This window comes from Papio anubis, chromosome 12, assembly GCF_008728515.1.
Source record: "Papio anubis isolate 15944 chromosome 12, Panubis1.0, whole genome shotgun sequence".
NCBI lineage: Eukaryota > Metazoa > Chordata > Mammalia > Primates > Cercopithecidae > Papio > Papio anubis.
In genome coordinates, this window is record NC_044987.1 from 108,795,298 (window position 1) to 108,939,476 (window position 144,179).

Here is a 144,179-nt window from a genome sequence, read left to right on the forward strand (position 1 = left end):
TCCTTCACTCACCACACCATGTATGCTGTCCCCCTTTGATGTATTTCATGCTGTTCCCTCAGTTTGGAATGCCCTAGTTTTATTTATTTATTTTTTTAATCACTTTTACTTGTAGGTTCAAATTAATGCTATCTCCAAAGTGAAGTTTTTCTCTGATGTTTTAAACAATTATGTGTGTCCTATTTATAACTTTTTTTTCAAAATGCCTTGTGTTATTTTCTCCTGTATATTATGTCTCCTTTTGTTTCTTTTCCCAGAACCCAATACTTTAGCTTCTCCCACGCCTATGTTCCTACCTATTACACAATCCTGTCCAGAAACTATCTTGTATGGACAAACTCATATTAGGGACTGAATGTGGGGGTCCTTCCTGGGCTGTACATTTTCTGAAGGCAGACTATGCCTTACTCATCTTAGGTTTCTTCTGGAACCTAGAACAGTGCCTTTTGACAGTAGGACTTACTGAATTATGCAAATCCCACCTGATTCTCTATTTAATAAATTGGAGAAGGCACAGGTGTATCAATTTAGGAGCCCACCTCAGGGAAATGTATTTGTCCTAAACAAGCTAGCTTTCAGATCACTAGATGTGATAGTTTAAAGTAGCACTGTATGCTTGTCATTATGAACAAACATGGAAAATTTGTAAACTGATAAACCCTGGGGCTATTTGCTAATGAAAATAATTTAAACCGGTGTCTTGAAATATATCTTGCTCCCACTTTTGAAAAGGAAACCGTATCTGTCTGCTATGTTACAAAACACTTGCATATGTAAACACATGGAAGATGGAACACTCTTGTTCCTAAGGATAACTCTCATCTGGGCTCCTGCCTCCATATCATCTCTATCCTTTAGAATCTGGTTTAGTTATGTCACCTTACATCTCTTAAATCACCAATATCTGCATCTCTGTGGTCTCTGTCCAGTTACATCCAAAAATCACTTCTCAACTTTGACCATCTTTGGATCTAAACTTCTAACTCAACTTTCTTTTCCCTGAGTGAATGAATAAATGCTCAAAAACCAAAGGATATTTATGAAGGAACAGAACTAGTAAGTGGTAGAGCTGGGATGGAAACTCAAACCTGAAGTCAAGACCCACAACATAAAGTCTTCCCCACCTTTTAACTGCAACTCAATTACATCAGTCTCTAATAATTCATGTACTAAAAGACCACAATATTCCTGTCAGTGGGTTTGGTATTGGCTAACAGAGTACCATCCATCACCTAGCTGTTGATCAGAAGGCATATGGAATTATATCTTTGCCAAGCTGAATTATTTTACGTAATAGTGATAACAAAGACTTTCCTAGAAATTTCCCTTGGATTATAGTTAGACCTATGGCAGGCAGTGGAAAATCTTGGCCCTGGAAGACTCCTGAGCTCTTTTCTCATGGCTATGCTTCCTTGACCTGGGTGAGCTGTTTTCTATCTATGGGAAGTGGCTAACTGGATAGATTTCCTGTGCCATGGAAATCGTTCACTCTTGAGTATTACTTTGTCAATATGCTGCTACAAAGGAAGATTATGAGCTCAAACTCAAGCACTTCTAATCAGCATTTTCAATTCCATCAGCTTTCATCCCGAGCCTTAAAAAAGATTTCTAAAATCATACAAAAACAACTAAAAGCCTGCTATGGTTTCTCGGTCTCCATGGAAATGCTAGGAATGGATGTTGTGTTGACTTCTTCACACATCTCTTGGACTATTTTGTTAATGTCTTTTATGTATGGTACTTGGCAGTTTACAAAGCCCTTTCTCACTTATTATCTCAGTTAATCCCCACAACAAACCCACGTGGGAAGTATTATTACCCATGTTTAACATATTATGAAACCTAAATTTAGAGAAGATAAGTGGTTTAACCAAGGTTTACAAGTGGTAAACTCACTTACAGTTTGCAAGTGGTAAGTTCAACATTTAAATTTTGGTTTGTCTGATGCCATGGCTGCTACTCTTGCCACTATAACCAAAACTGTGTAGCCTAGAGTAGATCACTTTGGTGCCCTAGTGCCCTTGCTTGTCCCTTGAAAATTCACCTCATGGGTACTTTACATTGTTGATATACAGCCTAAAAGAAAGCATCCCCGACAAGGAATTAACAAACTTTAGTTCTGTTTCTAAATCAAGTCACCTTGACCTATTCATATAATCGACAGCTTCTTCCACAGGTAAATGGAAATAATAATCCTTGCCCACTTTCTCCCTTCTGTTATCTCCTCTACTAATACTACCTTAGATGAAACACATTAAGCTTCATAGAGCTGGGAATATTATAAAACTTTGCAAATGCATGGCTTACCACAAATTCAGCCTTGTGATTACCGGTAATGTGAAGCCCTTTGTTATGATTTTCTTCCTTTTGTTTGTTTTTTTTTTTTTTGAGACGGAGTCTCGCCCTGTTGCCCAGGCTGAAGTGCAGTGGCGCGATCTCAGCTCACAGCAAGCTCCACCCACCTCCCGGGTTCGCGCCATTCTCCTGTCTCAGCCTCCCGAGTAGCTGGGACTACAGGCCCCCACCACCACGCCCAGCTAGTTTTTTGTATTTTTTAGTAGAGACGGGGTTTCACTGTGTTAGCCAGGATGGTCTCGATCTCCTGACCTTGTGATCTGCCCGCCTCGGCCTCCCAAAGTGCTGGGATTACAGGCGTAAGCCACCGCGCCCAGCCGATTTTCTTCCTTTTAACCTTAACCCTCGATAACTTTACCCAACAAATGGCATCAGTTCCCCACTCCTATCTGTTGGCACTTACTGCTAGGTGCGCACTGCTGCTTCCTACTCAAAGTGCCTGTGACTTAGAAGAAGGGCTTTCTTTGGCCTCAGAGTACATGCAGCTTGAGTACAAGGAAGACACAGTGGGGTGTAAGGGTTGGTGGACCACCCCTTGTACTCTACAATGAATCCCAGAAGTTCTCTAAGTATTCAGTTCCAACTTCCCAAGACAGTAACCTGTTCATTAATGCAAACTGATTTGGCCTCCTTGCCTTTTCTTTTTTGTTTGCTTGGTTTTGGGGTTTTTTTTTTTTTTTTTTTTTAGGTGGAGTCTCGCTCTGTTGCCCAGGCTGAAGTGCAGTGGTGCTAGCTCGCCTCACTGCAACCTTAGCCTCCTGGGTTCAAGTGATTCCTCTGCCTCAGCCTCCCGAGTAGCTGGAACTGCAGGCCACGTGCCACCACGCCCGGCTAATTTTTTGTATTTTAGTAGAGATGGGGTTTTACTGTGTTGGTCAAGATGGTCTCGATCTCCTGACCTCGTGATCTGCCCGCCTCAGCCTCCCAAAGTGCTGGGACTACAGGCGTGAGCCACCGCGCCTGGCCCCTCCTTGCCTTTTCTTTCTCACTTCTGTCTCTCCTACCTGTACATCTAGAGATCACCTCCTAGATAGACTACACATGTCCTAGTCTCAGCGTCCACTTCTAGAAAAACCCCAAACTGTGAGACAATCCAGGATAAGTAGTAGCTTCACCAGGTAGTTTGTGTAAGGGACTGAATGACAATTCCCCCCACCCTGTCTTTCTTTTCCTCACAGGGAGTGTGTTATACGGCCCATCTTGCCTCCTTTACTGAAAGCTCTGAAAATTTCACCTTGCCCAACTCACAAATTCTCTTATATATCCTGTAACTTTCTTAAGTCCTACTTTTCCTCCCTTTCAAAATTTTCAGATTGTCTTAGGAAAATCTCCAAGTTCTTCATTTTATTTTTGAGACTCCAATATTTTCTAACTCGTGTCTGAAAATGCAAGAGCACCTAGAGACATAAAGTCATATTTTCTAAGTATTACTGAACATAATGAAAATAACCACTTCCAACCTCCAAAGCACTGAAAAGTGTCCTTACGGTCCCCCTCTCAGAATCACTAAATGTCTTCTTTTTCCTCCTTAATTTCATATAAACCCAACTTTCTTTAAGTAGCACCTTTCAGGATGTAATGGGCTGAATGTATGTGTCATTCCAAAATATGTTGAAGGCCTAACCCCAATGTGGAAGTAAAGAGGTAATTAAGATTAAATGAAATCATAAGTGTTGGGGCCCTGATCCGTTAAGATTGGTGTCCTTACAAGAAGAGACACCAGATCTCTTGTGGTCTCTCTGTCTCTCTCCCTCTCTTTGTCCCCCCTTTTCACCCTGTGAGGACAAAGCAAGAAGGCAGCTATCTGCAAGCCAAGAAAAGAGCCCTCAATAAAGTCCAAACTTGCAGATCTTAATCTGAGACTTCTCATCTCCAGATCTGTGTGAAAATAAATTTCTGCAGTTTAAGACACCCAATTTATGGTATTTTGTTATGGCAGCTGTGCAGACTAAGACACAAGATAAATGTAAATTTATTTATCTTATAATTGTCTAATTTTTCTTTCTTTTTTGTTTGCAAGTGGGATATCAGGATGTTTTAAAACTATTTTTCACTATAAAGAGTATTGCAGTAATATCAAATATGTAATAGTTCTCTCTGGGTGATAATTAAACAAAGTAGCATGAATACCACGATTTCCAAAACAATTTTAAATCTCAGAGGATGACAACACCCTCCCAACCTTTTTCTTCACCTTTGTAATAGTGACAGATACTGCAAAATTGGACAGGAGCAAGAAGTTTGTACTCTAAATATACAAGCTACCCACAGGATGACTTCACTTTAAACTATAGAGTTTCACTGTGCTCGGGTGTAAAAAGCATCAAGAATTGATCAAACACTATTTTTGTGTATTAGTTTTCCATGACGACACACAATATATGTTCTATACCAACACTGAGTTTATTTGTTCAATGTAAACAAAAAAAGAGAGTTTATTTGCTCACATACTTTCCTAGTCTATGATTAAGATGCTGCTATGGTAGAACTGAGTGGCTCAAAAAAAGAAAACACAGCCTCTCCATTACTCGGTTCTATGTTCCTCTGTGCTGGCCTCTTTCTCAGACAGCCTCCCCCTAAGTGATGATAAAAATATTTATCAGCAACAATGGGTTTTTATTATCACACAACTGGAATTCCAAAGAATGGGAATGTTCTTTCTGAATAAATCTAGTAAAGGTCACTGGCTTTGCTGGGTGTCACATGTCTATCCCTGATCCAATCACCTTCCTTCAGAAGAGCGAAGGAATTTTATTGGTCAGACCTGGGACTGTACCCATTTCTGAGGCTGAGGTTAAAGTCAGCCTCGCCTAAACACGTGGACCAAGAATAGGAGATGCAGTTCTTTGTGGAGAAACTAGACTATAGGGGAAAACAGCTGAGAAATTTACTCCCCTTTCATTTCATGTCCCATCCTCAATTATATCCAATATTATTCAACACAGCATATCCAAGTTCAAAAACATTAAAATCCAAAATCAAATTCTGTAAGTTAAAGTTTAGAGAAAGTAAAGTCTTTCTGATTTATTGGTCTGTTCATTTTCAGCTTTAGGAGTTTTTCCAGTAACACCTGTGATCTGAGATATCTCTCACTAGAATTGAGGTACTTATCCCAGGAAAAATGTTATTCCCATAATACAGTATTTATTGTGATTTAATGATATCCAAAACAGGAAGGGAAGATGGATGGCTCTCAATAGGATGCCAGGAAGTCTGTGCAATTGTCCAGAATCCATGGTCTATGAACCTAAACACAGTGAGGAGACTTCCCCCCATGGAAAATCAATTCAGGCACTATACACTGACTATATCTAGGGTAGGAGAATGTCCTATATAAACTGTCTCCTTTCTTATAAATTTGAGACACCACTGCCTTCTGGCAAAGTTATAAATTTGCAACAAGTACAACCCAAGCACCAGCTTTTACCTGAGATTTCTTTCTTTTTATCCTGTGGATCCCAGTAGATTTCCATTTCCCCACCGAGCTCTGTGTTCCCAGCACTGACGTGCTGCACTGATAGTAAGTTTTACCTGGTAACACAACATCCACAATATTTTGGGGACAGGCAGTCTCTTTTTCAGTGTCATATTTCAGTGGCTGCCACCACTGCCTTATTGAGGACCTGCTTATGCCTAAGACACTCCCCTCTAAAGGAAGTTGCTACTCTTTCTCACCTTGATTTCAGCTGGAAGATCTTTTCCAGGCTGCCAAACTGAAGCGGCTTTTGATGTTTCTCAGCGGTGCGCCCCTAGGGGCCCAGGAAGAGCAGTGCCTCTGCCGCATGTTCCTCAGGACACCAGCATTTCCGGGCTCTCCTCTGCCTTTGGGTTCTGTAAAGTTCTTAGACATGATCCCTCAGGATACTGACAATGCCTACTTGCTTACTTTCTACATTACCTTGAAACTCAGAAACTCCAGTATTTTCACCTTTTTTTTTTTTTTTTTTTTTTTTGAGACGGAGTCTCGCTCTGCCGCCCAGGCTGGAGTGCAGTGGCCGGATACGAATTCTTCACATCTCCTCCACAAAGCTTTCGGGAAACTGAGTCCTGCTTCTAACTTTGGAAGTAATTCAGTCTGGTTTAAGCCAAGCTGCGGAATCCATTCCCCCAGCAAAAATTACTGGTAGGTGACCTAAGCTAGACCAGTCAGGATGAATCCCGGAACTTTTCCTTGCAAATGCTCGATAAAAGCACTCTTGCTCCCCCTACTGGTTGTGAAAAAAGAAGCATGCGCTGGCAGCCATACTACAACTCCAAGAAGAGCGCATGATAGAACTCGGATGGAAAAATAATTGTCTTTATCAAAGTATCACCTTGGAAGAGACTAGATTTACTTCAGAGAAAAACTGATCAAACTAATTGAGGGACTCCCCTTTGAGAACAGAGTGCCAACTCTAGAGCATATTCCTTTCTTTTTTTTTTTTTTTTAAATTTATTTATTATTATTATACTTTAAGTTGTAGGGTACATGTGCATAACGTGCAGGTTTGTTACATATGTATACTTGTGCCATGTTGGTCTGCTGGAGGGATTGCATTGGGAGTTATACCTGATGTAAATGACGAGTTGATGGGTGCATATTCCTTTCTATATGTTTATATTCACTGGTGGAAAACCCCTGTCCTGTGAGGGTGGGTTTTATTTTTTAAACACCCTAGAAGTTACTCAAAACCAAAAGTAATTAGGTACGTGATCAATTTTAGTAATGACATTTCCAGGGTTTTTAAAAAGCAGAACTTTTTACTTGTGAGTAGTTTCCTTATTGCTAAAACACTGGTCCTGAAGTCAGTAGCTCTTTTTGAGCATGTAAAACCACTTCCGTTAAATGTGGGAAGAAAATGTTTTCACTTCTTTATTGCATCTTAGTGAACTTTGGATTTTCTTTGACATTTAAAAATAGTTAAATTCTATTGAAGTCTCAAAATAGCTAATCCTTTTTAAAAAAAGTTTTAGCACCTGTACATTTTAAGGGCTAAAACTCCAAGTTTACTTTGTCAAATTGCCAGGGCAACCAAGAACAGCGCCATATTAACACCTGCGTGTGACATCGTTGACTGAAGACGTTGCAAAGAGGATGTTTAAAAGTTGAATGTGTATTCTGCATAGTCTGGCGCTCTCAGACAGCCAAACAGGATAGAGGCCAGATGGTTCCATATCTGTGTGGCCTCCCACATATCTTACATGCATTTGGAGTTCCTATTTTATAGAATTAACTGTTGCCAATTCCTTGTAACTCTCAAAACCCCCTTATTATCCATTCCAACAAAGGACATAGATATAATAAAGTTTGGCAAGAAACATTTAATCCATTTCAGTTCTCCCAAGTAGTACTATTCCTCTATCAATCTAAAGACACCAAATTTTGTCCTATTTTTAAAAATACCTCCAGTGAAGGCGTTTTTGCCAGTAACTTATTTCAGAATCAAAGATTCTAAGAGTCTGGTTTTTGTTAAAGCAAATAATCACACAATTATTTTTAAGACCATGGTGAGAAATATATTGTACTGATTTTCTCAATATCTCTTTTGCAGAAAGATAAGTCCTTGTGAAGCTTACTTTTATAAAAAGTAAACTGTAGGACAGTAAACTGATAGGACATAAGAAAGTCAGATTCTCTGATAACCTGGCAAGCTTTTCCACACTTTTACTTATAATATTTTGAGATGAACAAATGATTAAGAGGAATTTTTCTTTGAGGCTTGGCTTTCCTAATTCTAGATAATAATCATTTGAGATTTTACAGCATTTTTCTTCAGAGATGCTCTAAGAACAGATATCTCATTTGTCTTCAGGAGGCAAATGTAAAATTGTGTGTTTCATTTTTTACTTTAGAAATGAATTTGTGGCCAGGCATGGTGGCTCACACCTGTAATCCCAACACTTTGGGAGGTTGAGGCAGGCAGATCACCTGAGGTCGGGAGTTCGAGACCAGCCTGACCAACATGGAGAAACCCCGTCTCTACTAAAAATACAAAAATTAGCCGGGCATGGTGGCACACGCCTGTAATTCCAGCTACTCGGGAGGCTGAGGCAGGAAAATTGCTTGAACCCGGGAGGTGGAAGTTGTGGTCAGCTGAGATCACACCATTGCACTCTAGCCTGGGCAACAAGAGTGAAACTCCATCTCAGAAAAAAAAAAAGAAATGAATTTGTAATGTATCTAATGGAGAGCCAGAGTTTCTCCTTCTGTAAACACAGTAATAAAAACAATCTTAAGAAGTTTTGTCATTTTTAAAAATGATTCAATCATCTAAGTCCAGAAAATAAAATGGTTATGGGACCAAACTAAAAACAAAAATTAGTGAAAAGGAGACCCTCCTTTTAATTTCTTCCAATTAAAATTTTTAAAGTGTGCATTGGATGGAAGGAAACAAGAGAGTTGATATAATCATAACTGTACATAGTGCCTAGTATATAACACAGGAAGCACAAAGTTTATCTCCCAAACAAATATGACAATGAGTTATTGAAACCACAAGCTGGTTTATTTATCAATGATGTCAGTACTTAAAGTTGTCCAGTTAAAATCTACTTCCTCTTGAAAAACAAAAATACACTGAAGGAAGATGCAAAGAGGTAGGAGTGGTATCATGATTTCACAGCAGTGATTGTAAGACAGCGAGCCACAGGGACATGGGAAAACTGGAAAAGAGACAAGTATCAGGACCAAATTACAGAAGATCTGAGTAGGGCCATCAGTAGAGGTGAAAATGGAGAAACCTAAGGAAACCAGTGTTGGTATGAATTATGCAAGTGGAAAATACATCTGTAGAGGGACTAGATAGAAGGACCTAAATCTAACTCCAAGTACCTGATTGGAGAAGAGAGAAAGAGAATGTATAGAATTAACTGTATAGAAGCCTCAAAAATAAGATTATCAGCCTAGTCATGTAAAGTGTAGAAGTTCGTTTATTTGCTCATCACCTTTTTCTATAAGACTATTAAGCAGAAGGTCAGAACAGCAAATTTACCCTTTCCTCTCCTCTCTTGGTTTAAATTGTATAAGGAACCTGAAGAGGCTGTGGATCAGTTGGCATTACAGTGGGAAGAGCTTATTGAAGCAAGGTTGACAATAGGTCTTGTCATTCTGCTCCCTGAAAATGCCCTTCGACAACTGTGTCAGGCAGAAAGCACACACAAAGTGCTCAGGATGGAACTTGTGCCCCATGGCACTGATACAACGGCCAGTGATGGGCTGTCCACATCCATGGCAAAGCGTTCCCCGGCGGTGATGGTAATGGAGCTCACAGAATGGACGTCCATCCAGTTCAAAGAAGGAACCAGTAGAAAAACTGGTGAAGCAGTCCTAGGGGTAGAGAGAAGAGAGAGAAAAGGAATGCAAATGTCAAGAGATAAAATGTCAGCAATGTTAAATTTTCAGCCTTGAAATTCCTGCCAGTGACCTGCCAGCTACAGGAATTTCCCTCAGATTCTTGACAAATGGAGGCTAGATTGTCTGCTTGCAAAACAGACAAGCAAATGCCCACAATGGATTTGTATCTCGTTTCTCCTTTAGGATGCCCACATCCATTCCTCATTCAGGACTGCGAATCCTTTCACTAACTGCAGCTCTTCCTCTCAGAGAGAACCCTTGACTTTCCCTAAGTCCAGAAGAAAAGTGATTATACAGACCCCACAAACAAAGCATTCTGGGTGCCAGACAGTGTCCATGGCTGAAAGGTAGTTTTCCAACACTGGACGATTGCAGCCACCACACTTGGGTGAGAACATGGCTAAGAAATCCTTTCGGCAATATGGCTTCTTGTCCTTCTCATGAAAGCCTGGAGAGATAAAATCAGGAATTCACTGTTGCAGGTTGAGCCCTGAAAGCTACACTGGAGACTGAGAGGAGGCCCTTTCAATCTCAGTGTCCTTGTATTCAAAATAGTATGATTATTGTTACCTAATTCAAAGGGTAGTTGTGAGAAATAAATGAGATAATGCAGGTGAAGTGTTTGGCAATCTCAGTGTCCTTGTATTCAAAATAGGATGATTATTGTTACCTAATTCAAAGGGTAGTTGTAAGAAATAAATGAGATACTGCAGGTGAAGTATTTTGCCATTGTGTCTGGTCCATAGTAAACATTTAATAAGTGTTAGGGGCTATTGCTCCTCAGTGCCTTTGTACTAAGTATTCCCTTGGCTTGGATAGTTCTGTCCCAGAGCCTGATATAGTTGCCCTCTTCATGTGATGCAGGAATCACTCAAATATCATCTTATCAGAGAGGCACCTCTTCAGTCCCTCCTTGTCACATCATCTTCTTTCACTGTCTTTATAGCATTTACCATTATCTAAAATCATCTTTGTGATCTATCTCTCCTTACAGGAACATTAGCTCTGAGAGAAACTAGATATTGTTGATCTTGTCACCATTATATCTCCAGTATCTAAAACAGCATCTGGGAAGAAAAGTGTCTAATATTTTAAAATAAAATACTAGTAAATAATAATTTCCAAATGGATGCAAGATCTAGACACAATGACTCGTATCACATATTTAAATTAAAAATAGATGTATTCCTCTTTTTTTTATTTTTTGTGTGGGTATATTTTGATTGTTTACCAGCAGTGTATGAAAATCCCAGTTCTTCCTCAGTCTTTATATCACTTGATATATCCAGATATTTCCTGTTGAATCAATCAAATGGATGTTATCTATCTATACAATGTTATCTCATGGTAGTTTTGATTTGTATTTCCCAAACGGCTAATGATACTTAGGGTTTTTTGTTGTTGTTGTTGTTGTTTGTTTTGTTTTGTTTTTTAGACAGAGTCTCGCTCTGTCACCCAGGCTGGAGTGCAGTGGCAAGACCTCGGCTCACTGTAAGCTCTGCCTCCCAGGTTCATGCCATTTTCCTGCCTCAGCCTCCCAAGGAGCTGGGACTACAGGTGCCTGCCACCACGGCTGGCTCATTTTTTTGTATTTTTAGTAGAGACGGAGTTTCACCATTATAGCCAGGATGGTCTCAATCTCCTGACCTCGTGATTCGCTCACCTCGGCCTCCCAAAATGCTGGGATTACAGGCGTGAGCCACCGCGCCTGGCCAGGGTTTTTTTAATGTGTGCATTTGCATTTCATATCTTGTCATTAATGATGTAGTCCTCTTTAATCTGGGAATAGAAAAACTGTCATAAATAGGGCCCAAATTCCAAAAGCAAGTTAAATATTAATAAATTTAGCTACATAAAAAAAATCTGAATGACTTACACATGTCAAAAAAGCACCATAAACAAAGACAAAGAACAATCTGAAGAAAATATTTGCTGATTATATTCCAGAAAAACATAGCTAATACAAAGAGCTCCTAAGTATATGTATGGTTTCAATTATTGTTGTATAAAATTAAAAAGTGAAAAAATTAAAATAGAAAAACACAAATCCCTAAAAAATTCAATCAAATTGAAGCAAATTAACTGTACATCAAACTGATGACACGAGCAATAAAAGAAATAATTTGGAGATTGCTGCAGGATGGCCGAACAGGAACAGCTCTGGTCTGCAGTTCCCAGCGAGATTGATGCACAAGGCAGGTGATTTCTGCATTTCCAACTGAGGTAACCAGTTCATCTCATTGAGACTGACCAGGCAGTGGGTATAGCCCATGGAGGGTGAGCCGAAGCAGGGTGGGGCGTCGCCTCACCTGGGAAGTGCAAGGGGTCAGGGAACTCCCTCTCCTGGCAAAGGGAAGCCATTAGAAACTGTGCTGTGAGGAACAGTGCACTCTGGCCCAGATACTGTACTTTTCCCACAGTCTTCACAACCGCAGACCAGGAGATTCCCTCTTGTGCCTACGCCACCAGGACCTGGGCTTCAAGCACAAAACTGGGTGGCTGTTTGGGCAGACACTGAGCTAGCTGCAGGAGTTTTTTGTTTATTTGTTTGTTTTTTCATATCCCAGGGGTGCCTGGAATGCCAGCAAGACAGAACTGTTCACTTCCCTGGAAAGGCAGCTTAAGCCAGGGAGCCAAGGGGTCTGGCTTGGCAGGTCCCACCCCCATGGAGTCCAGCAAGCTAAGATCCACTAGCTTGAAATTCTCGCTGCCAGCACAGCAGTCTGAGCTTGACCTGGGATGCCAGAGCTTGGTGTGGGGAGGAGCGTCCACCATTACTGAGGCTTGAGTAGGTGGTTTTACCCTCACAGTGTAAACAAAGCCACTCAGAAGATCAAACTGGGTGGAGCCAACTGCAGCTCAGCAAGGCTGCTGTGGCTAGACTGCCTCTCTAGATTCCTCCTTTCTGGGCAGAGCATCTCTGAAAAAAAAAAAACGCAGCAGCCCCAGTAAGGGGTTTATAGATAAAACCCCCAAATCCCTGGGACAGAGCACCCGGGGGAAGGGGTGGCTGTGGGCTCAGCTTCAGCAGACTTAAACATCCCTGCCTGACAGCTCTGAAGGGAGCAGTGGATCTCCCAGGACAGGGTTTGAGCTCTGCTAAGGGTCAGACTGCCTCCTTGAGTGGGTCCATGGCCCCCATGTCTCACGATTGAGTGACACCTCCCAGTAGGGGCTGACTGACACCTCATACAGGAGAGCTCTGGCTGGCATCTGGCAGGCACCACTCTGGGATGAAGCTTCCAAAGGAAGGAACAGGCAGCAATCTTTGCTGTTCTGTAGCCTCTGCTGGTGATACCCGGGCAAACAGGGGCTGGAGTCTACCTCCAGCAAACTCCAGCAGATCTGTAGCAGAGGAGCCTGACTGCTAGAAGGAAGACTAACAAACAGAAAGGAATAGCATCAACATCAACAAAAAGGACATCCACTCAGACACTCCATCTGAAGGTCACCAAGTTCAAAGACCAAAGGTAGAAACATCCAAGAAGATGGGGAGAAACCAACGCAAAAAGGCTGAAAATTCCAAAATCCAGAATGCCTCTTCTCCAAAGGATCACAACTCCTCACCAGCAAGGGAATAAAACTGGATGGAGAATGAGTTTGACGAATTGACAGAAGTGGGCTTCAGAAGGTGGGTAATAACAAACTCCTCCGAGCCAAAGGAGCATGTTCTAACCCAATGCAAGGAAGCTAAGAACCTTGAAAAAAGGTTAGATGAATCGCTAACTAGAATAACCAGTTTAGAGAAGAACATACATGACCTGATGGAGTTGAAAAACACAGCACAAGAACTTTGTGAAGCAAACACAGGTATCAATTGCTGAAACGATCAAGCAGAAGAAGGGATATCAGAGATTGCAGGTCAACTTAATGAAATAAAGCAAGCGGACAAGATTAGAGAAAAAATAATGAAAAGAAATGGGACTCCAAGAAACATGGGACTATGTGAAAAAACCAAATCTACGTTTGACTGGTGTGTACCTGAAAGTGATAGGGAGAATGGAACCAAGTTGAAAAACACTCTTCAGGATATTATCCAGGAGAACTTCCCCAACCTAGCAACATTCAAATTCAGGAAATACAGAGAACACCACAAAGATACTCCTTGAGAAGAGCACCCCCAAGACACATAATCATCAGATTCACCAAGGTTGAAATGAAGGAAAAAATGTTAAGTGCAGCCAGACAGAAAGGCCAGGTAACCCACAAAGGGAAGCCCATCAGACTAACAGCAGATCTCTTGGTAGAAACCCTACAAGTCAGAAGAGAGTGGGGGCCAATATTCAACATTCTTAAAGAAAAGAATTTTCAACCCAGAATTTCATATCCAACCAAACTAAGCTTCATAATCAAAAGAGAAAATTCTTTACAGACAAGCAAATGCTGAGAGATTTTGTCACCACCCGGCCTGCCTTACAAGAGCTCCTAAAGGAAGCACTAAACACAGAAAGGTATAACTGGTACCAGCCACTGCAAAAACATACCAAATTGTAAAGACCATAGATGCTATGAAGAAACTGCATCAACTAACAGGCAAAATAACCAACTAGCATCATAATGACCAGATCAAATTCACACATAACAAGATTAACCTTAAATGTAAATGGGCTAAATGCCCCAATTAAGAGACACAGACTGGCAAATTGGATAAAGAGTAAAGACCCATCAGTGTGCTGTATTCAGGAGCCCCATCTCACATGCAAAGACACACATAGGCTCAAAAAAAAGGGATGGAGGAATATTTACCAAGCAAATGGAAAGAAAAAAAAAAAAAAAGCAGGGGTTGCAATCTTAGTCTCTGATTAAAAAAAGACTTTAAAACAACAAAGATCAAAAGAGACAAAGATGGGCATTACATAATGGTAAAGGGATTAACGCAATAAGAACTAACTATCCTAATTATATATGCACCCAATACAGGAGCACCCAGATTCATAAAGCAAGTTCTTAGAGACCTACAAAGACCCAGACTCTTAGACTCCCACACAATAATAGTGAGAGACTTTAACGCCCCCCTGTCAATATTAGACAGATTAATGAAACAAAAAATTAACAAGGATATTCAGGACTTGAACTCAGCTCTGGACCAAGCAGACCTAATAGACATCTATACAACCCTCCACCCGAAATCAACAGAATATACATTCTTGTCAGCATCACATCACATTTATTCTAAAATCAGCTACATAATTGTAAGTAAAACACTCCTCAGCAAATGCAAAAGAACAGAAATCATAACAAACAGTCTCTCACACCACAGTGCAATCAAATTAGAACTTAGGATTAAGAAACTCACTCAAAACCATACAACTACATGGAAACTGAAAACCTGCTCCTGAATGACTACTGGGTAAATAACAAAATTAAGGCAGAAATAAATAAGTTATTTGAAACCAATGAAAACAAAGGCACAATGTACCATAATTCTGGGACACATTTAAAGCAGTGTGTAGAGGGAAATTTATAGCACTAAATGCCCACAAGAGAAAGCAGGAAGGATCTAAAATCGACACCCTAAAATTACATTAAAAGAACTGGAGAAGCAAGAGCAAACAAATTCAAAAGCTAGCAGGAGACAAGAAATAACTAAGATCAGAGCAGAACTGAAGGAGATAGAGACATGAAAAACCCTTCAAACAATCAATGAATCCAGGAGCCGGTTTTTTGAAAAGATCAACAAAATAAATAGACTGCTAGTCAGACTAATAAAGAAGAAAAGAGAGAAGAATCAAATAGACACAAAAAAAGGATAAAGGGGATATCACCACTGATCCCACAGAAATACAAACTACCGTCAGAGAATACTGTAAACACCTCTATGCAAATAAACTAGAAAATCTAGAAGAAATGGATAAATTCCCGGACACGTACATCCTCCCAAGTCTAAACCAGGAAGAAGTCAGATGCCTGGATAGACCAATAACAAGTTCTGAAATTGAGGCAGTAATTAATAGCCTACCAACCAAAGAAAGTCCGGGACCAGGTGGATTCACACAGAATTCTACCATAGGTACAAAAAGGAGTTGATAGCATTGCTGAAACTATACCAAACAATAGAAAGAGGGGGAATCCTCCCTAACTCGTTTTATGAGGCCAGCATCATCCTAATACCAAAACATGGCAGAGACACCACAAAAAAAGAAAACTTCAGGCCAATATCCCTGATGAACATCAATGCGAAAATCCTCAATAAAATATTGGCCAACTGAATCCAGCAGCACATCAAAAAGCTTATCCACCACGATCAAGTTGGCTTCATACCTGGGATGCAAAGCTGGTTCAACATACATAAATCAATAAATGTAATCCATCACATAAACAGAACCAGTGACAAAAACCATGATTATCTCAATCGATGCAGAAAAGGCCTTTGGCAAAATTTAACATCTCTTCATGATAAAATCTCTCAATAAACTAGGTATTGATGGAATGTATCTCAAAATAATAAGAGCTATTTATGACAAACTCATAGCCAATATCATACTGAATGGGCAAAAACTGGAACCTTTCCCTGTGAAAATCGGCACAAGACAAGGATGCTGTCTCTCACCACTCCTATTCAACATAGTGTTGGAAGTTCTGGCCAGGGCAATCAGGCAAGAGAAAGAAATAAAGAGTATTCACATAGGAAAACAGGAAGTCAAATTATCTCTGTTTGCCGATGACATGATTGTATATTTAGAAAACCCCATCATCTTAGCCTAAAATCTCCTAAAGATGATAAGCAACTTCAGCAAAGTCTCAGGATACAAAATCAATGTGCAAAAATCACAAGCATTCCTATACACCAATAATAGAGAGAAAAATCATGAGTGAAACTCATTCACAATTGCTATAAAGAGAATTAAATAGCTTGGACTACAATCTACAAGGGATATGAATGACCTCTTCAAGGAGAACTACAAACCACTGTTCAAGGAAATAACACAGGACACAATCAAATGGAAAAATATTCCATGCTTATGGATAGGAAGACTCAATATCATGAAAATGGCCATACTGACCAAACTAATTTATACATTCAATGCTATCCGCATCAAGCTACCATTGATTTTCTTCATAGAATTAGAAAAAACTACTTTAAATTTCATATGGAACCAAAATATAGCCCGCATAGCCAAGACAATCCTAAGCAAAAATAACAAAGCTGGAAGCATCATGCTATCTGACTTCATACTACACTACAAGGCTACAGTAACAAAAACAGCATGGTACTGGTACCAAAACAGATACATAGATCAATGGAACAGAACAAAGGCCTCAGAAATAACACCACACATCTACAACCATCTGATCTTTGACAAACATGACAAAACCAAGCAATGGGGAAAGGATTCCTTATTTAACAAATGGTGTTGGGAAAACTGGCTAGCCATATGCAGATAACTGAAACTGGACCCCTTCCTTACACCTTATACAAAAATTAACTCAAGATGGATTAAAGACTTAAACGTAAGACCTAAAACCATAAAATACCTAGAAGAAAACCTAGGCAATACCATTCAGGACATAGGCAAAGACTTCATGACTAAAACACCAAAAGCAATGGCAACAAAAGCCAAAATAGACAAATGGGATCCAATTAAACTAAAGAGCTTCTGCACAGCAAAAGAAACTATCATCAGAGTGAAGAGGCAACCTACAAAATGGGAGAAAATTTTTGCAATCTGTCCATCTGACAAAGGACTAATATCCAGAATCTACAATGAACTTAAACAAATTTACAAGAAAAAAACAACCCCATCAAAAAGTGAGTAAAGGACATGAACAAACACTTCTCAAAAGAAGACATTTATGTAGCCAACAAACATATGAAAAGAAAAAGCTCATCATCACCTGTCATTAGAGAAATGCAAATCAAAACCACAATGAGATACCATCTCATGCCAGTTAGAATGGTGATCATTAAAAAGTCAGAAAACAACGGATGCTGGAGAGAATATGGAGAAATAGGAATGATTTTACACTGTTGGTGGGAGTGTAAATTAGTTCAACCATTGTAGAAGACTGTGTGGCAATTCCTCAAGGATCTAGATCCAGAAATAGCATTTGACCCAGCAATTCCATTACTGGGTATATACCCAGAGGATTATAAATCATTCTACCATAAAGACACATGCACACGTATGTTTACTGCGGCACTATTCACAAAAGCAAAGACTTGGAATCAACCCAAATGCCCATCAATGATAGTCTGGATAAAGAAAATGCGGCACATATATACCATGGAATACTATGCAGCCATAAAAAAAGATGAGTTCATGTCCTTTGCAGGGACATGGATGAAGCTGGAAACCATCATTCTCTGCAAACTAACACAAAAACAGAAAACCAAACACATGTTCTCACTCATAAGTGGGAGTTGAACAATGAGAACACATGGACACAGGGAGGGGAATATCACCCACTGGGGCCTGATGGGGAGCCGGGGGCTAGGGGAGGGATAACATAGGAGAAATACCTAATGTAGATGACGGATTGATGGGTGCAGCAAACCACCATGGCACGTGTATACCTATGTAACAAACCTGCACATTCTGCACATGTGCCCCAGAACTTAAAGTATAATAATAAAAAAGAAATCGTTCATACAAGTAACTTTAAATGATAGTGTTGAGAGTGTACAGTCCTAATGATGCATTCTAAAGACAAAATGAGCTAAAAAGAAATCTTAAACTGTTTTTGTATATACTAGAAATGTGCTGAGAGGAGATTCTGATGCTCTTACCACATACACATGAAAAGGGTTACTATGAGTGAGGATGGGTATGTTAATTTGCCTAACTGTAGTAAATATTTCACTGTGTATATCAAAATATCATGTTGTGTACCTTAAAATATACAATAAAATAATACAATACTATATATACATGCATGTCTGTACACACAATAAAAATAATTAGTTCATTTATAATATTTATGTATTTTTTGAAATTATTATAGGTAGATTGTATAATAAAGCAAATAATTATATTAATGCCTTTGGAAAGCAAGATTTCCAGCATTAAAAAAGACACAAGTAATCAAACAAATCAAACAAAAAACTGTATTCTTACACTATATCAGATATATTAGTATGAACCCATGACTTACTTTTCTTTAAAAAAAAAAAAAAAAAGAACAGATTCTATCGGGGTGCAGTGGCTCCTGCCTGTACTCTCAGAACTTTGGGAGGACTGGTTGAAGCCTGGAGTTTGAGATGAGCCCTGGGCAACATAGTCGGACCCACTCTCTACAAAAAAATTTTAAAAATTAGCCCGACCTGGTGGTACACATCTGTAGTCCCAGCTACTCAGAAGGCTGATGTGGGAGAATTGCTTGAGTCCAGGAGTTCAAGGCTGCAGCAAGCTATGACAGCACCTCTGCACTCCAGCCTGGGAGACAGCATGAGACCCTGTCTCTATAAAATTTAAAAACCTTAGAAAGTAGATCTGAAGCTCTGTCCATGGAAAAACCTAGAAGAAATGACATCCCAGAAATAATGAACACTCTTAATTTTTAAATACCCTCACTGAAGCAGTCTTTTTGGAGAAATGGATGATTCCAAGTATGTGGCAGAGTTGACAAGATAGGCCTGATGTATGTATCTTGCTGTGCCAAGGAAATAGGAAGATTACTGGGATCATATCAGAAAGATACAGTAACCATATTGAAGGGGCTACCTCTGACCTCAGACAAAAAAACGTGAGCATTAAAAAATACTACTTCAATAGATTAAATTATACCAAGTATATGTAACCCCATGAGTGCATAATGATTTTTTAAAAATAAAAATTTATTGGTTTCCATTGGACATTGTTAATGAACCCATTTATTATCCTTATAATTACTCTTATTAACAGAAAGTGTCAAACACTTATCTCACCTTTCCTGTATGAGATATATTTCAAGATAATCCAATAATTGATGATAGAAAGTTTTTGTAGAACTCAGCTAATAAATATAGAAGGAATAATAGAAAATTCAGCACTTTACCACCTATTCCATTGGATTTAGGCAATAGTCATCAATGGGGAACTTTAAAATGGATCAGGATGACACTGCTTAAATCTAGTGGTCAATGTTAGTTATCAATAAAAGTGGTCAACCAGTCATTATATACCTCTTGATGTGATTCAACAAGAAGTATACTGCACCAACCACCTGAAACCTATTCTTGATGAGATTACATGACTTCTAAACTTGCTTCTCAATATTCCAGCAAGAAAAAATATGGATGGATGGGTGAAAGTTAATAGAGGAATCCATTTGGCAAAACACTTATACTTATTGAAGCTAGGTAAGGAAGTACTTTAATGTTTAGACTGTACTATAATAAAAACATTTAAAAAGCAATTTGTTGAGGTATAAGAACTTTCTCTTTAATACATGAAATTTTCACTGTTAGACACGTATTAGAAAATTCTTGGCTTGAGTCTTCCTGATCCCATGTCCAGGTAATGGAGCTACACTGAGGATGAGAAACTCATAGTGAATGTTTTTTAAAACCTTTTAAAACAAGTGCACCTCACAAATCAACAAATAGCCCCAAAATAGATACTTTTAATAATAATATGTTGGACATTATGAGTAAGTCAGGAAACTCAAAAGAAAACAATGAATTCGTAATTTTTGCTAATTAGTAGTTGATTTTCTAATTTTAGCTAAGTAGTAAAAACAGTGTTAAATAAATATACTCAATGCTAAAAGATATATGGAATGATCCATATATTCATATATTCCTGGTAATAATATTAACTGTATTATTCTTTTGGAGAGTCACTTGATAATCTATATCAAGGTTTTTTAAAAAAAGGTATAGACATCAAAGTCCTGGGAATTAATTAATACAAATAATTCAAAAGAAGAAAACATTATGTTTAATGATATTCATTACAGTACTACTAAACACCAGAAGTAATCTAAATATGATACTATTGTTAATACATTTAGTTGTTTCCAATGTTTAGAACTATAATAATGCTTCAGTGAAAATCTTTAGGCATATAGTATTTTATTTTTTGTTTATTTATATAAATCCCTAATGGAATAATTGATAATGTTAAAATTATTATAAAAGTATTATGAAATTATGATGAAACAACATGGAGAAATGCTTAAGTATAAAAAAACAATTTTAGGCACACAATAACTTATGTGTGCCCATGTATGAAAAATGTAGAAGAACACTGGAAGGAAAAAGTTTTTTGTATTGCTTGAGGTTAACAGGGTAATAAGTTAAAAACAAAAGTTTCTGCAAGGTGTTTTTATTGTCTTTACACTTAAAAAAAATTAACTAATTAATCCTTAAGCACTTATTCCAGCGATACATTTGCTCTGTTTTGAAACGCACTTCCCTGAGATACCCAAATGGCTTAATCCTTTGCTTACCTCAGGGGTTTGCTTAAGAGAAAAAGTGACTCAACCACTGTGTCTCAAATAGTATCTAATCACTCTCTCTCTAACCATGCAGAATAGGTAGTAGTTAGTTGACTAGATTGATTACTGTTTGTCTCCTCCACCAGAATACATTAATCGTGAGGGCAAGAACTGTCCTTTTTGTCACTATATCCCTAGTACTTAGAATAATGCCTGACACATATATAGTAGTTGCTCAATAAATACATATTGAATGAGCAGACATAAGAACAATATTACAATAGCATACTTGAGATCATATGCTCCAGAGTATATGGCAGTTTAGAGTCTCACTTCAGCATTGACCAGAATATGTATAGATGGATTAACTTTTATGTAAGAAACCCTCCTTAGTATTTACTTAGAGAGACACCTAAAATGAAGACTATATTATCAGCAATCCCATTTATGGAGCATCTGCATTGCACTGGTTCCACTGAAGGCTCTGTCTATAGTACTAAATTAAAATGAGATTTTTTCAGAGCAACCTTCTGAAGTAGGCTTTAGCCCCATTTAACAAATGAGAAAAGACAGCTTAGAGAATTTACACCTGACTAGTCAGTAGAGGAACTGAGATTCAAATCTAGGCCTAACTTCAAAGCCTAACTTCAATGTCATACCTCTAACTTAAATGCATCCTGACTTTGACCTCTCTGTGGGAACTGACAATATCAGCTGAGCACAAATAATTTTGTAAATATGAGAGTTCTACCTCTTCTCCACTAAAACAGCATGTAAGCAAAGTATGCACAGTGTTCTGTAAAGCAGACTACCTAGAAAACACTATTTCTAGAAATCAGCTTTGATAGCAGCAGCCAGATCACAACATGGCAATAGAAACAGCTAGGTGTTGGGACCCAAACCATATGGTTGCAGTTTTTCCACTACCTCAACACTTTTTCACATGCCTTGCTTTGTTCAGCTTTGCTTTCTTTAAAAAGCAGACAGTTTAGCAGAATTCTGAGGCCTACAGATCTGAATCTAAACTACTAATTTTATATGCTGTCCTGTGTTCTTCTTCTAAACGCCTGAGACACAGAAGAGCTCACTTTACTTTTTACTTACTCTGTCAAATGATGTCTAGAGTCTATTCAAGGAAACCTGAATACCGTAAGTCCTACTATGTAAGAAAAACAAATACCTGCAACCACCTGTCTCATTTTGTGTAGTGTAATAGTGTTTCTCAAACTTTAGTGTGCATTATTTATCTGGGAACTTGATAAAATGCAGATTGCTGGGTCTTCCACCCTGAGTTTTCAATTCAATAGGTCTGGGATGGGGCCCAAGATTTCACATTTCTAACAAGTCCCCAGGTGATGCTGGTGCTGCATAAAGCAAATGACACAAAACTGAGTTTGCCTATAGGTAGGTATTACTTGAGAAAACTGTAAGACATGCCAACTATCTGAGAAATGATCCTCATCTAGGCATCTGCTGGACAGCTGGTTTCGAGAGTGGGATAACAGGGGAGTAACAGCCTCTGTTTCAACTCGGGTAGATCTCAGGAAGGGAATCAAAAGCAATCAGCCAAACTTGCTGTGATACCCCTGCATTTCATAATCTAATAAATTAAGAAAGTTTCAGCTCTTGCTTTCTTGGAGGATCTCTCTGGGACCAATTACCTCATGAGGAAGAATGAGAAATACCGACAATTAAAAGTGCCACAAAAAGAGGGAGAGTGTTTACACTCTGGTGAGGCTCTTAGCCACAGGGGAAATTAAGGAGCACCTACATGGCCTAGATAATGAGCAATTAAAAAGAAACACAGGTAGACACTGAAGAGCTCATCCCTGTGGGAGGAGGCTAAGGCCCAATGGCTTGAGCCTTAAAGAGGAATTCTCTGAACTGATGAAAAAATACAGATGAATTTAATTTCCCAGGAGGCTCAGCGGTTAAACTGTCATTATAGAAACTCTTTGTGACTATGTAACTTGGGGTGAGGCAGGATGTCACCTAATTAATGGACTGACCATATGGCAGGAGACCTTTTTACAGAAAGCCAGGTATAAAAAGGAAAATACAACCCAAGTGGAGCTTCTGATTAATAAATGTCACTTTTTGTCCTGTGACTCTATGTATAAATATGTTTTAAGTGTTGTTTCCTGTTTATATAAAGCCATAAATGACCCCATCAGCCCTGTCTGTCTAGAAGGGGCCTGAGTCAAGTTACCTTCATGGTGCTTTCTGGTCATCCTATGGATTGGATATTTTTGTGTATGTGTATCTAACTTATGTCTCCACTTGAAATGTGCCTATGTCCTGTTGTTCTGCTTTCAGGCAACTTCTCCATCATAATGATCCACAGGGCAGTATTCACTTGCTGACGGTTCTACTCAACTAATTCTCAGACTTTTATGGCTACCAGTACAATATAAATTACCGTAACACATTTTAATATGATTTGTATTAAGTGTCAATGAAAAATGCTGCTTAGGTAAAATACCATCTAGAAATGAAATACCTAATGATTTGTGAAAAAGCATTGAGCAAGCTCCAGTGAACAAGCAAATTACTACAGGGCACTTTGCTTGTGGAATCTGTCAGCGCCACTGTATCTGGGTCTATTGTCAAATAAAGCATATTGTGTTGGTACCACAAAAGTAAAGAGATGCAACAGCAGAAGAGGAATTGAGTTTCAGTCAAAAGGCAGTTGTGATGTTTTATGAAAAACATAGAACTTGCAGAAATGATACCCAAGTTGAAATCTTGCCTCTTCAACTTTCTAACTGTGTGACTTTAAGAAAATCCTTTACCTACCTGAGACTCACTATTTTTATCTATAACTAGGTAAAATGTGGAATAAACTTGCTCTCACAAGACTGCAGTGGCATCAAATAAATTATTTTTAACCACATACATAATAATATGCCTGATATTTGGGAAAGTCTCCATATTAGCAAAGGGCCTAAACACATGGGATTTTCTTTACTCCCTCCTGAAACATCATTAACATGACAGTTAAGGAATTATGTAAATTATAAAGAGCCATAAGGAAAGATAAAAAAGTAAAGGATATGCCACCAGGTGAGATATTAACTAAATTTTCAAGAATTTAAAGTAGGTTATAAGAGTGGCAACTGGCTTAACATAAATAAGAAAACTGGAACTTATGTCTCCACAGATGAGAGAGGCCAATAAAAATCAAGCCATCTTGAATACGATAATATCAGAGGGGCTCAGGAATTGAATGCATGAGGTACTCTTCAAGGCTAGAAACAGGACTGGTTGAAAGTCTAAAGAACGATTAGAAGGTTAGATGCCTTATCTTATGGTAAGATGCAGTGATTATTTCTGTAAATACTGAACAAGAGAGTCTCAATGATCAGGAATGTTGGACACCATGAGGAAATGAGTCAAGCTCTCTACTGAAAAATGGGAATTAAGTAAAAGTTGACATGCTGAATGGTGAAAGTCCATTCCCCCATCCCCTTTTTCAATCTCAGAATGCTGGCAAAGAGAACATCTCTTTAGCATAATTGACTCAACAGAAAAGACCTAAGATTGTCATATTCAGGAGTTACTCAACAAAATGGCCAGAGCATCTTACCTGAGTGCCGTATAGTCAAGTCCACCAGTCAACAATTTCTGTCTATATCCATGGAATTTGAAATTAGCATTTTAGGCCGGGCGCGGTGGCTCAAGCCTGTAATCCCAGCACTTTGGGAGGCCGAGACGGGCGGATCACAAGGTCAGGAGATCGAGACCATCCTGGCTAACCCGGTGAAACCCCGTCTCTACTAAAAAATACAAAAAACTAGCTGGGCGAGGTGGCGGGCGCCTGTAGTCCCAGCTACTCGGGAGGCTGAGGCAGGAGAATGGTGTGAACCCGGGAGGCGGAGCTTGCAGTGAGCCGAGATCTGGCCACTGCACTCCAGCCTGGGTGACTGAGCGAGACTCTGTCTCAAAAAAGAAAAAAAAAAAAAAAAAGAAATTAGCATTTTAGTGTCTCACTCTTAAACAGTAACAGACAACCATGGATCAGCAGTATTTGCAAAGACCAGTGTAAACAAATGTAAGGCACCAAAATGTAATATGTATCAAATTCCAAATTGAACTGCAAAATATCCCTCCAAACAGGTAGCCAAAGACTATTTGTACAATTCTGGAATTCCTCACTCATGTTCGGGAGAAAACAGGTAAAGAAAAAGGAAAACTGAGAGAAGGATTTCTTTGAAGAAAACTGTGCTATGAGTGCCTCATCACCACCAAGAAAGATGAGGTATAGTTCTGTTATCAAGATAACCTGAGGTTATCACTCAGGTTAAAAGAGGGACTTCAGTGGGACCACTCAGATAGGTGGATATGTGTGCCTTGGCATTAGTGAGATGCAGTTAGTGGTATCAGAGTTATCCCTGGAAAAAGTCCATAGGTGAGTCTGGCTGAAAGAGTCTATGGCAGCTGAATAGAAACATGCAGCTAAAAATTAACTGTAACTCCACTGGCTGTCAGAGAAAAGAGTAAGTTATCCATGGTCCTTCTATGAAAATTTGAGTGGAATAGATGATCTGGAACCATGTTAATAATTTCTAAGGGTTCACTAGGGGGGAACAATGAAAGCCCCTTGAAAAAAAGAATCTTTACAAAACAAATCCTCAAAGAAACATGACAAGGACAGAACAGCCAGTCAAGACACATAAAGGGCAATCAAGAGTTCATTGTTGGACCTGTCTTAATCCCAAAAAGAATTCAGGGAAAAAAGTCAGAGCTAAACACTGGCCAGGTCTGGAGAGCATACAGCCAATTTAACAACAATCCCAGACAAGTTAGACCTTCCTGCCTTCCATTCTCATCTCCATCCTCCCTAGTGTTTCAAGCCTACAGCAGGCAGGTGTCAATGCTGGCAATAAGGGTGAGGGTGGTAGATAACAAAGTGGGGTCCGGAGAAATGAAAGGCCATACCCCTGTCCTCACCTCCTGCAGCTTGAAGGTCCTAAAAAAGAGAGGGAGTGGCTGTCACTTTTAAAGTGCTGTAAGCCTTAACTATTACACAGACCGAATTACCTATGGGCTTAGTTTTTGTGTTTTGTTTCTTAAATTTATTTTATATTTAGAACTGTTTTTTAAGAGTAATCAGAAAAGACAGAGGACTGCACCAGCTTTTATTTGTAAGAGAGGAGAAATCCTTCCCCACTGAGTTCATTCTAAAAGGACAGGAAAAAAAAACAAAGTAAAGCAGCTTTCTGATTCCATGTTTGCTCAAAACAAACATAAAAAGAAGAAATTTTTTTTAAAAAAGACAATTCAGAAAACACATGAAACAAACATACAAAGGGGGAAGAATGGGTCATGTAGAAAGGATCAAGGATAAAAAAATTTTAATAAAAACTTGCCAACCATGGAAGGTAGAAGACAGTGAAGCAATGTTTTCAGAATTATGAAGGAAAATAGTTTCCACTTAGAATTCTATGCCCAGGCAACTTAAGGGAAATGACAGAATAAAAATATTTTCAGATATTCAAGTTCTCAAAAATTCTTTCTCAGAAAGCTACTAGGGGATTTTCCCCACTAAAATAAAGGTGGTAACATGTCTAAAACATAGACATGGGACCCAGGAAACAGAGCATCCAAAGAGAAAAGTAATAAAAGGAATTTCTAAGAGTAATTACTAGATATAATTCTAAGTTACTGAACCAGAATGACTGTTACTCAGCAGGAAGAAATCATTTCATGTTGAATCAGGAGGAAGAAAGTCTCCTGGAGGGATATATCCAGCAAAAAAAAAAAAGAAAGAAAAGAAAAGAAACTGACTTATTGCCAGATGTAGTTGACCATTTTGAAAAGAATTTCACAGTTCTGTTACATAACTTAGTGATAAGTACAATGAAAACAAAGCTAATTTCATAAAGGATTCAAATGTTAACTTAAGAAAAAAATGAATTTATACAAAAAAGACACTGTGATAATATTAACATTACTATACCTCCGTGTGCTTGGCACTGTTCTAAATACTATGCTTGTATTGTCTCTAAATCCTCATAACAACCCTATAAAGTAGGCAATTTCATTAGGACTATTTTACTGATGAGGAAAGTGAGGTACAGAGATGTTAAATGACTTGAACAACATCATACAGTTAATAAATACCACAACCCAGATTTGAACCGGGAAGTCTGACTCTAAAATCCAGACTCTAGTGTAGTCAGTTTGCTACATGGCTTACTTGTGAGCAGTATTTTATGATTGTCAACATATACACACTGAATACTGATCTAATCTGTAATTATGATATAATTATACATTGAAAAAACAGGGGAGGGGAAATATGTTGGGACTGAGTAGGGTAATAACAACATTTCTAAATCTCATCTTCCCTCCTAGACAGTCAATACATAATGGTTGAAACTGGAAAAATAAAACAACCTATAACAAGATAAGTTATTATTTAAAACACATAAGCAGGCCAGGCACGGTAGTTCATGCCTAATCCCAGCACTTTGGGAGGCCAAGGCAGGCAGATCATGAGATGAGAAGTCCAAGACCAGCCTGGCCAATATGGTGAAACCCCATCTCTACTAAAAATACAAAACTTAGCTGGGCGTGGTGGCAAGTGCTTGTAGTCCCAGCTACTCGGGAGGCTGAGGCAGAAGAATCGTTTGAACCCGGGAGGTGGAGGTTGCAGTGGGCCGAGATCGCACCAGAGATCACACCACTGCACTCCAGCCTGGGCAACAGAGCAAGACTCCATCCAAAAAACACACAACAACAACAACAACAAAAAATAAGTAAATAACAGAAGAAATAGCTAAAATAATTTGGAGAGGAGAACTAGATTTGGGGATGAGAAAGAGACTTTTTCAATATTCAACAAGAAAAGTCTTTTTCAATGTTACCCTTGAAGTAATACTTGAGGTTTTAAACTACACATTTATATTTCTGTGATTTAAAAAATCAATTTAAAGGAAACTTATAAATGTTGGAGAAAGGTAGAGAGGGATGGTGTCTAGTACTGAAATGGGCGCTTCGATAGTAGTGATAGGAACCAAGACTCCCATGACTACCAGGAAAGGTGTTGCTGGTCTTATAACTACCCACTGGGGTGTGGGATACAACCTCTCAAGTCGGGTCATACCTTCTGCACCAAACACCTCTCCACAGTGAGAGCAGAAGAAGTGTTCTGGGTGCCAGGTCTGGTTCATTGCTGTCAGCACTTTCTGAAAAGGGAACACGCAGATATTACAATGATGCAGAGTTGTAAAGCATGACTCTGGTTCTAAACGAGCGATTGAAAGTTGGAGAGGAGTGGGAATTTACTTACATCCAGGATGGGAGCAGCACAGTAAGCGCAGCGTGGAGAAAAAAGTTGGTGGTAGTCGTTGGGGCAGTAGGCCAAGCCATTCCGCTCAAAGAAGGGACTGGAGCCAATCTCTTCTTTGCAATGAGTACAGACAAAATGTTCAGGATGCCATGATTGCCCTAGAGCATGGATCACCTGTGGAGTGAAATGAAGCCTGACACAGGAGCCCAGTTGAGGGCTCTATAGCCTATAGGTTGCACAACTCTAGGGAGCACTCTTCACACTGTACCCCTTGTAGACAACACCCTGTGGAATTACACAACACTGAGGCCTAGACCTAGGTTCCACCTAAGGCCATATGTTGTCTGTGCTTTATGGATTGATAATAAAAGGATGCCCACTTCCCTGACTGATCACTGTGATGAAAGCCTGTAAATGTTCACAACCACTCCACTGCCACAGGGGGTGGCCGAAACAACACAGAGCACATTAATGACAGACAAGTTGTAACTGTAGCCTTGGCGTGGAAGGGACCCCTGGAAAAGGAAAAGGCCAAATGACAGTTTTTATTCCTCTAGTTTGAACACTTTATTCCATGCCCTATGCAGTCAGGTCTCAAAGCCTTTTATCATAGCTTTGGTGAAGGATGATGCAGAACAGGGGTCTGTAGCTGTGACTTGGAGCTGAGTTCAGCTGAAAATTGTAATCAATCAATTTAGACTGGGAATGTCTGAACAAAGGGAGCAGTGAGAAAGGTCATCTCAGTAAAGGCAGTACAGAAAAATGGTTAAGAACTCACTTGGGAGAGAGTCTACTGGTTTCAGATCTTATCTCTACTTCTTACTAGGCCTTAGATATGTCCATTAATGTCTCTGAGCCCTTAGTTTCCTTATCTTTACAAAGGGAGCAACCATGCTTCTTGAAGGGCCGATGTGACCATTAAATGAGGAAATTCTTGTAAAGCACTTAGCTCAGTGGCCAGAGCACTGTGATTAGTAATTATTCATGATAACTAAAATATCTCAAATTATAAGGAGAAAGAGCAATCCTTGATGGGACAGAGAAAGACACAGAAGGCGTTAGGACCAAAATTTCAGCCCATCTCACCTTCCCAGCAATCGGTTTCCGGCAGGATGCACAATGGCCCTTGGGCACTGTGGCAATGCCAAGGTCCTGCAATTCCTGCTCCAGACCCCCGAGCATTGAGTCCAGGGAGGCCTTGTGATCCTGCTTGTCTGGTAAGTGTTTCTTGCCAGCATCTGCTCTCACTGCAACCTGGTCCAAGGGAAGAACCAAGAACAGAATCAGTCTCACGTATTTCTATTCTCACTGGCATCTTCTAATGACTCTATAAATTCACCTTTACTGACTGATCTCTTAGCCTTTCCCCAGCCTTCCTCCAAGGCATTGGAAGAATCTAAAATTTCAACACCAATAAAAATATTGTCATCTCCCTTTCACCCTAAACTCCTCAGGCCAAATGAAATCTGACTAATCTTCTGTTTGTAAATCTTTTCTTAACATAGGAATTTTAGTACATGAAAATGATACCCTTTGAAGATCTTAAGATGACCCTAGTTCAAAAACTAGTCACATCTCCATTTTACTCACTTATTTGGCAGTATTTGTTGAATACCTGGTTTGTGCCAATCATTGCTCTAAGCACTTGGATTAAAGCAAGGATAAGACAGACCAAGTGTCTGGTCTCATGGAATTCTGTGGGTGATAGACAATAAACAATTAAACAAATAAATATATGTTACAATGTCAGATAGAGATGTTATATAGAGAGATAGAAATGACACACGAAGATGGTGAGAATAATTGATTTAGATGGAGGTAATAATCAAAGAAGGCCCCTCTAAGGAAGTAATATTTGAGTAGATACTTGGGACTCAGAAATATTGGCATTTATGGGAAAAGCATTCTAGGGGGAGGGAAGGCCCTGAGGAAGAAAACAACTTGGCACATTAGAAGAAAAGTCAAAGAGGTCAGTGGGGCTAAAGCAGAGGGAGTGAGATTGAACACAGCAGGAGAAGGTGATCGAGAGAGAGAGGCAAAGATCACATAGGAACCTCATGGTAAACACTTGGGTTTTATTCCAAGGTGACGGGAGCCATTGCAGGATTTCAAGCACAGGAGTGAAGGAATCTGGAGGATCCCTGTGGTAGCTGAGTGGACAATTAAGTGTTGACAAGCAAGAGTGAACATAGGGAGATTATCAGACAATGACTTAGATCAGTGTTATAGGAGAAGGTGGTGAGAAGTCATCAGATAAGACTTGTTGATGGATTGGAATTATTTAAGCAAAGTCCAAAATTATTATAAACCATTCAAAGAAAGATCCTTACTTTAAAAAAAAGCGGGGAGGGGGGCTAACTGACCCTTCATAACCTCATATCCTGATTCTGGCTCTCTCTAGCTGGGCGACTGCTACTATCTATCTACCAAATACTTCACTCATCAGAAAACTACAATGGCTGTCCATTGCCTCCACATCAAGTCTGCACTCATCAGACAGACATTCAAAGCCTCCCATCTACTGTCCTCCCTTTTTATCTTTCCCAATCTCATCTTTTATTAATACTATGTTGTAAAAGGCCTCCATTGTTTAGGCCAGCTGGGCTCTTCAGTCTCCTGAATGTGATCTGTTACTGTCTGCCTTAAGACCTCTACTTATCCTACTTTTACTGCCTGTTAAACATCACATTGTCACCAATCAAAATGCTCATTTTCCTTCAAGACATTTTGATCATCTGACAGACATCCTTCCTCCTCTAATATATGTTAGTTAATATTCAAGAGGTTAGTGTTCAGAAGGTTAGTGTCTGAAAGGTCTGAAGGGGTGACTGACATTAATTATGAAAAATAAGTAAAAATACAATATAACTACATCTACACCTACATCTCTATCTCTTCACTGGTACCTTCCAGAATACTTCTGAACAGATATAGAAGAGACAGGAAATTCTGCCTATCTCCAGTGGGGTAGAACTGGACGGCTAGGCTACAGACCTGAGAAGGAAACAGTTCAGTGCAAGCTTTTTGTACTTTCGTTTTTTGTACAATGTGAAGGTGAAGCTTATTCAAAAGATAAACGGCGCCAGGAACAGTGGCTCATGCCTGTAATCCTAGTACTTTGAGAGGCCAAGGCAGACAGGTCACCTGAGCTTAGAAGTTTGAGGCCAGCCTGGGCAACATAGCAAAACCTCGTCTACTAAAAATACAAAAATTAGCTTGGCATGGTGGCGCATGCCTGTAATCCCAGCTACTCAGGAGGCTGAGGCACTAGAATCGCTTGAACCCAGAAGGTGGAGGTTGCAGTGAGCCGAGATCATGCCACTGCACTCCAGCCTGGGTAACCGAGTAAGAATTCGTCTCAAAAAAAAAGATGGCGTTGTAAATTAAGAATTTAAATAAACCAAGATACATGCTAAATCAATTAGAAACACAACACAATTAAATCTAATGTACATTTTTTTCTAGTATTTTCAGATATACAGCATAATGAGCCAATCTACCCAGCTTTATTGTAGACACTGGCCCATCAAAGGATGTAAGTCATTAAGGAAAACTTGTTTGTAATGTTTATTTATTCATCTCTCTAACAAATATGTGTTGCTCACAATGTATCAGGCCCTGTGTTGAGCAATGGGAGTCCCAAGGTGAGCTCTAAAGATAAGGTTCCTGCCCTCTCCAATCACACACGTTTTTATGTACTGCTTTGAAATTACTTCATAGTCACCAGATTTAAAATGGTTGGATTCTCTGCCTTAAGGATTCTGGATTATATTTCCTAAATAAATCTTTAAGCCCATTTATCTGAGATTTTCATTCCATGCCAGACCATGTGAGCTCACCACTTTAGAGGTGTTCTAGAGACTAGAACAAAGAGGCAGATTTTATCTCAATACGGGCTTGGGACTTCTCACCCTTCCTACTGTCAGAGCTATGCTTTGATCTCCACTGCTGTGTCTCAGCTTGCTCACTGGTATCCTCTGTCCTGCTTAGTCAGGTCTCTTTAACAGTCCTTTCGGCCAGGTGCAGTGGCTCACACCTGTAATCCGAGGACTTTGGGAGGCCTAGGCAGGTGGATCACGAAGTCAGGAGTTCAAGACCAGCCTGGCCAAGATGGTGACACCCCATCTCTACTAAAAATACAACAAAAATTAGCTGTGCACAGTGGCGGGCACCTGTAATCTAAGCTACTCACTCGGGAGGCTGAGGCAGGAGGATCACTTGAACCCGGGAGGCAGAGGTTGCAGTGAGCCAAGATTGCACCACCTGACTCTAGCCTGGGTCACAGAGCAAGACTCTGTCTCAAAAAAAAAAAGAAAATCCTTTCACATTATCAAGTCTTAGATACCTCTGCCCTCAGGACTCGTTGCAACTAACACCACCTTTCTTCCCATCTCTCTATGTCCAAACTCTGCCAGTTCTTCAGAGTCCATCCCAAGTTTCAACTATCTGATTAAATCTCCAAAATCTCTCTATATCCGTAACGTTTGCTCTACATATGTTTGCAAACCACCTGGCTTTTATTCTATAAATGTTAAAAAAAACTTATGCCTCATTTTGCCAAGCACACTCCAGCTCCTTGAGATCAAAGTCTGTATTATATATTAATTTTTGTGTCCAAATAACACATAGTACAAAGATGGGTTAATTCATGGAATTAAATTTAGTCTGGAAAAAGCAATGACAACTTAGGAAAATTCCTAAGTGGGAGAATGCAGAGCTGAGTTCCACAAAGATAAACTGGTGACCCCATGGGCCCTGTTTATCATCTGGACTGCACTCACCTTGGCCTGCATCTCAGTCAGGTGAGCCATGAGCTCATCTAACTGAGCAGCTGCTGATGTTTTAGAAGGTGGTGGTGATACCTTTGGCTCTTGGGCTTCACTACAGAGGGAAAACAAAAAAGTCATATGAACAAATCAAAACTCAAATAATGTTAAACCACACATAAAGTACTGGAAATGCAATTGTAATAATGAATCCCCTGGATATGAATCTAAAATCAGAGATGGAGGTATTTAAAAATATACACTAATATGTACTGACTGAAAATCTAAACAAGTTCTCTGTGCCTTTTGTCTCTATTTCTCCCTGGCCATCTAAGTTATAAAAAGTATTATATCTCCTGTCAGTTATTGTCAAAAAATAAAAATAAACCAGAATATAGAGCAGGCATCAACAAATAAAGTCCTTGAATCAAATCTGGCCATGACCATTCATTTAGTTACTGTCTATAGTTGCTTTTCTGCACAGTTAGGTAGTTGCTACAAAGACTTTATAGTCCATGAAGCCTAACAAACTTACCATCTGCCTCTTTACAGAACAAGTTTGCAAATCTCTGGTGCAGAAAGTTTAGATAATATATATGATGATGATTTCATATTCATATAATTGTAAGTAAATTATAAATAAATAAAACTTTGGACCCAATAAACAGAATACGGATTCTATTCAAGTATCTGCATAATCGTTAGTAAAATTAACCATATATGAGGAAACAAAGTAAAGCTCAATAAATTTTTTAAAGTACATCATATAGACCATATTCTTAGATTGGAGTGAATAGAAGTACGAATTAATCATAAAAACTATCCACTTAAGAAAAAACAAAGCACTTCTAAATAATTCTTGGGATAAAAAAAATTAAACTGAATTTCAAACCAGATAGAAATAGCAATGAAAACACACACACACACACACACACACTCACATACACGCACACACACGTCTTTGGGAGTTGAAAGCTAAATATTATTGAGAAGAAAATATATAAATAGCCTTAAGTGTGATATTAAAAAATGAGGAAGATCAGAAATAAACAAAACTTCCAAATCAAGAGTCTCAGAAAAATCTAAAATAATTGAACAGAAGGAATAAACACATAAATTAATGAAATAGAAAACAAGAAATAAAACAAAAACTGACAGTTTTGGGGGTATCGTTGTATAAAATTTCCAAATACATAGAAAAATATAGAACATTATTTCATTCTATATATAGCCCAGAAACTTTTTAAAATAAAAAAAATGATGTGCATGCGTGAGAGAGAGAAGGTTAAATAAAATTAGTTGAAATGTGTTTTTTTTAAAAGACATAAAAAATTTTAAAAAGTCATGGCTAGGTGGTGTTTATACTGGTCATCCAAAAATAGTTCAAAATTAGGAAAAAGATTAATATAATTCATTAACAAATAGGAGAAAAGCTTTATAAACACAATGATATGTGCTGAAAAAGCAGTGGAAGACAAATTTAACAACACTTCCTGTTGTTGAATATCAAGAAAAATAAGAAAAAGTCTATAAACTGATAAAATGTTTCCATAAGAAATCTACAGCAAGCCTCATAATTGATAGTCAAATATTAAGCAGATTTCTAATTAAGAGGTAAGTTGGACATAGATCCTATTATCATTAGCAATCTTCAACATTATTCTAGAATACATTATCAAACACATTTAAAAGTAAAATAAGAGGATTATATAGTTGAAAAAAGGCAGCACATCCTCATTCTTTCTTTTAAAATAGATGGTATAATAACTTCCCAGGAAAATGTAAGACAAACGACTGAACAACCATTGGAATGAATAAAAAAGATCAGGGTGGTGATTAGATACAAGAATAAAATGAAGCAGTCTCTTTCCTACTGATCATCAATAAGCAGTTTGAAAATCCAATGAGAAAAAAAGAACCTGTTCACAATTCTAACAAAAGTTATAAAATATCAATAATATATTTAACAAAAAATGTGTAAGAATTCTATGAAGAAAAGCCATTGGCAGACATAAAGGAAGATCCACATATCCAATTAACCAATGAGCAAAGGACCTGAATAGATGTTTCTCCAAAGAAGAAATAAAAATGGCCAAAAGGTATATGAAAAGGTATTCAACACCATTAATCATCAGGGAAATGCAAATCAAACTATTATGAGATACCACTCACAAACAGATAGCTATTCTCAAAAAGTTAAAAGATGGCAAATGTTGGCCAGGGTATGGCGAAAAAAGAACACTTATACACTGTTGGTGGGAATGTAGATTGATACAGCCATTACAGAAAATAATATGGAGGTTTCTAAAGAAATTAAAAATAGAAATACCACATGACACAGGAATCCTTCTTCTGGGCATACACAAAATAAATGAAATTACCACTTCGTAAAGATATCTGCACTCTTATGTTCATTGCAGCATTATTCACAATAGCCAAGAGGTGGAAACAACTTAAGCGTCCATCAGTGAATGGACACCAATGGCATAAAGACATTGTGAAATATGCACACAAACACAGCAGAATATTATTCAGCCTTAAAAAAAAGGAGATCCCGCTATTTGTCATAGTACTGATGAATTGGAAGGACATTATACTAAGTTAAATAAGAAAGAAAAATATTGCATGATCTCACTTATAGGTGGAATTGTTTTTGTTATTTAAAAAGGTCAAATATGCAAATATATCGGTGATGAGGGGCAGGAAAGGGAGTGAAAATGGGGACATGTAGGCTGGAGAATATGAAGTAGCAGATATGTAAGATGAACAAGCCTAGAGATCTAATGTACAACATAAGAACTATCGGTAATGAAATTGTTGTATTTACGATTCCTGCTGAATGAGTAGATTTTGGCTGTTCTTGCCACAAAAACAAACAAACAAAAATGTGTAACTGTGTGAGATAATAACTATGTTAATTTGCCTCACTATAGTAACCATTTTACTAACTATTCATATCCCATAATATTGTACACCTTAAATATGCACAATAAAATGTATTTTTAGAAAAGAAGGCCTACATAAATGAAGATAAATATTACGTCAGTTTCCCCTAATTAAATTGCAAATTCAATGTAATTCACATAAAAATTCTGACATAATTATTCAAGCTAATTAGTAAGGTGATGTTAACATTTATGGGATAGAACACTCAAGACAATTTTGAAAAAAAAAAAATAGGAGGGGTGTGTGGTGTCTCACACCTGTGGTCCCAGCACTTTGGGAGGTCCAGGTAAGAGAATCACTTGGGACCTGGAGTTTGAGAACAACCTAGGAAACATGAGAGACACCTGGTCTCTATAAAAATTAAAAGTTTTAAAGAAAAAAAAAAAACAGGAGGGAATATTTGTCTTGATAGATGTGGTGTCTTATAGAGTAACAATAATTAAATTTGTATGATGTTGGTAAAAAAAAAAAAATAGATAGTGCTGGGTGTGATCGTTCATACCTGTGATCCCTCTGGGAAGCTGAGGCAGGAGGACTGCTTGAGCCCAGGAGTTTAAGACCAGCCTGGGCAATATAGGGAGACCCTGTCTCTACCAAAATTTAAAAATCAGTCAGATATAGTGGCACACACCTGTCGTCTCAGCTACTCAGGACGCTGGGGCAGGAGGATCACTTTGGCCCAGGAGGCCAAGGCTGCAGTGAGTTGTGATCACACTACTGCATGCCAGCCTGGACAACAGAAGCAGAATGAGACTCTGTCAAAAAAACAAACCAAAAAAAAAAAAAAAAAGAGAGAAGAAAGAAAAGAAAAGAAAGGAAAGGAAGAAGAAAAAGAAAAAGATAAAGATAAAAAACAAATAGGTCAAAGGAGTAGATTAGAAAACCCAGAAACAGGCTCCTGCACCTAAAAGAACTTCCTATATGATCAATGTGGCATTTCAAATCATCCAAAACAGACTACTCCACTCAATGAATAACAACCTATTTGGGACAAAATAAATATAGATCCCCAACACACCATATACATGAATACATTTGAGACAAATTAAAGATAGATACAAATATTTTTAAATGTAATGATAATAAAAAAATGAAGAATATATTTTACAATTTGGGGTAATGAAGGCTTTCCTAAGATGGACACAAAATTCTGAAGTGATGTCAAAAATGAAAAAACAAACTGATACAGCTAAGTTCACAAAACTTAAATATAAACAAATATTTAAAACATAACATTCAAGATTTTAAAGAAATCTATAAATAATTTCGAAAAATAGAAACCTGAGCTAAGGATTCTTTTAAAAAGCAGGTTTCAGAAAAAGAAACTCAAATGTTTATTACTATATAAAAATAACTCAACCTCATTAATCTTTAAATTTGCAATTTAAAGCAATGAGATGCCAATATTTACCTATCAGTTGAAATTTTAAAAGAGGGATAATATGCAGTGTTGGCAAAATATGAATTTTATATATATATACACATACACATTTATATATACCATAGGTGGTTAAGTAAATTTATAAACACTTTTGCAAGGCAGTGTCTATCAACATTTCAGATGCATATACCACTTGATTCAGCGATTTTGCTACTAAGAATTTATCCTACAGAAAAATTGGACATATATATAAATATATATGCAAGGACATTTATTAGGGTACAGTTTCTATGAGCAAATTGGAAATAAACCAACAGAGCTAAAGGAAAATAAACTATGGCTCATCCATGCTGTAGAATAACATGCAACTGCTAAGCAGCCATAGATTTATGTGAACTAAGAAAGACTTTCAACATACACTGTTAATGTAAAAAAACAAAAGCCCAGATCAATATGAAAATTACACTTCCAGTCTGGTGCAGTCACTCACGTCTGTAATCCCAGCACTTCAGGAGGCTGAGGTAGGAGGACTGCTTGAGCCCAGGAGTTCAAGACCAGCCGGGGAAACACAGAAAGACTCCATCTCTATGAAAAATTTCAAAATTAGCTGGGTGTGGTGGCACGTGCCTATGGTCCCAGCTACTTGGGAGGCTGAGATGAGAAGATAACTGGAGCCCAGGAGGTCAAGGCTGCAGTGAGCCAAAATAACACCACTGCACTCCATCCTGGGCAATAGAGAGAGACCCTGTCTCAAATTAAAGAAAAAAAGAAAGAAAAAATATACTTTCATTTATGTAAATGTATAAGCCCATGTACATAAGTGTGAATATGCACACACATAAGTCTGTAAGGAGAAGAACCTGACAGCAGTTACCCGTGGAGCTGGTAACGAGTTGGTGAGAGGAAAGACTCTAAGTGGGGTGGTCTCACTTTTCACCCTATGTATACATTTCCAAAATCTGCGACTGTTTATGCACATGAGTTTATGAAATACTTTTGTATCTTAAGTTATATTTTTAAAGTAAAACAAAACACAGATCATCTATACTAGGAAAATAGCTAACACACATGGCCAACAGATGAAGTAGTGGAGGTGTCAGATGAGACATCAGTAGTGCAATTCACCTGTATATCTGTTATTACACACACACACACACACACACACAATGGTTCTACAAACAACCTTCAGTAAAGTACATAAATACAGTCATGGTGTAGAGGTTTCTATTTAAAATTGTTTTAAAATATGAAATTAATACATGTTAAGTGTAGAACATTTGAAAACTACAGAGAAATATAAAGAAAAAATTTTAAACACATGTAATCCCCTTTTCAGGAGGCAATTACTCTGGACGTTTCGGCTGAAACCCTTACACTTAAATATGATTGTGTGTAATTTTAGAAAACTCAAATTATACGTTTTTCCTACTCTTATGCAAACATTTTTCTATCTTCTGCAACCATAATAGATAGCATTTATTGAATGTCTATCTACACTATGCCTGACACTCCATGCAGAGCTTTTCACAGGTTCTCTTTAAATCTTTTATAATGACAACCTTAAGAGCTAGGTATTGTCACCTCCAAATGAAAAAATTGGGGCTTAGAGAAGTTAAAAACTTTTTTGTACATAATACAGTTGGCAAGTAACAAAGAGCTTGGGCCTGCAAACTGCAAAGTTTGTGCTGTCTGTCCTGAATTACCTGCCAAAATAATGTTAAAAGGTTATATGGTTTTCAAATATATAATGTATTATACAATTTATTAAACCAATAATTTATTGTTGGACACCTAGATTGTTTTCTGTTGTTATTATAGTCAATACTGCTAAACAAATATTTGCACCCATGTTTGATCATTTATATAGAGTAAATTTTAAGAAGTGAAATAACTGGGTCAAAAGGTATAAAAAGGTAACTGACTGTGGAATCATGTTTTTAATGAACATTAATCAACAAAGCTTAGCTAACAACCCACCAAACCAAAACCCTCTGTCTCACGACCACTCAAGCCTTTTCTCTCTCATCTGCACAAAGATGCAAAGCCATAAATAAAAGTAAATATTCTGTCTTTCACTAAATATATTTTCAAAAATGAAAACACACACTTACTACTTATCTTTATGTATTTACCAGCCAGGAAAAAAGTAGAAGAAAAGTGGATACTTTTCTCTCTTAAGAAGAAAAGACTATCTTTTGGATACGACATGTCTCATATTCACTTATTTTTGATTATTTAACAACAAGGAAAATATAAGAGGAAAATGGATATCTCCTAAGATAAAAGATTTATCTTTTAGGTACAACATTGCCCTCTACTAGATGCAAGATTTTTTATTTTAATCTGAGAGCAAAAATGGTCAAGTATGCAAGTAATTGATTCAATCCATCGTAGATGTTTCCAAGAAGATACAGTGGAGCTTTTTCTCACAGCTCGGTCAGTCATAATCCCTTGGTAGGTGCTGCCACAGGCAAATGGCTTGGGAATACAAAAGGCAGCAAGACTGTGAACACATTCTGCTGCCCTGTGCCCAAATGTAGAATAAATGCAGTTTCTTAGCAGGGCTTGTATATTCCTAAAAACCGTCCCATCTCACAGTTGGGGCAAATTTGTGCTTATTCAAAGAATTCCCACTGGTTTTTCACTAGAGTCCTAGTGCAGTGTAGAAAGGGAAACAGATCATTGTTACAATACTCCAACAGTTATTGAGTAAACAGTATAAAATTCTACATAAGAAATGAGAGACCTTGAAGAGTTAATGATTACAAATTAAAGTGCCTGCTGCAGGAAATATTCCTGAAAAGAGAAGAGCCTTTGATTCGTTCCCTGACCTTTTGAAGATAGTAAAGATGCTTGGCTATGTCATCAGCAGCAACTTACTTCATTGCTCAGAGATTTCAGTAACACAAATCACAAAAGATGCATCTCAAAGAATCCAGACTGAAGCAAGGGGCTTCATTGTGCTGAGTTTTTTCCCCCTACTTATTTCTCTGTTATATTTTTATGACTTGTTCCTCTCGATTATTAGCAGAATTATTTTTGTTTATGGAAAATATACATTTCTAAATTATTGCTCATGTTGCTATTGATATGTAACTATAGTAGAAATGTTATTCCATTGTTATATTCAGATCTAGTATTGAAAATACTTTCAAGGTACGTTAAAAGCAATGTTTAGTTCATTTAAGCAAGCCAGAGTAAATAGAAGAAACAGAATGCAGGAATATAGTTTGTGTGTCTAATATCCCATTTATATGCTATTCTTGCCAGCTCAGAGTGACACCAGTCTCAGGGATGTGCATCTATCTATTACATATTTACTAGGTCACCTAGATGTTATGCCACTCTCCCACAGAGGCCTGCCTACACAGCAAGTATCATTCAGTAATGGGGAGTACCTCAAAGGCCAGTCAGGAAAACACAAACTACATGAGTACACAGAAAGAATTTAGTCCAGAAACTTGATTACACAGGTGAGGGGAGAGCTAAGAAGCAAAACAGAAGACACTGAGTAACCCAGAAGTCACTACTACCCCTAAGCCAAAGGGACAAAGAAAAGAGGAAAAGTTACCAGAACTAGGGGCCCAAGTCAACAGGCAGAAGCTGAAACCACAGCAGACCTGTTGTGCTCCAGCTGAAGTCATAAAGAAGATAAAGCTGCTGACAAGAGATCCTGTGGAAATAGAGCGACTTGGCGGGGAAATGCCCTGGATTTCATTGCTTTTTACCCTGCAGTCTTTCCACAGTGCCTCCCATTGGTTGAAGACAATGAGGACCAACGGATCCTGGAGCCTGGAAAACCCAAGGGGTCAGCTCCCCTGGAATATAGAGCAAGAGAAGGAGGAAATCATGGGAAATAGGCCAGAAAGGCCCATACTATGAGGAAGAGAGTGTCAATAAGTTAGTATTGGCAGAGCATCAATTAATCACAGTGCCAGATATACAGGGTGTTGGTTGGGCTAGTTTTCATGTTATATGTTCATGCATTCACTCGCATTTCTATTGGAGTCTCGGTTTCCTAGATTTAAGAAACCAAATATTTACTGAGAACCTATTGTGTGCCAGCCACTTTTTGTTATTGTTTTGCTCTGTTTTTATTTTTCATTGGGGTTTCAGGGACTGGGGAAGGACTAGGAGGAATTCTCACCTGGCAACATCCTTGGAACTAGAACAAACTGGCAATATGTATCAATAAATTGAACTCACCTTCACCAAAGTAAAAACCATCTTTAAGAGGGAAGTTTTAAGAAAACTTCTTGTAGCACAGTTCTTGCCTTATTTTTGCCTTGCATGTGTGCACTACTGACTGCAATCCTGAAACCAAATAAGGTGTGGTCTAGCAGTCTTTCCCAAGCATGAATCTTTACTATCTATATTTTATGCCCTTTAATTTGTTTTCCAGAAAGTCGTCTGATGTTAAAAATTGCAAGCTATAACTAAGGAGAGAATAAGTAAATTAACCTTTTTATTTTTTCAGACTGCCAATTCTGCTTTAGCCAGGAGAAATGATTTAGTAAGTGTATCTGTTTCAATATGGAACTTCTCATAAAAGGAAATCCCTCTACCCATTATATAAATTTTGAGCAAATATGGAAAGAAAAAGTAAATACTCATCAGTTGGCCATGGAGACCCACTGTCTTAGTTTAACCCTCATCCTAGCTTTGACATTGCTAGAATCTTGCTGACGTTTCTTCAGGTGTGTTTTATCTTTCAGGAAACTGAAGCATAACATCTGGAATAGTGTGGACCAAACATCTGTGGTAACTCTGGGAGTATTTACACTTTTTTAGGTGGTAACGGACATAGCAGGGCCCACTAGCCTAGATAACCCCTCCAGAAGCCAGGCACCTTGAGAAGTTGTCAAGTCAGCTTTGCAGAATTCTACCAATGTTCAAAGACTACGGAAAGAGGAGGATGATATGGGAGTTCTAATAATAAACACTTGCAAAACAAATTATCACCCAAACAAAGATTGATAACAATTATCTACTAACTTTAATTTTTGAAAGCATTTAATAGAAAAAAAAATACCTGTAGACATTGAGCTCCTGGATATTGGTGGTATACACAAGCTGCGCCTAAAATATGTAAGTGACAAGAGAAGAGCAAAGAATAAATTTTTGTTATCAGAATGTTGAGGCTTAATAATACCCATAGTTAATAGATGTTCGTAGCTTTTAAAGGGGACTGACAAGTGGCATATCTATGAGCTCTTCTTTCACAAGCCAGGGGAATTACCAGCCATCCCACAAAGAAAAGCCAAATTCTAAACAGAGTAGTTGGCATATGAACAAACACTGGCAGCCCCTTCTTGCCTAAAAACCACCGAAATAGAGTAGTTGATCCTCCTTAGATTAGAACCATAAAACAAATAAAATGGGTCAGAGCTAAGCTCCTTTAACTAAACAGGATGGTGCCTAGGGGGACACTATAATGTTATTAAACTTGACATATGAAAAGAAATAACATGTGAATCTAAAAGGTGGTTGGCCGGCAATTCATTTATTTATTGAACAAATATGTATTGAGGGCCTGTCATGCGCCAGGACTGAGGATGTAGCAGTCAAAAAGCAAAACAATCAAATCAAAACTGTAAGCCCTGCAGTTTACATTCCGGTGGTGCAAAACAGATAATAAAGAAATTAATATGCAAAATTAATCTTTTGGATAGAAGATGGGAAGTGGGGGGAGACGGCAATTATAAATATACTGACCAGGGAAGGACTCACTGAGAAGAGGACGCTTGAGCAAGGACTTATATGGGAGGTGAGGAAAGAAAGCAAATATCTGGGGTCACATGATCCAGGTGGAAAGGCCATCAGGAAAAGCACCTGGAGCTTCTGTGGAACCACACACGAGAAGGACAGTGTGGCCTGAGCAGACTGAACCAGGGACACAGGGGCAGCAAGTGAAGGGGCCAAATCATGCAGATGAGGTGGCCACGTCACCAAATGCTCAGACTGGGATATTTTTTAGAAAGAAAAGGGGTTCCAAAAGTAGTCATATTATATCATTTTTAAAATATGTGTTTATTGGCCGGGCACGGTGGCTCACGCCCGTAATCCCAGTACTTTGGGCACCTGAGGCAGGCGGATCACGAGGTCGGGAGATCGAGATCATCCCGGCTAACACGGTGAAACCCCGTCTCTACTAAAAATACAAAAATTTAGCTGGGAGTGGTGGTGCGCACCTGTAATCTCAGCTACTCAGGAGGCTGAGGCTTGGGGAATCACTTGAACCCGGGAGGCAGAGGTTGCAGTGAGCCAAGATCGCACCACTGAACTCCATCCAGCCTGGGTGACAGGGTGAGACTCCATCTCAAAAAAAAAAAAATACGTTTATTGACCTGAATTTGGTCTTATTATATTAGTGGAGCTATAAGATAATTCTATCCAAAATTTATTTTCAAAATAAAAATTTCCTGAAATATCTTAAAGTGATACAAACTTGTGAACATTCAAGCAACTTTAAAAAAATATTGGCCAGGCATGGTGGCTAACGCCTACCATCCCAGTACTTTGGGAGGCCGAGGCAGGCACATCATTAGAGGTCAGGAGAGTTTGAGACCAGAGATAGTGACCTGTCTCATCTTAAGTGACCAGACATAGTGAAACCCTGTCTCTACTAAAAATACAAAAAAATTTGCTGGGTATGGTGATGGGTGCCTGTAGTCCCAGCTACTCAGGAGGCTGAGACAGGAGAATTGCTTGAACCCAGGAGGCAGAGGTTGCAGTGAGCTAAGATTGTGCCACAGCACCCCAACCTGGGCAACAGAGTGACACTCTGTCTCAAAAAAAAAAAAAAATTGATTATCTGAAATTTTTAAATGGTACAGATAATTATTCTTGATATGTATTCACATACCTTAATTGGTTATTTAGATATTATTGTCCCTAGCATTGTGATGTGGACATTTTTCAGGAACATGCGTTTTTTTCTATTTTTTAAAAAAAAACAGTTATTATTTTTACAAAACTGCAATCTTTTTTTAAAATTTCATTTTATGGTTAATATATTTGAAATTGTGGACAACTTTAATTGATGCTTCACTGTAGACTGTAATGTTTTTAACAGAGAACACATTTCTTCTCTAGATACTGATGAACCTGTAAGTTCTGCTAAATGAAGAATCTTTTCATTTTTTATATTAAATATGTAAATATTTCAGGCCAATGTCATCATAGGTGCTGTCTTTCTACCTTCATTCAAAGCACTTTTGTTCAATAATTTTCTTACAAGATAAAACTTTCAAGTTGTCTATATCTGTGATTGTTTTAACATTTTGCCAAATCTAGATATTGCAAAATCATAGACTTTCACAATTTTTCTCCATTTTGGTGGAGAATAAAAATTTATGCAGATAAAATTAGAACTCAAAATACATCAAAGATTTTTCTGAAGCACAATTGTCAAATTAGATAATTAAACCATATCTGCTTTCATCTTTTGATTTGTTCAATTCCTTCTTGGCTTTTGTAGGGAGAAATTTGAGCTTCTTCCTTTGCAAGCCTTATTTTACATAATTGTAACTTGCTAAAAGCTTCAAAGGCTGAATTTTCATGCTACATTCATTGAGTAATCGATCAAAAATTTTCAACTGGTCTTGAACATAATGCAATCTAAATTTGGGTTGCTTTACAAAGTGGTTTTTCAAAGGCTCAGGCATTCCCGAAATCCAATTGACGACATGCAACACAGACAGGAATATACATATAGTAATTCTGAAATGTTTCCTTGCATGGTAGTATTTGATATCAGCTTCTGTCAGAAAAGTTTTGTAGATCAGTTATATAATCTGTGTGTGTGTGTGTGTGTGTGTATTTATTTATATTTATAAATTTTGACAATTTTAGTTTCTATTTTGACTGACAGAATACCGCAGCTTGTTTGAATGCAGTCACAAATTTTGTGCACATTACAACCAATTCCAAGTACATTTCTGCTCCATAGCTTGTTAACTTGGTAAGAATATTTTATCGCAATACGTGCTCTATTAACATTTGTATTCCTATTCTTACAACAAAACAACAGTTTATCTTCAATGTTGAGCTTTACAACTAAATTTACAGTGGCATTAACAATGTCAGATGTTTCACTTTTTGACTAGGAAATAAATTCTCACATATTTTATTTTGATTATTTGAATTAGATAAAAAACAAAATTGAAACATTTCGGAATTAATACATTTTTGAACTGAGACCTTTAACGACACTATTATAAAAAACATTATTTGAAGGTTTGCAAAGGAAAATCACTCATTAATTATTACCAGCTTACTTACAAAGACAAGAAAATGTGGAATTGAAAATGAGCAAAATTAATTTGTGAATTATTTGATACTAATGCGAAAGTGTGCTTCACAATGATATATACATAGGCCTCCAGCAGCTGCCATGTTGAAGTCATTTTAAGGCATGTTCTTCTTAAATTATTAACTTTGGAAATAGATGCCAAAGCTTCTTCACCATATTTGTACCTTCTGGTTTTCAAAGGGATAGTGAGCTTGTATGGTGCATGGTAAATATTGACAAATATTTTCCACATGTTGCATATTTGTTATCAGCTTTCTTGAGACAATTAAACATGTGCACTTTGTTTTGGTTTTGTTTTGAGCTAACTGCTGAAAGGGTTTATTGTAAAATTGTAAAATTAAAAAGGCATTACCATATAATAAAACAAATAGAGCTTCACATATACAAATAATAACAAAACTGCTTTAATAAAACAATTAGGTTACACTACACTCTATGGCAAAATTACTTAGCCTCTATTTCCTAAAATTTGTATGACATTAAGCCACAGTTTCTCCCATTTTCTACTGACTCTGAGGAGGTTCCATGCATCTCACAGGCCACCCACCACACAACCATGGGAGGGCACGAGTGGTGGTTTGCCAAGTGGCCAGCAGGGGGAAAAGCCTCAGAAATGTTTCTGCTACCACCGAAGATCAGAAGAGTTAGCTATTTCTGACTACTTGTGCTTGAGCTCTTAGCTTTAACAGCCAGCACCTGCATATAATTCTTGAACGGTTGCTGCTAGCTAGGTTTCATCTGAACGGAATCAAGAAAAAAGGCAAGTTATCACTAGCCATCTTTTGCATTCAACCAAAATTAAGTCAGAATTTGGCTGGGCACAATGGCTCATGCTTGTAATCTCAGCACTTTGGGAAGCTGAGGCAGGCAAATCACCTGGGGTCAGGAGTTTAAGACCAGCCTAGTCAACATGGTGAAACACTGTCTCTAATAAAAATACAAAAATTAGCTGGGCATGGTGGTGCCTGCCTGTAGTCCCAGATACTCAGGAGGCTGAGGCAGGAGAATCACTTGAACCTGGGAGGCAGCGATGGCAGTGAGCCAAGATTGCGCCACTGCACTCCAGCCTGGGCGACAGAAAGAGACTCCATGTCGGGGGAAAAAAAAAAAAGAGCACTGTTCACTGAATATGTATTCTATACACTGCTAGAGGAGACCATGGAAGAAGCTGGAAGGAGGTCTGTTAAGCCATACTGGCTTACTTAATGCAAATACTGATAAAAAAACTTTAAATAAAATTGCAAATCTGGGGTAAAAAGTAAAGTTAATAGAATGTGACAAAAACAAGCATAAACCCAGGACTGTCTCAGGTAAACCAGGATATATGGTCACCCCAGAAAGATCGACGTAAGACTATGGCTTTTACTCCAAATGAGATAGGGAGTCATTGTGGGGTTTTGAGTAGAAGAATGACTGGGTCTGACTTTAATTTTTAAAGGTGACCCTGGCTGCTTGAGAACAGACTGTAGCGGGGGAAAGGGCAGGAGACCACTTAAGAGCCTACAGCTATAATCTAACATTGAGGACAAAGACAATGGTTCCCTAGTAGAGAGACAAATTCATATCCTTAAAACTGTGTATGTGTTTGGAGAAAAGAACAGTTAGGGGGTAAACCACCCCTGAGCTCAAATTTCAGGTCGGTGCTTCTGGTTATTTCATATAGGGAACAATGACGAATCAAAACATCATAGTACAAAATTACCAGCTATGAAGAGCATCTACTTAATTCATCTTACACTAATTCCATTCTCATCAAGCAACCTTTTAATTATAACGTACGTCCATATAGACTTATCCATAGGAAGAGAATGCATATATGAGTAAATACAGCTGCTTTGCTTGATTGCTTTAACTGTAACCATAAATTAATAAATTTGATTTCTAAGTTCTGTGTTTTTGTTTTTTGTTTGATTTTTGAGACAAGCTCTCATTCTGTCACCCAGGCTGGGACGGAGTGGTGCAATCATACCTCACTGCAGCCTCGACCACCTGGGCTTAAGCGATCCTCCTGTTTCAGCCACCTGAGTGGCGGGGACCACAGGCACGTGTCACCACACCCTGCTCATTTTTTAATTTGTCGTAGAGATGGGGGTCTCACCATGCCCAGGCTGGTCTCAAATTCCTGGCCTCAAGTGATCCTCCCGCCTCAGCCTTCCAAGCTGCTGAAATTACAGGCCTGAGCCACTGCACCTGCCCTAGGTTTTTAAAATATATATATAATCACTTGTCAGTTTGGTTAGCTTCAGTTGGTTCCCTAGAGCTTCATCATCTCCGTGTAAACTAATAATTGAATTTCCTAATCTATTCAGCAGAAAATAAGACCTGGGAAGTGGTGACCCTAAAAAGTCACCCTGAGAAGACTTGTCTAAGCTGCCACCTGGCTTTCCTCAGGTGATCTCTGGCTTGAGTACCATTCCAGTCAAATAGCAACATGCATCTCTGATGCCCCCACAGTAACAGAATATCCCCAGTGAATCAGACAATACTCTGCCTGTGACCATGTGCTCATTAGAAAAAATTTAGTTCTTGGCCGGGCACGATGGCTCATGCCTGTAATCCCAGCACTTTGGGAGGCCGAGGCAGGCAGATCACTTCAGGTCAGGAGTTCGAGACCAGCCTGGCCAACACGACGAAACCCATCTCTACTAAAAATACAAAAATTAGCCAGGCATGGTGGTGCATGCCTGTAATCCTAGCTACTTGGGAGGCTGAAGCAGGAGAATCACTTGAACCTGGGAGGTGAAGGTTGCAGTGAGCCAAGATCATGCCACTGCACTCCAGCTTTCGAGATGGAGTGTGACTGTCTCAAAAAAATAAAATAAAAAAAATTAGTTCTCAAAAGCTCAAACTCATTCCTCTGTAATGATTTTCTCAATTCTCCTCCTCTTTCCAAAAACATCTTTAGATGAACATTAAGGCATTATTTTTTCTCTTTCTTGGATATATTATTCTTCTTTCATATCATTTTATGTGGGATACAATTAATTTTCAGAAATGCATTCAAACATCCATGTTTAAGGACTATAATAAATGAAAAGTTACCGGCAAGGGACTTGTGTTATCCTGAACAGAAAGGATCTCTGAAGTCTCGTCAAGGTTACTCTCCTTTCTGGAATGCTGATCCAGGGGAAGAGGAGCTGGGTTGGAATACTCATCACTGTCCTGAAGGGTGGAGCGTTCCAGTTCCTCCAATAAGGCATCTACACCATAAGAAGTAAGAGAATCATGACAGAGAATATTTAACTCTCTAAAGTCATTTTCTCCTTAAGTATCTTCACTGTGCCTACATTCATCTCCTTCTTTTCTTCAGTTATGGCTATTTTCAAATACTTTCCCTTATTCCTTATTTCACTTCAAGAATGTGGTGAATTCTATCAAGAAATGTTTAATGCCTCCATAAATTGTGTTTTTTTTCTTATTTTCTACGGTTGCATTCAATTTCATAGTCTCATGCTATAATTTGATTTTTTATACTACAGGTATTAATTTTCATCATTCATTTAGGGTAGACTGCCCACAAATATCCCTAATTAGAAAAAATAAAACTGGGCTGGGTATAGTGGCTCATGCCCGTAATCTCAGCACTTTGGAAGGCTGAGGTGGAGAATCCCTTGAGCCCAGGAGTTCCAGAACATAGCAAAATCCAGTCTGTATTAAAATACGAAAAAGTCAGCCCAGCATGGTGGCGTGCACCTGTGGTCCCAGCTACTCGGGAGGCTGAGGTGGGAGGATCACCTGAGCCTAGGTGAGCCTGCGTTGAGTCAATATCACACCACCACACTTCAGCAGCCTGGGCCAAAGGAGTGATACACTGTCTCCAAAAAAGAAGAAGAAAAAAAAACAGACAAAAAAAGAAAAAAGAAAGAAAGAAAAAAATCCTAAATGCTTTTTTCCATCAGAAAAATACAAGCAATTATATCATCATTTTTCAAAACATACAAGGGAAATAACACTTATTCTTAATCCTAATGATATTTTTTTTTAAATCTTAACAATTATCCTGAGCACATAACAAAATTCTCAAAGCAAGGTATAAGTATTCTGTCTTTTAGGGTGTGGAGAGAAAAAATGGGGAGAAAATTGAGATATTACAAAATCAAGTAAGATGTTGCAATTTAAATAGTTGGGATTTGTTACTCTTGTAGTTTTTTGTTTTTTTTTTTTTACTAGTACCTATCTGTTATAATGAAATAAATAATAATAAAAAGTAACACATGCCAGGCACTGTGCTCAGGAGTGTACACATTTCATTTAATCATCCTAACACTTTGAGGCAGATGATATTATTGTCTTTATTTGGTAGATCACAAGAAAGAGACAAAAATAATTTGCTTAAGCTCATGAGTGCAGAACCAGGACTTGAATCTGGGCTATCTGATCCCTAGCCCCTGCACTAACTGAAAGTTAGAAGTTCCAGTCTCCTGTCTTAGACGTATTCCTGGGTTATCTTGAGCATGTTATGTCCTTCTCTCATGCAGTTTCCTCATCTACATAACAAGGCAATTGGATTAGAACAGTATTTTTCAAATTATGGCTCAATACCCATTAGTGGATCTCTAGCGGATTTCTTACCACACGTTATAGTTTTCGAACTTTAAACACAGAATTATATTATGTCTAAGGACCTGTCTACATCTGAAGTTCTCACATAAGGAAAATAAACTTTACAGGTCATTTAAAAAAAACCCAGATTTTTCATTTATTTTAGATTTTGGAGGAATGAATATTTCTTAATGGCATTAGAAGAGATCTAATCCTTTTTTTTTTTAAACAAATGAAATCTACAGAGCTTTCATAATCATTCATTTCTCAAAAATGTTGACTTTTATGTACCATTTTAGAGATAAGCAAACTGAACTAAACTTTAGGGCAAATGAATAACTGTAACGGGAAAAAAGAGATGAGGGGGAACCTATAGCATTAAAAAGTCGAGAGACTTATAATTAATTTCAGTGTATGAACTTTATTTGGATCGTTAAATCTACTTAAAAATGAAACAATCAAGACTATTGAACACTGACTGGACATTAAACAATATCAAGTAAGTACTGTTTAAGTGTAATAATGATATGTGATAATATTAAGTAATTCTGTTAAGTTTTTAGGTGTGATAATGGTATTTCACAATATTAAGGAATAACTATTAAGGCTGTTGTGGTTATGGCAATGGCATTACAGTTATATGTATAAACATATTTATTTATTTTAGAGGTTAGTGCTAAAATATTTACAGATAAAATGACATCTGAAATTGTTTTAACATAATTATAGCGGTGAAAGGAATGGGTGGGCCTATATATGAAATAAGACTGATGAAAAACTGTTTAAACTGGTTGATGGGTATATCAGAATTCATTAAACTATTTTCTCTACCTTTGCATATTTAAATATCTTTATAATAGAAGGTTTTTAAAAAGAAGTACAAATAGGCTGGGAGCAGTGGCTCACGCCTGCAATTCCAGCACTTTGGGAGGCCAAGGCGGGCAGATTGCCTGAGGTCAGGAGTTCAAGACCAGCCTGACCAACATGGAGAAATCTGGTCTCTACTAAAAACACAAAATTAGCCAGGCAAGGTGGCACATGCCTGTAATCCCAGCTACTCGGGAAGGCTGAGGCAGGCGAATATTTTGAACCTGGGAAGTGGAGGTTGCGGTGAGCCGAGACCGTGCCATTGTACTCCAGCCTGGGCAACAAGAGCAAAACTCCATCTCAAAAAAAAAAAAAGAGTCAGAAGAAAGGATAACTAAGGTAGAAAGAGAAAGAAAACTTTTTGCCTCAGATTTTTATTAGCCAGACCCCACACCAAATTTGAGAATTTTGAATTTTTGTTCTGCATCTTTCAATTAAGCTAGAACCTTTTTCTTTTCAATTTTCTAAGCTTTGCTCTAACTAGAAGCTAAAGATCCTCCTGAGCTCAAAATTAAAATAAAGATTATAAGAGAGAGGAAAACATACCACTAAGAGCAGGAAGTTGCCCTCAGAAGCACCAGCTAACCAAAGTTATCAAAACTCTTCTTTCTGGGTCATGAGTTATAGGCTTTTCGCTTCCTGTTTCATGAGTCTGCATATCACCAACACTCTGAGGTTATTATGCCTTTTGCCAGATTTTGTAATTTGAAGATGACTAATTTCAGTATGACAAATATGGGATTCCTAGAGGGTGGGGGCGGGGGAAGCGGGTACAAGACTGAAGACTCTATAATTCTTCTCTGTAGTCTTTTACTGTGGAGATGAAATAATATCAATATTAACATGAAAGGAATAAAGTGAGGTCTCTTGGGAGTCTCTATGGGTTGCATGGATTTCATTCTGAGGCAGAATCTGCTCCTGGTTCCTCTTTATCATGCCTAATGCCTATGTAATGAGGGTTTAGGTAAAACCTTCTGGGTGGATACAAGCTGCTAGCCTCTGAGGCACTACTGCAGACAGGAAATATTTGCTCACTTGAGCTAACCTGTCCTCGATGCAATTTCTCTGCCAGCAGGAAGAAAGATACACACCAAGTCTCAAGGGTAGTTACTGGGCTGATGACAATTTGAAGAAACTGTTGAAGTGTAGCCATCGACAGCCTGTGGAGATGTAGCCAACTGGATAATCTGCACAAATGCTAGCTTCCAGGCTACTTGGTACTTTCTGTATTCCAGGACAAGATTTACCTAACATCTAGCCTGCTCAGGAAATGCAAAACAACATAAATTTCTGTTAAATCTGGGTTACTTCATTGGCCAGAACACCAGAACCAACAAACTTCTAAAATAGAGAGCACCTTGTTGCTTAGTTTTGGTGTCAGGTGTTCCCGACAATGACACTGAAAAAGTTATTTTCTTTTTCTTAGTTTTCTCATCTGAAAAAGAAGTGGATAATACCTATTTCAGAGGGTTGCTGCAGACACTAAAATCATTAACATATGTAAAAATGTCTAGTTTTTGCTTGACTCACTAAATAATTAGTTTCCTTTTGAATTATTTGCCATGAAAGCCATTCGGTGTCCTCCCCGCCAAAAAAAAAAAAAAGAAAAACGAAAGAAAAAAACGAAAAAGAAAAAAGGCCCTAGTCCTAGTGGAACGCAAGCAGAAATTCACATTCTTCCAGCACTTACGCAGGATAAGAATTTGGATTCTACCGGAAGTCCAAAAAAGAGTCTGGCCCAGTATCAAAATAGACTTTACCGCCAAAGCAGTTTGATAGTTATTAAACACTAACTTTTTCACTTCATTGACATCTCTTGCCTCCTGGTAATTTGCCCTTTACTTTTCCTGTTTCTCCAACTTTGAAATCACACGCCATTTTTTTAAGACAATGTAACAATGTGCAAGATATTTTTTGTTGTTGTTTTTTGCACTTTTGACATATCCCATCCCCAACCACACCCCAAACCAGGACACTGTGGAATTAATACAGCTTGGAAATTGGGTAAAGTTGAGTGACTCAATGTTAGTTAGATGCAACAGTGTTGGCAAAGGCTATGGAATGAGTCCCAAGAATGACAAACCTTACATTACTCCAAAGGTTTGAAATCCAGGATCTCTCTGGATAATGTGGCTAATAGTTCCACTGCTGGTTTTAATTGCCTTGGAGTGGAAGGAGGTGTCATATTTTCAGGCCATAATAATCTCTTCCTTCAGAATTCTTCTGAATAAAAAGCTTAGCAACAACATCACTAGAGTTAGAGTGCTATGCCTTCTTGATTTAAGACTAAAACATGGAACAAATGAAACCACTCTGTCCTTTTTCCAACCTCTACAGATCCCTCATCCCTATACTTTTAGTCCATTTTTTCTTCCTCATAACACCCCAACTCCTTTTTTGCTCTTTCTTTTCCTCCTCAAATCACATCTCTGCATTGTCTTGCTATGTGGCCATCCTATGATCTCCAGTGAACTCCAAAGGGCAAAATGCCCATAATAAAACAGCAATTTCAATCACAATCCAGTCCAAAAGTATTTGCCAAAAGTATTTGCGGTTAGCACCAAACTCTCCATCTATTTTGCCACTGCAAACAGTGAGCCCATAGTTCCCCAAAACAATCATAGTTCCTCATGCTTCACTCTTGGCAGGGCTGAGGACAGGAGAGAAGTGAAAATAAAATCTTCCATTACTACCCTCAGTCTAACCAGAAGTATACCCCACCACACACGGAGATGGCAGCCAAGTCTTCACTCCCTCAGAGTTTCTCCTCCAAGAAGCTCCTCACTCACCTAATTCTTCCATTGTCCTACATCCAAGATGCTCTTGTCTCACAGGCCGTGAGGAACAGCTTTGGCATGTGCTGAAGAAGAGGACCGCAAAGGAACTGGATGAGACAGCATAAGGCAGCCTCTATAACCCTTTTTGGTTCCTGTATTTGCTTAGCACTTCCTCTCTTTTGATTTGGTGAGCTTTTTTTTTTTTTTTTCTATAGGTTATACAGTTTTAAAAATGGAATTGACATAGAAAGGTAGATAGTGAGATGTGAGTTATGGTAGTGCATTGGCCAGGGTGATAAAGATTCAAAATTAATTTTGCAAAAACTGAGGACCTACTCTGTGCCAGGATTCATCTTGGATTCACGGGAATGGCAGGCTTACACTTGCGTTTTTTCCAAGTGTAGGTACCCCACTCTAACTGAGCATCTACCTTTTTTTTTTTTCTTTCTGTGAAGCTGGGGAACCACAGAGGCATAGTCTCTTTCTTAAAATTTCCATCAGAGTTGACCAGCATCCATTTCATTTTGTTGTCTTTATTTATTCAGAAATTATGCTTATCTGCTTTCCTGCATGGATTATAAATCCTTAAAAGTAGGGCAGAAGTGGATTCATGCTTGGATTCTCAGGGCCTGGCTTACTTAGTGGTCCAAAAAGCAAACATCTATAGGGGGGTCACAAAGAAGGAAGCGAGGTTTGACACCGGATGTTAAACTGTGTGCATCTCAGTTAAGCATAATCCCTGTCTAGATACACTGCCTTATAGCAATTTCTCTGGAAAGTGACACTGAGGTTAACTCTTCACTTTTTTTAACCACTGTGATTTATTCACCTTGAATGAAACATTTACAAAAGGCCTACTATAAAAAGGCAATATGTAAGGAACTATAATTATGGCCCTGTGAAGTAGATTTCCCCCTCCCTTTTTACCAATGGTGAAATAGGTTCATGGAATAGCAACTTGCTATAATTAATTGGTAGCTTTGCTACTTACTATAATAGAAGACTTCAAAGTCTGCGATCTTTCCTCTACAACACAGTAGTCTTTTTAATTTTTTAAGAGACAAGCTCTCTGTCACCCAGGCTGGTGTGCAATGGTACTAGCATAGCTCAGTGTAACCTCCAACCGGAACTCCTGGACTCAGGCGATCTGCCCTTCTCAGTTTCGGGAGTAGCTAGGACCAGAGGTGCATGCCATCACACCACTAAGTTGGCTTAAAAACTTTATTTTTATTTATTTTTGTTTTTTATTTTTTGTATATAGAGGGTGGTCTCCCTATGTTGCCCAGGCTGGTCTGGAAGTTGTGGGCTCAAGGGATCCTCCCACTTTGGCATCCAAAAGCGCTGGGATTCCGGGGGTGGACTACCACATCCAGCCCACAGTGGCTTTTTTTTTTTTTTAAAGGAACAATTCATTCTTCATTCCACTGTCTGTACATTTTTTTTTGAAAGATTTCTCCTCTGTATTACTTTGAGCATCCATTGGATGTCAGCACTGTTCCTTCCAAAAGCCTGCTCACTGCAAACTCAATCTGAAAAAATTTCCATTGACACTATGCCAATCGATTGTTACAACTGAAAATGACATTAGCCCTATGAAAATGTAAAATACTCAGTAGAGAACATAAAACATTTGTCTAATATGAAGTGGTATCTGAGTCAAAGTACTGGAAGGAAAAATGTACTTCAGCACTTGTCTACAGTTTAACTGAATGATTAACGTGAAATTTAAAATTGAATCCCCAGATCTTGTTTCCAGCTTCTTTCTTCTGGGGCTTTTAGCCCTGGATGCTTTATTTTCCAGGGGTAAAGGGTGTTCTTGCAAATCGTTCCTTGTTATGGATGAAAGGAAAAAAGAAATGCGAGAGGCCCATGGCATCACCAACTGCAACGGAAACTCCCTTTGATGAATCAGGAAGACAAATTAACGTCACACGCTAGTGTGCAGAAAAGTAACTTCTGATAAAGTTGCTATTGTATAAACCGAAGAAGCACATGGCTTCCGGCCGCAAAGCTTAAGAGACCCTTCAGCTTCTCAGTGTAGGTCACCAGAGTCTGGTCACGCTAACAACCCTTTCGCCTTCCTCCAGGTCGGGCACCGCAGCCAAGTTAAGCTACCGACGAAGGCTTCTTGGTGTCCCAACAGGGTCTAGTAGAAAACAACTTTATAATTCGTTTCACAGATTTTATTAAGAGCCAACTGAGTAGTGGGCCTTGTACTAGCGTTCCGAGCGCCAGATGACTCCACGGAACCATATTCATTCCCTGACCTCTAGGAGCTCACAGGTGAGTGACTCACACAGGGGACGACGAGATCAATAATGTAGACATGAACGCTGGCTAGCCAGTTCCAGAGGAGGTGTCATCTGACCAAACCAAGGTAAGTCGGGGCAATTACGCAGACACCCCGAGAAAGGTACGCCAACGCCCAGATAAAAAGTAACAAAAAATAGGAAAAACCCTCCCATCAGACCAGCAATTGGCTAAACGTTTGAGCCCGGATGTACGGCACGCGTTTCCCGACCTAACCCGGAAACACTGCCTCCCGAAAAAAAAGTAAACGCTAGGTTGCGGAAAGTGAACTACCTTTCCCGTCGTGAATCACTCAGAACCTCCCAGCATCCTCTCTGTCTCTGGTTTCCCATCTATTTTTTTCTAAATCCTAGGCGAAATAAGACTTCATCTCCCAGAATGCCCTTGGTTAAGTTAACGGTGCACATGCGCCAGGAGGCGGGCCCTCGTTGACCCACAACCCCGCCTCCGTTTTGCCGCCGCCATTTTTTCAGAGACTTTCATCCGGCAACCGACGGGGCTTTTTTTCTTAAAGGAGAAGCGACAGCTCAAAATACTACCCCCTTCTCCGCGCAAGATCTGGCGGCGCTGGGGACAGAAAGGCCAAAGACAGGAAAGTGGGGTAGGGTGGAGGAGGAAGAACGCCCAGGCTACCTCTGCGGCCTAAAGAAGAATAGAAAGAGCCCTTGCGGCATCAGTGGCTCCTTAGGGAGGCAGGTGCGCGCGCAGCCAGTCTAGGGTGCGCGTGAGGCGGGGAAAGAGGTGCGATTTCTTGTCACCCGCCTCCTTCGCGAGACCTGCCCCTTCGTACTGCCCCTAGCGCGCATTGAACTCTGGAGGGGGGGAAAAGGTCACTTTGGGATTGTCGCGAGACAGCCGTTTAACGGTGAGAACGGGTGCGCGGGGTAGGAAACCTCGCGCGCTCCCTTTTAGTCGTTTCCTGATTGGCTGAAGGAAGGGGTGGGGGAGGGAACCTGGAACGTCGCTGCGTGTAAGACCGCGAGGGGCGGGGTGAGGAAGACTGTCCTCCTCTCCGATTGGCCCGCTGAGCGTCTGTGGCGGGCGCGCGCGCGCCGCCAGCGGTAGCAAACCTTGAGTGGCAGGGGGGGGGGGGGGCGCCCTCGGAGCCGGGCGGAGGGGAGGGGGGAAAGAGGAGCGCAGGGTGAGAGTGAGCCGCAGGCTTCTGGAGGCGAGGGGGCGGGGGGAGCAGCGCCGAGGCCGCCGCCTCCGCCTCCGCCGCCTGGGACTAGGGGGTGGGGGACGGACAAGCCCCGATGCCGGGGGAGACGGAAGAGCCGAGACCCCCGGAGCAGCAGGACCAGGAAGGGGGAGAGGCGACCAAGGCGGCTCCGGAGGAGCCCCAACAACGGCCCCCTGAGGCGGCCGCGGCGGCGCCTGCAGGGACCACTAGCAGCCGCGTGCTGAGGGGAGGTCGGGATCGTGGCCGGGCCGCTGCGGCCGCCGCCGCTGCAGCTGTGTCCCGCCGGAGGAAGGCCGAGTATCCCCGCCGGCGGAGGAGCAGCCCCAGCGCCAGGCCTCCCGACGTCCCCGGGCAGCAGCCCCAGGCCGCGAAGTCCCCGTCTCCAGTTCAGGGCAAGAAGAGTCCGCGACTCCTGTGAGTAACAGTCTTTCAGGCGGTGGGAAAGACCCCCCTCTGTCCGTACGCAACCCTCTCGGCTCCCGTAGCGCCTGCTCCACGTGACATCCTGCTTGCTCTGCCCCCTGCCGGCTCCGCACGCCAGATGTCACACCGTTTCCCCGGGAGCCTCCCTGCCTCCTGTCTGCGCCACCCTCCCTCTCGTACCCTCGCCTGTCGGGCCACTTTCCTACTCCCCGAAATCATCTTTTGACACACCCCTGCACTAGCTAGTGATCCACCTCCTCCCTGCCACCCGCAGGCTCATCCCTCTCTCTGGCATCCGCACCCCCTTTGTCAACCTATCCCTTTCCTTTAGGCGACTCTCCAGTATTACATCACATGCCCTTTAGGGAATCCACAGCCCGATTATAGCCTTCATAAATGTGTTCGCCCCACTCTTCGCGTTAGCTCAAGAGCCAGCTGTGCTAGTATGTTTATGTAGCTTTTTTTTTTTTTCCCCCACTTTTCTGAATTTTCACACCACTTCTCATTCTTTTGAGAAATCTGCCAGTTACTATGGTCAGGGTAAAAACCCACTGCTACGATTTTTAATATGGAGTCTTTCATATAAAATTATATGAGCATTCTTTAATGTTTGTTTTTACTAAGTAGCATATGTTTTATTTTTGTGTTTTATATTTTTAAATGTAGGAACTTCATCCTTAAAATTAGAATCATCTGAGAGGAATTACCTAGACGTTGTAGAGGAAACATGAACAGGTGGCCAGGAGCATTGTTTTAAATTGTTCGTCAAAATAATACTCATGTGTTAACACTGAAGCACACAAGTTTGTAAATTCTAGAAATTAATCACATTAGTCAATTCATGACTGAAAACATCGTTAGTGACCTTTGACTTTTGAATGAAAACAAATTAGTAAAAACAGAGAAAATTGAAGTGAGGGGAAGTCAGTTTTAAGTATTCCCTTTCCTCCAGTAGAGATAGTGGCAAGGTTTGACTTACAGCAGACCTAATAGATTTAAAACTTGAAACAGACTTTGTCCAAAATTAAGTTTAGCCTGTGTCTTGGCATGCTTGCCTTAGAAGCCTCTCAGAGGAATAAAATTCAGAGATAATCATATTGTGGTATTAGATATGCTTTCAAATTTTTGAATGTCAGCTAAGTTAACATAATTTAGAGAATTTATTGTAAGAACTGCAGTTCTGTCGACAGCAAAAATCTGTACTTACATGCATTTCATATAAAAATTTTATAGTTCTATATGATTTAATGTCATACATTTGAAAAGATACATGTATATCATTGACCTCATTTGGATCTGAATTACCTTGGGCAAATCCTTAACCTACCCATGCGTTAGTTTCCTCACCTATAGACGGTAATCTCTACCACCTGAGTTTGTGAGAATTAAATACAGCATGTGAAGCGCTAGACAGAATGCCTGTTACATAATAAATACGAAGTGCAAGTTGCCGTTTTCAGTAATGGTGGGATGGTAGAGCCATGAGTGGTCTGTAGTGCTGTTTTTCATGTAAATTATGCAAAATATGATTTTTTCACTTTTTAATACGTAGAGAAGGTAATATTTATAATATTTTAAAAATTTCCTTTTATTCTCACCTACCACTTGAAAGTTAAAGTTAAATATACCTATATCTCTTAAGATAACTATGTCTAAAATGGTACCTGCTGTTTGATTTTTTTTTTTTTTTTTTGAGACGGAGTTTTTGCTCTGTTGTCCAGGGTGGAGCGGTGGCACGATGATCTCTGCTCACTGCAACCTCCGCCTCCTGGCTTCAAGCGATTCTTCTGCCTCAGCATCCCGAGTAGCTGGCATTACAGGCTCCCGCCACCAATCCCGGCTAAATTTTGTAATTTTAGTAGAGACAAGGTTTCACCATGTTGGCCAGGTTGGTCTCCAACTCTTGACCTCAGGTGATCTACCCGCCTCAGCCTCCCAAAGTGCTAGGATTATAGGCGTGAGCCACTGCGCCCAGCCTGCTGTTTAATTTTTGAAGGAAAATAAACAATTTTTATCTAAAATAGTAATTTTACCTGCTGTTATGATTTATTTTTGCCCTGACTCTTGGTAACAAAGTACTAGTGGTGCTTTAATTCCATATAAATGTTACTGTTGTATATGGATGAAGATGACTTAATTAAATTCCTTCCTTTTTTCTGCACAATGTTCCTTGTGGGGAGGAAGAAATAAGTCTGAATTCTTAGCGCCACCCTCCCACCCCCGGCCATCCAATATCATAAAAGATAGTAGTGACAATGGTATTCTTCTTTCAGCCCACACATTATCTCTTGACGGTGTTTTTGATCAGGTTAAGCAAATTTTCATCACAATAGAGTTTTTGTTACACATTTTTACCTTATTCCATAATCTGGAAATCAAAGGAATGCTAAAGCATTTTAGCTTGGCAAACTTGTTTGATCAGTAACTGGGCCTGGTAGTATGCTGAACTAGGTGGTAGAAAGTAAAATGACACATGGCCCTCATCTTCAAGGACCTTGGGGTGTAAGGGAAGATGCGTTGATTAGTGGAGATATGTCACATGTGTGTATGGTATACAGATTTTCAGTCATAAAATACATTTTAAGACTTAGTTTTTTTCTACATAATTTAATCCTTTAAGATATTTCAAGAAGTTTTGAGTTCAAACCCTGGTCTAGTATCTTTTGACTTTGAATCATTTCTATTTTCCAAATGACATTTTGACAATTTTAAAAAGAAAGGTTTATTCTGTATTACTTGTTTGCTCTAGTCCTTTTTCCATATCCCAGCATTTCCCTCTATACAATCTTAGTAAACAGCTGTTGAACCTAATTTGATTCTCTTAATTAAAGTGATAGTAAAGTATACCATAGTTTAAAAGGTCAAGAAATAGATAGATTTGGATTAGTTGAAACCTCTGTTCCCATTGGAAGACAAAATAATAGAGTGGATAAAGCATTGGACTTTAGTCATAAAGTTTTATGTTCCAGCTTTGTATTATGCAGTAAGTGGCCTTGAGCAAGTCACTTAACCTCTTTAGATCTGCTTCATTTATAATTGATATTTTATAGATTTGTGAGATGAGCTTTATAGTTCCATATTTAGCTTACAGTTTTTATCATGTGATGTTTTTAACTTCTTTTCACAATGAAATATTTAGGAGTTATTGGGAAGAGGAAATATTTGTGGATTAAGGGGAAATAAAAATTTTTCATTATATGTGCTCAAGAGAAAGGCGCAGAGTTAAATGCTAGAATCATGATAAATTGAAGCATAGAAAGCTAGTAGGAAAAATAAACCAAATTTGAAGAAAGTTTATGTATCCATACTAAGAGTAAGACTGATCATTTGCTGTATGTTAGCCAGTAAATTGCAGTTATTTCAAGTGCACGTTTATATACTCTCTTTAATTTTTGAAATAAATACACTCCACAAAATATCTAGTAGCATTAGTATAGTAGTTTTTGCCTAAGATTTTTTTCTGATTCATCCATGTGTTCTGTTAATAGGGAATGAAATTGTCAAAGTAAGACTAGGTTAAAATATATAAGGCTTCTTTTCATTCTTACATATAGTAGCCGTTTGTTTATCCTGTACATTTCAGAACTCAAAACTTTAGGGACAAATACTTTTTAAAAATTCTAACTTCACTGTGGAGTAACCATATTAGTTAATACTGAGTATTTTTAGATATCTTCCTTCAGATTCCGATTAAGGAAAGTATTTTCTGGTATGTGAAATTCCATTTTTGGTGTATTTTCTTGGTAAAATTAAAACAGTAATAAACCTTTAGGTGACGTTTCTTGCTGTTTCCCTTTTAAAGGTCATGGATAGTGAGGATGACGAGGTAGTAATATTCTGAATTGAAAAAACTTACAGTTCTTTGGAGAAGCCTTCAGTTGTACAAGACTGAAATCCTGAGTGATCAGGATCTTAATCAATATGATGATAGAAACATTGAACCAACTTTAAAGGTTTTTGGGGAAATTTGTTATATAATTTCTCAAAAATTTAGCAATTATTTTTACAGTTTTTATTTAAAGATAGGATGATTAGCAGTTATGGTGTGTTAATTGGGACATTGGTAATGTGATTTAAAATAAAATTATAATACCAGTCTTTTAAAAAAAGTACGGAATAAACAATGATAAGTATTATTTCTAAGTAGAATAGATTTTTGTGTTTTTTATTTATAACGTTGTAACATAATAGAGTTTTTACTATATATAGGGAGTCTTCACTGTATTTTGGGAGGAGCAACAACAAAAAAACTTTGTACTGTTCAGAGATACTCTGTGGTATCTATATGATAAATGTTCAGAGCCTGTTGACTTTTGAATTTTAGTAGTAAGTATAGGAAGTTCATTATACTGTCCTCACCAGTTATGTATGAGAGAAATTTTTCTGAATTAAAAACCTGGGGATATATCTGATTTTTGGTGTTTTTTGGGATTTTTAAAAAGTCTTCAGGCTGTAACAATTTTTAAGTTCTTTACTGTTGCTTTTTAATTTGTAAAGAGCAAGTTACATTTACTTGTGAGGTCCATCTATTATTGCCTTTTCACAAGTACATTTTGATTTGGTTTTAACAAACAATTTTGGGTCTTTTTAACAGTTCATTAAGTTTTTATTATGAAAATTATTAAATATACACAAAATAGGGAAAATAGTATAATGAAACCGCAGTATTGATCACCTCGCTGAGATTTTGCTATGCTTACTATGTCTGTCCTCCCTGTTTTGGCAGAAGTACTTTAGAACACATCCAAAACATTTTCATTTCATCTCTAGTTAGTACATTTATATAAAATGAGAACATTTTCTTATATAATCACAATATAACAAAATAAGTAATATTTTCTTTGTATCAATATTTTAGTTAAAAACAGCTGTTTTGAATGATATTCTAGCTCAATGCTATCAGTTGTGGTAGCCACATGTGGCTATTTAAATTTACATTAATCAAAGTTAAAAATTCAGTTCCACAATTACTGAATGTTTCAAGTGCTCAGTAGCCACATGCGACTGCCATATTGGACAGTGCATATATGTTTCCATCACTGCTGAAAATTCTATTGGACAACACTGGTCTAGATGCTTTCTTTATGCTTTTCTGCAGGTGAACTTGAAAGAGATAAATATTTATATTTTCAGAAAATGTGCTAGATTGTTCATTAATGTTTGATTCTTATTTCTTTCAGATGCATAGAAAAAGTAACAACTGATAAAGGTAAGACTTGGTCATCCTTACCTCTAATGTACATTACATTGATTATCTTACAATCTGTTAGAAAGCCTCATCATTCAAATTGTTCCCCATTTAAAAGTAATTTTTATTTGGTAAAAAATTACTGGAGTTGTTAGAATAGAATCTATTTAGATGACAGCAGGTTTGGATAATAGAGTATTTCAGCATTATTTAGAAACCTAATAATGGCAAATCAAATTGTTTGATGGTAATTTATAGTAATTTTTTTAAGCCTTTTATTTTTAAATGAAGTAACAGACTGGAATGATACACAGTATACAGAATGAAGTGAAGGCGAAAATCTTGATGCTAGTGGAGATACAGATTAAAATTAAAGGGTGAAGAATGCTGAGTGTTAAAAGAATTCAGCCTGGTGAATAATTAAATTAGGTCAATATTAGGTCATTTTTCTTTAAATTTGAGTGTTCGCACACCAGATGTATGTATTAAATATAGTTTTCTGTTTTCCTGGATTATGACAGGAAGCTAATGTTCACTTTTTCAATACCTTTTAAAATACTTTATTCTGGCTTTACAGATCAGGTTATTAAAATTTCCCTAACATGTTGGACCAGTTGCTTATTCGTTTCATTTTTTTTTTTTCTAGTTTTTGGCTGTGTTCCTTGATGTTAAATTCAAACACACAGCATTCTCCTTAAAACTGGAACAAATATACTTTTAGGCACATTTAATTTATTGTGTGAGACCTTGACCCAGTCTTAACAGCCATTTTCCAAACTCCTGGAATCCACCTAGGATCTGAGAGTCGATTAGTTTTTAAGGTCTACTTATAGCCTGCTTCTATTTCTATAAAAGAATATATGTATATGCATTTTATATATCAGTGTATGTATTACATGTACATGAGAATCTTAAGGTTTTTCTGTTCTTGATAAAGAATTCTTCGAGAACATACAAGGCAAGTTTAAAGCCCGGATTTTGTGCCATATGGAAGAATGACAGTGTAATTAAGAACCAATAACTTGAGTTGGTGGTGGCTGCTTTGTAAATAATTAGATTTCAATGCTGAGGTTTCTTGTTTCTCTGAATTTTGGAATCTGAGGCTAATATTTCATAGTATACCAGGCAGAAGTTTTTCATACCTGGCATTTTTTTTTTTTTTAAATGTAGAAACCTTTGCATGATTATTTTGTCTAACAAGTTTTTTGTTCCTGTTGTTGTTACTTAGAAAATAAGTTATGTCTGCCAAAAATGGAAGGTCTCACATTTCTTATTCAGACATCAATTTGGAGATTTTATGATGTGGAGAAAATGTAGACAGGTAACAAGTCTAGAGCATTCTGATTAAAACGAAAAGCAACCTGCCTTTGTCAGAGCTGAAATTACCTTACATGTCCAGAGAAATCACTATGGGTTGCCTTGAGGCGAACGTGAAGAAAGGTGGAAATTTGGAGCCCCTTTTGGAGAGAAAAGTAGATGACCTTTGGGTAGATTTTTTTTTTGTTTGTTAAGTAGCCACAGGGTTTAGCCAGGCTGGTTTCGAACTGCTGGCCTCAAGTGATCCACCTGCCTCGTGTGTAGATGTCTTAAACTAGAAGTTGACATATTGGCGTGTTTTGTGGTTGTGCAGCTGTGGAGAGATTAAAACTACATTCTGGATAATTTGATCCGAAGATCAATCCCACTTTAATCTACTGTTTAAAGGCCCTGGATCTAGATATTCTCAAATGTCAATCTTCATATCTATTAGTTTACCTATTAAGGTAGCTGTTCAACTGTATGAACAGTAGATAGGTATATAAGAACTATAACATTCATACAAGATGTATGAATAAAGAAATGGAGGCTTGGGTAGTCGCTTTTTCCTGTTGTGTTTCATGTTTAGAATTCACCTTAATTACTTTTCTTCTGGTCATTTAACTTCTCAGTTATTCTGTTACTCTGAAATAGTCCTTATGTTCGATCTGCTAAATTTTAACTGAAATAACTCATGTTGATTTCAGAAGTTAAAGGTTTTTCAAAACTTTAAATAGGTTTTACTTTTTAGAGGTAAGACTGGCCCTCTGTTGTATTAATGCTGAAAAGATGTCTTCAAGATTGTTTTTACTCTTACTTACTCAAACCATCTAGAAATTGTATGCCTTCTTTGCGTTGAAGAGAAGAACCTTTGACATACACATAAACAATATCGCACACACAGAGTAGGCAACTTTCCGTGTTTTTTAAATTAAGTTGCAAAGTGTTACTTTCATTTTTTTAAAACTGAAATAATAAAGAAACCTGTTTTTGCTACCCTTTTTTAGCTGTGATTGGTATATAAAACAAATGGAAAGCTACGATGCTAAAATAGTGTTAATTCATTCAACAAGTAATTGTTGAGCATCCACTATGTGTCTGGCACTATTCTAGGCACTGGATTGTATTGGTAATCAAATAAATCAAGAAGTCAAAACAGTGTAATAATGTTTGGTGAAGTTGGAGTTGGGAAAGCTGAGTTTAGATGAAATGATAAGGGAATACCTTTTGGTGGAGGTGACACTTGAGATTACACCTGAATATATGCAGATAGTTAATTTGGACAAGGAACATTCCACACAGAAGTTAAAAAGGATAAAATGCTTCAAACTTGAAAGCTTAGTTTACCGCTGGGAGAGAATTATCTTCATCATTGTGGAGTTTCCAAGAGTGTTAGCAGAAATCTTAAGGGATGGAGACCTAGTTCCTTTTTAACTTGGCTTTATGTTTTCATTGTTTCTCTCTTTAGAACCAGTGTTGTACTTATGATTATAAAGTAAAAGAATGGTTTACCTACATGTAATTTTTAGTTATCCCGGTGTGCATTTTAATTTATTTCACTTTCTAACCTCTGACTAGATATGTTTTGAAGGCTAATTGTTTTTTCTCCCATCTGTTAGGTCCTTAATGATGAATAATAGTTAAAACTGCCTATCAAGATAAAATATAAAAATGAAGACTGGAATACCTTAATGTTTAAAGTATGTTTTAAGTGTTTAATGGAATGATAATAAATACTGTAGAATCAAGTAGATGTGGGCAGTGCTTGAGTTCTTAATGATAGGTTATTTATTGCAGAACTTTTCAGAAACTTCGATTTTTGAGTAATGTGTAGTGTAAATACCAAAATTTTGCAGCGATTACCTAACCTATTTGACTTATAAGACCCCCTTTTTAAACAACATTTTGTAAAACTGGAGTTTACAGAAACCATACTTGGAAATACTGCATGCTTGAAAATTTGATTATGTAAAATTCTGGATCTCAACCTTTTATTCAAAAGCATTTTACTCTCTTCAGTGCTGTTATGAAATAGTGATGTTTGACAGTGGTTACTGTGTGTCTCTGACTTGTGTAGTCAGGAAAAAAAAAGTCATCAAATTCATAACAGATCTCAGCATTTACTTAGATTATCTGGAGCTTAATTGTTAAGTATTTACATTATCTAGTTTATCATAATCAGCATACTATCTAATTATTACTAAAGTATTAGTTTATTTTCAGTATTTTTCCTCCTGTCTGGATGACATCGTCAGCTTTTTTCTTATGTTGATACAGTCTAATTTATAGCTGCATTTTGTTAAATTAGAATTAATTTGTTATTAACAGTTTTCATAGATTTCAACAGAGTTTTATTTTTCCTGTATTGAAATATCTTTGATTATCTTATCCTCTCAAATCAGTCTCTTGTATCCCATTCATCTTGGCCTCTTGTCAACTTGCAACCTCAACGTAACATCGACTGTTTCTACTTCCTTCACAGATGCATCTCTTTTATAGTATACTTTTTTGTTGGTTTTTCTTCCTTTCTAGTATATTTAAAGAATATTTTTATTATTTCTAAAAATACAGAAGACATATTTTCATGCTTTTTTTCCCATTCCAGTGAGAAAAATCTAACTTTTGTAATTCTTACCATTTGAGTTTGTATACAAAAGGAAGAATCGAGAAGATACTGGGAACATCGTTTTCACAATGCTCTCTTGAAAGATTTCGAATCTCCTTGCTAATGACCTAGTTTTCCTAGTCAAAATAAAACCTTGTAGGTTTTGAATAGAAAAGAGTTCTGAAAGGAAAATCTGTAGGTGAGAAAGGGCGTGTATAAGCCCAGTCTTAACACTCAGATAGGCTTTTAAGGGTTTTTTTGTTTGTTTTTGAGACAGGGTCTCACTTTATTGCCCAGGCTGGAGTGCAATGGTGTGATCATGGTCACTGCAGTGGTAATCTCCTGGGCTCAAGCCATCCTCCTGCCTCAGCCTCCCAAGTAGCTGGGACCACAGAAGTGTGCCGCCATTTCCAGCTAATTGCTGTTGATTTTTTTTGTAGAGACAGGGTCTCACTGTGTTGCCTAGGCTGGTCTGGAACTCCTGGGCTCAAGCAGTCCTCTTGCCTTGGCCTCCCAAAGTGCTGAAATTTATAGGCATGAGCCACTACACCCAGCCTGTTAGTTTTAACTGAAATATTCTCCTTTACCAATTAAATGATACTGTTCTAAATTTAAATGTAAGTTAAAAACAGTAACAACAACAAAAGCCTCTTTCCCTGGCTTCTCTTAATACTATTGAGATTGCCTAATATTTCAAAGCAAACTTTAATTATTTGTGGAAAACAAAGTGCACGTAATGATAAAAATACACAGAGTAGTTCAGTTAGGTTTCAGAAACTCAGGTTACTGACAATATTATAATGTTGAAGCCTCAAAGGCTAAATATATTAGATAGGCATTTTTGTTTGTCCGTCCTTCCTAATCTTTTATCTTAAGGTAGCAGTAACTGTATTATTTTTCTTAGTATGAGAATAATTTACTCAGACATCTTGTTCCATGTTGGGTGTGGCCCAGATCCTTTAATCCGTATTTCCAGTTCAGACATCCAGACCTCCTTTGGTTCTTCTTTCCTATTATTAATTTCCTACAAATAAAGATATATGTCACTTACCATATATGTGAATTGTGATGCAGGCTGAAAAAGCCTTGATCATCAGCTTATTAAAGTTACGGGATTACCTATCAGGTAAATGAGTCTTAACTTTATAATAATTTGCCTGTTACAATTCAACTTATTGCCATCTTCGACACAGTTATAAGTTTATTCTGTTATATATATTATTTTACATTGAGATCCTTTTTCCTGCCAAGACTACTTGAGAGTTAAAGCAGAATGCCCTGATAGAAGAAAATTGAAGCAGAGGAAACTTAAAATCCTTAGTGGGGAAACCCATATTCAGCCTGTACAAATCCAAAACCTTTAAGAGAGACTTATCTGTACATGAGGGCATAACTTACCCTCATTTTGAGATGAGCCTTAGTGGATAATAATCTCTGACAAAAAGGAATTGCCCCCTGACTCTTAAGTTCAGGAAGGAAGAAGTTCCTCTGAATTAAAACCAGCCAGAATAATCTAATGCTATCCGGGCAAAGGCTTCTTTAGCTTCATAACAAAACCGTCTAAAAACTTAATGGCTTAAAACACAGCAATTTATTACTTACTGGTTGGACCATTACCCCCTCGTCATTGGTCATTCAGTTCAGACTTGTTTTATATTATGGTGGTTGCAGCGCAGTGTTCCAAAATCCTGAAGACAGTAACTGCAAGGTGTCTTGAAACCACTCCCACAGTATAATCAATCAGTTGTATTTCTGTATATCAGCAACAAAAAATAGAAAATTGAAATCATAAAATCAAAAAATAAAATTTATATTAGTATTTACAACTCTATAAACAAGATATACTGCTCCATTTACTTAGGTCTTTAATTTCACTCAGCAATGTTTTGCGCTTTTCAGTGTATAGGTCTTTCAAATTTTTTATCCCATTTATCCCCCAGTATTTCATATTTTTTGATGCTGTTAGCTTAATCGGGATTCCCACTGTGTTTTAAGAGTGGGATTGATTCTTTAAGAAAGAAGAGGTGCCTAGATGGTTTGTGGATATCCAGCCATGGCTACTATATATTTATATTCTATTATTTAACCATTACCTAACTGAAGGACATTTGATATTTCTGAGTTTTTTTCCCCTGAGATTACAGGTGATTTTTAGAGAAATTCTATTAAAATGTTCCATATGTATATAGAAATGCACATATTTTAAGACATATACATGTACTCTTGTTTCTCCTCTCCCTTCATTTTATATTATATTATTTTATAAGTGGGCAGACTTTTGAATATTCCCAGGGTGAGCCCAATCATGTAAGCATTACACAACTGAATAAAACATAATCGGTGTTTTGGAAACTCCTTTATGCTCCTTCAAGTCAGCCGTCCCCAAGTGTAACTACCATTTTGACTTTAAATAGCAGAAATTGGTTTTGCCAATTTTTGAATTTTACATAAGTGGAATAATACAGTAGGCACTGTATTTGTATCTGACTTATTTTGCTCTTCATTTGTGACAAGTGCTGTGTTTGTCATAGATGGTTTATTTTAGTTGCTGTATAGTGTCCCATTGTGGGAATATAACCACAGTTTAACTGTTTTACTGTTGATGGATGTTTGGGCAGTTTTCTAGTCTTTATGACTAGTACTATGATGTGTATTTTTGAAATACAGTGTTATTGGGATTATAATTTACATACCATAAAATTCACCCATTTCAAATGCACAATTTAGGGATCTTGGTACATTTTGTGAATTGCACACCTATCATCACAATACAGTTTCAGAACTTTTTCTTCATCCTAATAATATCCTTCATGCCTGTTTATAGTTAATCCATTTTCTCACCCCCAACCCTAGGCAACCATTAATCTACTTTCTGTCTGTATAGATTTGGGGTTTTTTTGGACATTTTGTGTAAATGGACTCAGACATACAATTTGTGTTTGTATACAGGAAGCATTGCATGCAGGCAAGACAAATTTGTACCTAGAGTGTATTCCAGTAAGAACAAAGCACTTCCATCATGGAAGTGGTCCAATGTAGCGAACCTTGCATCAGGTGAGCTGGCTGATCACCCCAGTGATCCCATATCAGGGACTCGGTGTTGGTCTCTGCTGCTGGTACATTGGGCAATTAGCAGTGGCTATAGCCAGGTCAGCTTTGGTACAACTCACTCTGGGTTTGGTTTTCAGCAATCTCAGTTTTGCAGCTGTAGTAGGTAAGTATTGTTTTCAGGAAAGACACAGAAACTTTGAGGTCATTTTTGTGGTGCTTGAGCTGGGAATTTGAACCCCTGAGCACATCTTTTCTTTTTTTTTTTTTTTTTTTGAGACGGAATTTCACTCTTGCCCAGGCTGGAGTGCAGTGATGTGATGTGATCTCGGCTCACTGCAGCCTCCACCTCCTGAGTTCAAGTGATTCTCCTGCCTCAGCCTCCTGATTAGCTGGGATTACAGGTGCGTGCCACCACACCTGCCTAATTTTTTGTATTTTTTTAATAGAGACGGAGTTTCACCATGTTGTGTCCAGTCTTCACATCCTTTTCTTTATCCACTTTGTGTTTTCTAATTAGGAGCAGCCAGCTAATTTCATTATATCATTACTTTGACCAGAATGTTCTAAGGTATCAAATACATGATCTATAAAAAGAAGGAACTTCTGTCATTCATGACAACATGGGTGGAACCAGAAGACATTATGCTAAGTAAAATGAGCCAAGCACAGAAAGGTAACACTGTATGATCTTGCTTACATGTGTCATCTAAATAAGTATCTCATAGAAACATAGTTACTGGAGGCTAGGGGGTAAGGAGGTGGAATGAGAAAAAGGGAGATGGAGATGAAAAGGTACATACAGACTTTCAGTTAAATTGGGAGGGTAGGTTTTAATGATCTATTGCATTGTGTATTAGTCCCTTTTGAGTTGCTAGAAAGGAATATGTGAGACCGAATGATTTGTAAAGAAAAGAGTTTTATCTGACTCGTGGTTCTGCAGGCTGTCCAGGCATTGTTCCAGCATCAGCTAGACTTCTGGTGAGGCCTCTGGAAGCTTTCGCTCGTGGTGAAAGGTGGAGGTGGAGCAGGTGTGTCACAGAGCCAGAGCGAGAGAGAGGGGAGGAGGGGCTAGGCTCTTTTGAACAACCAGGTCTCACATGAAGCCATAGAGAACTCACCTATTACCGCAGAGATGGCACCAAGCCATTCATGAGGGATCCACCCGCATTACACAAACACCTCCCACATCCAATATTGGGGATCACATTTCAACATGAGATTTGGAGAGGACAAACATCCAAACTATATCACACTGCATGATGACCACAGTTAATAATAATGTATTACGTATTTCACAGTTGCTAAGTTGGTAAGTTGATACGTTCTATTGTTTTGAATGAAACTCTTATTAAGTTTTTCCATCTGTCCCCAGCAGCCACCAGATGCTCAGACAGAGAGCACCAGCAGGCGATGCAACTGCATGGGTCCCTTTATCAACACTGTGTACTTAGGCTACAATAAATTTATACGCAAATATTTTTCTCTGCTCTTTCCTTTTCTTAAACGTGTCCTCAACCTTAGTGCTACACTTGTATATGTCTTTCATACCCCAGAAAAAGCAATATGAACAGAACAAGGTTGTACTGTGGTTGTTTTTAATATATGCAGAACTGCTGCTGGAAGAGAGAAATCAATGAATAAGCCAGATATTGGGGATAGCCAAAAACAACACGTTTCGTGAATATTGAAAATGATCCATTTTATATGAACCAAGCTAAATCTAGACGGTAATAGTTGTTTTTATGTGCTGACAATTCCCAATTTTATGTTTGTAGCCCACTCTGTCCTTTGAACTTAAGGCCTGTTGATGTTTTACTCAGCAATAATCTTAGACTTGGTCAAAGCAGAACATATATTCTCTCTAGTGTCTCTTCAAGAAACAAAAAACCCTGATTTTTTTCTTTGTTTTCATCATCAGTCCAATTGTTCAAGTCAGAAATCTAGAATCCCAAATCCTTGGCATCTCCCTCTATCCCTGTTAAGTCATTCTCTAGTCCTATCTCTTCTGTTTCCTAAGTATTTCTTATATCTCTAATTCTTTCCATATTCAATGGTATTACCCTCTTTAAAGCCATAACTATCTGTTGCCTGGCCTATTGCAGGTTTTTAGCTGGTCACCTAGCATCTACTCTTGCCCCTACCTAGCTCATTGTCTAATCTGCAACGAACATGAACATTAAAAATGAAAATCTGATCATGTCACCTCTCTGTTTAAACTGTCTGTGGCTATTAGGGTAAGATCCAAGATTCCTGGAAGGCCCTTGTTAAACTTTTTCATGCCTCCTCAGCGTGATAAATGATGGGTTTTGTTATGTTTTCTCTGCTCCAGTCATATTTATCTTTTTTTCAGTTCTCAAGACATATACATGTACTCCTGTTTCTCCTTCCCCTTGTTTATCAGCTAGGTACCACTTAGTCTTCAGAGTTCACCATATTTATTTAAACTTAAATGTTGAGCTAATTCTTAGCTATAGAGATCATTAAGTTAATGAGCACTAGTTTTAAGAGCTGTGCTTTCAGAGAAACCATCCTTTCACCTTCTCAAACTTATGTCTGCGTAAAGTCTTAATGATTTTAGGAAGAACTAACTCACCTAATGTCTATACTTTGAACGCTGATGACATTACTTTGTGATTCTATTTTTTTTTTTTTGCTCCAAACTTTTAATATCTGCAGAAATTCTGTGAAAGCCTAATATTTTTTATCCTTTCTATCAGTGCACCAGTGACTGATGTCTGGCTTTGAAATCGGTAAGCCAGGAAAAATTATATGTAGATGGAGTAAACAGATAACTAGAATAAGAAAGAAAAATGTAGGTATCAATACACAGTGTTGATTTAAAAATGAGTAAACCGTTTTGGAATGTAAACATTCTTAATTTCTTAAATACAATTTTAAAATCTCATTTGGTTTTTGGTTTTTAATCACAATAAAATTTCTCTAGTTCTGTTTTGAAACATAAGGAAATACAGCATGTGGCTTTAGGTTAAAAATTCACTCATGGAATAATTCTTATAGGTGTTTCACGTTAGTATATTATATAAATGGGGCCCTCTTTTGGCACTTGAGTCCAAGGCTGGGTGGAAATGAGCCAAATCTGGATTGAGCCCTTGCACTGGCGCTTTCCTGTTCCTCGTTTATATGGTTAGGTGTGGTACAGTAGAAAGAATATAGACTTTGGACTTAGATATACCTGTGTTCAGTTCCCTCCACAACTTTTAATATGTGGGAAAGTCAGTTATTTGGTTTCTTCATCTGTGAAGATAAGAATAATAAATACTTGACAGGGTTATAACTGATTTTTGAGAAATGAAAAAATAAATATATTACCTGGCAGTTAATACTTAAGATTTGTTAGTTGCCCAGAAGAAATTTAAATACTTAGAGATTTGAAGACCTTTACATTTAGTATCTTCCGAGCTTATCAACTAACCACACCTTGTTTCTACAATAAAATAATAGCATTGATTATGTTAGAATGGCCCTTCTAACTTAAAGTATTCTTTTCATGACAAAGTGGCTCTCATCTTTTGGAATTTGATGGTTTGACTTGTTATATTAGTTATCTCTGGCTGTAAGATTGAGATAAATCATATTTCATTGTTTGCTATCTAGAAGAAAACATTCCTGCCAGTAGTATCAATCTCTTTTTTTCTTTTTTTTGGTTTTGAGACGGAGTTGTACTCTGTTGCCCAGGCTGGAATGCACTGGTGCGATCTCAACTCACTGCAACCTCTGCCTCCTGGGTTCAAGCAGTTCTCTTTTCTTGGCCTCCTGAGTAGCTGGGACTGGTGTGCACCACCATGGGCCTGGCTAATGTTTGTATTTTTAATAGAGACAGAGTTTCACCATGTTGGTGAGGCTGGTCTGAAACTCCTGACCTCAAGTGACCTAACCCACCTCCGCCTCCCAAAGTGCCGGGTATAGGCTTGAGCTAGCACGCCTGGCCTAGCATTACTCTCTTTTTGTCTCAGGTCATAGTATAAACCACTCTTACTTCATACCTTCTTCTTTCAAGAATGTACAGTTGGCCCTTGAACAATGTGGTAGGGTTGGGGCACCAACTCCCCCTCACAAACAAAAACCTGCATTTAACTTCCCAGAAACTTTACTAATAGCCTACTATTGACCAGAAGCTTTATCAATAACATAAAATCAACTAATTCATATTTTTTATGTGTATTATATCCTGTATTCTTACAGTAAAATAATCTAGATAAAATGTTATTTAAAAAACCATACGGAAGAGAATATATTTACTATTCATTAAGTGTAAGTGATCATTATAAGGTCTTCATCCTCTTCTTCACATTGAGTAAGCTAAGGAGGAGGAAGAAGAAGAGTCATTACTCTTATCTCAGAGGGTGACAGAGATAGAAGGAGTGGCAGGAACATTTACAGAAATACAATTTCTGCCTGACTTCTTTTTTGCTTTTTCGTTTCTCTACAAATGTTTCTACACTTTAACCATTTGCTTTAGTTTCAGGGCAGGTATCATAGAAGGGTTCCTGTCATAAAAGGAAGTCAGAAGCAGTCTTGAATAATTGGAACCTTTATAAGTTTTTAATGTTAGTTTGTTTTCCGACATTGCTTCTTATATGTTGTCTTTTTCATCGTCTGGCACCTGATCAAAAGCACTCATCTTCATCATGTCATCTTGTTGATTCCTCTTCTGTGGTGTCTGTTTGCACTTGAATTTATCCAAGATGCTTATTTTTAAACTCTTCACCATCACCAGCCCACCACCACCTTTTTTTTTGGCCATATTCACAATCTCTTTCATGATTTGCTTGATTGGCTCTGCTGTAAATCCTGTGAAGTCATGCACAACATCTGGACACAGTTTTCTCCAGCAGGGATTTTCTGTAACGATGACATCTTCAGTGGTGTAATCCTTCCTGACTTTCATGATGTTCTCTCTATTGGGATTTTCTTACATAAACAGTCCTTTTCCATAGAATATCGTGTAATGAGACTTAAAGATTCTTATGACCCCTGATTGGGAAGGTGAATTAGAGACGTTGTATTTGGGGGTCAAGTCGACCACTTCAACACCTTTGATGTTAAACTCATGAGGCAGCCAAGGGCATTGTCCAATATCAAAAGAACCGTAAAAGACAGTCCCTAACTGACAAGGTACTTCCTCACTTCAGGGGCAATACATCAGTGGAACCAATCTAGAAAATTAGTTCTTGTTTTCTTGGACTTTTTGTCGTATAACCAAAAGATTGTTGATTTTTCTCTTCAAGGCTCAGGAGTTAGTAGCTTTATAGATGAGGGCAGCCCTGATCATAAACGTAACTGCTTTTACATAAAACAGTGGAGTTAGCCTGTCCTTTCCTGCTTTAAATCCTGTTGCTTACTTCTCCTTACTAATAAATGTCCTTTGTAGCATTTTTTTCCACACTGGGGTAGTTTGCATTAAAAACTTAGGCAGATATCCTTCCTCAACTGTTTTCTTAACAGTGCCTGGGAACTTGTCTGCTGCCTGTTGGTCAGCTATTAGCTTGACTTTTTTTTTTTTGAGACAGAGTCTCGCTCTGTTGCCCAGACTGGAGTGCAGTGGTGCAATCTTGGCTCTCTGCAAGCTCCACCTCCTGGGTTCACGCCATTCTCCTGCCTCAGCCTCTCCTGAGTAGCTGGGACTACAGGCGCCCATATCTTGACATTTTTAAAGCCAAGTCTCTTTATGAAATTATCAAACCATTCTTCGCTGGCATTAAATTCTTCACCTTTCTTTTGCTTTAAGTTGTCATATAATGACTTAGAGTCTGTAGGTATGCCTTTCTTATAGCAATTCTGTACCCACATAAAAGCTGCGTCTTGAATGTGAGATAGAAGTATTTTGCAAATACTGCAAGATTTTTGCACGTGCTACTGCAGGTGCAGCGATGGCTTCACAAATTTCCTTTTCTTCAGTACTTTTTATGTTGGATTCATTTATCTTAAAGTGGTGAGCAGCTGCAGCTACACACCTCAACCTTCTATGCTTATCAAGCAATTCAGCTTTTTCTTGTAATACCATGATTTTTCTCTGCTTCTTGGAAGCACTTCCAGTATCACTAGTGGCAACTCTTCTGGGTCCCATAGTGTTATTCAAGGTTTCAGGTATTGCTCTAAACATAGTGAAAAATGAGTTAACTGAGAGAGATCCCTTTTACTGTGACAGTAAATTCACTCAGGTGGTGATGATTATCCTCACGACATTTTAAGCAGATACCTGAAACAGCTGAGCTTGCTGCAATAGCAACAGGAGATAACTATGAAATTATTATGTACTGAGTTAATTTTATGCAGTTATTCAATACAACATCTTTACGTTTCTTTACATTTCTCTGGAATTTGGATGATGCCATGTGTAGTCTAAGACTTTGTGAGTGTAAGTTTTGTTGAATTTTAACTTTTTGTAATGTATTTGTGTATATTTTACAGTAATGTCATCAAATAGAGTAGTATCTATAGTTTATGTATAGTTTATGCATTCATGAGATACCTTAATTTTTTCAATATTTCTAGGCTACACAGTTTGTCTGCAAGTTTTTTCAAATTGTCACAAATCTCCAAAAATTTTTCTCATATATTTAAGAAAACCTGCGTATGAGTGGATCTATGCAGTTCAAAGCTATGTTGTTCAAGGGTTAATTAACTGTAGTTATATTCACTGTGCCTGCATGTTGCTCATGCAGTGACTAGCATGATGTATTCCTTTACCCAAGCTAGTATGGCTTTTTTCTCTTATTATTTATGTATCAAGGAACCTCCTCAAGGTTAGCTGCTATTATAAGAAACAACTGGAAATTGTCTTTGAAGTACCACACAGAAGAAACTTGGCTTGTTTCCTATCTGTTTATGATTGTTTATGCTAATGTATGGATTGCCCTTCAGTTATCAGTTTCTATTCCAGAAACCTGGCGGTACTTTTGTGTGTGTGTGTGTGTGTGTGTGTTTTGAGGTGAAATTTACATAAAATAGTAGTAAAAAATAATTGAAAGCATACAGTTCAGTGACATTTAGTACATATACAGTGTTGTACAACTATCACTTCTCTGTAGTTCCAGACATTTTCATCACCACCAACAAAGGAGTCCCCTGTACCCATTAAAAGCAGTTATTCCCCTTTCCCCCATTTAGCTGCAGCAAACATTAATCCGCTTTCTGTCTCTATGGGTTTACCTATTGTGGATATTATATATAATTGGAATCATACAATATGAGACTTTTGTTTCTAACATCTATCATATAGCGTATTTTTAAGGTTCATTCATATTGTAACGTGTTAAGACTTCATTCCTTTTTATGGCTGGATAAAAATTTTCTTTGTGTGTATATATGACATTTTGTTTATCCATTCACTGGTTAGCAGATATTTGGGTTGTTTCCACAATTTGGGTATTGAGAATTGTGCTTCTATGAATATTCATATGGAATAAGTATTTCTTTGAAAAGCTGTTTTCAATTTTTGGTGTATGTACCTAGAAGAGGAATTGCTGGATCATATGGTAATTCTGTGTCTAAGTTTTTGTAACATTTTTCTTAACAATGTTTTCTTAGGTTTTCCATAACACTGTTTTCCTCATTAGCTGCCTCATTTTACATGTCCACCAGCAATAAACAGTGGTTCCAATTTCTCTGCATTCTCACCAACACTTCTTATTTTCTTTTTTTATTTTTAGTAACCATTGTAGTATGTGGGAAATGGTAATCTCATGTGATTTTGATTTGCATTTCGTTAATGACTGATATTCCATATCTTTTCAAGTACCTTTTGGCCATTTGTATATCTCTGGAAAAATAATCTATTCAAGTTCTTTGCCCATGTTTTAATTGGGTTGTTTCTCTTTTTGTTGTTAAATACAAAAACTTTATATATTTTGGATATTATTCTTTTACCAGATGTATGACTTGCAAATATATTCTCCCATTCTGTAGGTTGTTTTCACTTGTAAGCATTTTTTAGTTCTATCTCTTATGTTTAGGTCTTTGATCCATTTTGAGTTAATTTTTATATGTGGTGTAAGGTAGGAGTACAACTTTATTTTTTGCATGTGGATATCCATTTATCTTAGCACCATTTCTTGAAGAGACTGTGCTTTCCCCTACTGAATGGTCTTAGCCACCTTCTTAAAAATCAGTTGACCATAGATGTGTAGATTTATATCTGGACCTTTAATTCAGTTAGTTGATTTACTTATTAGTCTTATGCCAGTAATACATTGTATTGATTACTGGAGCTTTATAGTAAGTTTTGAAATTGAGAAGAACAAAGTGCATCTTTAACTCAGTTTGTTTTCAAGATGGCTAGTGTAGATCCCTTGCATTTGCCTGTGAACTTTAGGATTAGGTTGTCAATTTCTACTGAAAAGGAAGCTGGGGTTTTGATAAGAATTACATTTAATCTATGGGTTTATTTTCAGAGTATTGTCGTCTTAACAATATTTCAGTATTTTATTCCTTTTTATTCTATTGTAAATGTAATCATTTTCTTAATTTCCTTTTTGCTCCTTGCTCATATACTTAAAACAATGAATGTTATGTATTGCTCTTATATTCTGGCACTTTGAATTTGTGTATTACCTTTAACAGTTTTCTTTTGTGAAAATTCTTTAGAATTTTCTATATGTAAGGTCTTTTCATCTGCAAATAGAGATACAGTTTTACTTCTTCCTTTTCACTTTGGTTGCTTTTTTTTTTTTTTCCTTGACTAATTGCTTGGCTGAAACTTCCAGTACAATGTTGAATGGAAGTGAAGAATGAGGGCATCTTTGTCTTGTTCCTGACCTTAGCAGGAGAGCTTTGTCTCTTGCCACTGCGAATGATGTGAGCTCTGGGGGTTTTGTAGGTGTTCTTTGTCAAGTTGAGGAAGTTCAGTTCTATTCCCAGTTTTTTTTTGTGTTCTTATCAGGAAAGTTTAATTTTGTCGGATTTTTTTCCTACATCAATTGAGATGATGGTGTGTTTTTTCCTCCCTTTATTCTATTAATGTGGCACATTACATATATTTTTGTATGTCGAACCACCTTCATAATCCTGGGACCTGTCTCAACTGATCATAGTGTTTAATCTTCTTAATAATGATGCTATATTTGGTTTGCAGGGGATATTGGCTTATGGTTTTTTGTGGTGTCTTTGTCTGGCTTTGGTGTCAGAATAATGGTGTGTTTATAGGATGAGTTGGGAAGTGTTCCATCTTCTATTTTTTAAAAGAGTTTGAGAAAGACTGGAGTTAATTCTTTAAATGTGTGGTAGAATCCAACAATGAAACCATCTAGAGGCCTCTGGCCTTTTTATTGGGAGCTTTTTGTTTACTGACTCAGTTGTCTACTTGTTAAAGATATGTTCGTCTTTTCCATTTCTTGTTGAATTGTTTTTGGTAACTTGTGTGTGCCTAAGAAGTTGTTGCTTTTATCTATGTCATTTGTTGGCATACAATTGTTCATTGTGTTTTCTTGTTTATTTCAGTGGTAGTGTCCCATTTTCATTTCTGGTTTTAGTAATTTGGGTCTTCTCTTATTAACCAAAAGTTTGTTGATTTTGTTATCTTGTCAAATAACTAACTTATTTACTTTATTCTGCTAGCTTTGGGTTTACTCTGCTCCTTTTTTTCCTAACTCTTATGAGGATGATGTTAGGTTATTGACTCAGGCATGCGATTTTCTTTTTCTATTTTAATGTAGGCATTTATATCTAGAAATTTTCCTCTTGAGAACTGCTTTCACTGCATCCCCTAGGTTTTGGGATATTTTGTTTTCATTTTCAGTCATCTCTAAGTATGAGTTTTCTAGTTTTCCTTCTGATATTGAGTTCTAGTTTCCATTGTGGTCAGAGAACATACTTTATATGACTGCAGTCATTTTTGAAAGTTATTGAGACTTTTCAATATGTCTGATTCCCCCTGCCCCACCCCCGAGATGGAGTTTTGCTCTGTCACCCAGGCTGGAGTGCAGCGATGTGATCTTGGCTCACTGCAACCTCCACCTCCTGGGTTCAAGCAATTCTCCTGCCTCAGCCTCCTCGAGTAGCTGGGACTACAGGCACACGCCACCACGCCCGGCTAATTTTTGTATTCTTAGTAGAGACAGGGTTTCGCCATGTTGGCCAGGCTAGTCTCGAACTCCCGACCTCAGGTGATCTGCCTGCCTCAGCCTCCCAAAGTGTTGGGATTACAGGTGTGAGCCACTGTGTCTAGCCCAATGTTTGTTTTTTAATATTATGTCTAGTCCTTATATGTCTGATTTGTTAATATTGCTTGAGTTCTGTATTTCCTTATCAAACTTCTTTTGACTGGTGTTTGGTTGTTATTGAAAGTGGGGTACTGATGTCTCCATTTTTGTGATTGTGGTATTACTTGTTTCTCTTCAATTCTGTACATCTTTGGTATATATCTTATGTGTTGATATATCTTGAGAGGGAGAGGGGGCCTATGTTAGCTATGTATAGGTTTATATTTATTTTCTAGATTGATTGACCCTCTCATTAATGTATAATGTTCTTTGTGTTTTGTAACAGTTGTTGAAGTGCATTTTGCCTGATATTAGTAGGGCCACCCTTATGAGTTAAATTGCTTTCCTCAAAAAATGTTGAAGTCTTAACTCAGGTACCTGTGAATGGAACGTTGAGAAATAGGGTCTCTGTAGAAAATAGCCTTTTGTGGTAATTTGTTATGGCAGTCCTAGGAAACTAACACATTTTGGTTTGGGAAGTGGGCTGTAAAAAAGTACCTAAAAATGTTGGCATAGCTTTGGGATTGGGTAATGGATATTGTCTTGGAGTATTTTGAGGTGTGGCGCATGCCTGTAATCCCAGCTATACTGGGAAGGCTGAGGCAGGAGAATTGCTTGAACCTGGGAGGCGATGGTTGCGGTGAGCCAAGATTGCGCTGTTGCACTCCAACCTGGGCAGCAAGAGTGAAACTCTGTCTCAAAAAGAAAAGAGGAGAGGAGAGTCTAGATTGCCTTGAAGAGATGGTCAACAGAAATATGAGCATTAAAGACAGTCTGATGAGGCCTTAGAAGGAAATGATTAACATGTTGTTGTACAGTGGAGAAAAGGTGATCCTTGTTATAAAGTTGCAGAGAACTTGACTGAATTGTGTTCTATCATTGGTTAAGCAATGAACTTGGATATTTAGCTGAGATTTACAGGCAATGTGTGGAAGATAAAACTTTGTTTCTTCTTGTTTGTATACTAGTATGTGAGAGGAAAGATATAAATTGAGGAATGAATTGTTTAGCAAAAAGGAGTCAGCACTTGATAATTTGGAAACTTTTTAGTCGTCCAGATAGTGTATTGTGGTACAGGACCAAGGCTGTAACTGGACAGCTATTCTCTAAAGAGACTTGGTATGTAACTTGTGGATCAAATCAGCCATCTCAGCAATTCCCAGAATAGACATGCAATTTTTCAGGAAAGATCTGTGGAGGACCCTCATTTGATGGCTTCAACCCCCTGAATTTTATGAAAGACTGACAAAGTTTTTGAGAATGTTGTAACAGCAGAAACACTGCCAGGCTGGACTGAATGGGACAGAGACAAAATGGAATTAAAGAAGAATGATGCTGAGGGTAGAGCTGCAAATGCTGGGTCCTGTATGTATTAGACTTCCTGGAGCCACGATGGCGGGGCTATTTCCCCAGTGGGCTCAGAGTACAAATCATTATCCACAAAAGCTTATTCTTAGGCCTAAAAGTCTAATGCTGTTTGCTAGGTTTTGGACTAACCTGGGACCCCTGACCCTTTTTTCCCCCCTTCTCTTTTCTTCCTTTTAATATGGAGATACCTAATCTATAACTGTCCCACCATTGTTTTTTGGAATCAGCTCCATAGAGGGAGAAGAATTTTGCTCTAGAGTGGACCATACCCCGAGTCTCATTCATAGCTGATCTGGATGATGAGATTTGATCCCTTTTGAGTTGATGATTTTTAGGGATTGTTTTGGATTTAGAGATGATACTGGAATGGGTTAAGATTCTGGGAGGTTGGGATTAGGTGAATGTCTTTTGCACGTTGGAAGGACATAAATTTTAGGGAACCAGAAGGTGCAGACCACTATGGGTTGAATTTTATCCCCCCAAAAATGTGTTGAGGTCCTAGCCCTTAGTACCTGTGAATATGAACTTACTTGGAAATAGAATCTTTGCAGATGTAATCAAGTTATGATGGAGTTATTCTGTATTAGAATGGACCCTAATCCACTATGACTGATGTCCTTATAAGAATAAGCAAGACACATGGGACAGGAGGAAGCACCATGTGATGATGGAGATAGAATTGAAGTTAGCAGCTATAAGCCAAGTTGTTGACCACCACCAAAAGCTAGGAAGAGGCAAGGAATGATTCTTCCCAGAGTCTCAGAGGGAATGTGGTCTGTTACTGTGTTGATTTTGGACTTTTATCCTCCAGAGGTATGGGAGAATAGATTTCTGTTAAGACATCCCAGTTTGTTGTGATTTGGTAGAGCAGCCCTGGTAGACTAATACATTATTTCAGCTCTCTCTTTCTTACTTTTCGCGTGTAATATCTTAATCCATTCTTTTACTTTGAACCTGTTTGTGTCTTTGGGTCTAAAGCAAACTTATCTAATCTATATCCCGCAGTCTGAATGTGGCTCAGGAGGGCTTTGAATGTGTCCCAACACAAAATTGTAAACCATCTTACACGTTATGAGATCTTTTTTAAATTTTTTTATCTTATCAGCTATCATTAGTGTATTTTATGTGTGGCCCATGACATGTCATCTTCTTCCAATGTGGCCCAGAGAAGCCAAAAGATTGGACACCCAGGTCTAACCTGAGTTTCTTGTAGACAGACTGTAGATTGGTTGTATTTTTTTTGTTTATCCAGTCTGCTAATATGTACCTTTTAATTCCACAGTTTATATATATTTAAATTACTGATAAGAATGGCCTACCATTTTGCTTTGTGTTTTCTACCTGTCTTAATATCTTTTATTTTGATCTTTATTTTCTTTGTATTTCCTTCTTTGTGTTGCAGATACGTAGCAGTGTACCATTGTCTCTTTTCATTTTCTGTGTATTTTTATTTTCTTAGTGGTTACCTGGGGATTGCATTTAGTACTTCAAACTTTATCTAGTTTAATGCCAATTTAGCTTCAGTAGGGAACGTATCTCTGCTCTGTACCATTCTGTGCCTCACCATTTATGTTATTGTTACAAAGTGTATGTTTTGATGTCAAATGCCCATTAACATAAATTTATAATTGTTATTTTATACATTTGTCTTTCAAATCATGTAGGGAGAAAAAGGAGTTACAAATCAAAAGTATAATGCCGTATTTTTGCCTCCGTAATTACCTTTGCCAGTGTTTTAATTTATGGCTTTCAGTGTTCTCTAGTGTCCTTTAATTTCATCTTAGAGGATTCCTGGTGGCATTTTTTATAGGGCAGATCTACTAGTGATAAGCTGTTTTTGATTTTCTGGTAATGTCTTAATTTCATGAACTTCGTTTTTAAAGAATAGTTCCGGCAGCTATAGACTTCTTGCTTGACGATTTTTTTTTTTCTTTTCGTCACTTTGTTACCACACTGCCCTCTAACTTCCATGGTTTCTGATGAGAAATAGGCTGTTAGTCTTGTTGAGCATTCCTTCTTGCTGTTTTTATGGTTCTTTGTATTTGTCTTTCTACCAATTGATAATAATGTGTCTGGGGGCGGATCTCTTTCATTTATCCTCCTAGGAGTTAGGTAAAGTTCTTGTTTGTATAGACTTTTTTTCCCCAGTAGTTTTTCAAATATTCTTTCTGTTCATTTTCTCCTCTCCTTCTGCAGATCTTATTGTGCATCTCTTGACATGCTTAATGGTTGTCTAAACGATCTGCTGGGCTTTATTTTTCTTTATTCTTTTTTTCTTTATAGTCATACTGGATCATCTCTGTTGGCCTAGCTTAAAGTTCACTGATTCTTCTTTTTCAAGTCTGCAGTGAATTTTTGATTTCAGTTATTATACTTCTCAGCTCCAGAATTTTTTTCCCTTAGTTACTTTCCTTTTTTTTTTTTTTTTTTTTTGAGATGGAGTTTCGCTCTTGTTGCCCATGCTGGAGTGCAATGGTATTATCTTGGCTCACTGCAACCTCCACCTCCTGGGTTCAAGTAATTCTCCTACCTCAGCCTCCCAAGTAGCTAGGATTGCAGGGACACGCTGCTATACCCAGCTAATTTTTGTGTTTTTGGTAGAGGCAAGGTTTCACCATGTTGTCCAGGTTGATCTCGAACCCCTGACCTCAGGTGATCCGCCTGCCTTGGCCTCCCAGAGTGCTGGGATTACAGGTGTGAGCCACTGTACCTGGCCTCTCTTGGTTTCTTTTTATAGTTATCTTTTTATTGATATTCTGTTTTCATTGAGACATAATTCTTCTGATTTCCTTTAGTACTTTGTTAATGCTTTTCTTTAGCTCTGATTTTCTTTAGTTCTTTAAACATTTTTTTTTTTTTACAACTTTTATTTTAGATTCGGGGGTACATGTGCAGGTTTGTTACTGGGGCATATTGTATGACACGAGATTTGGGGTACAAATGATCCCATCACACAGGTACTGAGCATAGTACCCAATAGTTTTTCAACCTCCCCCGCAGTAATCTCTAGTTTCTGTTGTTGCCATCTTTATGTCCATGAGTACCTAAAGTTTAGCTCCTACTTCGGTCTCTGTGGTCTCTGAAGGCTCTGGTCCTTTAGCTTATATTCATCGAGCGATTTGACAGATTTCCCTAAACGTCTTCACTCACGTTTTTCTTGATTCAGTGCTCCCTGGGCTTTTATAACCTTTAACTATTGTCCATAGTTTCCACAAAGTTGATTCTGACAGTTTTTGTTCATGGTACGTGTTTATTTCTGTGGAGGGACATTTTTGCTGTCGTCTCTGACAGAGTGGTTTTTTTTTTTTTTAAAGACTAGATTTTTAGGTGATGGGGGCAGTAGTATTCAATAAGAATAAGATAGGCTATTATGCTTTATTTATAATGGTAAGCTATTGTTATCAAATTGGCATCATTTATCCAATGAGTATAAAATCCACAGTATAGGAAGTTGTGGGCATACCATCCTTTCATCATGAAGAAGAAAAGAGCTTTGTTGAGGACAGGAGGTTATGGAGTGGGTTCAAAGTCCAACTCAGTACAGTTGTGTTAAGGAAAAAAAAGATGTTTCTATTATTAAATGTTGTAATACTTCATAGATGGTGTTGAATTGTTCTCTTTGATGAAATTGTTTTAAAAGTAGTCATGACCTACATGTAAAAGTCCTTCATTATTAATTTCAAAATATGATTTCTAAATCTAGGTGTCCTTAGCTAACCTTGTGATTTTGAATAAGCTTCTTCTTTGGTCTTCTAGATACTTTATGGGTAAAACTTAATGGATTGTGCTTAGACTGAATGGCGTTTGAGGTATTTTCACCTCTATTAATGGTTTTTTTTTTTTCTATTAAAATAGCTCAGATAGGAGGGTGATGCAATAATGAATGGAAAAGGCAGCTAAAAGGAAATGCACAACTGATTTTGATGGTTGTTTAGAACTTGTTCACACTGCTATGTATCTCTGTGTTTCAAACTAATTTCATTACTTCAGTATATTCTCATAAAACTTTCAGTATAGTTTAAGCTAAAGTAGCCTATAGTCACCACATTGCTCCACAGTAAACTATTTTTTAATGTTAAGCAAAAATGTTGCCATACTGTATATATAGTTTTGTGTCTTTTTTATACATTTAACAATATTTTTGCTGATAATTCCATGTCATTTTTAACAGAAACCTACCTCTATTTAGTATTCCATCATAGGAAGGTATCATGGTTTATTTAAGCACTTTATCCTCGACAGAGGGTTAGGTTGTTTCTGTTCTTTGCTATTATAAACATGCTACAGTTAACCTCTATGTGGTAGTTTATATTTCTAGGACATATACTTAAAGGTGAAATTACTACACATATTTTTGGACCTTCTCTGGAAGTAACCAGTACTTGTGAATTTCTTGTATCTCCTTCCAGAAATGTTGTAGTATGTAAGATATATATATATATATATACACACACACACTCACACATACTGTAATGACTAATGTATAGCACTGTTTTTAAGTAGTAGAAGAGTAGAAAACTAAACGTTCAAAGGGGGATTGGTTTCATAAGTTATGTATTTGTATATATCTTACATATATATCTCTTACATATGTACACAATTATTTGTGAAACCAATCCCTCTTTGAAAGTTTAGTTTTCTACTCTTCTACTACTTAAAAACAGTGCTATACATTAGTCATTTATAAGTATGATTGCAATTTTGTAGGATAAATTTCTAGTAGTTGAACATCATGTGGAAAGGTGTATACATTTATAATTTTGATGTATATTGTCAAATTGTTCTGCATGGAGGTTTTGCTAATACATTATCATCTGTGTGTTAGAGTATGTTGTCAAATACAGTATATTGTCAAATATGATCATCCCCAGTATGATACATGAAAAATGGTGTCTTGCTATTGTTTTCATTTGAGTCTCTCTTGTTCTGAGTGGATTGAGCTTTTGTTTTTGTTTTTCGTTCCTATTATTCTTTTCTTTTCTTTTCTTTTTTTCCTTTCCTTTTTTTTTTTTTTTTTTTTTTTTTTTTTTTTTTTTTTTTTTTTTTTTGACGGAGTCTTGCTGTTTTGCCGAGGCTGGAGTGCAGTGGCGCAATCTCAGCTCACTGCAACTTCTGCCTCCCGGGTTCAAGCAATTCTCCTGCCTCAGCCTCCCCAGAAGCTGGGATTACAGGTGTGCACCACCATGCCTGGCTAATTTTTCTATCTTTGGTAGGGACGGGGTTTCACCATGTTGGCCAGGCTGGTCATGAACTCCTGACCTTGTGATCTGCCTGCCTCGGCCACCCAAAGTGCTAGGATTACAGGCATGAGCCACTGTGCCCGGCCTGTTAGTTCTTATTTTTCTATTGGGTTGTTAGACTTTGTGTATGGTGTGAAAATTGTTTTTATGTGTATCTTATGACTTGAAATTGTGTTTTATTATTGGCCCTTTCCCATTCTAAGTTTATTAAATAATCTGTTGTTAAAATGGGCTCACTTCTAATGTACTTTTTTTTTTATATAGGTCTAAGTAATTCGCTACTGCAGGTATGAAAGCCAGTTTCTGAGGTTAACTTTTTATTACTTACGGCTCAAGAGAGGATGACCTACCATACTTCATTCACCCCTTAAAACATGACAAAATATAGGATAACAATAACAGATTTTGTGTGTTCTCCTGTACACAGTGTCTTATAGGACAACTGAAACAGAATAGCACCAGAGCTGGACTTTACCATTCAATTGCTTTATAGATTAGTTCAAGTTTACAGTGTGGTTTTAGGAAAAACTCTTGATTAGAGTGAAAAGTACTCCTGTTAGGAATTCCTCTTCAGTAATTTGTTATAGACTTGTTTGATTGTAAATAACATCTAGATCTATGGTTCGTTCTTTTTGGTGCCTCTGTAGTTCTGGTCATCTTTTTGGGACCAATTAATTTAGTTTCTTTTAACTTAGATCTAAAAGGTAGAATTTCATGAATCCAAGTAAGTGTATTTTGCATAGTTAACATTGCATTTTTTAGAAGATAAGGCAGTATAAAATTACTACTTTGCAACATGAAATAATTTATTTAGCATAGTGACATTAAGGGTAAGTTATCTAATTTTCTTCTTTTTTATTATTTCAATAAAAATCTTAGGTTCTTTTTCCTTTGAAAATACTTAATTTATCCTCAAGTAACTGTATTTACAATTAGTAGACATACAGGGATGCTTATTGGTTAACCGTAAACTTAAAGAGAATGGTATGTCTTTTTATTTAGATCCCAAGGAAGAAAAAGAGGAAGAAGACGATTCTGCCCTCCCTCAGGAAGTTTCCATTGCTGCATCTAGACCTAGCCGGGGCTGGCGTAGTAGTAGGACATCTGTTTCTCGCCATCGTGATACAGAGAACACCCGAAGCTCTCGGTCCAAGACTGGTTCATTGCAACTCATTTGCAAGTCAGAACCAAATACAGACCAACTTGATTATGGTACAGTGCAGCTAGAATATGGTGTTTACTAACTAGTTGCTGTTATATTTTAAATGTAATGTTGAACATTTGCCTTAACAGCTTAACTGTCAGGGGCAGGTGTGATGGTGTAGGTAATATTTCTTTGAACAATTTGCAGATACTCTGCTTTTGTGTAATTACGCCATGCAGTAATTTGATTTGCATTTCTTGACTGCAGAGAGAAAATATCTTATATCTACACTAATAAAATTTTGTTTTGTCTTTGTTTTTCTAGATGTTGGAGAGGAGCATCAGTCTCCAGGTGGCATTAGGTAAAAAAATGTTAATATTTCATTTTTAAACCTTTGGGGAAATAACATAGTGACATTAAATGATTCAGAAGTTGCTTCCATTTGAAACGATTTTGAGCTGTAAGAGAAATTAACGTCAGTTTTGATACTGCATTTAGATTCCATGTTGAGCTTAATTAGAACTTAAACCATGTAATCTGCTTACATAACTTAGAAATCATGTCTTGAGTACCTTATGTGTTTGGACTTATTCCATGGTAGGAACTAATGTGAAATATGGGTGTTTTGGCCAAGGATTTGAGATTTCATTGGAATCTTGTGTGTTGTGATTTATCTGTTAATAGGTCTTTTGATACAGCAGATCACCAGACAGTATTACAAAGTCAGTTGTTTCTTAACTTTTAATGCCATTGAGTTGTCATCACCCTGTCTTTATCTAGGATTTATGTCTTTTTAGTTTCAATTATTATTTTTTGTGATAAAGCCACTAGATTTCAGTCCAATTAGGTCATTAGGATGAAAATGCTGGGTGATTTTATCAGTTTTTGGCTACCTCTTAATAAATTACCAAATAAAATCTCCTCAGACATGATCCTTAAAACCAGAATGTCTCATTTCTATTTACTTATTTTTAGTAGTGAAGAGGAAGAGGAGGAGGAAGAAGAGATGTTAATCAGTGAAGAGGAGATACCATTCAAAGATGACCCAAGAGATGAGACCTACAAACCCCACTTAGAAAGGCATGTCTCAGATTTTACTCCAGACATGTCAATGAAATATAAGTAGGAAAACATTGTTGAATGCTTTTATTTTGTTATTGCCAAACTAATGAGTGTAGAATTAATTTTAAATGAGTGATTATGCACTTCTGTTGTAAGTCTAACATCTTACCATACCCTGATATAATCGTCTCTCCCATTTGTAGAACTTTATTTTGATTATATATAAGTTTTTATGAGTCTGCATGTTTTATCTCAACAAGGTATCATGAGTAGCCTGAATACTTAGAATTTTTTTAACTTATTGTCTCATTTCTCTTTACAATTATAGTGAGATTTGATTTACAGTCCTCTTTAGTCTGGGGAGGGTTCAGTCCATGAACATCTTATACATATATTTAGATCATTACTACGCATGTGAGAATGATTGGTAAGAAATCACATTTCATGAACTGAGGAGAGTAGTTTTATAACAAATCAGTGATAACTCTAAGCTTTAATTTGTTGTCATAGTCTTCTTTGAAAAGATCTTTTGCCTAGTGTTGAAATGCATTTGTGTTTTCAGGGAAACTCCAAAGCCACGGAGAAAATCAGGGAAGGTAAAAGAAGAGAAGGAGAAAAAGGAAATTAAAGTGGAAGTAGAGGTGGAGGTGAAAGAAGAGGAGAATGAAATTAGAGAGGATGAGGAACCTCCGAGGAAGTGAGTAGACAATTATTATTAAAAATGGAAATCTAACAGATTTTGAAACCACTAGTGGAAAATAGAGTGGGAGTGTGAGGAAGGATGTTGACATACACATGCTTCAAAATATGTATTTTTTAACTTAAAAAAATTTGGCCTCAAGCAGCTGAATTTCACTGGAGAGACTCTTGGTAAAAAATGTTTAGGTTTTTTAGTTCTATTGCAAGGAGAAAGTATGTTTTATTCTCAGGGCTTTTAGATGATACATGGTAGCAACTCTAAAAGTAACACATTGAGATTTATCTAAGTCTTTCATAGTATTGCATGGTTTATGGAGGTATATATTTAATCTGTCTTACAGACTGATTTGAAAGTGAAATTACGTCAGAGTAAAATCTTGCTTGATTTGCCAGATATGTCTTTGACTTTATGTATTCTTGGTTATCCTTTGCCACTTGTTCTTTGACCGTGTGTGTGTGTGTGTGTGTGTATGTGTCTTCAGCCAGCCTTCACTCTGTAAGTTTTGATTCAGAATGTGTCTACTGTTACCCTGTCTTCAATTACAGGAGAGGAAGAAGACGAAAAGATGACAAAAGTCCACGTTTACCCAAAAGGAGGTGAGGAATTTTTACCCCTACTGTTTTGCCCCTTATTCCAATACCAGGCACTTTACTTACATATTTAGACTTCATGATAATCCTGCAGGAATGGCCATTCAAAAATTTCACGAAAGCAACTTCGCTAATATCCTAGATGCACAGGTATTATCTTATTTTCATTGTAAGATCTTGAAATTTCCAACAATCTTAATACTTTACCTTTTGGGGTGTTATTAGTTTATTTGTGTTACTTTTTAATTCCGTCAAATATTTGCTAATTCTTGGCTACTTCTAATACAAATTCTGTGTAATCTATATAGTAGTAAAGAGATTTTAATTCTTCCTACTATAAAATAGCTATTCTCTATAGCACAGTTTGAGTCAAAGGCCACTGTGCAGAGTGCTACTTTTGTTTTGCTAACTTTTCTTCTGCGTTTTGATAATAGAAAAAAGCCTCCAATCCAGTATGTCCGTTGTGAGATGGAAGGATGTGGAACTGTCCTTGCCCACCCTCGCTATTTGCAGGTCAGTGAAGTTGTTATATAAGAGCCTTTCCGGTTGTGTTCCATTACTTGTTCTTGCACCACGAGACTTTAATTTATTGGCTTGTGTAGGCTTTATCATTGACATATAATGTCAAGAAAAGTCTTTCTTTAAACATAAAATGACTTTAACCCATTTATGCCTAGTGTTCCATTATTAGAATGCTAAGCTTGGGCAAGTTATTTATATCCTACTGCTCAAGGTCATCACCAAGGTCTGATTTTTCACAAAAAACATTTGCAACCTCTGGCATAAATGGGTTAATCATTATTAGTCAATTTGTGCTGCTATAATAGAGTACCTGAGACTGGGTAATTTACAGAGAACATACATTTATTTATTATCTTGTGGTTCTGGAGACTGGAAAGTCCAAGAGCATGGTGCCCACATCTCACAAGGGCCTTTTAACTGTGTCAGCCCATGGTTAAGTTATGGAAGTTAAGGAAGGGCAAGAATAGGTTGAACTTGCTTTTGTAACAAATCCACTCCAATGATAATATCAACCCATTTATATAAGGGTAGAGCCCTTAAGACCTAAGCACCTCCCATTAGGTCCTGCCTTCCAACACTATCACATTGGGGATTAAGTTTCCAACACATGAACTGTGGTGAACACATCCAAACTCATAGCATCTTCTGTTAAAAAAAACAAAAAATGAAAAATGGTGACTAAGAATCTGAACCCAAATAGAGGACTTTCCTTGGAATCTTTCAATATTACAGTAATTCCCAATGTGGTGTAAATACTTCTGATATGAGATGACTGTAACAACATTCCAAGACACAGAGTAACAGATTTTATTTTACAACGATTTAGAAAAAAAGTAAAATTAGAACTCAAACCTGTGATTTCTTGGATACTGTGTAGAATGAATAAAAGACTTTTAATTCAGGTTTTGTTTTTATTTTTTTTGAGTAGATTATTATTATTTTTGATGAGTAAAGGTACCACTTACATTTGGGTCCGGCAGGAAACATGAAAGTGAAATACTGCTTAGGAAATACCTGTTTGATCTTTAGCAACAAATATAACTTGACACTAAGGCCTTACTTATGGATTGTGGTTCAGTTATAACAATAGCTGCTCCTCCTCTGCTGTGTGCCATTTGCTGCTCTAAAGCACGGTACAATATATAAATCTCTTACCCCATAACAACACTTTGAGATGGTTATTGTTATCTCCATTTTACAAATGGGAACTGGAGCTTGAAATATTTATCTCCTAAGATTACAAAGGCTGGTGAATGACAGACCCAGATTGGAAACCAGGTCTGTATATTTCCATAGCCTGTGTTCTTAGCCATTTTATTATACTCCCTCCCTATCCATGTGCGAAATCTAAGTATTTGGTTTTCTTTCAGTACTTTCAGGAAGCCTTGATTTATTTATTTTTTCTCCCCTTTCACTTTCTCTTGTTTTAGCACCACATTAAATACCAGCATTTGCTGAAGAAGAAATACGTATGTCCCCATCCCTCTTGTGGACGACTCTTCAGGCTCCAGAAGCAACTTCTGCGACATGCCAAACATCATACAGGTACTTTTAAAATGTGTTTATCAAGTAGGTAATTAATTGCACTGTGGTTTTTTTTTTTTTTTTTTTTTTTGCATGTTGGTAATGATAACGTTTTTCTAACATAAATCTTAAAAGATTCTATAGTCAAGTGTGTGGGGGAAAGGTGTGAAAATAAAATGTAGTAAGACAAATTTTCCAAGGGATGGACAAACTAAGACTTTTGAATTTTTATCCTTTGACTTCTTGAACTTCTATGACCAGGATAATGATCTTTTACTGAGCATTCTGTATCAACTGTGGACTAAATACTTTATGTATATTATTGCTAATCAGTCTGTTCAACACCACTAAATTTGTTTATATTGATCTTCTTTTACAGCTAAGGAACTAGAAGCTTTGCAGGATTAAGTAACCTGGCCATGGTCACATAGCTAGTTTTTAGAAGCATAATACTCTGCTGCTATTGAAACTGTGAAAGCTAGCTGTAGAAATTGCATGTAACCTCCCATAGGAACTGTCAAAAAGAGATGCTGAGTGTCTGCAATATGTATTATAGAATAGACTCAAATTCAATTTATTTGTAACCACTGACCATCTCAGTGCAGTGTAGCTAATAGGAACAAATTAGGTGCATACCACTGAGTATGTGCCAGACACTTGATAATTACACATTACCTTCTCAACAATCTTGGAGAGTAAGTCTAGGAATTCTAGTTGTAGAATTATGTCTCCTGCCCGAGGTCATACTGATAGATGTATTATCTCCTTCATTTACTGTAGGCAAGTTACTTCACTTCTCTTTTCACTTTTCCTTCTCTCTGTATTAAGGATACCAATATCAGTTATTGTAAGGATGAAATGAGATAACATAAAATGCTATTGACTACACAGAGCCTGGCACATGGTAGACTTTTTCACAATACCAGGATTGAACTTGACCACTCCAAAGTCTACAGTTTTCTTTTACCATGTTTCTTCAGAGTTATTTCCACAAGTAACAGTTATTTCTGTTTCTTGATAGGTACTGCAATTTCTGTCTTCCTTCTGCTCCCTGTTAATACTGTTTTTTGCCATAGAAAAGTCATTTCTGACAAGCACTTTAGATTGTTTTAGTTAAATATCACAAGCCTATGAAAAACTGTTTTATAAATTCAGTACATTTCAAATATTTATATTTGGTTAATACAATTTATGGTGTTAGTTCTCCTTTTGCAAATTAGTGTATACAGACTTTTTTGTGCAAATTAATTTATTTAGCAAATAGATGCCCCACACAGGTTTGTCCTGCTATGGAACTGGAAATGTGGACATGACCTGGGAGATACTAAGAGTTTCCTAAGTTAGAACTGTGCATTTTTAGACCTTGCTAGATAAAGTATGGAACACAGACCAACCAGCATTGACATCACTTGGGTTCTTATTAGAGATACAGAATCTCAGGCCCTGCTTCAGACCTGCTGAATCAGCATATACCTTTAATAAGCTATCCAGGTGATCTGTAAGCTGTTTAGAAAGGAGTATAGGATTAAATTGAATGTTGTTCACCTTTTTTTTTCTTTTTTTTTTGAGACGGAGTCTTGCTCTGTCACCCAGGCTGGAGTACAGTGGCGTGATCTTGGCTCACTGCAAGCTCCGCCTCCCAGGTTCACGCCGCCGTTCTCCTGCCTCAGCCTCCTGAGTAGCTGGGACTACAGGTGCCCGCCACCACTCCCGGCTGATTTTTTGTATTTTTAGTAGAGACGGGGTTTCACCGTGTTAGCCAGGATGGTCTCGATCTCCCGACCTCGTGATCCGCCCGCCTCGGCCTCCCAAAGTGCTGGCATTACAGGCGTGAGCCACCGCGCCCGGCTGAATGTTGTTCACCTTTTAACTTAAATTCATGTTTTCATTCTGATTAATTCTGGTAATTTGAAGCAAAAGGAGTAGAAAATGTAGTGGTCATTAATTCAACAAATATATATATTGAGCACCTCTTTGGGCTCAGGCTTCCCGAACACGTGGTAAAGAAATGAATAAGTACAATGTTCCTTTACCTCGTAGATTGAACACCATGTTACCACATTCATCAGAAATCCTGCGTAGTGTGGTGGAGGGTGTTGTGAGTGACAAAGGGAGGTAGTTGAAAGGTGCAGAAGATGGGTAGGAAAATAAGGTAAAGTAGTACAGGTATTGTTTACATACATTTCATAGCAGCAACTCCAGTTTTGAGAAAAGTTTGTTTATCTTGGGTAACATTTTTTAAACCTGAAACAGGATATGATTACCTCTGGATCAGTTTTCTTTTATATAGTGCCAAGTTCTTGTGTTTTGTTTTTGTTTTGTTTGAATGCCAGTTCTTTCTGTGTAAGCATTCAGTTTTCATTGTCTGTGAAAAAAATTGTTTTAAGGAATAAAATATACGGAAAATATAGTTGTTTACTTGCTAAACACTTGGTATCCAAGACCTGGATTAGTGGTAAAATTGAGATGAGGATTCCAGTTCTTATATTTTTATCTAGTTTTTCTGTTTGTTTATGTTTTTTGTTGTTGTTGTTGTTGTTTAAACAGGTCCTTATGCTACTGTGTGTTTGGATGTTTTCTTAAAGCAGTATTTTTCCTTTTTAAATTTTGTTTACCGAAAGTGTTTATACATTGAAAATAGCGTTGCTTTTACTCTAAATTACCTGCCCCATCATCTGCTTACTTACTGTAAGGGAGGGAAAATACTTACAGGGTGTCTAAATAGAACACTAACCACAGTATTTTTCTTCATAGATCAAAGGGATTATATCTGTGAATATTGTGCTCGGGCCTTCAAGAGTTCCCACAATCTGGCAGTGCACCGGATGATTCACACTGGCGAGAAGCCATTACAGTGAGTATTATTTACTGGTGAACATCTGGGTGAGAAGGATATATGCCCTACTTGAAGGTTTGCCACTTTACAAACATTTTAGTTTCCACTGCTGTTTACTTTCATCAAATAAATGAGTGGATGTTGATTGGGAGCATTAGTTAGTGGCCTTTTTCTTATTTTCCCTCTGTTTTTCAAGCAAACAGAAGAAAATCAGATAAGTTTTCCATCTAGTAACATTTCCCAATCCTTCAAAAGAAGTGTGTTACTGATTATTGTGTATGTATGTATATATGTGAGCTCTGAATTCTAACCCTGACCCTGAATAAGAGCACTCTTTATTTCTCTGTTGGATCAGCCATTTCCTTTTCTCCTCTCCTTAGATGTGAGATCTGTGGATTTACTTGTCGACAAAAGGCATCTCTTAATTGGCACATGAAGAAACATGATGCAGACTCCTTCTACCAGTTTTCTTGCAATATCTGTGGCAAAAAATTTGAGAAGAAGGACAGCGTGGTGGCACACAAGGCAAAAAGCCACCCTGAGGTGCTGATTGCAGAAGCTCTGGCTGCCAATGCAGGCGCCCTCATCACCAGCACAGATATCTTGGGCACTAACCCAGAGTCCCTGACGCAGCCTTCAGATGGTCAGGGTCTTCCTCTTCTTCCTGAGCCCTTGGGAAACTCAACCTCTGGAGAGTGCCTACTGCTAGAAGCTGAAGGGATGTCAAAGTCATACTGCAGTGGGACAGAACGGGTGAGCCTGATGGCTGATGGGAAGATCTTTGTGGGAAGCGGCAGCAGTGGAGGCACTGAAGGGCTGGTTATGAACTCAGATATACTCGGTGCTACCACAGAGGTTCTGATTGAAGATTCAGACTCTACCGGACCTTAGTGGACAGGAAGACTTGGGGCATGGGACAGCTCAGACTTTGTATTTAAAGGTTAAAAAGGACAAAAAAAAAATCTAAAGCATTTAAAATCGAGTGAAATAACTGAAGGGCCTGCTCTTTCCATTGTGGATCACAGCACACACATACATACACGCACCCCCTTCCAATCCCCATCCCCTGTTCTCCCTCTATTGCTCCCCTTATAAAATTGATGTTGTCTTTACCAGAAAGGTAGACAAAAAAGAAGCAGCAGCAGCTCTTAAAGTGAGGGTTATTCTCATACTGGGTTCCAGCCATCAGCAGACTTCCTGCTCATCGGCAGATCCTCCTTTCCAACCTGTAACTCTGATGTGCTCTGGATCAGCTTTTAACTTTTAATAGTATATTACTGTCTTCTAAATCCCTTCTCCTCCTCTACTGCTGCCCTATGGTTCTGGCTCCTACCCCCTGCAGCACACTTATCTTCAAATACCATAGAATTCTAATCTCTGGAGGCTGGCAGCTTGACTTGGCACTTTAGGGCCCCTTAGCAGGGTGAGCTGTTAAAACAGCACACATCTCTCATCCCCTCTTCCTTTATTCCCCACTGGGTTTCAGAAAGGAAGGATATATGGGGACCACCTCCCTCCTCTTTGATCCCAGCATCTCAGTCCCCCTCCCAAACCTCCATATGGCTCTCAATGGTGCTCACTTGCTTGGAAGCAGGCTCCCAATAGGGAGAGGGCTGCCCTCTACACAGTCTCTTCGACTGTAAGACAGGGCTTTGTATCAGTGAGGCGACGAGAAAAGTCCCAGGCTAATGGCAGAAATTTGCACTTTGAACATGTGTGTTTTTGTGTTGTGGAACCTGAGATTCCTTATTTATTAACAAAGTCTGATTTTTTTTTTTTCTTTTTGGAGTCTTTGTTGCTATATTTTGTGGGGCTGGGAGAGAGAGATTAGATTATTTTGACATGGGATCCCTTCCATAACAGGTACTTTGAAGGCAAGACATAGGGTTGAAGAAGCACAGCCAGCCTCTGAAATCATAGCTCTCTAGTGGCCTTTAAAGAAAGCTGGTCCTCAGCACTAACAAAATCACTACAATAGCCTAGTGCTTTTTTGGAAGCCTTTTTAGGGAAGAATGTTAGGTTCATGGTAACTAGTATGCTCTTTGAGATTTTTAGAGCGTCGAGACTTAGGAATTTTGAGAGGATGAGGAGGGTTGTTCAGAATCTAAGTTATAGATAGAAGATTGTTTCTTGTGAATTTATTTCTTTTCTCTTTTTTGCCCCTACCATTTCCTTACATTTCCCTTGGGGCCCATCTCTGGCTCCTCGCTTTTTGTTTTTTGCTTTGCTTTTTATCATCAGTTCATTCCAGCTCCCTGTTAGTGAAGGACACTGCTGTTAGTGAAGGAACAAAGTCTATGAGTCCTAAAATTTTAAGTCAAATTAAACTCTCTTTCCCCTTTAGTAACACTTCAGAAGAGGAAAAACTTCAATAGCCAAAGTTAATAATCCTATATAATAATTGCTTTGACTTTCACCTAAAATTCTGGGAATCACAATTTCCTAGGGATAGAGATTGTGTTGGGGCATGGACTGCTTATTGCTGTTCACTGGAGAGAAGAGGTAGTGTTTTTGTACAAGGTCATATCACCAAAAGCCCCAAATCCTGTTTTGGCTCATCTTCAGGTAAAGAGTAATTCCTATCCTTTGTGCCTCAAAAGCTAGAATCGAAGGCTTACGCTATTCATTGTTTATTGTCAGAAATGCGTGATGGCTATTGCAAAGAATGACGTTTTGCTGGGGAAAAAAAAAAAGTTTGTTTTTCACAAACATGGTTTATCAATTTTTTTAAAAAATTCTTTTTTCCCAAAAAGAAGAGTAACAAAATGTCATTTCTGAAAGAGGCTTACTTTATACCCACTACTGTTAGCATTTGAGATGCCAGGGAATAGGGAGTGAGACACCTACAATCACCAGTCTCAAATGTGCTATTGTTTCTTTTCAGAGTGTTGCAGATTTGCCATTTCTCCATAATATGGGGATAGAAAATGGCATAAAGATAGAAGGAATGTAGAATATGCTTTCCTGCCAACATGGTTTGGAGTTTTCTTTGGTATATTGAGTAGATTTGAAAATACAAGATTGATTGGATGAATCTACAAAAAAGTTGTCCTACTCTCAGGTCCCTTTTATACTTTCTGACTAGCTATCATCTATATTCCACACTTAGCTTTTTCGTCACACTTATCCTTTGTTTCCATAAATTTCATTTGCAGTGGTTAGTCATCAGATATTTTAGCCTCCTACACAAAAGCAAACTGCATTTTTAAAAATCTTTCTGAGATGGGAGAAAGTGTATTCTCCTGATACCACTCTACCCACAAAAAAAACAACCAGTTAGTTTTACTAATTAGAAACTTGCTGTACTTTTTCTTTTAGGGATCAACGGCCCTCTTCATAGCTATCATTTGCCTACAATAAATTATTGCAGCAGTTTGCAATACCAAAATATTTTTATGGACTTTATATTTTTCCTTTCGATAAAGGGATGCTGCATAGTAAAGAGTTGGTATAATTAAACTATCTCAGCCCTTTCCCTGCTTTCCTTTCTGCTCCATATGCCTCATTGTCCTTCCAGGGAGCTCTTTTAATCTTAAAGTTCTACATTTCATACTCTTAGTCAAATTCTGTTACCTTTTTAATAACTCTTCCCACTGCATATTTCCATCTTGAATTGGTGGTTCTAAATTCTGAAACTGTAGTTAAGATACAACTATTGAATATTTCTGGGAGATGTGCATCCCTCTTCTTTGTGGTTGCCTAAGATTATTTTGCATAATTGAGACTCCTTGATATGCTTCAGAGAGTTTAGGCAAACACTGGCCATGGCCGTGGGAGTACTGGGAGTAAAATAAAAATATTAAGGTATAGACTAGCATCCACATAGAGCACTTGAACCTCCTTTGTACCTGTTTGGGGAAAAAATATAAAGAGTGTACTACCAATTATTATAGTCTGGTTGTTTGAAATGCCATTTTTTTCTCCTTTTGTGTTTTTCCCACTTTCCAGTGTACTCGAAAATTGAACAAATGTAATGGATCAATTTAAAATATTTTATTTCCTAAAAGCCTTTTTTGCCTGTTGTAATGTGCAGGACCCTTCTCCTTTCATGGGAGAGACAGGTAGTTACCTGAATATAGGTTGAAAAGGTTATGTAAAAAGAAATTATAATAAAAGGGATACTTTGCTTTTCAAATCTTTGTTTTCTCTTAATCTAGGTAAGGCATATTAAAAATAAATATGTAAAGAAGAAAAATAAAAGTTGTCTTCATGGAAGCAACTTGTCTTCCTTGATTGTACTGAGTTACAGTTATCCTAGGGGTGAAACATGTGATGCTGCTAAGCAAATCAGATGCTCTCAGAACAGGTGTTGTGTGGGGCATATTGTTGTTTGCTTTTGTTGAGAATCAGGTGGTTGATTTTTGACTGTTTAGTTCTTGATTTCTAATGCTGAAATGATATGATTCTGTTATTCAGCAAACTTGGAAATGTTGATGTTTTGACAAATTCTTCCTAGGAAAACTGGCCATATTAACCTAGTAGATGGAACATTAAGGATTATGTGAGGTTAATTTTACCCTGATAATGACAAAACCTTGATAGCGTTTAATATCAATACTTCTTCTCAAAATCGAATATTTGTATCAAGTACTGGTTTTTGTTTTGAAAAAGAGAAAACTACAATCCTTCTGCCTTCTTAAAAGCCATACTGTTGTAGCTGCCCCAGGCTGCTCTCTTACATCTCCCATTTATTGTTTACTTTTATAAATTTGCTTCTAAGATAGTATGTGTTTCAGCTTATTGGCAGTATCTGTGATATAAATAATGAAAGCTAATTCTTTCATTTAGGGATGAAATCTTTAGCCCTTACCCAATAAGCATCATTAAATGCAATAGAATGACAACTCTCCAAGTACCTTTTAACTCTTATACTGTCATTTCAAAGTCCAGCTCATTCTCTTATTTTAAGAACCATGTGGTATGACTGGGTAGGGGAGAAAAAAAGGAAAGCATGTTGTCACTTGAGTGAGACTGCTTTAGAAATGTTACCAAGTTAGCATTGGGTGTTTCCTGTTCTTTGGAAGAGAACAGGCCTAAATAGTACCTTCCTCCTCCTCTGTAGCTACCAGGAAAGCACCATGATTGAAATAAGAGATGCTCCCTTGCTTGATTTTTACATTTAAATTAAATTATCTTTAAAAGTACTTAAGGATGGGAGTGAAAAAATGCTGTTTTTAAAGGACTTCCTTGACGCAACCTTTGTTTCTTGAACAAAATGTAAACTAGCTAAACAGAAAATGAAATTTGGAAAGTCAGTGGGAGAAACAACTGTAGAATCAGACTTCTATTTAAATTCAAGCCTCGTTACTTGATTTTGTGAATGTTATTTCTTGAAGTTTCAGTTTATTATATGGGAGAAATAACATTTACCTCAGAATTATTCTGAAGATCAAATGGAATTGCTTTAAAGTATTTAGCTCACTGTCTGACCCATGGTAGTTGCTTAATAAATGGCAGCTGTATCAATAATAATTTCATCGAATGAACATTTCGCCAGCCTATGAGAAAAAAGACATGGGAAGCATAAGGGAGAGTGATAATAAAATGAACTGATTCTAAGTGTGTATGAGATAGATTACATTAGGCAGGGGTGCCATGAGGATTAGTATGATAGTGACCTTGTTGCTAAGTGCAAAAGCAAAACAATGACGTAGAAACAAGTGTGCTAAGTACTGAGTGGAGGAGAGAGATGGAGGCAGACGCTGCAAGGGAAAAAAAAAGTCTGATTAAAAAGGGCCCTTTCATTCCACAGGCACAAAAATCCACAGCCAGGAATTTGCTACCACCTCTGAGTCAGGCAGGGGGTGGGGGTGGGGTGCACAATCCCATTAGTAGAGAATGTGCAGTGGGTTTAGTCTGTGAGAGTCACATTTCTTATTTGGACCAGTGTAGACAGGAGTAAACCCAGCTCACTTGTTTCCTGGGACAGTTAAGGGATGGCTTTCGCAGAGCATTCAGCGCTGACCCCTCACCGTCGGGACCTCTGTAGCCGCTCTATCTGGCTAGCAAGGAAGATTCGTTCAGACCTGACTGCTCTTACGGAATCTTATGTAAGTTGCCTATTTTGCTGTTACCTGTTTTCCCTTCATCTTTTCTGATCCAGCAACTTACCATCATGCATCAGCTCCATTACCAATTGTGAAAGCTCTAATCATATAGTCATTCATATAGGTTATTTGACATGGGCCCTTCCCTTGAGGAAACCCATGTGACCTTATTTTCTTCCTTCAGGCTGTTTAGGAGATGTGTTACTTGAATGAGAAAATATATATGGGGTTCTAGATAGGATTGGCTTATATGTCTTGGAGGCTACTCCAAATTGGTTTGCATATATCCTGAATACTACTAGAACAGATTAGCCATGGGCCCTCTGGGTTCTTCATAGCCATTGTTCTGAATTTTTCAGCTATGTAAATGAAAGGTTTATGGGATAGAGTACTATGAACGTGGGAGGAATTTGTAAATCCTACCAATTTCTCTTATATAGCATTAGCCACCCACCTTTTAGTATTCCGCATCAAAAGTAGAGTACATCTAAAGAGAAAGGTAAGCTATCAAAAGGATCTCCTAGAAGATTCATTGGAGACTTGTGGAAGTGTCGAATTCTTGAGCTAACTGTGGAGTTCCAGATTTGTCTTCTAATAGCCGGGGGATCCCCATCAATTTCCACCTAAGATATGCTGTGGAAATACTCCAGCCCCTGTGGAGAGTTTTGAATTTAGGCTCTCTGAGAACTGATTTATCTTTGTACAGCCTCACCAGACAGAATTCAGACTCTCTGGGAGTGCTCAATGGGGAGAGGGAAGTTAGAGAAATTCTACAATGGCTATATTCCAGGGCTTCCTAGTTGTGGCCAGTGTCTACAAGTATGTTTAAAAATACTTAAAACTTTAATATGATTAAAATATTCCAGTTAGAAAGTTTGAAGTGAGAAGGAGAAATTCTTCTAAATCAGTTTTCAAACTTTAGAACTCAATGAAATCTGAACATTCTTCCAAGAAAAATCCATAGGTACTCAATTTCAGGGAGTACTGGGTATTTCTAAAGCGCAGTCATGGAGCTCAAATGAAGAGTTCCTACTGTAGACCTATTATTTACTTTACAGCTTGGATCCTTGGCCAGAGAGGTGGGTGAGATTTTGTATGAAATTTAGGAGTGATTTAAGGACATTGGGGTGATTACAGAAGATGTGGTGTTTTCCTGTATCCTCGGCCAGGTGAAGCATCAGGGCCTGAACGAGAACATCAACCTGGATTCTGTGGATGGGGTGCCAGTGGCAAGCACTGATCAGTGGAGTGAGCTGACCGAGGCAGAGCGACTCCAAGAGAACCTTCAAGCTTATCGTACCTTCCATGTTTTGTTGGCCAGGCTTTTAGAAGACCAGCAGGTGCATTTTACCCCAACCAAAGGTGACTTCCATCAAGCTATACATACCCTTCTTCTCCAAGTTGCTGCCTTTGCATACCAGATAGAGGAGTTAATGATACTCCTGGAATACAAGATTCCCCGCAATGAGGCTGATGGGATGCCTTTTAGTTTTGGAGATGGTGGTCTCTTTGAGAAGAAGCTGTGGGGCCTAAAGGTGCTGCAGGAGCTTTCACAGTGGACAGTGAGGTCCATCCATGACCTTCGTGTCATTTCTTCTCATCAGACTGGGATCCCAGCACGTGGGAGCCATTATATTGCTAACAACAAGAATGTGTAGCAGCCCCTTCTCCCTTGCTTTCTCTTCTAATGGAATATAGATAGTTACCTGGGGCCTCGCTTTCGCATCTTAAATTTCTGAAAACGATTAAGACTACAGGCACTTTCTCTCTTTCTTCTCTGACCACCTGCAGCCTGTTGAAGGACTACAGGCATTTTCATCAAGTAACATTGGAGACATACACAAATGGGCATACAAGTTTAGCCTGGGGGGTGTGATTGTGTGCACGCGTGCACGTGCTACAGGTGTAAGAGTGGGAGCAGGGACAACGTCCTTCCACTTCAGGGTTCTAATCTTTCTAACCTTCTAAGTAACCTCTACAGGCATTTAACAGCCTTACAGACAGAATATACATATGTTAATTCTAGTTCTGGATGACTCGGTCTGAGAAGATTCAATTTAAAATCAGACTCTTTAGTCGATTTAAACTCTTAAGAGAATAAAAATAATAATGGCTAACTTTTATTATCTACTATATTGAGGCAATATGCCAAGGGTCTTTATGTATATTATGTACAGCTTTTACAACCTTGTGAACAAGGTGGTGGTGCTCCCATTCAGTAGATGAGAAAACAGGCTCACAGAGATTTGGTTAAGCTCACACAAGTAACAAGTGGCACACAGAGTTTGAACACAGATCATTCTTGTAAAGCCTATGTGCCTTGCACTTTAGAGGCTTGGTGATGAATCACTGCACCTCTTTGTCACAGGGTGTTGGAAGATGCATCCATGTAATCTGTTCCCGTCATTGGAAAACAGCTGCCATTAGATGTCCTCAGAAGTCAGTTGTGAATTTTAGCGTTAAAGTCAGGATTTGTTTTTCATACTTGGCAGTGAAGAGGGCAGCTGGAGATCTTAAGATTCCATTTTGGAAAATGATTAGGCCCACCACACTTCTGAACTTTGGAAGCTGGGGATGTTTAGTAATACAGCCTGATTTTAAAGTGCTCACTAAATGTTCTCGAATATTGGGTTGGGCACAGCTTATACCAGGTTACCTCACTTTTAATTAGTGAGGCAGGCAGTGTAACCCAAGCATTTGTGAACAATGAGTGGAATACTAAAGTTAAAAAGTCATCAAACTTTCACCTCAAATTATCTGGACTTAGTCATGAGGAGAGGGTGAGGCCCACTCTGTTCCTACTGGAGATACCAGAGACTCTGAAACTATACAGTAAAGCTTCTGTGCTGTGTAACAAAGGGGCAGGCTCTGCTTTTAATTTCTTGTGAGAAGCACACATAGTATGAAAGGTTGATCAATGTGGACATTAATGGAAAAGGCCATGTACTGGTGGTGCGATGTGAATGCAAAAATTTTCAAGTGTCTCTATTTTATACTTATCAATTAAAACTCAAGATCATGGATTGGGAGACCAAGTTAATTTAATTAATTGGGGCTTCTGTATTCATAAATGAACCATGAGTCAGGACTAGCTCCCATAGGTTTCACGAGGTGTGGATGAGTAGCTTAGCTTGTATCCTTTCTCACATGGGTGTGTGTACAAAACTCCATGAAGTCACTATTACCAGAGTACTCTGGGCTAGGCATTGTAACAGTTCAGAGAAGGTAAGGCCCTGCTTTCTAGTATGCATTTGTGGCAATATGGTTGTTTGTGTGTATACACACACACACACACTGTTACTGTAATCAGTGATGCAGACAGTGTAACCCAAGCCTTGTGGACAGTGAGTGGAATACTACTCAAGTTAAAAAGTCACAGAACTTCACCTCACATTCTCTGGACTTAGTCATGAGGAAAGGGTGAGGCTCACTCTGTTCTCACTGGAGATACCAGAGATTCTGTAAACACACACACAAACACACACGCACATACACACAGTCGAAATTATAAGTCCTAGGTTTGTTAGGAAGCTAAAGGAAGGAGATCAACAGGGCCCCAAAGTAGTTTCCTGGAGGAAGTAGGAGTTGTGTCTTAATATAAAACTACAAAATACTCTGTACTGGTTGAGTACAAAATAGAAGTCATGAGAGAAGGGAAGAGGTGGTCATTTGTAATTTTGGCACTGAATATGTAGTCTTATTCCATTCAAACTTTGTCTTAATCATTTCTTCTGCTCAACAGCAGCATTCTCAAATAATGAAGTTTCTGCTTATTAATATAAGATGTCCTCATACTCCCTCCACCAAACAAAAAGTTTTTAAAAAATGAATGTCCCCTCTCCAAGTGTTTTTATGTTCAACAGGTATAGCAGCAGACATCTGTAGAAGTTTCAGAACTCAGTGGAGCTTGGCTTAAGCTCTCATGAGTTGCATATAAAGGAGTATGTATGTATAAGAGGTGGACTTGAAGTGGCAGAGGGTCCACAAAAGGTACAAGTACTAACCATTGAATGGGAGGAGATAGAAAAATGTGTAAGTCACAATTAAGGCACAGAATCACCAAGTCTTTACCAAGTGCGTTTTCAGCACTTTGCAAAACGCTGTGTATTTGTCTATTGTATTTGTGTATTGTATGCATATTGAAGCATACAATACGCACCCAAAAGAAGTGTGGGGAAAGCTAATCTTAGAAAACAATACAGGGGAAATGATCAGTAGGCCATGCCACAAAAAGCAACATGTATGAGATCTGAATGTGTAGACATTGCATCATGTTTATTTGAAATGAATAAATAGAAAAAGGGACTGACAATGGATTAGTGTTCTAGGTGTGTGTCTTATAGTAAAGAAGAGGATAATGATGACACTATGGAATTATGTTTTTTTAGGGATATGGAACCCCAAGAAGATTTTGTTCATTAGGTTTTATTCTCTTGATCTGATACGGACAAGATCTCTGGGAAATCATACATGGTATAACTATATAGATAGAATTATAGTTTAAGGTACATAGATTTAGTTTCTAGCCCTAACTCATTTTGTAAAAACAATTTCTTCTGCCTCCTTTTCAGAGAGTACCTTCTGAAAAGTCCTCTCTGTGGGTAAAGAGATCCGTTTTCCTGAGTCAAGTAATTTCATGGATGAGAATTTTTCTTGTATTCATGTAAGAGGTGATTTGGAAAAGGCTTGCAAATTAGCACAAATTTGAAGGCCAAACATGGAATAAAATTAGCCTTAAGATAATCAGGTTTAAGTGAAGTGAGAGTTTTAATAAAAATGGAAAATGTAAAGTCATAGCTCTGGTATTGCTGTTATTTCAGGCTGCTATGGATTAATGCCCAAAGGATGACTCATTGTTGTGATCACTTGTCAGACAGGGAGAGGACTAGTAAATATTTCAGGAAGACATATCTGAAAAGTTATTTAGATTGAATTTTGTTTGTGAATCCTCAGCTCCTCATGTGGTACCTGAGCATCTCTGTTAAGGGGTGAAATAGAGACACAAGAAGCAGAGAGACCTCCTCCGGGATGCAAAGGGGATTGGTAAAGAGGAAGGGGATGGGGAGGGAGTAGAATTTGGATTTCACTTCAGTTGATTCTCTGTGTGTGTGTGTGTGTGTGTGTGTGTGTGTGTGTGTGTGTGTGTGGTTACTAATGTAGTTTTTAGGTCAGGACATTTCTTTAAAAGAATGGTTTGGCCTCCTGCCTCATCCCACCTCCACTGCAAGCATCAGACCCATCCAAGAATGAGCTCTCTGAATGTGGGTACATTCAAAAACCGAAAAATGATAAAAACTTCATTTCTTGGCTTCTATAGCACTCTGAGAACTACAGATAAAGACAGAATAAGATAATTTGATAGTCTGATGAAATGTCAGGGTGTGAGATAAAATCTATGTGCTTGTGATTCTTAACATAAAAGATTGTTTGGATCAATCTGGTTTGAACACATAGAAAACAAAAGATGCAAGAATAGCTAACAATAAAGTTCTTTTCTTAGCAATACCATGAGTTACTTCTTTTCTGTATCTTTGGATGAATGAGGGGAATTTCAAGTGACTTCAGCATTGGATGAAACATAATCCTCCCAGCCAGGGCCAGGCTCAGTCAAGCGTGCTGAGTAAATCTCCATGATGCCAGGCCACTCACACTGGGCAAAACTCCCAGGGCCATTCAGCCTAGAAAAGGTAGATTGCCCCTATATCACCAGGCCAATGCTTTGCCCTCTGAATATGTAGTCCTAACAGCTAGACTGCAGATGGAAAAGATTTCCTTTTACATGGCTTAATTGACCCCCCCCCCCCCCCCCGCCACCTCCCACAATTAAGCTTTTGACTTCAAGAGAAGAATCCTGACTAGCCCATTTTTAGTCAGGTTGGAGGTAGAAACCAAATTATTGAAAATCACATAGAGGAAAATATGAAACAGTTACTGAGAGATTCTGTATTTCTATCTACATATGTAGGATTGTATGAAAGGGAATAATGTAACATGTCAAGCAGCTCTGCACTATTTTATATTATTTAATCCTCTGACATATTATCTCTTAGATGAGGAAAATGAGAATGAAAATTAACTTGCCCAAATTTCCTCCTCTAGCATCTGACAGCGCTGGAGTCTTAATTCTGACTCTAAAACTGACTTCACTACACCTTGTGCCATAGGACATCTAGTAATAGAAATTCTCTTATTCTGAAATCCATTCTCTGTCTCTAATCCACTCTCCTTGGTTAAAGCCAATACAGGCTTGCACCGAATTTTGTTCTGTAACAAAGTCTATATAAATTTCTAAACTTTGAGACAAGTCACTCTTTTTCTGAGCTTCCTCATTTATGAAATGAAAATGATGAAAAATAGCCAAGTAACTTCACAGTTGCTATAGACAAATTGAGTATCTGAAATTACTTGTAACTGACATACAGACATCACCAAGTATATTTAATGCTTCAGGTAGCTTGGATTCACAGAGTGGATTGAGGAGCACGCTCTGTATCTCAGAGAACACTACCTGCTTACCAGGAATGATCTGGCCACAGCCTCGACTTCACCCTATTGTGCCTATTGGCTTTTGGCCACTGGAGGTCGACCCAGTCTCATTCACAGCCTCCAGGATTCATCCACCTCCCTGGAGAGTTACAACCCAGGCTGTTCACCCAGGAGGCAGCTTTCACAGTAGGCGGGGTCAGAGAAGTCCTGGAGAAGCCTGGTAGGCTCCAGAGGGAGCCAAGGAAACATGCAGACTAAGGAGCTGCCCAGGATACAGTACAGCATGCATTTAGACTTAGAATCATCCCACCATATGCCTACACCCTCCTGTTAATACCAGAAGGAGCTCAAACTTCATTTAGTTCAATCTCTTCATTAAACACAGCAAGAAGAAGCCAAAGAGGTTCAGCAATTTGCCCTGGCATCCCAGCTAGAAAGTGGCAGAATGAGACCTACAGTCCATGGATCCCCCCACTGCACTTTCCTGCTTCTCCATCAAAGCAACCTCATTTTAGGAAACATGTGGTAAGTCTTTCTTGCTCTCTTGTATGCAGCGCCCTCTAGCTCCCTCACCTCTAATAATCCTTTAGGAGCTCTAGGAACAGCACCTCATGATCCAGACTTCTTTTGCCACTCCAACTGCCACCTCTACTATAATTTGAGGGTGTTATATTTCATCCCTCCCCTGATATGATGGGGGAAAGATGTGGCCCATTCTGAGGAATGCATTCTGAGGTAATGGCTAAATATGTTACTCCTTTCAGGGTAACAGTTATTTGAAGAAGGCACTCACGGGAGCTTTTTAAAAATAATATTCTGGTCTGGGCACGGTGGCTCACACCTGTAATCCCAGCACTTTGGGAGGCCAAAGTGGGTGGATCACGAGGTCAGGAGTTTGAGACCAGCCTGACCAACATGGTGAAACCCTGTCTCTACTAAAAATACAAAAATTAGCCAGGCGTGGTGGTGTGCACCTGTAATCCCAGCTACTCAGGAAGCTGAGGCAGGAGAATTGCTTGAACCTGGGAGGTGGAGGTTGCAGTGAGCCGAGATCGTGCCATTTGCACTCCAGCCTGGGTGACAGAACAAGACTCGATCTCAAAAATAAATAAAATAAAATAAATAACATTCTGAAGCAGGTGTCTTCATGTCAGATCAACCCTTCTTCCACAGGTAAGGTAAAGGCTTAGGACTAATTTCTCTAAATCCCTGACTCCTGTCTCCAAAGCCTGGGATGGAGGTAGGATTGGAGGTTACACAAACGATACAGTTTGGCTGTGTCCCTACCCAAAATCTCATCTTGAATTGTAATCCCCATAATCTTCACGGTTTTTTTTGTTTGTTTTTTTGTTTGTTTGTTTGTTGAGACGGAAGTCTCGCTCTGTCGCCCAGGCTGGAGTGCAGTGGCCTGATCTCAGCTCACTGCAAGCTCCGCCTCCCGAGTTTACGCCATTCTCCTGCCTCAGCGTCCCGAGTAGCTGCGACTACAGGAGCCCGCTACCTCGCCCGGCTAATTTTTTGTATTTTTTAGTAGAGACGGGGTTTCACCGTGTTAGCCAGGATGGTCTCTATCTCCTGACCTCGTGATCCGCCCGTCTCGGCCTCCCAAAGTGCTGGGATTACAGGCGTGAGCCACTGCGCCCGGCCAATCTCCACGTTTCAAGGGAGAGACCAGGTGGAGGTAATTGAATCACGCAAGCCCATGCTGTTCTGGTGATAGTGAGTTCTCGCGAGATCTGATGGCTTTATAAGTGTGTGGTAGTTCCTCCTGCGTTCATTCTCTTTTCTGCTGCCTTGTGAAGAAGGTGCCTGATTCTCTTTCACCTTCCGCCATGATTGTAAGTTTCCTGAGACCTCCCCAGCCATACGGAACTGTGAGTCAATTAAACTTCTTCATGAATTACCCATTCTCTGGTATGTCTTTTTAGCAGTGTGAGAACAGACTAGTACAACAAAAAACTTGAAAAGACACTGAAAAAAAAAAAAAAAAAAAAAAAAAGGCCAATATTCCCAGCCAGGTTCTAAGTTCTAAAGCTCAGTCTTTTGAAAGTTTCCTGCCCTACTCCAACCAAATTTAGCAATACATATTGACGTCTGCTTTAGGCCAGTACTAAGAGGGCAGAAATTAATAATAGTAGCAAATATTATATGGTGTTTACTATGTTCCAGTCATTGTTCCAATTGCATGCATTAACTTATTTACGCCTCACAAGAACCCTATGAGGTAGGTACAAAGTACTTTGATTTACAAATTAAGAAACCAGGGCCCAGAGAGCGGATAGGTCCCTGCCCTTGAAATGCGGTCTCGGGGAAGCAGATGTACAATTAACTGCGACAGAAGTCTGTGCAGTCGGTAGTGTCATGTGGGCAACAACAAGCTGTGGAGGGACAGAAGAAGGAAAGATCAAAGAGGGGACCTCTCAAAAGGGGCAATTTGGGAATGAGGACTTGAAGGGTGACTAGGACTTTGCCCTCAGGAAAAAATAGAGAGGAGTGGGCAAGAACCTTTTAGATAAAAGAAGCAGCGCTGCACTTGTCAAGGCTTGGCTGCTGAAAAGCATGTGGCACCTCTGGGACCATTCAGCATGACTAAAGTTCAGAGCTCTCAGCTATGGTAGAAGACAGGTTGAGATGAGTGAGGTGACAACACCCTGAGGAGAGAATCTATGAAAGGTTTTGGAATGGGGAGTGCCAGCATCTACACTTTGTTTCAGAAAGGCAATTCATTTATGTCTGTATGGGAGGTGAGAGTGATTGGAGGCAGAGGAACCCATTAAGATGTTGTAATGCTCAAGGTAAAAAATGTTTTAGTTATTCGTGGAAATGGTAGAGGCAATAGGAGACAGAGATGAGCACACATAGTCCCTGACCTCTTAAAATGTGCATTCTGGTAGAGGAAGGCCAGCGACACACAATAGTACAATTTAGAAGGTGATAAGAATTATATAGGAAATGAAAAAGGTGATAGAGAATTACTGAAAGTAGTGGCCATTAAGACAAAGAGTGGAGAACCCACAGGGACAGTTCTCTAGGGCCTCATGGCTCTACACTCAAATCATGAGCTGCTCAGGAACTTCCCAGCAATGTCCCAGCTAGTAAAGATCTAGGCGAAAGGGGAGCAAAACTTGGACTGGGAGATTTAATTTTCTATGGTGTTCTCGTTGGTAAAGCCTTAGCAACAGCCAGTGTGAGAGACTGTAATACAAGCATAGCCTGTTCTGTAGGCATTGTTGGTGTATGCCTTTCATTGTTACTCTGCCATTTTTAAGAAAGCTTTACCATTTTCCTTTTCTTTAATTCTTAAGAGTTTACATTTTCCCTGATGAGAAGGAGCTAGCCATGAGTGGACCTTAGTAGGAGAAAGATAATGTTAAGTACAGAGCCCCAAGGCAGGAATGAACTTCCTATCTTCAAGGAACTGAAGGAAGGCCAAGTTGGTTGAAGCCAGGTTAGTCAGGTGAGCAGGGGAACAATGCCTGTGCCAAGGCCCTTGAGCCAAAGATTATGAAAAATACACCAGCTATTAAACAGCTGGGTTTATTGTTGCAAAGAGGAGAGATGTATACCTTGGGGAACACTGAGGTGTCTCATTAAGAGTGTGTTAGAACCTATTATGGGATTTAGGCTTTGGGTGATTCGGGGGTGGTTCTAAGGAAGCAGAGGTTTGCTCTGGATTGGATGCTGTCAGAAAGTGGGGGCAATTCTATGGGTATTTTGTGAGTTGTGCATGCAGTGATCTTGTTTTTATCTGTGCTTAGACAAGACAAAATTATGAGGTGACCTTGTTTTGTTTCATTTTGTCATGGTTTCCGAGTAACTTTGTGTGAGGTTGTTATTCTATAATACTGTTTAGATTTTTTAGGCTCACTGGGCTGTGAGCCTCAGACCAGCTTCTAATAATATTGCAGTCAAGCTGTAAACAGATCAGTTTTGGACATCAAGGGTACATTTTTTCCCTCCTCATTAGTGACAAGCTTATGTACAGAAAGAGATCTGGATTTTATTCTAACAGCTGAGCACAGACAACAGGTCAGTGTGTGATTAGTATTGCCACCTGGATAACAAAGAGCAGCTCTTAGATTTAAAAAACAAAACCAAGATATGCAGTGTTAGAATTGCTCTTCGACAGTACTCAATCCAGAGCAAAGCCACGCATCATTAATTCATTCCCAGAATTAACTAACCCTACTCCAAATCCTACAGCAAATCCCTCCTAACACTTTCTCACGGGGGTGCTCCAAAGTCTCCCATCGTGTGCCCTCTCTCCCTCGTTACAACAAGCCAGTAAACCCAATTTTGTCTAACTATGGACATTGTCCCAGTGGTTCGGGCTAAACTGCATCAACACTGCAAAAAGGAACTACTGGAAATTATCTAGTTTATGACAGCCCATCTCTATGAGGTAAAGCAAACTATCACCAGGCAGGATGGAATTTGGACCAAGAGAAAGGCTAGAGGAATGGGACTGGGGTTGAAATAAGGAATGGGCCTGGGAGGTGGGTTTCAGAGGTTTACCGGGTCTCCCTCCACAGCTACTCAGCTCTGTACTCATTTCTCTTTATTTTTAAAAATATAGGCTGGGCGCAGTGGCTCACGCCTGTAATCCCAGCACTTTGGGAGGCCGAGGTGGGCAGATCACAAGGTCAGGAGATCGAGACCATCCTGGCTAACACGGTGAAACCCCGTCTCTACTAAAAATACAAAAAAAATTAGCCGGGCTTGGTGGCAGGGCACCTGTAGTCCCAGCTACTCAGGAGGCTGAGGCAGGAGAATGGCGTGAACCCGGGAGGCGGAGCTTGCAGTAAGGCCAGATTGTACCTCTGCACTCCAGCCTGGGCGACAGAGCGAGACTGTCTCAAAAAATAATAAAATATATATATAGTGTTTTATGTAAATACATATCATATACAAATTTGAAAAATGAGTTATTCAAGAGGGAATATAAGGACAAAAAAGAAAAGTTGGAACTAAGATTGAGTTTAGCAGCAAAAGTGTTGTGGAAATGACCAAAATTTGGTTCTAAGCTTTCTAGAAGTCAAAATAAGGCAGAAGACCTCTTCATTTTACATAACTTCCAGTATCCAATAGAGAGCAACAACCCAATTGTCCAAGAGGAGCTTGTTCCAGAGAAGACAATGTGTAACGTCCAAGGAACAGCTCTAGGCCAGGAGCCCAGCAGGCTCCATGCTATCATCAGCTGGGGTGGAATTACTGCAGCCCCTCCACCCGGTTACCCAAGGTTCTCAAAGGAACTTGGAGACCCTATGGTTACACATGCTACCACCTCCCCCTTTCCCATTTCTTTTGTTTATTATTTTTTGGTCAACTTGCACAGAATATTTTGAGGCAGTGAAAACTAAGTTTTATTCATGTTTGTATTTATTATAGCACTTACAATGGACAAAAATGGGGCTCAAAACTGGTTTATGAATGAAATAATAATACACTTAAGAGTCCAAGAGGGGTGGGTCATTTAAAAGAATTTGATAGCTGGTTCCTATCACCTGACCTTTTTCTGGTTTTCTCTCATTCATTCAGCTAACTTTTAGAGCACATACCTCTAAATTTAGAGCACCTATCTCAGAGTTCTGCCTGATGCTCTGAGGCTGAACCCTGGAAGTAACTCTAATAAGCACAACACCAACCCTCCCCACACTAAAAGAGCTCTTAGTCAAATTGGGAAAAGAACTCATGCCAAGTGACATGCTCATATAAACATACTGCTAAGGTTGAGTGGTCGTCAAGAGGAGTAAGAGATGCTTTCTTCCTGGGAGATTGAAGGAGTATGTGTGCGTGAGGGGAGGGGCAGGTAAGGACATATTCTTAAGGGAGCTGACATCAGAACCCACTCTTGATTAATGAGTTAGACTTCATCAGGCAAAGGCACAGCCAGGAATCGCCATGACACATTGGGGGATCAGTGTGTGGAGCATATTGGGAGTGCGTCATGGGAGGGGGATCCTGAGGGCTAGCTAGAGATCAGGGTGACAAGGGAGGTCGGGGCCCAATGGCAAACAGTCACATCAAGGTGGACTGGCATACGTTCCAGTTTATGACCATTGTCCCATATAATTAAAGCACCTTTTTTTTTTTTTTTTTTTTAAGTCTGAACCGGAGTTCAGATTTGGATGATAAATTATATGACTCTACTTATAAGATCATTCTCTCTTCCACTTCTTTTTTTTTAATCTCAGGCCAAAACCTTCTATTGTGCCTTGGCCTCTACCTCACTTTTTTCATTTGGGGAGCTCAGTTTCTGGAGCCTAGGGAGATTTTCCAAGAAATGAACCGAGGCCATCAGAATGGAGCTTCCAGTTGCTGTTGAAAGGATTCTCCCAGGCCAGGAGAACTGAACAAATCTATGTGTGCTTGGCTGAGGCCAGAAGGAGTCTGATGCTCCTGCTCCCAGCCCTGGATCAAACTCTGTTTCTTTGTGGGGAAGTCCTTCTTTTCTTTCTCACATCTAATCTTCAAGATGCAGGAGAAATTCCATCCTCTTCCAGAAGCCTTATCAGATGTCTCTCAGAATTTGTATCCCTCCTTCATTTTCCCATAGAAAGTGTTTGAAGCTGTATCACATTTCACAATGAGTAATTTATATATTAGGTATATCTGCCCCACTCAACCATGAGCCCTGGTTGGACGTCTTTGTGTTCTTCATGGTACATAGAACTCTGCTACTCACCTCCTCACATCACCATCGGAATGATCATCATGGTCAATTCCACATCATGGCATCATGACAGCTCAAGGTGACAGGCCAGATACTATGGTGAGGGATTTCCTTGCAGTATCTCATTTAATCATCACAGTAATTTTATGACATCAATTTTAATATTATCCCAACTTAAGAGATTAATTCCCAGAATGATGGAACAATAGCCCAAGGTCACTGAGGTAGTAAGCAGCTGTGCTGGGGCTTGAGCCTCAGTCTGTGTGATCTGACTCTGGGATTCCAATCCTAAAGCAGCAGCGAATTGTCATAGACGTGAATTTTCACGTTTAGAAAGGCCAGACACTGTTCCAAAGTGCTTTGCTTCCATTAGCTCATTTAATCCTCTCAAGTAACCTAAGAATTTGACACACTAACTCCATTTTAAAGAGAACCAAACTGAGGCACAAAAAACTTGCTAGTGATGAATATTTGCCTCCATGCGGGTGAGGACATGCTTGTCATACCTGAGCACAAGCATCTCTGCCAGGTACTTGGCCTCCTGGGTCTGGGTGGTTCTCCAGGTGGTTGCTGAGGGTCCACACATGCTGCGAGAAGCGGGGCTGAATGTCAGGGGTCTCCGGGACTTTCACAGAGTAGATGCTGTGGTGGACCTGCACTCTGGCTGTGACCTACAACCTGATGGTGCCCCTTGACGTTCTGGCACTTGGCTGAGAAGTTACTATTAAGGCTGGGGAGGAAGGGGAGCTTAGCATTGATGGAGCCACCCAGGCGCCAGTGTAGTTGAGCCAGTGGTCAATGAGCTCTGTCTAGGTTTCTACGATCCTCTCTCCTGGCGCCATGTGCACGTGGTCTGGAAAGAGGTGGTTACTTGCTGCAATGCCAGCCTGAGCTCTGCATTACTTAGATTTTCCCAGCCGCTGTACAGCAGTTCCCCTCGCAGGGGCATGTTCAGTGCCTGCTTGCAGCCTTGGGACCCCAGCATCCCCACATGCCTCATCATTTGAGCCTTCTAGGGGCTCCTCCTTTTTCTGAGACTAGCTACTGCTCTAAATGAGCCTCTGGGCTAGGTGCTTTAAAATCTCATTCACCCTCTCACCATTCTACTTTTGCACATTAGCAAACTAAGACCCACAGAAGTCAGGTAAAATGCCTAAGGTCACAGTACACAACAGAGCTAACATTTGAATCCAGGTTCCTTTGATGCCAAAGCACAATTTCCATTCACTGATCTGTATGTGGTGTTTCTCCTTTCTATTCAGTATCAGGGTCTTGATTTTTATCCCTCCTAGGGCACTTGCAATTAAAGAACGCTCATGGAAAGGAGTGTGGAATTGCTCCTGGTTCTGGCTGGTTCTAACAGTGTGCTTGGAGCAGAAGTCTTTTCTCTCCACCACGTATGAGCTTTGTCATTTCATCAACTGAGCCCTCCCACTCTCACGGCTTTCTTCCCTGAGTCCCACTTCCTTCATCTGTTACAGAATGAGAACAATAAAAACCTCTTCAAGCTTGAGCTGTTGGATATAAAATGCCCAGCAGAGTGCCTGGCACAAAATAAGGTGTTCTTTCAGGGGAGTGGGTTAAATGGCTTGTTCAAGGTCTGGGTTTGCATCCAGGTTTGTCTGAATCCAAAGCCCAGTGCTCTTTCCATGCAATGCTTCTTTCCCATCTCTATGTTTACATTCTTTTATTATTAAAAAGTGTGATTGATTTATCATAAGGGAACCTGGGACTGGATTATTTGCTGGAGAGATGGCTGTCCTCTGGGAAAACAAATCTTTTTTTCCCTCTTGTTTCTTCCCAGGACAGGGATAAGTAATCATGCTGCTCAGTCCCCTAGCCTCCTGACCGGGGAACAAGCACTTCATGGCATTATAAATTCAAAGGAGTCTGGGAATTCAGCATGTTTAGTTATAGCTCTTTCCCAGAACCTGGCGCCAGTCTGTGGGTATTTCATAGCTGTAGATACAAGTGAAAATAATCATGCTTTTGCTGAATGGTGGTGAATCATTTCCTGACAAGAACAAGATACCAACAGGAGGAGGACAAGGAAAACTCTCTGAGGATGTTTTATTTCCAGCCCTGGGCAGCATTTGCTGAGCTGGGAGATTAGGAGGCATCATTTGGTGCCCAGTACTCACATCCCCCAGTTGTTCAGAGGCAGCATAAGGACCATGCAGAGGCAAGAGAGTCTTCAGAGTCAGTTGCCAGGGCCCCAAGTGACCTCAGAAAAGAAGTGTGACTTTCTGTAAAACAGGAGCAAACAGGACTTTTTAGCTGTTCACTTAAAAAAATTACAACACATGCTTGTGGAGAATTAAAAGTGTCAAGAGGTTATATAAGGTAAAAAAGACCTTCTTCATCCAGTTGTGCTTCCCCGAGATAACCACTGTGAATAGGTGGGTGTGTCACCTTCCAGACATGTTTCCGTGCGTGCACGCGTGGACCCAGGCACATAGGCACATACTACTTTCTTTTACAAAAATATAATAGTGCCAGGCCATGTGTACTTTGCCTATGGAGAAGCTGATTCCCAGAGAAAGGAAGTGATGTGCACAAGGTCACACAAGGACAGATTAGAGCAGAGATGGCCCTGACCCTGTGTCTCTTGCCTGTATTCCCAGGCTCAGACCACCTCCTACCCTGCCTCACTCTCTTGGACTGTGTGCATTCTAAGTGAGCACCATAGGGGATACAAATGCAGACAGTTATTCTGGCAAATAGCCAAGGGCAATAGTCAAACTTTTTACCACTCTGCAAGTTGCAGGCCCAGCCAATCAGAACTAACAGTGGCTGCAAATGACCTTCCTGAGGTTACTGGCTAAATACTGGCCCTGCATGTAGGAGTCTCATTTCATACCCTACATATCTCTCCACAGATGACTGGGAAGGAATCCGTGAATGAATAAATGAGGATGGAAAGTGATCTGAAATAATACCGGAAAGGAAGAAAAACTTCTTTCAATAGAAGTGTAATGTTATCAACTGCAGCATTATCTGCCTATATATTTTTACAATCAGGGCCCTGTGAAAGGGGAAGAGGCAATAATGGAAAAGCAAGGAAGTAGAAAGGAGGTGTTTATTGGAGTTCAACGGAACTGGACTTGAGAATATGGCTCTGCACTTAGTGGCTCTGAGACCTTGGGCAAGTGACTTAATCTCCTTGCCTTTTTTTTTTTTCTGTAAACATCTGTGAATATGAAGAGGAGAGGCACAAAAAGTAAATGAACCCCGATTATACTAATTAAGGGCCAGATAGGCTGAGGGGTCTGAGAGACTTTTGGTCTAGTGGGCTTATAATTTAATGTCAAGGGTAGTCCAGGGATCCTGAATTTTACCAACAGAAAAATCATGAGATCTATGCAGATTTGGAAAAGAGACTTTATTTCTTAGAAAGGGGTTATAGCCTGCCAGTGGCCATCCTGACAGGCTGAGAAGCACACCTTCAACAGAGACCGAAAGGCAGGTACTTTGAAGAAGGAGGGGTTGAGGCAGGAGCTTTATGCTACGTAGGTTGGCTAAATATACATATTCAACAAGTTACAGGAGAAGCTATGAATATTCTCCAAGTGATTTCTAATGCATGCATACTGAATAAACATGCATGCTACAAATGATCTATGTTCATATTTGAGAGGGTACTTAACATTTAAATCTATTACAATTCAGCTCTCTATATTTCAGAAGGTAAAACAGGGACATGAAGGCTCTCAAGTGCAAAGCCTCTATAAAACCGACCAGAACCAGTCCATAGGCGGTGGGCTTTTACCAGGACAGTTACTGAAATCTCTTTGTTGTCTCATCAAAGCTGTAGTTATGGCTTGTGGAACAGGGAGTCAGTTAGTCAGCACATGGTGATGGATGAGCTGCAGTTATTTTAATATTACTTTCCTTGAGGCCAGTGCTTGTTGAGCTGCTTAGAGAAAGAAAAACCTTGTGGCAGTTAAAGTTTATTCTTTAAGCATAGGAGTATGTGACTTCACCTTTGCCTGGCATGGGCATAGGTCCTGTTTATAATTTGAGATCTTACTGCCACAAAGAGTCTGTTCTGTCAGTCTTATGATCTCTATTTTAAAATTCATGCTCATCAGTTGGTGTGTCTGTATGCAAAAGGGAGAGGATATAATGAGGCGTGTCTGATCTCTTGTCTCCTTATGGCCAGGAACTCCATTTTTAAGGTTTTTCTGAGGTCTCCTTGGCCAAGAGGAGATCTGTTCAACTGGTTGGGGTGGGCGCTTAAGATTTTAATTTTAGTTCTCAATCCCATATAGGGTCTTGAGGTCTTTCTCATCCTCGATTCAATCTGAGGGCAATTCTGAGTTAAACCTCCAAGTAACTTCTATTCTCTCCATATGCACCTCGTCTCTACCCTAGTACACACAGGAAAAGATCACCTAACCATTCAACTTGTAGTTTGAAGAAACTACCAGGCACCTGGCAATCCCTCACTTCCTGCAGTCTTCCTGTCTTTCTTGTGATACTTTTTCTTGTTGTTTTTTTGTTTGTTTGTTTGTTTTTTGAGACGGAGTCTCACTCTGTTGCCCAGGCTGGAGTGCAGTGGCGTGATCTCCACTCACTGCAAGCTCTGCCTCCCGGGTTCACACCATTCTCCTGCCTCAGCCTCCCAAGTAGCTGGGACTACAGGTGCCTGCCACCACGCCCAGCTAATTTTTTGTAGTTTTTTTTAGTAGAGACGAAGTTTCACCATGTTAGCCAGGATGGTCTCGATCTCCTGACCTCGTGATCCGCCCGCCTCGGCCTCTCAAAGTGCTGGGATTACAAGCGTGAGCCACTGTGCCCGGCCGTGATACTTTTTCTTAAGGATTTCTCATGGGTCTGCCTCACTTGACAATGGATATATATACTCTCAGTATTTAGCTTGGAGAAGACCCAGACTCATGAAAGAGATGCAGAGAGCTAGGAGGGAGAGACAGAGACAGAGAAAAGCCATGACTAGCATCACTAAATCAACCATGTCCTTGAGACTCATAATTCATACCATCGTTATATGTTCTGTAGGTAACTGCTGCAACCTTCCAACAAGTGTCCCCATCTCCTGAAGGAGAGCTGGGATCATGGCACACTCTAAGACAAAAACCTGCAGTGGCTCATTGTTTATAGCATTGGCTCCCAATAAGGCCAGTTAACAAGAGAGGTTTTGGGTTTCAATATATGGAACTTTAGAAGATGAGTTCTGAGAACGAAAACTACACCCTACAGAGCTTCTACATCAACGTGACATTACTATTCCACTGTCTTCACTAGCATAACTTTACCATTCCAGTGAAAAATGACTTGATTATTCATTATAGGAATTTCCCAAAATATCCATCAACTCTTCAATGAAAAGTATCAACAGACAGTTTTTACCTTTGAATCTCTTGCCTTACCTTGCTTTTCCCACCAATCTTAGACTTCCATGTTGTGATTTTTGCCCATTTCAAATGAAGACCTCCCCAGCTCTCTCCATGGAGGGAAATGGCTTAAATGAAACTTAAATTCTCAATAAATTCTAACCTTGCTCTCTGAGATACTGCCGAATCTCTGCTGAAATGTTTTCCCTATCTCATCAACAGTTTGTATTGGTGATATTTGGGGAAATGGCATTTGACAGTCCCTAGAAAATTTTGTAGCACAGTTAGATTTGAGAATTCCTTGACAAAATTAAGTCCTAATTCTTGAGTCTAATGTTCAAGGTCCCCAGCAGTCTGACTGTTGTCTTGGTTTCAAATCAAATGTCCAATTAATCTCTTTCCCCTCTCTTTATTACACTTTATGTTTACAAAATCTACACTATATTTTTTTGTTTTCTAATTTTATTTTTCACTGATGCATAATAGATATACATATTTTCAGGGTGTGTGTGATAATTTAATATATTCAAATAACCTGTGAAGATCAAATTAGTGTAATCGGGATATCTATTACCTTAAATATTTCTTTATGCTAGAAACATTTGAATTATTAAGACTATATTATTGTATAGTCATCTCTCTGATATATCAAGCACTAGGTCTTATTTCTTCTATCAAACTGAATATTTGTAGCCATTAATCAACCTCTCTTCATTTTCCCTCCCTGCTCGTCTTCCCAGCATGTGCTAAACACCAATCTACTCCCTGTCTTCATGAGATCCACTTTTTTTTTTTAGCTCCCACACATGAATAAAAATATGTGGTATTTATCTTTCTATGTTTGACTTATTTCACTTAACATAATGACCTCTAGTTCCATTCATGTGGCTGCAAATGACAGAATTTTATTCTTTTTTATAGATGAATAATATTCCATTCTATATAGATATACCACATTTTCTTTATCCACTCATCCATTGATGGGATCTCAGGTTGAGTCCATATTTTTGCTATTGTGAATAGCACGGATCTCTAGGGCAGGAGCAAAATGCTGCCAGTCTCTTTGCTAAAGCACAGCAAGAATCACCTTTGTTCCGATTTCCAATAAGTTCCTCATCTCCATCTGAGACCATCTCAGCCTGGACTTTGTTGTTTATATCACTATCAGCATTTTGGTCAAAATTATTCAACAAGCCTCTAGGAAGTTCCAAACTTTCCCACATCTTCCTATCTTCTTCTGAGCCCTCCAAACTATTCCAGGCTCTTCCTGTTACCCAGTTCCAAAGTTGCTTTCACATTTTTGGGTATCTTAATAGCAGTACTCCACTTTACCAGTACCAATTTACTGTATTAGTCCATTTTCATACTGCTATGAAGAAATACCAGAGACTGGGTAATTTATAAAGAAAAAGGGGTTTAATAGACTCGCAGTTCCACATGGTGGGGAGAAATTCAAGCTGGCTTATTCACTATCATGAGACTTATTCACTACCATGAGAACAGCACAGGAAAAACCTGACCCCATGATTTAGTTACCTCTCACTGGGTTCCTCCCATGACACACACGGATTATGGGAGCTACAATTCACGATGAGATTTGGGTGGGGACACAGCCAAACCATATCATTCCACCACTGGCCCCTTCCAAATCTCATGTCCTCATATTTCAACACCAATCATGCCTTCTCAACAGTCCCTCGAAGTCTTAACTCATTTCAGCATTGACTCAAAAGTCCACAATCCAAAGTCTCATCTGAGACAAGGCAAGTCCCTTCCACTTATGAGCCTGTAAAATCAAAAGCAAGTCAGTGACTTTCTAGATACACTGGGGTACAGGCATTGGGTAAATATACCCATTCCATATGGGAGAAATTGGCCAAAACAAAGGGGCCACAGGCCCTATGCAATTTTGAAATCCAATAGGGGAGTCATTAAACTTTAAAGTTCCAAAATAATCTCCTTTGACTACATGTCTCACTGCCAGATTGCACTGATGCAAGAAGTAGGCTCCCATGGCCTTGGGCCACTCCACCCCTGTGGCTTTGCAGAGTATAGCCCTGATCCTGGCTGCTTTCACAGGCTGGCATGGAGTGTCTGCAGCTTTTCTAGGTGCACAGTGCAAGCTGTCAGTGGATCTACCATTCTGGGATCTGGAGAAGGATGGTGGCCCTCTTCTCACAGGTCTACTAGGGAGTGCTCCAGTAGGGACTCTGTGTGGGGCCTCCAACCCCACATTCACCTTCTGCACTACCCTAGTAGAAGGCTTTCCATGAGGCCTCTGCCTCATGGAGAAGCACACCTCTGCCTGGACATTCAGGCATGTTCATACATCCCCTGAAATCTAGGGAGAGGTTCCCAAACCTCAGTTCTTAACTTCTGTGCAACCACAGGGTTAACACCACGTGTAAGCTACCAAGGCTTGGGGCTTGCACCCTCTGAAGCAATGGCTTGAGCTGTACATTGGCTCTTTTAGTCACAGATGGGACACAGAGCACCAAGTCCTGAGACTGTACAAAGCAGAAGGGCCCAGGGCTTAGCACACAAGATCATTTTTTCCTCCTAGGTCTCCAGGTCTGTGATGGGAGGGGTTACCATGAAGACCTCTGACATACCCTGGAGACATTTTCCCCATTGTCTTGGCAATTAACATTTGACTCCTTGATACTTACGCAAATTTCTGCAGCCAGCTTGAATTTCTCCTCAGAAAATGAGTTTTTCTTTTCTATCACATTGTCAGGCTGCAAATTTCCCAAACTTTTGTGCTCAGCTTCCCTTTGAAACACAAGTTTCAATTTCAAACCATGTCTCTGTGAATGAATAAAACTCAATGCTTTTAAGAATACCCAAGTCACCTCTTGAATGCTTTGCTGCTTAGAAATTTCTTCTTTCTCTGGTACCTCTTTGATTAGCTTCATAATCAATGTTCTGATTTCTTTCTCTGGCAATTCAGAGATTTCTTCTTGGTTTGGATCCATTGCTGGTGAGCTAGCGTTATCTTTTGTGGATGTTAAAGAACTTGGCCCTGTCATGTAACCAGAATTGTTTTTCTGATTTTCTCATTTGGGTAGACTATGTCAGAGGAATGCTATGGGGCTCAAGGATACTCTTCAGATTCTTTTGTCCCAAGGGGTGATCCCTTGAAGCCCTTCCACTAGGGAAGGGGCTTCCTGAGAAGTGGACTGCAGTGATCGTTATTGTTATTCTGGGCCTGGCCACCTAGAAGAGCTACTGGGCTTCAGGCTGGTACTGGGGAGTGTCTACAACTTGTCCTGTAATGTGATCTGTCTTCAAGTCTCTCAGCTGTGGATACCAGCACCTGCTCTGGTGAAGGTAGTTGGGGAGTGAGGGACCTTGATTATAGTTTTGTTTAGTGCACTGTTTTTTTTGAAATGCTGGTTAATGTAGTAGTGAAGTTGTCACATGGACAGACTCAGGACCTCTGGTTAGCCAGGGTGCTACAGTTGGTGGAATTAGCTGTTGTTTTCTCCTTTCTTAGTGCAGGTTCTTCTTTTTTGAGTTTCTATAATGGCTTGAGTTTGTTGGCCTCCAACCAGAAGGTGGTGCTTTCAAGAGAGCCTCAGCTCCAGTAGTATAGGGGGAATATAAGCTTGCCCTAAGGTATTCAGATTTCTTGGGTGATGGGTGGGCCATAGAGCTCCCAAAAGATTATGACTTTTGTCTTTAGCTACCAGGATGGTTAGAGAAAGACCATCAGGTTGGGGCAGGGTTAGGCCTGTCTGAGCTCAGATTCTCTTTGGCTGGGGATTGCTGCAGCTGCTGTGCGGGATGGAGGTGTGGTTCTCAGGCCAATGTGGTTATGTTCCCAGGGGGATTATGGCTGCCTCTGCTGCATCATACAGGTCACCAGGGAAATGGGGGAAAGCCAGCAGTGACAGGCCTCACACTGCTTACATGCAGCCGAAAAGGCCAGTCTCACTCCCACCATGCCCTACCAGCAGCACCAGGCAGCCAGTGAGCAGGGCTGAGATCTTGCCCTAGGCTGCAAGCCTCCCCACTGAGAAAGCAGATACGGCTTTCACGCTTTTTACCCCTTACCACCTGCCGTGGCTTCTGTACTCATATCTGCACTTCCTGTTCACTCCCTATCCCCCAGATTCTGCCCAGGAAAATTCATGTTTGGCAGAAATTATTTCAAAGTTCAGCTGGAAGTTTCCTTCTCACTGTGGTTCTTCCTCAATTCCACTGGCAGCCCTCCCCAAGGACCCCTGTGAGATAAAGTCAGAAATGGCTTCCCTGGGCTACCTTGGGGGTCAGGAGTGTCTATACAGCTCTTTCTGCTACTGCTTCTACTTTTATATTTCACTTGGCTCTCTAAATTTGTTTCCGCTCTCAATAAGGTTAAATTCTTCTCACATGCAGTGAGGATGTGTGTTCAGAGGTAGACTTTCCCCCTCTCACCGTTTGGGCATTCATAGTTTTTTAACTGTCTTATGGTGTTTGCAGCAGCAAGCTACTTCTTTCAAAGGGTCTGTGAATTCTTTTGGTTTTTCTGGTGTGCTCCTGTGGTAGTTCTTGAAGCAACAGTTCACAATGTGAGTCTCCACATGCTGTTCTGCCTGTCTGAGTGGGAGCTACAAGTTGTTCCTGCCTCCTATCTGCCTTTTTTTTTTCCAGCTTGAGTTGGGAATGGTCTTTTTAATGTGTTGCTGAATTTGGTTTGCTAGTATTTTTTCATATCTAAATTCATCAGAGATGTTGGCTTGCAGTGGTCTTTTTGTTGTGTCCTTGTCTGATTTTGGTATCAAGGTAATGCTGGTCTCATAGAATGAGTTTGGAAGTATTCTTTTATCTGTAATTTTTTGAATAGTTCGAGTGAAATGGGTATTAGCTTTTCTCTAAATGTTTGGCAGAATGCAGCAGTGAAGATACTAAGTCCTGGACTTTTCTTTGATGGGAGACTTTTTATTATGGCTTTGACCCTGTTGCTTGTTACTTGTTGGTAAGTTTAGGTTTTCCATTGTTTCATGATTCAGTCTTGGTAGGTGTACGCATCCATGAATTTATGCATTTCTTTTAGGTGCTCCAAAGTTTTGATGTATATTTGTTCATAATAGTCTGTAATGATTTTTTTTTTGTATTTCTGTGGTCTCAGTGCTTATGTCTCCTTTTTTTGTGTTTGATGTTCTTTATTGGGGGCCTTCTCTCTTTTTTCTTGGTTAGTATAGCTAAAGGTTTGTTGATTTTGTTTACCTTTTCAGAAAACCTATTTTCTGTTTCATTAATCTTCTGGATTTATTTAGTTTCAATTTTATTTATTTCTACTCTGATTTTTGTTATTTCTTTCCTGCTAATTTTGGGTTTCATTTGTTCTTGCTTTTCTAGCTTCTTGAGGTGCATTATTAGACTGTTTGAATTCTTTTTATTTTCTGATGTAGATATTTGTTGCTATAAAATTCCCTCTTAGTACTTCTTTGGCTGTATCCCATAGATTTGGGTATGTTGTGTTTCTGTTTTCATTTGTTTAAAAAGTTTTTTTCATTTTTTTCTTAATGTTTGTATTGACCTATTTGTCATTCAGGAATATGTTGTTTAATTTCCATGTGTTTGTGTATTCTTCAAGGTTTTCTTGTTATTGATTCTAGTGTTATCAGAAAAGATATTTTACATGATTTCTACATTTTTTAATTTATTGAGACTATTCTGTGGCTTCAGATATGGCCTATCCTAGAGAATGTTGCATGTGCTGATAATAAGAATGTGCATTTTGCAGCATTTGGGTGAAATGTTCTGTAAATGTCAGGCCTACCTATTTGGTCTAGTATGCACTTTAACTTCATTGATTATTTGTTGATTTTCTGTTTGGGTGATCTGTACATTACTGACAGTGAGGTGTTAAACTCCACTACTATTATTGTGTTGCCACTTATCTCTTATTTTAGAATTATTAGTGTTTGATTTAAATACTCATGAGTGCCAATGTTGAGTGCATGCATATTTACAGTTGTTATATTCTCTTGCTGGGTTGACCTCTTTATCATTATATAGTGGTCTTCTTTGTCTCTTATTAGTCTTTGGCTTGCAGTCTATTTTATCTGATATAAATATAGCTACTCATATTCTTTTTTGGTTTCCAGATGCATGAAATATCTTTTTCCACTCTTTCGCTTTTAGTCTATGTGAGTGTTTATAGGTGATGTGGGTTTCTTATAGGCAGCATATAATTGGGTCTATTTCTCTATCCATCTAGCTACGGTCTGCCTTTTAATTGGAGCATTGAGCTCATTTACATTTAATGTTATTATTGATAAGTAAGAACTTTCCATTGCCTTTTCTTTGGCTTCTTTTTTGGTTGTTTTGAGACTCCTCTCTTACTGTTTTCTTTCTTTATTGCTTTCCTTTGTGAGTAAATTATTTTCTCTGATAGTATGTTTTAATTTGTTGCTTTCTATTTTTAGTAAATTTATTATAAGTATTTGCATGTGGTTACATGAGGCTCACAAAGAACATCTTATAGATAGGTATAACAAGTTATTTTAGGCTGGGCATAGTCACTCACACCTGTAATCCCAGCACTTTGGGATCCCAAAACAAGGGGAGTACTTGAAGCCAGGAGTTTAAGACCAACCTGGCCAGCAAAGTGAGCCCTATGAGAACTTGTCTCTATAATTTTTTTAAATTAGCCAGGCATGGTGGCCTGTGCCTGTAGTCCCAGCTACTTGGGAGTTTGAGGCAGGAGGATTGCTTAAGCCCAAGAAGTTAAGACTGTGGTGAGCTATGATTATGCCATTGCAATCCAGCCTGGGTGACAGAGTAAGACTCTCTTTTGAAAAAAAGTATTTTGAAAAGATGACAACTTATTTTAGATTACCAGGAAAAAATAAAAACAAGTAAAAAATGAAAGAAAACCTCTACACTTTAACTACATTGCCCCCATATTTTGACTTTGTGTTGTCTCAATTTACATGTTTTTTTTTGTTTTTTTTGGTTTTTTTTTTAACTTTTCATTGCTTAACAGGTTAACAATGTTAGCTATATCAATAACTATTACTGTTTTTGATAGATTTGTCTTTTGGGCTTCATATTAGACTAAGAGTGGATTACACACCACAGTTATAGTGATAGAGTATTCTAGGTTTGTTTATATACTTATTTTCAGGAGTGAGTTCTTTTTTTTTTTCTTTTCTTTTTGAGATGGAGTCTTGCTCTGTCACCAAGGCTAGAGTGTAGTGGCACAATCCCAGCTCACTGCAACCTCCACCTCCTGGGTTTAAGTGATTCTCCTGCCTCAGCCTCCCAAGTAGCTGGGATTATAGGCACCTGCCACCATGCTCAGCTAATTTTTGTATTTTAGTAGAGACAGGGTTTTGCCATGTTGACCAGGCTGGTCTCGAACATCTCGTCTCAAGCAATTCACCCACCTTAGCCTCCCAAAGTGCTGGGATTACAGGCATGAGCCACCACAATGGATTCTATACCTTTGAATATTTTCTTTTTGCATGTCAGTGTTTTTCCTTTTTCTATTTCTGATTGAAGACCTCTAGCTGGGATTTCCTGCAAGACAGGTCTGGTGGTGGTGAATTATCTCAGCTTTTGTTTGGCCAGGGAAAACTTTATATCTTCACATTTGAAAGATAACTATTTGGATACAGTATTCTTGGATTATAGGTTTTTTTCTTTCAAGACTTTGAAAATGTACTAATCTCTTCAGTCCTTCTTCTCTTTGAGAAATCTGTTGCCAGATGAATTGGAGCTCTTTTATATGTCATTTGGATCTTTTCTCTTGCTGCTTTTAGGATCATCTCTGTCTTTGATATTTGAGAGTTTTACTATTAAACGTTTTGGTGTAGTCTTACTTGGATTAAATCTGTTTGGTTCTCTGATCTTCCTATACCTGGATATTTATCTCTTTTTTAAGTTTTAGAACATCTTTTTGTTATTATTTCTTTGAATATGCTTTCTACCTCTTGCTGAATTCCCTTTTAAACTCCAGTAATTCTTAGATTTGGTCTTTTTCAATTATTTTGATCTTGTTAAATTTCTCTGATAAATTTCTAAATTATTTTTTGTGTTATCTTGGAGATCTCTGAATTTCCTTAAAACTGCTATTTTGAATTATTCATCATAGTTCACATATCCCTGTCTCATTAGGGTTAGTCACTTGTGTTTTGCTTTGCCCATTTGGGGAGGTCATAGTTCTCTCTAGATGTTGTTTCTTCTGGATGTATATCCTTGTCTTTGCATTGAAATATTAGTTATTTATTTCAGTCTTCTCTGTCTGGCTTATTTTGGCTTTTACTATATATGTTTGCTTAGAGATTCTTTGTAATTTACCTGTTGATTGTCTTTTCTTTCTTTCATTCTTTTGTTTTCTTTCTTTCTTTCTTTCTTTCGTTTTCTTTCTTTCTTTCTTCTCTCTCTCTCTCTCTCTCTCTTTCTCTCTTTCTTTTCTGCTAGGTTGTTGTCTCCTTTTCAGCTCTAGATGACAACTTAAGCCTAGGTCTGCCTCTAAACAATCAGAGTCCCTCCTGTCTGGAATGGGATGGCCTCAAAGAGGATAATGGGGGAAGGCCAGATAGGGGTTTGTGCCCTGAAGACCTGTGGAACAAACCTCCTATAGTGTGGTGCTGCTGAGCAACCACTCTGATTTGACATCTCCTTTGGCTGACTTACAGAATAGACTTTCCAGGGCTGGAGATGATAGTCTCACCTCCCCCATTTGTCTCTGGCTGTCCTCAGAGATATGTCTTCCTTCAGGCACTTCCAATGGTTCTCTTGGGTTGAGGCATAGATATGTCTCCTATCAGGAAACCCAACCTGGATGCTGTTTGTCATCCTGGATCTCACTTTTACAGTGGAGAAACTGTGATTTGAGGAGGAAGTTTTCACATACTTGGTGCTGAGCAGATTTCAGGGAGAAGCATTGCTGATACGGATGTCTGATTCTCTTATCATCTGCTCAGAGCTTTTCCTGAGCATCTCTCTGTGGCTCTGGGAACTATCTTCTCCTCATATTTGAGTTCTAGGACATTGCTGGTGATAATCCTGGTGCTGTATATTTTCTTCTGGTTTTCTAGGACAATGAGAGGTAAAATTAGCTTGCTTCTATGCCACCATTTTGGAACCAGAAGTTATAAACTCTACACTTTTCACTAGCCTGTATTCTTGTATTTTATCAGCTTCATGTTTTTATTCATGCTTTAGGCTGTGCTAATCTTCCTACATCTCAGCATCTTTTTCTTACCTGTGTTGTAACTGGTCTCCAAAGGCAGTTCCAAATTAACCACCCATCCCAGGATTCATTCCACTTGGAAGTCCTGTTCTACAGTGAATCTGTGCTGGTCCCGTGACTCACTTTAATTAAATATCCCAGAGATGAAGCTGTCCCTACACCTAGAAGGCCTGGGAGCTTGCATATCTAGGAACCCAAACCAACCAGCTATTCTAGCTCTGTCAGCGTCCTGGCTCAGCCTTCATGCTATTTTCATGTAGGTGCTGGATATGTAGCTGAACCATGTTGGACAGTCAGACCTAACAGCTCCTGGCCAGTGTACCATGAAACACAAGTGGTGTCCTGCTGAGCCCAGTGAAACCACAGAATAGTGAGGGAAAAAGGACTGTTGTTTTAAATTACCCAGTTTTGTGGTGGTTTGTTATACAGCAATAGAAAATCAAACACTACTTTCAAGGCCTTTCTCAAAAGCCACTCCTTTAGTAAGCATGTCACTATCCCACTACTGTCCCATTCCACAGCTGGAAGTGGGAATCACATAGTTCCCTAGTGTAGTGAAACAGAAGATATTTAGCTTCCTGAATGGAACCTTCCATCTTGTCTTGGCCTCCCCAAAGTGCATTCCATAAATTCAGCATGTTTTATAATCAGTGGGCCTTTTTAGGTGAGACTAGCAATTTAGGAAAAACTGTTAAGGGTTAGAAAAATTTGTAATATACAGTTACCCCCAGCAGATCAAATGTGGTTCCTACAGAGATAAAACTACTATCTAGGGAGGGAATCATAGCTTTTGATTTTTAAAGTTACCCAGTTTACAGTTTATCTACTAGAGACAGGGATAACTACCATATTAAGGAAATATAGACATATAACCCCAGGAACAAGTATAAAGAAAAAAGTGGAGGGAGATGATATGGTTTGGCTCTGTGTCCCCACTCAAATCTCATCTCGAATTGTAATCCTCAGGCGTTGAGGGAGGGATCTAGTGGGAAGTGATTGGACTATGGGGACAGTTCCCCCATGCTGTTCTCATGCATAGTGAGTGAATTCTTACAACATCTGGTGGTTCTAAAAAGTGTTTAGCAGTTTCCCCTACACTCTTCTGTCTCTCTCCTGACACCATGTAAGATGTGTCTTGCTTCCCCTTTGCCTTCCGCCATGAGTGTAAGTTTCCTGAGCAGAAGTGTGAGTCAATTAAATCTCTTTTCTTCATCAATTACCTAGTCTCACGTAGTGTCTTTATAGCAGTGTGAGAATGGACTGATACAGAGGACATGATATTCGAACTTCTTGGTTTATAGTGCAGGTTTTTGACTAAATTTTTACCCGTGATCATACTTTCTGCCTGTTTTAAAAGCCAATAAAATACAAGTCTTCCTTAGGGGCGAGCAGTTGATTTTATTCTGGAAGCCTGGAACTCCTCGCTGTGTCAGCATCACTGACCAGCAGAGGGCGGTGCAGATGCAGATGTACACATCTCCCTGCAAGTGAGAAATGCTGTGAGGAGTGTAGTTCTTTGGCAGTGCCCAGGGGCTGCCCATGTGGGATGGCATTTGGGCCAAGTCTGTACTCTCCCCAGGCTGCCTCTAGGGGACTGAAGGGGTCTTTCTCAGAAAGACCAGCTAACTTCCAGCTAAAACTTGAAGGATGAACAGAACTTATGCAGACTAAGAGAGATAGCAGAGTGTTCTAGCAGAGGAATTATTCATAAGCCAGACTAGAAGCAGAATGTCACTCCTCTCCCTTGGTTACCAAGGAATGTGCTCCTGGTGATCCATCTCCTTTCCATGAATGGTCCTAAATGTGACCTCACCTTGAATCTGAAAATGCTGTTTCTGGTTGATGAGCCCTGGCAAGCCAAAAATCTTTTGTAAATCCTCTGGATTCTTACTCAGGTAAGTGTTGGTGTCGTGATCAAAGCCATCTGTCATCTCCTGGAGGGGTTGGTAAAAAAAGGAAAAAAAAAAGGGATGGACTTTAAACACTGGAGAATCTAAACGGACAGAAAACCTGTTCCTCTCAGTTTTGGTGTAAATATCACTGGGGAATGAACTCAGGTCCCAAAAGAGAACACTTCTACCCATTCTTGTGGCCAGATGACAGTTGTGTTAAAATTGAGCCACCTGTCCACCAACACCTGGAGCTGGAAGGGTTCCTCTTGTTTATGTGGAAGATTGTACAGTAAACCTATAGCAGCATGAATAGGGAAAGTCAGAACACTAGGAGAGGGCACCAGATCATTGTATGGGTGTGAATAAATCTTGACATAAATTCATAGGCTCTCAGGGATGGCAGGATTGGGGTCTGCATACAGCATGTTCACTAAGTGGTATCTGCTTGAACAGGTTTAGTTACAGGGAACTTACCACCTTCAAAGGCAACCCAGTCTGCCCTCGATCTTCTCTGACTGATAGAAAGATTTGCTTTCTGCTTAGTAGAAATGAATCTTCCTGGTGATCTCATGTTTCATTCTCAGTTTTGGAGCCATAGTGAACAATTCTACCTTTTATTTTCACCTGACAGAGCTTCAAGTTGTTGAGTAATATTCAACCAATTATTGCTACACAATAATTATTATTATACTTCAACCAGCCCATTCTATGTCAAATACTGTGCTAGACATTTAAGATATTATACAGTTTAATCTTTAAAACCACCTGTTGATGCAGGTCCTATTCTTATTTTAGAATTGATGAAACTGAGGCTGAGAGGCAATAAGTAACTTGCTAGTAAGTCGTAGAGTTGGGGTTCCATCCAGACTGGTGCCACATGATGGTCTCCTTAAGGATTTGCCTCTAATGTCATCTTTTCAGTGAGGACTTCCAATAATCTTATTTTAAATGGTAAAGCCTCTCCTCATTATACCTTTTAGCTCTCCTTGTCTTATTTTTCTTCTCAGCACTTATGAGAAGCAGCTATACTTTATGACTTACTTACTTTTTAATGTCTCATTCCCTCACTAGAATATAAGCTCTAAGAGCATAAGAATTTTTGTCTTCTTTTTCACTACTGATTCCCCAGTGCCTGGCATATATTGAGTTGGTGCTCAATACATTGTCATAGAATATGTGAATGAATAATAGATCCAACTAATTTTTTTTAATACCTTGGGTTAGGTAACTGATTGGATGTAGATATTACTCCACCTTACTCAACACAAAGGCAGAGTTAAGAAATGGACTCACATAAAAGTACCAGTTTTTTTTAAAAAAAAGATTATAGTAAACCTACAGATAATCTCGCCTGAACACTAAAATAAATCTGCTTTCCTGCTAACAATATGAGTGTATCAGTCACAATGGTCTAGTCTATGCTGCAGTATCAAATAATTCCTCAAATCTCAGTGACTGAACAGGACTACACACTCACCCATTAAGTTGCACTTGCAGGCCCTTGTTTGACATTGTCTTTCCTTGGAGCAACTTCTAAGGAGCACAGAATTCCACTGGTACTACCTATAAGACATGACAACCTGGTTTAGGCTTGGGAACACTTTCTGCATAACTGGATTATCTTGGTCTATGTGAGTATACATGGGGAAGTTCTGTTTGTTGAGAGCCTGGATCTGGGAGTAGAAGATATAGAAGATAAGATGCTGTCCGTGATACTCAGGTACGATACTGGTCACAACTCTAGTCTGATCCATTGGGATCCAGATCATGTGATTTCCATCATGTCTCAGCACAGAAGCTGGAGAAGATTTAATATAGAGCTTGATAAATCTTAGGCTTCTCTTATTTCCATCAAATGCTAAAAAGTAGCAGAGTGACATCCAGTCTCAAAAGGGAAAATATAACAGTCGTTGTACTTAAGGAGGGAATAGAGAAAGAGATTGAGGTAGAAAGTTTATTCAAAGAAACAATAACAGAGAACTCTCCAAGAGTAGAGAAAATATGCATATTCGGGTACAAGAAGATCAAAGATCACCAAGCCTACTTCACCCAAATAACACAACCCCAAGGCATGTATCAATTCTCAAAGGTTAACAACAAATTCATTTTATGGGGACAGTATTTCCATGATACTGAAACCAGATAAGATACAATCGAAAAGAAAGCGCAGGCCAATATCCCTGATGAACATAGATGCAAAGATCCTCAATAAAATGATAGCAAAGCAAATTCAACAACACATTGAAAAGATCTCTCACCATGACTAAATGGGATTCATCCCAAAGATGCAAGGATGGTTTAACATATGCAAATCAATCAATACAGCCTATCAACAGATTTAAAATGAAAAACCGTATGATCACTTTCAAAGATGGTGAAAAAGAATTCAATGAAATTTAATATTATGATTTAAAACTCAACAACTGGATATAAAAGGAACATATCTTAAAGCAACAAAGTTTATAAATGACAAACCCACAGCTAGCATCCTACTGAATGGAGAAAAGTTAAAGACTTTAATATCAGGAATGAGAGAGAGATACCCACTTTCACCACTTTTATTTAACATAGTACTGGAAATCTTAGAGCAATTAGATAGGAGAAGGAAATAATGAGCATCCTAATTGAAAAGGGAGAAATCAAATTGTCTTTGTTTGCAGACTACATGATCTTATATTTAGAAAAACCTAAAGGCTCCACAAAAAAACTGTTAGAACTGATAAACAAATTCAGTAGAGTTGCAATATACAAAATCAACATTAAAAATCAGTTGCATTTCCATACACTGACAGAAAACAATATGAAAACAACATCAAGAAAGTAATTCCATTTACAATAGCTCCAAAAATAAAAACCCACCTAGGAATAAATTTAACCACAGAAGTGAAAGATCTCTACAAGATAAACTTATATAAAACACTGATCAAAATAATTGAAGATGACATGAAAAAATGGAAAGATATCTCATCAAAAAAATTGTTAAAATGTCCATACTACCCAAAGTGATCTATAGATTCAATGCAGTTCCCATCAAAATACCAATGACATTTTTCACAGAAATTAAAAAAAAAAAAACTTAAAATTTGTATGGAACTGCAAAAGGTTCTGAGTGACCAAAGCAATCCAAAGCAAAAAGATCAAAGCTGGAGACATCACACTCTCTGACTTCAAAATATACTACAAGTCCACAGTAAGCAAAACAGCATGATATTGGCATAAAAACAGACACAAAGGCCAATGAAGCAGAATAAAAAACCCAGAAATATATCCATGCATTTACAGTCAACTTATTTTTAACAAAGACACCATGAAGAAGATGACAGCCTCTTCAATAAGTGGTGCTGGGACAACTGAATAACCATAGCGGAAGAGTGAAACAAGACTCCTATCCCTCACCATTTACAAAATTCAAATGAAAATGGATTAAATACTTAAATGTAAGATCTGAAACTATGCAACTACTAGAAGAAAACATTGGGGAGATACTTTAGGACATTGGTGTGGGCAAAGATTTCTTGAGTAGGACCTCAAAAGCATAGGCGACAAAAGCAAAAGTAAATAAATAGAATTGTAATTATATCAAGGTAAAAGCTACTATATAGCAAAGGAAACAATGAACAACATGAAGAAACAACCCACAGAGTAGGAGAAAATGTTTCCAAACTATTCCTTTGACAATAGCAAACACACACACATGCGCACACGCGCACATACACAGACACACACAGAAAAAATAAACCAGAAGATCTGGCTAGGCATTTCTTAAAAGAAGACAAATGGCCAATAGACATGTAAAAAAATGCTTAACATTGCCAATCATAATACAAATGCAAATTAAAGCTACAATGAGATATCATTTCACCCAATTAAATGACTATTACCAAATTGAAGGGCATTCTATAATCCAACTGATATGTACACATAAAAATTGTAAATATAAAAATAAGAAAGTTTGAAGAACTTTCTAGGAAAAATGAACCTCAAAATGACAGCTAAAAGGAATTTGAGGTTCTTGATTGGATACTAAATAAGACAATAAATACTGAGAGATATTATTGCTATTACTGAGAAAATTTGAACATGATCTCTATTAGTTACTGGAAGTTTAGCAATGTTAAAAATTTCTGAATCTGTTGTATTGTGGTTATATCAGACAGTGTCCTTGCACTTTGATGATACATACTGAAATATTTGTGGCAAATAATCATAGTTTCTGCAACCTACAAAAGAATTTAATTGCTATATAGGTATGCACAAAGGAAATGTGGCAGACTATAATTGGTGATTCTAGGTGAAAAGTATAAACGTGTTTAATGTGTTGTTGTAATTTTTCTGTTTGTAGTTTTTTTTAAAATAAAGTTTTCAATAACGAAGGAAACTTCAAGCTGTTAGGCTTAGAAGTAATTTTTAGGTTTTTTCAATTACCCAATAAGTGAGTCAATAATGCCACATTGTCTTTTTTGAGATTATTTTGTTCCTCTGAAGATCTGTCTGGGTGTCACTACAGACTCAGGGCTCCTCATGGATTGAATATATTTCAACTACAATCATAACTTTCTATTGCTGCAACTTCGTCCGATAGAACCCTCTATTTAGTTGGGCACTAAGTTCTTTGGACCCAACCTTGTTATTTTTTGAAAGCTTTCTGGCTTTCTGACACATAAAATGACTCATATTTACTTTATATCTCCTTGCAGGAAACACGAAATCAATCACTTCTTCAAAATGTTTTGGTTACTTTTCTTGAAAAAGAAATTGTATTAGAGACTAGGATGTCTGTGACTTAAGATTTTCCTAAATGGAATGAGAAAAATAGTACAACCTACTACATTGAATAGTCAAAATGACTGAGATAATTTGTATCCATTATAGTACATAGTGTCTAGTTACAGTAAATGATCATTGTTACTTATCATGATTATTGCTACTAAAATGGAAAAATATGTAATGGATTTTCTGATTATCCTAATCTTTCTTCTGTAATTGGTGAGGAATTTGTTGATCTATGGTTAATTAAGTGGCTTTAGAGAAGGTTCAGGGCATTCATCCAAAGCATTCATTCTTTACTTTCCTCTCAACTCTTCTCACATCTTTGTTATCTTTTATTCTTCTTGGAACTTGTCTCTCAGCCAAGTTGCTCATCTTGTGAAACTCATAGATGATAAAGATAAGAGGAAGTTCTTTATAAGGAGCAATCCAGTGCCCTTAAAGATGAAGATAAAATATTTTATGAAAAACAAGACTTTGCAGTCTTTGGTGAGTTAATTTAGGGATCCTTTCAGCATGCCAATTACCTTACTGTTTGTGGTAGGTGGAAGAAAAATTCCTAGGATGCCCTGACATTGATGCTTATGCCATCCAGAGACTTGAAATCCCTGTTTTCTGAGTTTACCTAAAATAGATAAGTCATCTTTTTTTAATTTCCAGGTTTCCCGTCTATAGCAAATAATAATGCTAGATCAAGGGCTTTAGTGAGAAAACGATAACACAATGCATGTGAAAGTGCCTTAAAACTCGTATGGGTTGTATAACTAAAGAATACAGTTAATATGTCTTAAGTCTGTAACTCTGGGTGATGTGGTAAAAACATAAGACTTGGGTTCAAGAGTGTTTCTGAGTGTGCCTCCACTACTCAGTGGGTGATAGTTAACAAGTCACAGATTTTAGGTCCAAGTTTTAAAATGCAGATAGAAATACATGCGTTCCTAAAAGTAGGTATACAAACTGCAAAAATGCAAGTTAGAGAACTGGCTCAAGATGGCAGATAGAGCATAGCCCGTATGCTATCACTTGCCTGTTGCCTCATTACATGACTAAATTAACACCAATAAGATCCAGGGAAACGAAAAAAAAAAAGAATTTTATTAGTGATCGAGATATGTTGAGAAATTTTTATAAACTGGGAGGTGAAAAGAATCAGGTATGTGAATAAATAAAACTGCAGAAAATCACCACCTGTAATACACGAGTGAAAGGTGTGTTTGAAAGGCAAGAAGAGCAGGACTAGCTTAGAATCAACAGATGTACAAGTTGGAACAAATTTCACTCAGGGCTGTTATTTATCAGGGCTAGTTTATGCATAACTTGGCGGGTTGACCCTTGACTGCATTTTGATTTTTGCTAAGCATTTTGCAAGTGGGATGACTGCCAGTTGAACTATCAGGCAGTTGACGAAGTAACAAGGACTACTGACCCTTGGATGAGGGGAGGGACTCACACATCAACAGCAAATAATTGCCACAATTTGGAACATATTCTATTCCATCCCTCAGAATACCAGGGCCATGCAACAGTCATTTTGTTAAGTATGAATAGGAATTTCCAAACTCAAAGATAAAAAGGAAATCAGGAATCACCAAAGATGATTTTACCAGGAAAGAGTAAATTAGGGAATCAAATTCAAGTAATGAATCTCTCTCTCTCTCTCTCTCTCTCTCTCTCATATCTGTCTATCTATTTTTTTTCTGTGTTTTTAGGCACAGAATCTCGCTCTGTCACCCAGCTGGTGTGCAGTGGAACGATCACAGCTCACTGCAGCTTCTGGGCTCAAGTGTCCTCCTGCCTGCCTCCCAAGTAGCTAGGACCACAGGCAAATGCCACCACTCCTGACTTTTTTTTTCTTTTTATATAATCAGGGGGTACATGTGCAGCTTTGTTACATAGACATATTGTGTATTGCTGAGGTTTGGGCTTCCATTAAACCCATCACTACTTGTAATACACGAGTGAATGGTGTGTTTGAAAGGCAAGAAGAGCAGGACTAGCTTAGAATCAACAGATGTACAAGTTGGAACAGATTTCACTCAGGGCTGTTATTTATCAGAGCTAGTTTGTGCATAACTTGGCGGGTTGACCCTTGACTGCATTTTGATTTTTGCTAAGCATTTTGCAAGTGGGATGACTGCCAGTTGAACTATTAGGCAGTTGAAGAAGTAACAAGGACTACTGACCCTTGGATGAGGGGAGGGACTCACACATCAATGGCAAATAATTGCCACAATTTAGAACATATTCTATTCCATCCCTCAGAATACCAGGGCCATGCAACAGTCATTTTGTTAAGTATGAATAGGAATTTCCAAACTCAAAGATAAAAAGGAAATCAGGAATTACTAAAGATTTTACCAGTGAAGAAGGGAATCAAATTCAACCAATGAATCAATCTATCTATCTATCTATCTATCTATCTATCTATCTATCTATTATCTATCTTCTATCTATCATCTATCTATCATCTATCATTTACCTATCATTATCTGTCTATCATCTATCTATATCTATCATCTATCATTTACCTATCATCTATCTGTCTATATATCTATCATCTGTCTATCTATTATCTATCTATCATCTATCATTTACCTATCATTATCTATCTATCATCTATCATCTATTATCTATCATCTATCATTTACCTATCATTATCTATCTATCTTAATCTATCTCTCTATCTATCTATCTATCTATCTGACTATCCATCTATTCTTTTCTGTGTTTTTAGACACAGGATCTTGCTCTGTCACCCAGCTGGAGTGCAGTGGAATCGTCACAGCTCACTGCAGCTTCTGGGCTCAAGTGATCCTCCTGCCTGCCTCCCAAGTAGCTAGGACTACAGGCAAATGCCACCACTCCTGACATTTTTTTTTATATAATCAGGGGGTACATGTACAGCTTTGTTACATAGATATACTGTATATTGCTGAAGTTTGGGCTTCCATTGAACCCATCACCCAAATAGTGAACATCAGACCCAACAGGTGGTTTTTCAGCCCTTACTCCCTTCCCTCCCCCATTTTGGAGTCCCCAGTGCCTATTGTTTCCATCTTTATGTCCGTGTATACCCATTGTTTAGCTCCCATTTATAAGTGGAAACGTGCTGTTTGATTTTCTGTTTTTACATTAATTCACTCAGGAAAGTGGCCTGAAGTTCTATCCATTTTGCTGCAAAGGGCATGCTTTTGTTCTTTTTGTGGCTGCAGAGTATTCCATGGTGAATATGTGCCACATTTTATTTATCCAATCCACCACTGATGGGAACCTAGGTTGATTCCATGACTTTGCTATTGTGAATACTGCTGCTGTAAACATACTGCAAGTGGCTTTTTGATATGACAGTCTCTTTTTGTTTGGGTGGATACCCAGTTTCTGCTGTAATTTCTGCCTTAATTTTATTGTTTACCCAAAAATCATTCTGGAAGAAGCTGTTTAATTTCCCTGTAATTGTGTGGTTTTGGGAGATCTTCTTGGTATCAGTTTCTATTTTTATCCCACTGTAGTCTGAGAGTATAGTTGGTATGCTTTGAGCTTTTTAAAAAAATTTATTAAGCCATGCATGATGGCTGAGCATGTGGTTGATCTTGGAATATATTCCGTGTTCAGATGAGAGGAATGTATATTTTACAATTGAATGGACTGTTCTGTAGATGTCTATTAGTTCCAATTGGTCAAGTCCTGAATTTAAGTCCAGATTTTTTTGTTAGTTTTCTGCCTCAATGATCTGTCTAATGCTGTCAATGGGATGTTAACGTCCCCCATTATTATTGTATGTCTGTATAAGTGTTTCTGTGGGTCAAGAAGTAGTAGTTTTATGAATCTGGGTTCTCTGCTGTCAGGTACATATGTATTTAGAAAAGTTAAGTTTTCTTGTAGAATTGAACTCTTGATCACAATGTAATGATCTTCTTTGTCCTATTTTTTTTTTTTTTTTAACTGTTGCTGGTTTAAAGTCTGTTTTATCTGGTATAAAAATAGTGAACCCTGCTCTTTTTTGTTTTCCATGTGTGTGACAGATCTTTCTCCAATCCTTTACTTTGAGCCTGTGGGTGTCATTATGTGTGAGATGTGTCTCTTCAAGGCAGAAGATGGATGAATCTTGGTTTTTGTTTTTATTCAACTGGCAATAGTGTGCTTTTTAAAGTGGAGAGTTTAGACCATTGGTATTTAATATTAATTTTGATACATGAAGTTTTGTTCACATTGTGAAGTTGTTAGCTGGTTGCTTTGCAGTTTTGATTCTATGGTTGCTTTATAGGGTCTCTGGGCTATGTATTTAAGTGTGGTTCTGTGGTAGCAGGTATTGTTTTTTCATTTTCATGTTTACAACCTTCTTAAGGATCTCTTGTAAGGCTGGTCTAGTGGTAACTAATTCCCTTAATGCTTGCTTAGCTGGAAAATTTTTATTTTTCCTTAGTTTATGCGGCTTAGTTTGGCAGGATATAAAATTCTTGGTTGAAATTTCTTTAAGAATGCTGAAAATATACCCCCAATCTCTCCTGACTTGTGAGGTTTCTGCTTAGGAGTTCACTGTGAGCCTGATGGGGTTCCCTTTGTATGTGATTTGACCTTTTTCTCTAGCAGCCTTTAAGATTTTTTTTTTCTTTAGCATTAACCTTGGACGGTCTAGCGACTATATGCCTTGATGATGTTGATTTTGTATAGTATCTCACAGTTGGTCTCTGGATTTCTTGTATGTGAATGTCTACTTCTACCAAGAATAGAGAAATCTTCTTAATTTTTTTTTGCTCAAATATGCTTTCCAGGTTGTTGACTTCTTCTTCTCTCTTAGAAATGTCAATAATTCATTCATTTGGTCACATTACATAATCCCATATTTCTTTTTATTTTCAATTTGAGACAGAGGGAGGAACAGGCTGCCGTGTTTGCTGTTTCCTGGACTTGGCTGCTGCTGCCTTTGGGCTCTAAAGAGTCTGAGGTGACTGAGGCCAGCACACCATGGCTGCCCTATGGAGAAGGCCAGCACACCATGGCTGCCCTATGGATCCTGTTTCTCCTCACTGTGTGAGTCCTCCTGACCAGGGACTTCAGCCAACCCCCAGTGGTGTTCTCAGCCAGTAGCAGTTCCACACCATGAAACAGAGCTCCCAGAGAGTGGGGAAGGCCACTATCTTTGCTATCTTGCAGCCATCACTGCTGCTGCCATCAGGCTCTGGGGAGTCCAAGGAAACTAGAGACTGGAGCAGACTGGAGCAGATTCCCGGCACTGCCTAGCTGTCCTTTGGAAAAGCAGTCAGACTGCTCTTTACGTGGGTCACCTGTTTCCCCTCACTGGGCAGGACCTCCCAACCAGGGACTCCAGCCATCTCCACCAGGGTTTTTGGGCCAGCGAGGGCTCTTCACCTCCCTGAGATGGAACTCCCAGAGGGAGAAACAGCCTGCCATCTTTGCTGTTTTGCAGCCTTTGCAGCTGCTGCCTTTGGGCTTTGGGGAGTCTGAGGAGACTAGGGACTGGAGCAGATCTCTAGCACAGTGCAGCTGCCCTGTGGAAAAGCAGCCAGACTGTTTTACACAGTTCCCTGATCCCATTTCTCGTTACTGAGCAGGACCTCCCAACCATGGACTTCAGCCACCTCTACCAGGGTTTTGGGGACAGCAAGGGCTCTATAGCTCCCTGAGACAGAGCCCCCAGAGAGAGGGGCAGGCTGCCATCTTTGCCCTTTTGCAGTCTTTGCTTTTGCTGCCTCCAGGCTCTGCAGAGTAAAAGGTCAAGGAGATCTAATGTGGACCACCAGCACAGTGCAGTCACTACACAGAACAGTCACTACACAGAATAGTGGTCACATGCAAAAATATACTTAAGCTCAAAATAAAGGGATGGAGGAAAGTTTACTAAGCAAATGGAAAGAAAAAAAAAAAAGAGAGCGAGAAAAGAAAAAAAGCAGGGGTTTCAATTCTAGTCTGTATAAAAGAGACTTTAAACCAACAAAGATTAAAAAGGACAAAGAAGGACATTACATAATGGTAAAAGGATCAATGCAACAAGAAGAGCTAACTGTCCTAAATATATATGCACCCAATGCAGGAGCACCCAGATTCATAAAGCAAGTTCTTAGAGACCTACTAAGAGACTTAGACTCCCACACAATAATGTTGTGAGACTTTAACACCCCACTGTATATATTAGACAGATCAATGAGACAGAAAATTAACAAGGATATTCAGGACTTGAACTCAGCTCTGGACCAAGCAGACCGAAATTGAGGCAGTAATTAATAGCCTACCTACCCCCAAAAGCCCAGAACCAGATGGATTCACAGCTGAATTTTACCAGATGTACAAAGAGGAGCTGGTACCTTTCCTTCTGAAACTATTCCAAACAATACAAAAAGAGGTACTCCTCCCTAACTCATTTTATGAGACCAGCATCATCCTGATACCAAAACCTGGCAGAGACGCAACAAAAAAAGAAAATTTCAGGCCAATATCCCTGATGAACCTCAGTGCAAAAATCCTCAGTAAAATACTGGCAAACCGAATTCAGCAGCACATCAAAAAGCTTATCCACCAAGTCAGCTTCTTCCCTGGGATGCAAGGCTGGTTCAACATATGCAAATCAATAAATGTAATCCAGCACACAAACCAAACCAATGACAATAATCACATGATTATCTCAACAGATGCAGGAAAGACCTTCGATAAAATTCAACACCCCTTCATGCTAAAAACTCTCAATAAACTAGGTCTTGATGGAATGTATGTCAAAATAGTAAGAGCTATTTATGACAAACCCACAGCCAGTATCATACTGAATGGGAAAAAGCTGGAAGCATTCCCTTTGAAAACCGGCACTAGATGATGATGCCCTGTCTCACCACTCCTACTCAACATAGTATTGGAAGTTCTGGCCAGGGCAATCAGATAAGCGAAAGAAATAAAGTGTATTCAAATAGGAAGAGAGGAAGTCAAATTCTCTCTGTTTGCAGATGACACGATTGTATATTTAGAAAACCCATCATCTCAGCCCGAAATCTCCTTAAGCTGATAAGCAATGTCAGCAAAGTCTCAGGATACAAAATCAATATATGAAAATCACAAGCATGCCTATACACCAATAATAGACAAACAGAGCCAAATCACAAGTGAACTCCCATTCACAGTTGCTACAAAGAGAATAAAATACCTAGGAGTACAACTTACAAGGGATGTGAGGGGCCTCTTTAAAGAGAACTACAAGCCACTGCTCAACAAAATAAGAGAGGACACAAACAAATGGAAAAGCATTCCATGCTCATGGATAGGAAAGATCAATATCGTGAAAATGGCCATACTGCCCAAAGTAATTTATAGATTCAGTGCTATCCCCATCAAGCTACCATTGACTTTCTTCACAGAATTGGAAAAAACTACTTTATATTTCACGTGAAACCAAAAAAGAGCTCGTATAGCCAAGACAATCCTAAGCAAAAAGAACAAAGCTGGAGGCATAATGCCACCTTACTTTAAACTACACTACAAGGCTACAGTAACCAAAGCAGCATGGCACTGGCACCAAAACAAATATATAGACCAATGGAACAGAACAGAGTCCTCAGAGATAATGTCACATCTACAACCATCTGCTCTTTGACAACCCTGACAAAAACAAGGAATGGGGAAAGGATTCCCTACTTAATAAATGGTGTTGGGAAAACTGGCTAGCAATATATAGAAAATTGAAACTGGACCCCTTCCTCACACCTTATGCAAAAATTAACTCAAGATGGATTAAAGACTTAAACATAAGGCCTAAAGCCATAAAAAAAAAAAAAAAAACAAAAAAAACAAAAAAAAAACCCTAGAAGAAAACCTAGGCAATGCTATTCAGGACATAGTCATGGGCAAAGACTTTATGACTAAAACCCCAAAAGCAATGGCAGCAAAAGCCAAAATTGTCAAATGGGATCTAATTAAAGAGCTTCTGCACAGCAAAAGAAACTATCATCAGAGTAAAGAGGCAACCTACAGAATGGGAGAAATTTTTTTGCAATCTATCTGACAAAGGGCTAATATCCAGAATCTACAAGGAACCTAAACAAATTTACAAGAAAAAAAACAACCCCATCAAAATTGGGCAAAGGTTATGAACAGACCTTTCTCACGAGAAGACATTTATGTGGCCAAAAAACATACGAAAACAAGCTTTTCATCACTGGTCATTAGAGAAATGCAAATCAAAACCACAATGAGATACCATTTCCTGTCAGTTAGAATGGTGATCATTAAAAAGCGTCAGTAAACAACAGATGCTGGAGAGGATGTGAAGAAATATGAATGCTTCTACACGGTTGGTGGGAGTGTGAATTAGTTCAACCATTGTGGAAGACAATGTGGTGATTCCTCAAGGATCTAGAACCAGAAATACCATTTGACCCAGCCATCCCTTTGCAGCACTATTCACAATAGCAAAGACTTGGAACCAACGCAAATGCTCATCAATGATAGACTGGATACAGAAAATGAGGCACATATACATCATGGAATACTATGCAGCTATAAACAAGGATAAGCAGGGACATGGATGAAGCTGGATGCCATCATTCTCAGCAAACTAACACAGGAACAGAAAACC

The 144,179-nt window shown here is 38.7% G+C and overlaps 3 protein-coding genes across 6 annotated transcripts; 2 read left to right on the forward strand and 1 right to left on the reverse strand.

Annotated features, from left to right (window-relative positions):
* Nucleotides 1-8,818: 8,818 nt before the first annotated feature.
* Nucleotides 8,819-56,867, reverse strand: LPXN (leupaxin). 3 transcript variants are annotated; one of them, XM_009185989.3, is made up of 10 exons: nt 56,517-56,867; nt 52,192-52,316; nt 48,790-48,947; nt 42,466-42,512; nt 33,122-33,221; nt 29,427-29,594; nt 28,341-28,514; nt 28,155-28,236; nt 9,988-10,136; nt 8,819-9,661 (listed from the first exon to the last, which is right to left on the reverse strand). In XM_009185989.3, exons 1-10 carry the CDS (start codon nt 56,573-56,575, stop codon nt 9,392-9,394), a joined length of 1,332 nt encoding a protein of 443 aa, XP_009184253.2. In that variant the 5' UTR covers nt 56,576-56,867; the 3' UTR covers nt 8,819-9,391. The 3 variants fall into 3 exon arrangements, with proteins under 3 accessions (XP_009184253.2, XP_003909855.1, XP_021781407.1); XM_003909806.4 differs by lacking the exons at nt 52,192-52,316; nt 56,517-56,867 and adding an exon at nt 53,946-54,109; XM_021925715.1 differs by lacking the exons at nt 42,466-42,512; nt 52,192-52,316; nt 56,517-56,867.
* A 415-nt stretch (nt 56,868-57,282) lies between these two features.
* Nucleotides 57,283-99,327, forward strand: ZFP91 (ZFP91 zinc finger protein). Of its 2 annotated transcripts, none has more exons than XM_003909804.4 (11): nt 57,283-57,837; nt 63,027-63,055; nt 87,817-88,026; nt 88,283-88,319; nt 88,934-89,038; nt 89,583-89,717; nt 90,266-90,316; nt 90,745-90,823; nt 92,263-92,377; nt 95,111-95,210; nt 95,573-99,327. In XM_003909804.4, the coding sequence occupies exons 1-11, from the start codon at nt 57,497-57,499 to the stop codon at nt 96,081-96,083; spliced, it is 1,713 nt and encodes a 570-aa protein (XP_003909853.2). In that variant the 5' UTR covers nt 57,283-57,496; the 3' UTR covers nt 96,084-99,327. The 2 variants fall into 2 exon arrangements, with proteins under 2 accessions (XP_003909853.2, XP_009184252.2); XM_009185988.3 differs by having other exon boundaries at nt 88,937-89,038.
* A 433-nt stretch (nt 99,328-99,760) lies between these two features.
* Nucleotides 99,761-106,742, forward strand: CNTF (ciliary neurotrophic factor). The gene is made up of 2 exons (XM_003909805.5): nt 99,761-101,242; nt 102,409-106,742. The coding sequence occupies exons 1-2, from the start codon at nt 101,129-101,131 to the stop codon at nt 102,895-102,897; spliced, it is 603 nt and encodes a 200-aa protein (XP_003909854.1). The 5' UTR covers nt 99,761-101,128; the 3' UTR covers nt 102,898-106,742.
* The last annotated feature ends 37,437 nt before the right edge of the window (nt 106,743-144,179 follow it).

Coding starts and splice junctions, on each gene's coding strand:
- ZFP91 (XM_003909804.4), top strand. CDS start 57,497: ATGCCGGGGGAGACGGAAGAGCCGAGACCCCCGGAGCAGCAGGACCAG. Junction 88,027..88,282: donor TACAGACCAACTTGATTATG/GTACAGTGCAGC, acceptor TTGTTTTTCTAG/ATGTTGGAGAGGAGCATCAG. Junction 89,718..90,265: donor GATGAGGAACCTCCGAGGAA/GTGAGTAGACAA, acceptor CTTCAATTACAG/GAGAGGAAGAAGACGAAAAG.
- LPXN (XM_009185989.3), bottom strand. CDS start 56,575: ATGGGAAACCAGAGACAGAGAGGATGCTGGGAGGTTCTGAGTGATTCA. Junction 52,317..56,516: donor AGTGATTCACGACGGGAAAG/GTAGTTCACTTT, acceptor ACATCTCCACAG/GCTGTCGATGGCTACACTTC. Junction 28,237..28,340: donor GTGCTGCTCCCATCCTGGAT/GTAAGTAAATTC, acceptor TTCCCTTTTCAG/AAAGTGCTGACAGCAATGAA.
- CNTF (XM_003909805.5), top strand. CDS start 101,129: ATGGCTTTCGCAGAGCATTCAGCGCTGACCCCTCACCGTCGGGACCTC. Junction 101,243..102,408: donor CTGCTCTTACGGAATCTTAT/GTAAGTTGCCTA, acceptor ATCCTCGGCCAG/GTGAAGCATCAGGGCCTGAA.